We start from the raw sequence: 143,464 nt of genomic DNA on the forward strand, positions 1-143,464 counted from the left end.
CTTTGGTGTTGCGTTGTTTTTGATCTTGGTTCACTTCCCAACCATTTTGTCGAGCTGTCTTTTCCAACTTGATTTAAATGGCAGTATTCTCAGAAACCACTTTCCCATGTGGGTGCTTCAGTCACCAGGATCAGATCACCCCTAACCTTTTGGTAGGTGTTTGTGTAACGTGATGGTACTGGCACAACCTTTTAGCTTTCACTTGGGTTTGTGTACAATATTTTCTTCTGTGGTTTTTAACAGAAACTCTTTTTTTTTTTCTTCTGAAAATGTGCCTTGAGTGTTTTGAAGCATCTGGCTCTTTCGGGCCATCCTCTGACACACCATGTACACATTTGTTCCCCTCTAAGAGGAGATTGTTGTGATGCGGTAGGAAAAATTTCTGAACCTGAACCATTTGTCTAACCGCACCATTGCAGCTTTCACTGTTGGTTGCAACTGCTGTAGTATGAATTTTTTTTTAATGTGAGCATTGCACAAAAGATTTGCTGCAACCAAATCTCCTGTCACACTGCTGAAAGTCTGTAAAAACTCTCCACTTGACAGTGAAGCGGTGGTCTCACAGCTAGAAAACGGGGCTGTAACATAAGGGTCTGCCTTTTCTCAATGCGATAGCAGCCCCTGCTCTAGCAGTAGCAGTGTAGTGAGGACACAGGCATTTACACAGTTACATTATCCTGCTGTAGGCCTAGTTTGACAGAGACCAAGGCAGGGTGTGGAGGCCGCTGATGGTACAGTAGTTACAGCAATTGCTGCCATAAGAGAAGCTGCAGTGCTGATGAATTACAGGCCACCAGTTTGCTGGTGTATTTTGCAGTCATATTGTGCAAGATGACGGTCAAAGGCTTGCATTAGAGACATGAGTTTGCACTTGAACTGAGAGTTGACTTAGTCTGTTAAGGACTTCATTATTATTCCATGTATTATTCCAACGATCTTGAAGTGGGTCAGGTACTGAAAGGGAAGCCAGTGCTGGTTGGACAGCATTAATTTTCGTTATTATGTGCATTGTCTGGTTAGACCTGTTTTTAAAATGTGCCACTACATGATGTGTTCATTACAGCAACCTCATCATCTCCCCTGCCAGTCCTCAGCACACTGCCTGTAAACAGTCCACTCTGAGCCTGCCGGTGCTAGGGGCAGACCTTGTGGAGTCTGCTGTTGGCTTGGCTGACGGGATGGAAGGCAATACACAGAGCTCTAAGGGAGGGCACGAGTTAAGCTGTGCTGGTCAGCAAGGGTTTTGTCTCTTAAGGTCACTAACAGGGAAAATAGGGTTGAGATAGTACCTCAACATCTTTTTTTCCTTCTGCTTGCAAGAATATTTGAAAGTACTTTAGTCTGTTTTAATTTTGAAACTGTTGAGTTGTTTAGACTGTCATATTTTAGCATTTACTCTATTTGTGGTGGCATTTAAATGCAACAGAAATTAAATTTAAACACAGCCCAGCCAAATGTTCTAAGCAACGCGTTTCCATGCGGGAACAAGCAAGTAACTTTTTGCTGCCTATTTCCCATCTTGCCTTGCCCCTCCGCAGCCTTTCACTGCACCCCCAGGCCTCTCAGCCACCCCCACTCCCTCCACCACGTTAAAAAAAACCCAAACCCAAACAAACAATAAAACCTAACCATCTTCCTTTTTTACAAAAAAGGGACAGCATTTACGTTTTTTCTTTAGAAGGAAGAAAGGAGAGCAACAACCACTGCAAAGTTACAGATCTACCTGATATGCTGGTAGCTGTATTTTGTTGAGTTAGACCTCTCCCTAAAGGCCTCTGAAGCAGTGATGGAGGATGATAAACCCAAGCTTTTTCTTTATCCAGGACATGCAAGAAAGAAAGGAAAAAAGTCCCAAATGGGACAGAAAAAATGTGGAACAGTGTGCCTTGAAATTCTTCTGTTTTTTTGAAGGGAAGTGTAATAGTGCCTGGTAAATCATGTTTCTGAATATTTATCTTGTTTTTACAGGACCCTATTGTCCCGGTACCTAGTGTAATCTATGACCCTTGTACACAAATCAGGCAGTTATTGTTTTGCTTTGCAGGGGATGCATTAAGGCACTAAAAGTATACATTTATCTGGTTGTCCTGAGCTTTGCTGTTCTTTCAGTGATTTGGAGTAAGATTCAGCTTTTGGCAGAACTACTGTTGGCAGAATCCTCAATATGATCTATTCCAAACCACCCTGTGGTTCATTCACTGGGTGTCTGTTTTGCTGGTGTGTATCTCTGCATTGTTACAAAAAATATATGTTTTCCTCAGGTCCTAGAAATTGTGATGAAAAGAATTATTTGTTTACTGTATCTCCCAAAATAGTAACATGGGAAAGTGAGGGAACTGTCTTATACATATGGTCACATATCATTCATGCAAATCTGAAAGCAACCAGCGCATGCAAAGTGATGCAGGCACTTACCTAAAAACCAAACGGGACGGACGGGACGGGACGCCCCCCTCCCCCTGATTCTGGGCTTTAGGGGCGAGAACTCACTGGTTTTTGCACCAGAATATGCAAATGCCATTGCATATTGTGCAGTTTCTTTTTTTCTGTGGTAGGACTTTACAGTGAGGTCAAGTCCTGAAACGCTTACCCCTGTGTTTGCAGTCAGGCATTTAGGTGCTCTGCGGACCAGGGTGCAGTCACTCTGTTTCCCACTGTAACAGAAATATACTTTTTTTCCTGCATGCTTGTGTATTTCAGTCATCAAATATCACTGAGAGTTGTGGGGGTGAGGGGGTATGTGAGGAAGACCTGAAAATATATATGTATGATTCCTTGGAGGTGATGTTTACTTTAGCAAAAAAAAATCCTGGTTCCTGGCTTTGGTGGAGTATAATCAAGCCTTACCAAGAAAAGTCACGTTTGAAATGATATTGTCATAGGTCTATAGAGAATATTCTTCTGTAAGTTAAACAAAAGCCATGTTCTGCTTTTAAAGACCTGACTATAAAAATGTAAATATAGATTGATTCTAATGTAACGTACTCTTCACATTCTTCTAAAATTTCTGTTGCCCCCTTTTCATGATTAGTGCTAAATCAGATTATAAAAACAGTGTTTAAATAATTAAAGATTGGTTGCCACGTTCAAGATACACATCAATGAAAAGGGTCATCCTTCTTGTGCTGACAGAAAGACAGCAACATGTCATTCAGGTGGAAATAGGCTGTACAGATTAGCAGGCACCTGAGCAACTTCCACTATTATTTAGTGATATCAATATCTAAAATCAGAGGACTGATAGGACCTCAGAAAAAAAAAACCAGTAAATTACTGCTTTGGGTAATCCTGAGCTCTTCTCTGCACAGCATAAATTATTTTGGGGGCCTTCATACCTCTGCATGTTGTTGGGGTATGATGTGTTTAAGGCTGCTACAACGCACAGATGTGAGCTTTCCAACAAGAGTGACCATTCTTCTGCACAAGAACCGTTACTTCACTACCAGACTTACAGAAGATACATAAAATATGGATGTGAGATAGCTGAGATGACCCAGTTAAGCAATAGGGTGGCTTCCTATGCTAACCTGTCCTTCTCCACCCTCCTGTCTTCCTTCTGGCTTTGACTCACCCAGAATTAACATTATAAGCACTTAACGAACCTCTAAATTAGTTCTTTGTATAAGCTCAAAGGCTAATTTTTAGCACAACTTCATTTTGTACATTATATATGGAAATAGAAAATTTGCACTAAAAAAATAGTGAATGTCTCCACCTTGGACAGTCACAGAACAGACCTCAGATGTGAAGGGAGGAGCTCCGAGTGAATTTCAATACAGCAGGTATCCCCACTGGTTCATAAATCTGCCCAAAAAGAAGGCTCAGACTGCAAATTCAGCTTCTAATAATAAAGTTAGAACTAGCGATACACTTATGCTAGTGTGTTGCTATAAGCTCACAGAGTAAAATAAAGCTACTTGATATGAGATTTGAGATCATTTGGTAGGAAAGTAACTTTATTTTTTTCTTGAGCATGCCGTGCCAGACTGAACAGCAACTAAGAGTGAGTCAGCACTTTTCCCACTTTTAGATAAAAATGTGCATTAGTACAATTTACATGAAGAGAAGGCAAGAGGCTGGTGGCCCAGGGCTGCCATAAGCATAAGACCAGTATTGGAGGAAGCAAAAAAGCAGCTAATCTAGAATTTAATCTAGAGCAACCCATAGAAATTGATACAATAAAAATTGTTGTTCTTTTCTTTCTTGAAAGAAATGCCAGTTCCTCAAAAACAGTTTGTGGGGAAAGTGTTGGTTTCTGAAAACAGCACTAAATTTGTTGAAAAGTACTCTTGTAACATTTTCAAAATGAAAAACTCTGTCTTTCAGTACAAATTTACTCTTTACTTGAGTTTTGCAAACTGTTTTTACAAGATTAAAAACTAAAACTTTTCAAAAGACTTAATCTTAACTGTCACAGAATAGAAAAAGAACCCCATATTAACAGAAGAGGTTGTCCTCTTTTGGCAAAGGAAGTACTTAGGAGGAGAAATAAGACTGAAATTATATTGCAACAACGTGGAAGCCATATTCTTCACATTAACAAATGTCAATCTTTCCCTTCTCATCTAATCTTTTTTTCATCTTGCATTTTGACTATACTGTAATTTTGAAGAGGGCAAGTTTGTATTTCATAGTCATGTCACAATCATTGTTTATTGCGTTGCTGTTATATAACACCTTCTCTAGGCGTATATACTTAATTTCAATCAGGAGATTAAAAAAATATGTTGCGTATGAGCATGCATAGTTCCAATGGGAAGTAGTTGTAACAGACACAGAGACAAAACTGAGGAAATTACTCTTACAGGAGGTAAACTAGCTCAGAGGAGGTATGTTGCTTCTGTGCCCTGAGGGCATGTGCTGCATAGAGGCACCTGTAGGAAAACAGTAATGATAGAGGGAAGGGGGGCTGGATGCAAAACATACATCACAAGATGCCCTGGTATTCAGAGTCCAGTTTAAGAGTCACCTAAAAGAAATCCTCTTCCTGGCTCTGCCACATACTTCCTCTGGGGGATCTTGAGCAAGGCATGTTTCGACCCACATTTCAATTTCATCCACTAACTTTTCAGTTAGTCCCCTGGTGACTCGGCCCTAGATTTCTTCTGGCTGACCAGCCTAACTTTCAGAGGCACTACGCTGCTGCTAACTTACCGAATCTGACGTTTTCAAAACATTCCTCCCTTTTACAGCAACTGCCCTTTCCTAAATGACCTATATTTAGCTCTGGGCTCATATAAGCGTTGCCTCAGGTGGCACCCTCATTTCTCAGGCATGCACTGCGACAAAAACACACAACATCAACACATAAATCCGCCTTGCATCATGGCGCCCCGTGAGCCTCCGCCGAGGGGTACGCCCGCCGGTGACATGACTCAGAAGGGCAGAATTGACATCCGGGAGACTTCAAAGGGTGAGGAACGGCAAAAGGAACAAACTGCCTTTCCTTTTATAGCTGTGTGTACCAGCGTTAATACCACGTGGCCAAGGCACGGGGTAGGCGACGTCGGTCTGGGGACAGGCCTAGGGCCATGCCCAGTCCCCCACAGGCCGGCGGGGCTGCAGCAGCGCCCGAGCCACGCTCAGTGCTGCGGGGGCCTCTCACGCTGCCCTGCGCTGGGGCCCTAACGAAACACCTGCCGCAAGCCCAAGAAGCGGGACATCGGCGGGGCGGCGGACGCCGCCTACAAGCCCGCGAGTGAGGTGAAGCGAGGCGAGCCGTGCCCCGCCCCCGTACCGCCCCACCGCCCCTGAGGGGACGCACCGCCCACCCGCCTCGGCTCCGCCCCGCGGCGTCGCCGTGCGCCAATCAGCGGCACCCTGTCCTCCCGCGCGCCTTCCCCGCCCTCCCATCTCCGCCCGCCGCCGCGGTGACGGCTCGGAGCCCCCGCGCCCCGCCCCGCCCCGCCCCGCCCGCTGAGACGGGCCGACCGGCCATCTCGCGAGAGCAGCCGAAGCCTCGCAGTAGCGGCGCGGCCGCCCTGCCTGCCCTGCCCTCCCTCCCCTCGCCCCCCGCGGGCGGCGCCCCGCCCCGCGGCCCTCCCTCCCGCCGCCGCCGCCGCCCCCGCCCGCCGCCGCCGCCGGATCTGTCTCTCGCTGACTGCTGGCTGGGCGGTGGGGAGGGAAAGGAGAGGAAAGGGGGGGGCGCTCGGCCCTGCGCACTGAGCGATGTTTGTCCGCCATCGCGGCGGAGGAGGAGGGTGAAGGAAGCGCCGCTGCCGGAGCGAGGGGCCTGCGCCGCTGCCTCGCCCCTCGCCGCCGCCTGCTCCGCCGCTCGCCTCACCCACCACCTCCCCCCCCCCCCGCCTCGGCCCGGCCCGGCTCGGCCGGCCCTCCCGCCCTCCGCGCAGCTCCCGGGGGCCGCAGCCAGGAGTGAAGGTCGCCAGCGGCCTCCCCCGCCCGGTCCCCGGCCCCGCTCCCGGGGTCTGCCGCCCCGCCGCGCGTCCCCCGGCGCCCCTCCGGACGGGAGGCGCCGCCGCCGGACCCGAAGATGTCGAACCTGAGCAAGGGGACGGGCAGCCGGAAGGACACCAAGATGCGGATCCGAGCGTTCCCTGTGAGTACCGGGCCTAGGCCGGGCTGAGCGGCCGCGCCAGGCCCCGGCCTCCGACCGCTCGCAGGCCCCGCGGCCTCGCCGCCCTGTCAGCCGCGCCGTGTGCCCCGGGCCGCGGGGCGGGGAGCCGGGCCGGCTGCGGGCCTCGGGGGGGGCGGCGGTGCGAGCGGTGCGGGGCGAGCTGTCAGCCGGCCCCGGGCACCCCCGTGCGTGCTGGGCCGGGGGGGACTGACGGACGTGAGGGAGCAGCGCTACCTGCCGCACGGCGAGTGGGAGGTGGAGGAACTGGTCCCCGCGGTTATCGTCTCCCTCATCACTCAAGCAAATCAATTATGAAAATCCACGTACGGCACTGAGGGGGGTGGGGGGGTGGGTGTGTTGGTTTCTTTGTTTTCAAGGAAAAGGCCTCAAAGAAGGAGTCGAAGGTTTTGCACCTACATCAACAAAATTAGTTAACCCCGGAAGGGGGTGTGTGTGTGTATTTATTTATGTCTTCTGGAGAGTTTCCTCTTGGTGAGTTTATTTCACCCTCTGCTCCGTAAAGAGGCTGTAAGTTGTGTGATTATAAGATTTAGGTGGCATAATGCCAGCTATTCAGAAGATGTTGGTATAAACATGTAGGCATAGGGAACTTTCATGCATGCTCGGCAGAGCCGTGAGCGTGCCATCCCTTTGAGTTAGAGGGGAATGAGCCAGATTATTAATTTATACTGCCATAAAGCTTGCTGTGTTTTGACAGTTGGTTCAATTAAAGCTTACAACAGAATAACAACTACAGTACTATTAATGGTGTTGAGGAACGAGAGAAATAGAAAAGCTTCAGTCTGCCAGAGTATTGCCAGGAAGTTGTATGTGTTCATCGGTGTATATGTTAAAAAGAAGATGCCTAGTTGAGTCACTGGGTTTTAAGGTTTAGCGTTAACTTTTTGACGCTATGTCTGGTCCCAGTAGGCCGTAGTGTAGAAATAATGCACCTTGCCCTTACGGGGAAACTGGACATACCTGTTTATCTAATTTCACTGGCAAGGAATATATCAATAGATATTCTTCATCAAAACTCTTGCTGATGAAATTAGAGAATTCTTTATATTCTCAGCAGCTAGCTTAATTGTAGCAATCTGATTTATACTGTTTTACTCTTTCCTCTACTTTTAATCATTGACAGTTGCATTTGATGGTAAAAGTCAAAAGGAAAAAATGGGCTATGAAATTATGAATTTTAGCTGATGAAAGGTTTTTGATCTCCAAATTGCATTTATTTCTTTAAAAGCCTTTTTCAAGTACGTCAATTTTGTTAGGATGTGTTGGATTACAGGAATAAAGACGACTCACTGCAATGTGGCCAGGGCTTTACTAACAAGTAGTAGGAAAACATGTAAAAAATAAAGCACCACAAAACCAATATGTATATGTTATAATAAACCACACCAAAAATATAATAGTCTCTTAATTTGATAAACAGATTCATGTATTCCATCTGTGAGTATGTAGATACGGGTCAGCCAACAAAGACAGACTTATCAATGGGATAAACTTTTGTTTGTTTTTTACTCTTTTCACCACTTTTGTAAATGGGCATATGAAATTAATGAGACTGCTCATATGGAGCCCTTCTCTTCCATAAAGTTAAACGTTGTCATCAGGTTTCTTCTGAAACTGTTTTTGCTAGCATTGTCTTTCTTCACAGTTGCTTAATGTCTAGATTAAAAGTTTAAAAGAAAAATTACCTTCCCCCTAAAATAATTCAGTCAGTAAATAGGCATCAAGGCCTACACATCTTATGTATTTAGTGATATCTGTTGACAGCATTTTTTCAGGTGTTCCCTTCAGTAGATTTTCTTTTCTAAGATATTTTGTTGACAATCCTGTTGACGAAGTGTTTTTAGAAAAGAAACATGTACTTGGTTGAGAGGGTTGGAGGGGTTTCTCTTTCATAATTACTGAAGGGAGTAGCCGTAGTTCATGTAGAAATCTTAAGGCAAATTTTGTGGAGGCCTAAGTGGTTGTATAGCTTTGGTCCTGTGAATGTTGCCGGTGACTGCAGTGGGATTATTCTTGTCAATGAGGTTGCATTTGTGTGTGGGACAGACCCTATATTTAGAAAGTGTACTATTTGTACTACAGCTACTGATCTTCACTCTTTTATCTCGAATTTGGTGGTTCTGCTCTTCAGTTCTGAATTAGGAGTGCTTCCAGAGGTGACTTTGTAGGCTGCTTTGGTCTGCCTTCTTACTGATCATCTTTCCTCAGCAGGTCTACCTGTTTTAGATCAGTTCTTCTTGCACGGAGGTAGCCGTTTACTATTATGTTAAACTAGAAGTAGCCAAATTGGACACTTAAGGTTCCTGGAACATAACAATGTTATGGTAACTTCCTCCATGTAGGTTGTCTCTCTTCAACACTTTGTTTTTCATAATATTTTTTGTATTTCTATTATTGTTATATTTTATAGTAGCTAAAGGAGAAATAATAATTTGCAAAATATTACTACTCCAAAGTTTTTTACCTTACTAGAAATTAAGTAGAAATGGACCAAAGCATTTGAAACCTACCAGCGTTGTACCTAGAGATCTTAATGTTTTGGAGTTGGTTTTAGTCTAGATTCCTGCTTTATTATTTCTTGTAACTGGTGACAGATTTTCTGTCATCCCAAGTGTTTGTTAATATTTGCTACCTCCTGGTATGTGCTCTGATGTGCTTTTTCTTACCTCAAGGGCAATGACTTTGAGATTAATAGAAATTTTTTAATGAAAGTTTACAGTAAACTTAGTAGGGCAAACTGATGAGGTTAAGCTTGTGCAGTTAAGTAACCTTATGTACCACTGTAGAAGAATTCCATTGTGCTACTTTCAGTAAGTGCTTGTGGTACTTCTGACACCTTCATAATATATAGCTGTTCTATATCTGTATAAGGTCTATCCAGATAGCATTCAGAGTAGTGTTAAAGAGAGATGGAATAGTGTAAGGGGGCTTTTCAGTAAGTGTAGGTTCTTTTTTCTTAAGCAATCTTTAAACTTTCTTGTTTCAAATTCATACACCCTACAACAAATAGGAATATGTTGTGGTTGGACACTAAAATAACAAAATAATTTCTGAAAAGTTGAGTAATTGTCAGTGATGTAAGTTGGATATAGCTAGTACTTTTTAATTGTTTGGAGGAGTGCAGTAGTATTTTTGCTGAATACACAGTATGTGCATGATGTGAAAATGCAGGTTTGATACTCCCACAAAACATGAATTAATTGCACCTGTTTTGGAGATGTGTTGGGGTTATTTTCTTCCCTCCCTGGTTTAGCTTAAAGTACTCTCAGGGTCTTCAGATTGGCTCTTGTTGCTTCACTCTCAGTGAGCCCATTACTGCTTGCTAAAGGCACACTTTAAAAGCTCTCAAACAAGCTTGCAGCAAATCTAATTTTAAGAGTATTTAGTTGATCTGTGAAAAGGGGTGTCGAAGAATGCTAGATTTGTGCTTAAAAGTTTTGGAGAGATGTGATGTCTATAATGGAGATCTAGCATGTATAAATTATGGCTCCTGCAAGTGTATTTGAGCTGTTTTGCTGTGACTGTTTAGCCAGTGGAAAATAATAGCCTTAAATGTGTTTTGATGGAAAAGCTCTACAGAGTAAAAAAATGCACCTTTCTTACAGAAATATACAGGATGTGAGAATTTTCAGAATTAATTTTGAAAACTTACACAAGTACCGTTAAGCTGTGTTGAATGAACTTTTTTGCAAGAACTCATCCTTCTCTCAATGCATTATGTCAGTTGTCACCATAAAATTGGTTGGACAGATCTTTCTGAAAACCAGCATGATCTGATGTAGGTTATTGGTTTTGATTTTCAGAGTTGGGTTTGTTTGGGGTTATTTTTGAATGCTTTTAATCATTTTCATTTCCTGCAGAGCTATCTTGCCTTTCTAGAACAAGGCTACAAAATAGTGTTTTGCAAGTTCTCAGAACTATTCCTGTGGATCAGTATTATATGGTTACATTATGAATTATGGAAAGCAATTTAGAGAGATCCTACACATGCACTTATGACAGAATGGGTCTTTTAAGTGTGTGTGTGTGTATATATATGTGTGTGTATATATATATATATATATATAAAAAAGCTTCACTGATTAATTTTATTTGGAATGTGTGCCTAAGAAAAATCCCATTTCATCCAGTCTCGTGCAAAAAGGCAGACAGCCTTGTTTCTTTCAGCCTGTTTATCAATTGGTGTCACTTGTTACTTCTTCCTCAAAGTAAGTTCTGTAAACGTAGAAGTAAATGGTTTCAACTCTTCCATGAGAAAGTATTAAGGCTCATATTTTCATTGCCACTGCTCCTTTCCTCTCAGATCTAACAGCCGCTTGATTTAGGCTTTGTGTAGGCAGAATGCTTTTTTTTTTTTTCTTCTCAGGGAGGGCTGACTGCTTCTGTGGTTTGTTTTGAATCTGGGGGAATTGATACAAGTTGAGATAAGGTTTGTGAAATTCATGCTTCAACCTATAATGCATAGATCTATCAATTCAAGAAATTATGTAAATATTGTCTTGAGCATCTTACAGCAGATAGACCATAGAAAACACATTTAACTGTGGTAAAATTTTTAAGTGTTCAGATTACGTAAGCAGTATGTGTATTTCTGCTCTGGCTTGTAACGCTTAGAGCATGCGTGCTGTATTGGTGAGTGAATGGAGAGGCATGGAAGATAGTTTATTGCAGGCTTTTTCAGCTCTGATTAAAATAATGTAAACCCACTGAGTGCTGCAAGACCACCTAGTTAATTTAATGTTTTACATGGCTGGGTTTGTGAATCTTGATTGCTTTATATTCTTAAACATATTTATAAGAGTGTGTATGTTGGCTATTAACCCATACAGTGTAGGTTTAAAACCTAGAAATAGACCAAAAAACTAAACCACTGTTATCTTATTCAAAGAAAAAGGTGTTGTTTTGGTGTAAATTACAGGAAAAAACAGAAATCTTGTTGTTTTCTGGACAGTTAATCTTATGATGGCCTTCCAGTTTTCACAGGCTTTTTTTAGTTTTGTTTTGTTGATGAAATGCTAAGAGCAGACTGGAAGCCCTGATGTTACATTTAGAATTTTTAAGAGGTGATAACACTAATTCTGGGGTAGACTTGGAATAGCTGTAGGTGGTGTTTTGGTTGTTTTTTTTAACACACTGTACATATTATCTTTTAGTTGTGGTTTAACCTAATCTCATTAGAATTCCTGAGGTCTGTAGATGTTTAGGGTTTAGTTGCAAATTTTCCTGTTTTTCCTTGTTTGTTGGGTCTTAAGCAATCATCATTCCAATTGGTCTGAGTTTTGAGTAAGTGCCTCTGTATGGCACTGTATTTGCCAGTATTTGAAATTTGCTTGGTTTTTGTGCAAGACTATAAAATAACACCACTAGCATCCTGTTAAGATTTTTATATTGGCTTATTCACTCTGAGTTTTTTTCAAGCGGCTTGGTAGGTTTCCCCACCCCCTCGTTCTTGTGTTCTTTCAAAATGTTTCTTTTTTAATCTCTTCTGGGCAGGTGTACAGGGCAAAAGTGGCAGCATTTCTCAGAATTTCAAATATGTATTCTGAAGTCTTTGGCTTTGATCTGTAGGACAGATAGTCTTGGTGCAGGTGCTTTTAATTTTACATCACCACAACTGATCTGCAGCGTCTGATAATCTCTCTGTATGTGGTGAAAGTATTTCGAGATAGACTGGGACAGATTTTCTTAAGATAGTTTGATTGAGTCCATTCATAAAATGCACAGTGATTCTGTTACAGTCCAGAATAGGTTTTTGACCTTGTGCATGTGATCACTGGCTGTTATCTGTGGTTTCTGGTAGCTATACATGTGGAAAAACAACTCTTGAAGAATTGATCTTGTATTTCTCATTCTGAGCCAGTTTTTGTGGAAACAAGGAGTACGAAATACTATAGTAGAGAACTATAGCATGGCCCAGCATACTTTTTATCATATAATTGTTATTTTTCTGCTGGCTTTTGTGAACTATTCAGAATTTTTAAATCGGTAAGAGTTCTTTTGTGAAGGTGCAAGTACTGGTATATCAGCAGAAGTAAATACTCTTAGATGACTTTACAAAACAACTTCCATATTGACATTTTAACAGATGCATTTTAGGGAAGGAAAAAAGTGCATTTAATACCAGAGTACAGCAAGGAGGACAAAACTGTAATAGACATTTACATTTGGATGGTCCTTGCTGTGGAGCTGCCTAGATTCTTTAATTAGTTGTGCATAAAATTAGTGTTTGAAGGCTGAAATTGTCTTGCTTGTAGTTTATATAAGGTGTAATAGTATGCAAAATGTAAGCAGATAACTTTTTTTTGTGGGCATGAGGTGCATTTGTGGAAATGTTAATTTTTTAATACTAATGAGAATAAACAGAAATGAAGACAATAACAATTTAAATTATAAGTGAATTATATAAAATTGAACTAGCTTATCTCATCAAAAATTCATAACATTCATTCCTTATACTACGTGTAGTTTGAGTACAGGCTCTGTGTGTCTGTTTCTTATGTTTTGTATATGAAGAATCTTTATTGTGAAATAAGCTTTTTTTACTTTCACAGTACTTTTGTTTTTAAAATGTTGGTACCATCTGAGTGGACCTATTTTTTTGATATTACATATATGGATATAATTTCCATTTGTAGCTTTGGGTTTATTTTTCTGTTGCACTCATTTCAGTGTTAGTATTGCTTTTCCAGGCACTGCTGATTTGTGCATCCGATCATGGTATATGCACTATATCATGCAAAAATCCCCCAGAGAAAGGTTATTGTCAGCATGCAGTAGTATTGATTATTTGTAAGTGTGTAAGTGATTTATTAAGTGTATCTTCCTTCCCCTCCCTGAAGTAAGCTGAGAAAAAAAAATTATCCTCTGTTGGCCTTTGTCTATCATAAAATTTTATCTTTTTTTTACTATAGTAAACTATACTATAGTAAATAGCTAGAGTAGCAGTTTAGTTACTATAACAGTTCTCAAACTGTTATGTTGTTGTCATCAAGCCCCAAAAGCCTCTAAAGGCCCTTCTGCCTACCCCCCACCCCCCCAATCTCGCCTGTATCCTGCATTGTGTTCCTTGTTTTGAAATGGCTTTAGGAGATGTGTCTACAATCTGTATAAATTGGTGTGAGTTTCACAGACTTCCTCTTTAAATAGTGTTGATTTTTGAACAAGTGTAAAATACTAAACTATTTACAGGTTAATTGAAAAAAAAAAAAAAAAAAACAAAACAAACCAACCCAGAAATAATTCTTGCAGGATTTGCACTGAAGTTGAGTGGGCAAGGAATGGGCCATTTGTGATTCAGGGAAGCTTTCTGAATCCAGGTCATCAAGGTTGGGAAGTTACTGAGCTAATGGATTTTATCACTTGGAGAGGTGATACGCCTGAGGAGACTCAGTGCCTTCCGCAGAAGGTATGGATGTGCAGAACAGCATAGCTCTTTACCCTGGCAGTTCTTAACTGGGATTGAGGCATGCAGCATCTCCATTATGTTTTATGTTTTAAAGTAATTATAATGTTAATATTATACAAGTCATCAATATAAAAGATTTGCCAAAAAACCCATGAATTTGCCGCTTCTTAAAATAATGCTATTTATTTCTCCTTTGTAGTGTTGTGATGATGGTCTTAAAACTAATAGAAGATCACATACTGAATCAAAGTTTTAAACCATTTTGACTTAGGTTAAAAAAATGAAAGATTTCTGTTGGTTTAGAGTTAGGAGTGATACAAGTTGCAGGCTGGGGTATAATAGAGCTGCTTCTGTGGACAGTGATCCGTCATCCATTATGGCAATTTCAAGACAACCTACTGCATGTTACCTGGAATGCTGCTGTCCCACACCAGGGTTTTAAAAGGAGATGAAGAGAGGGACCTAAATCCCATGGAAATTTGAGAGTTCCAGCAATTTTTGTTCTTTTCTAGTAAATCTTGTTAAGTTATAGGTGAACAAACTTTCCTTTCTGGTCTTAAGTCATGAGTAAATTGAAAGTAATTCCAGCAGAAGAGGAATGAGCCACCTTCCTTCTACTACAGCATAAGAGCCTGCACATGGCCAGCTATCTCAAGTAAGCTGCAAAAGGAAATTTGCAGCTGAACTTACTTTGTGTTACTTCGCTTATAGTCACATAGTCCTCGGATTGAAAAGCATGTCCTTGGCTGTTCTAAGATTTTATTGTGGTGGAATGCTAAATGACTTGTATGAAATTTTTAGGATCTGGCCCTTGTTTGTAAATGGGGAAAGACATGCCCAGTAGTTTATGAAACTTGGTACCACTGTTTTCACTGTCTGTCATTTCACCTTTGACAAGAGCCTGTTTGACAGCTACAGACACACAGCTGAGCTCTTGAAGTACAGAACTACCTGTCTTTCCCTGCACCTTCTAGACCTCCAGGATCCTGCTGACAGACGAGAAGGATGATTCACTCCCAGAAATTCAGCTCTTCTTCATTCCATTTCTGCTGTTTTAATTAGGTTCAAATATTTTCTTTGAAACCAACTTTGTTTAGGATAGAAACCTTAAAGCTATTGTATTTCTTTCAAGAACATATTTCCTGCTGTTACACAAGCCTTTCATAATTTTTTTTTTCATAACTTTAATTTGAGGAAACTTGGGTTAGGATTGCTACTTCTGAAGTGAGTCAAAAGGACTCTGAACTTCTCATTAGTCTTCAAAATATTGATATTAATTTTTATTCTTTTGGGCAGGAGAGAGGAAGTAGGCATATTTTTGGTGTCAAAGCTTTGTGTTTATTCCTCTACTTCATTCAGAGTGGACTTCTTTTTTTAATTAAGCAATCCTGACCTGATATACTCCTTTTCCCCATGGGTGTTATTTGCACCTTAAGTAATCAATACAACTACTGAAATAAGCCAAAAACTTACTTTGTGTCTGAAAATGCTTTCTTTACCTTGCAAAGTTAAACATGAAAGATCAGACTTCTTGAAGTGTAAACTTAAATCTAGACTTTAGCTCAGTTTCCAAATTAGCAAGAAAAGTTTCGGAAGTATAGACAGTTCTTCCTTACTGTTGTTAGGTTGAAGTCGTCTTATGAAATGAGTAGTTTCATTACAGGTGTTTTATAATCCTCCTCCATTTTCAGGCACTATAGTAATGAGCACTGTGGAAATGTCATTGAATGTTTTTAAAAGAACCTTGGTTAATAATACAGGCAATGTTGCTATTTTGGCTTTATAAGCACTTCCATTCTATAGCAGTGACAACTATCTCTTGAACTAGAATTTCCTATATTTAGCCTCGTACCAATTCAGTTCTTCTAGAAACTTGAACAAAACCAGTTAATTGTTATCTTTTAAGAACACCTTCTTTTAAAACAAGTTTCATAACCTGATGGCAGGTAGGCAGAAGTTTGCGCTGTGGCAGAGGGATTTACTCATTTACAGATAATGCCTTTCAGTATTTGAAAAGGAATTTATATTTGTCTCCAAATGCTGGGGAAAAGAGAAAGGTATCTTAAAAACTTGGATTTCTCTATTTTTAATTAAGTACTTTTCTGCTGTCCTCCTTGAGCAAAGCATGTAATTCTAGGATAAAGTTCCTGGTGTCATTAGTAGCATCTTTGAAAGTTAATGTTGAAAAGAAGTTAATTTGGTCTGTTTTCTTTGTTTTTCTCCAGTATCCAACGGTGCTGGAGGACAACATCCTTCAGTCCTTGCTGACTAAAGCTTATCTGTATTTCGAGGGGTTTGGGTCTTGGTGGAAAATAAATAGACAGATGGGTGTGTAAGAGGCAGGGTTAAGCTTTGTGTAAGTGATCTTAGATACCGTATTTACTGACTTTGATTTTCCTATGTTGTTACTTACTGAAGTAGTTTTTATACGTCAGTAAAGACGTATAAAAAGACATAAAGACTGGTCTGCGTGAATCCATATATACCAATAAATGAATGAAAAATGAGGCTGATGAGTTATTAATTTTTCATTGCCCCACTCAGACGAGGAATATTCTGCTTTTATCTGTATTAATGAGAGTTCTATTGTAATCTGTATTAATGATGTGACTGTTTGAAGGTGCATTTTGTAAGTTGAGCATCATAAATTGCAAATTGAACCCATAAATTGATTTTTAGATACTAACATAGTTTGTGGGATCCCCGTAACAGACCTGCAAGAGGGAAAGATAGGTAAGTCTTAGAATCATTGGATGTCCTGAGGGACCCACAAGAACCATGGAGTTGATCTCCTGTCCCTGCACAGGACAACCCCAACATTCACACCATGTGTCTGAGGGTGTTGTCCAAATGCTTCTTGAATATTGCCAGTGACTACCTCCCTGGGGTGCCTGTTCCAATGCTCCACCACCCTCTGCATGAAGAACCTTCTCCTAATATTCAACCTAAACCTCCCCTGGCACATCTTCCTGCCATTCCCTCGGGTCCTGCATGGGTCGCCAGAGAGAAGAGATCAGTGCCTGCCCCTCCTCCACCCCTTGTGAGGAAGCTGCAGATTGCAGTGAGGTCTCCCCTCAGTCTCCTCTTCTCCAGGCTGAACAAACCAGGTGACTTTAGCCACTCCTAGAACGGCTTCCCCTCTAAACCCTTCACCAACTTCATGGCCCCCTCTAGTAGCTTTGTATCCCTAATGTACTGTGGCACCCAAAACCGCATGCAGTACTCAAGGTGAGGCCGTACCAGTGCAGAGTGGAGCAGGACAATCACCTCCCTTGACCAGCTGCAATGCAGGGCTTGATGCATCCCAAGACATGGTTGGCCCTCTTGGCTGCCATGGCACGGTGTTGGCTCAAGTCCAACTTGCTGTTGACCAGAACCCCCAGATCCCCCTCTGCAGGGCTGCTCTCCAGCCTCTCATTCCCCAGTCTGTATGTACATCAAGGGTTGCTGTGCCCCGGGTGCAAAATCTGGCAGTTGCCCTTGATAAACTTCATATGGTTGGTGATTGCCCAGCTCTCTGATTTGTCTAGATCTCTTTACAGGGTCTCTCTGCCCTTGAGAGTGTCAACAGCTCCTCCCAATTTTGTCATCAGCAAACTTAATTAGTGTTCCTTCAAGTCCTGCATCCCAGTAATTTCTGAAGACATTAAAGGGTACTGGCCCTAAGATGGATCCCTGTGGAGCCCCACTAGTGATTGGCCACCAGCCCAGTGTAACCCCATTTACTATGACCCTTTGAGTCCGATGTGTCAGCCAGTTGCTCACCCATAGCATTATGTGTTTATCCAGCTCTATGCTGGACATTTTGTCCAGCAGGATACTGTGAGAGACAGTATCAAAAGCTTTACTGACATCCAAAAAGCTTACATTGACTGGCTTCCCTTGGTCAACTAGGTGGGTAACGTTGTCATAGAAAGGAATTAAGTTTGTTAAACAGGACTTTTCCCTCGTGAACCTGTGCTGGCTGGGATCAATGACTGTGTTGTCTTTCGGGTGTTTTTCAGTAGCTTCCAGAATAATTTCTCCATAATTTTGCCAGGCACAGAAGTGAGACCGGTGGGCCTGTAGTTACTGGGGTTGTCTGTGTTGCCCTTCTGGAAGATTGGGACAACATTTGGCAGCTTCCAGTCAGCTGGGACCTCTCCAGATTCCCAAGAGCATTGAAAAATCATCAAGAGGTCTCACTATGACATCAGCCAGCTCTTTACCCTTGGATGAATTTCATCAAGTCCTATTATAAGGATCTAGCTGGAGCAGCAAGCCCTGCACAAGTTTGGGGTTGACTGGGAGTTTATCATTCCCACAGCCATGGTTCTCTAGCCCAGGGATCTGGGGGTCCCTGAGCCCATCATGTTGAAGACTGAGGTGGAGAAAGCAGTAGACATCTTTGCTTTGTATATGTCCCTGTTTGTGATGTGACCATGCTCATCAAGTAACAGGCCAGCGGTATTTCCAGTCTGCCTTTTGCCATTAACATATTTGTAAAAGCCCTTTTTATTGTTCTCTCCTAGTACTGGCCAGCTTCAACTCCAGTTGAGCTTTGGTCACATGAATTTCCTCCCTGCAGTGGCAAGCAGCATCCTTGTAGTCCTCCCATGTCACCTGACCTTGCTTCCACTGGCCATATACTTTCTTTTTTTTCTGCACTATTTCTAGAATAAGATCCCTGCTCAGCCAAGCCAGCCTTCTGCCTTGTCTACTTGACTTCCCACATTTCAGAATTGCCTGCTGCTGTGCTCTTAGGAGGTGGTACTTAAAAAGCAACCAGCACTGATGGACCCCAGCACCTTCTAAAGTTTTTCCCTAGCGGACCTGACTAACTAGTTTCCTGAGCAACCTGAAGTCTCTTCTCCTCATATCCAGAGTTGAGGTCTTGCTGGTGGTTTTCCTCCTGTAAAGAGGAAGTCTTGTCCATGGGCTTAAACGTGTTGTGCATGAATCTGTATCTCTAATAGAAAAATTGAAAGAATTGGCAAATCAGAGAGCCTCAATGGTATTAAAGCATAGTGAATATGCATGGACCTTGTTTTGAATGAAATAGGTGCTATTACATACTACGCTTCTGCTATTTACTGCTGACTAAATATGTTGTCTTTTACAGTTGGGATATGTGGTGAAACTCTTTTATGAGACTGTTGACCTTAGTCTTTATGTGTATGTTGCATTCTTATAGTTGCTCATTAGTAGCTGCAAACACTTAGTATGAGTTAGTGTTGGGAAAGTGTGTGAAGGTCTGTAAATGAAAATACGTCTATGTCAGAATCAGCATTATGTAATTTTGTGTTTCAGTTTAATTGTCTGCCTCTCCAGATTGTCTCTATTTTTGCATTTTTTTAAAGAAATGAAAAAAAGTTTTAGGTTATCTTTTGCTTTGTGTTTATTCAGTAACTGGTGGCTGCTCAGATTTACATAGTTCATAGTCACACTTCAGATGGAACAGGTGTTTGGGAGTTGTTGTTTTTCTCATTTTTGCCCTTTCCTCCAGGATATTTTGTTCCACAGATTTACAAGACTGAAGTTTAGGAGGGGCATTTGGGAAAAATGAAGAAATTGTATTAAATAAAAGTTGAAATCTAGAATAGCTGAGGTTTATTGGCAGTTCAGGATTTGCCTCGTTCTTCTGAATCAGTTCCTAAAATATGAACGAGAAATAAGTCTCTGATCCTTTTTAAAATTTGTTCAGTCTCCTAAACATGGCAAAACTGTTCCTGCAGTATGACATTTTCTGTTAGATACTTATTCTAAACTTTTCCTATAGAGTGTTAAATTGCTGTTGTGTGGTGAAGCTCCTGTCGGGTCTACCTATAATGCAGACAAATGTTACCTTTTGAGAGGATCAAATATTTTTTCCTGGGCTTTGGTTTACTAGAAAAGGAAGTTCTTGGAAGATGTTGCAGTTCACTGTAAAACTTGTCAAAAGCAAGCAACCAAAACCCTTCCTCTTCAAGCCCCAACCCCAAAGCAGCACTTATTTTGTGACGAGACCATCAGTGCTCTGAGACAGTACCGTGGAGGTAGACCAAATCTGTCAATCACTACACGGGAGGTATGACCCCTCGTTTTAAGGAACAATCACTTTTTAATCTACTTACCCCTTCTGCTCCATGCTGGCAGAATAGCTTTTCATTGCTGCAGAACCCATTTGAGCAAAATGGAGAAGGAAAGGATTTTGCCTAAAATCGTGCAGCTCTTGGGTGTTTTGACTGACAAAGAAGATTCCCTTTTTTGACTTAATTGTGCGTTCTGCTTGCTTCTGCTGAGTAAAGCCTGACAGAGCTGGGAAGGAGAGGTGGATATTGCCATTTCTGCATTTCTTCTACAGATTGAGTATTGCCGTGCAGCCCTGCCTATTCTACAGAGGCTCAAGCCTTTTTTGGGGTCAGACTAGAGTTGATTTTTCTCTTGGCCTTTATGGGATTACTCAGCACTAGTTACTCAGCTCATCTTCTGAGCCTGGAATGGAGCAATGTGCAGGCCATAAATATTCCTTACAGGAGGAATATGGAGAAGTTTAGTGTAGAGGTTGCCCACTCAAACAAGGGAAAGGCTTGAATGTCAAGGGGTGAGTGAAGAACAAAAATGGTGTCAGTATTTAATGTTGTAAATGATAACTGGCAGATGCTGTAAGTAAACTATAGGCATAGATTACCACCACCATCGCCACCACACACACCCTCTGAGGGAGTATAATAGTGTAGTAGGCATTTCCTGACACTCCTAGGAGATCTGGATAATACTGGATTGTAATCTCCAATTGTTGTTATAGGTCACCTAGGAGCAAAAGCCCAGTTATTAGGACCAGTTTTGGTAGCACAGTGCTATGACTTCCCTGTGACTCTCTCAGCAGATGGCCAAAGTGGAGTAGCAGCCCATATGCAGGAGAACAGCAGTAGGTCGTGGTGGCCCTTACTTTCTTTATGCTCCTCCTCTTAGCTTCTAGTGATGTGTTTTGGTGTGTAACAGTCAACCTATTCAGATAACACTATTGAGGAATTTTGTGCCTGGTGTTTTTGGTTTGGTTGTTCAGAGATCAGTTGTTTTTATTTGCGTGTGTGTTAGAGTTGTTCACTTTTTGGCATACTGATGTTTCTTAGGCAATGAGGTGTGGCCAATATATACTCATCCAGATATGCTCATCACTACGTAGTGCTGAAAACTTTAGCATTCAGAGAAGTGTGAATACTGAGCTCTCCATTTTTCATTAACAGGAGTACATTTTATCTGCTCTGTAGTTGAAGAATATGTAGTTCCATATCTTAATATGCCATTTTTCAGATATATTCTTGGAACAAACACTAGGCAATATATCTCTGTCACAGTAAATTCTTGTCTTTTAAATTAACAATATTGGAAGGGTTTATAAAAATTCAAGTAGTGATTAGGTTCTGAGGCAGGAAATGTGCTGCTCTTGCCCTTTTCTGGATAACCTCAGCCAAGCTTCATCCAGAATGAAGGATCTAGGCTAAGGATGTTGAGTTATTTTGTAACAGACTATTTAATACCATCTTAACGAATGCCGTATCTTGTAATGGAAGTGAAGACGGTTAGTTTTGACAGCTTCCCTTGCCTCTTGGACTGTGGGTCAGGACTGTGGTAGTTTTACATGGCAGCAGTCAGCCCCTGTTCATTTTGCCTGCTGAGGGATAGGAAATGGGGAGTGAGAACAGGCTGCAATTACTGGGTGCAAATGTTTACTCCCAGAGCTGCTAACTAACTTTAATTATCAGTATCCACTTACTTCCTTCAAGGTAGAGGGGTAAACATTTGATTTCTGTAATTAGAATCGGTTCTCACTGCAGTTCTCTGGGGCATTAGACCTAAAGGATGTCATGGAAAGGAATGAGGCAAGTGATGGTTGCGGTTTTTGAAAATTTTGAGAAACATTGCTCTGCGGTAATCATTTTGAAATTGATCTGTTTCACCTGTGAGTGTGTAGAATTGTGATAAACACTGCAGCTAGTCTGTAGAAAAAATGAGTAGGGTTTGTGACTTCTTTAAAGTAAGAATGTCCTGCAAGTGTGTTCAGTCTGTTAAAACTTCTGAGAATTAACAGTGGCCTGTTCAGTCTGAGATCTTTGTGAGACCTTTAGAGAACTTGTCTAGAAAGTTCTTTTGCAAGAAGGATGAGAAGCTGTGTCTGGTCACTAGTCCTGTAAGTACTAGTTCATGTGCCTTCTCTTTCTGCTGGTTAGTAAACCTGTGGGTATTCCTACCAAGATTGTGTAAGACTCTCAGCACTTCCTCACTTCTTTCTTAACCACCTCTTGTTTAAGAAGACTAAGTAGCTACTTCCAGTAAAAGCAAGCTGCTGTAATCCATCAAGAATTCAGCATATTTTTTAATAGTTTACTCCTGTAACTGCCTTTTCTTAAAATTCACAGCACTTCAAGCATTGTTATATAAGTAAGAGGAGCAAGTTCTGCAGGGTTTAGGGCAAAATGACCAGCTGACAAAAGTATGAAATGAAGTTGCATTCAAAGGAAACAGTGTAGTAAAAGCTAAATTGTATAGAATGGAAATTAAACTCCAAAGCATTTATTTCTATGCAAAGTAAACTGGATTTCTGGCAGTAGATCTTTTTGATGCTCTGCACAGATCTGGGAGTTTTAGTGTTGTTCTTTGTCTGTAGTTGTTATAAGGTAAGGAACAAATGCCTTGTTCTACTGGTGGCAAGCATTTTGTTGCACACCTTTTTTTTATCCTGCAGTGCATTTCAGTTGGAAGACTGGTACTGGCAGTTTTAATACGTCACGCTTACGCAGGGAGCCCTGGTTTTCTGGCTTCCTCGGTGTACAGCTGTAATGCATATCATCAAATCACAGAATGGTTGATGTTGGAAGACACCTCTGGAGGTCATTTTGTCCAACCTTGCTGCTCAAACAGGGTTGCCTGGAGCCAGTTGCTCAGGACTGTATCCAGACAGCTTTTGAGTATCTCCAAGGATGGAGACTTCACAACCTCTCTGAGCAACTTGTGCCAGTGCTTGGTAAATCTCACAGTAAAAGGTTTTCCTGGTGTTCAGAGGGAATCTTCTGTGTTTTGGTTTGTGCCTGTTGCTACTGGTCCCATCACTGGGCACCACTGAAGAGAGCCTGGCTCCCTCTTCTGTACACCCTCCCTTTCGGTACTTATAGGCATTGATTAGTTCTCCCCAAGGCTTCTCTAAGCTTGACAGACCTGACTCAGCCTTTCCTCATACGAGAGGTGCTTCAGTCAGTTATTTTAGTGGCCCTTCACTGGACTCTCTCCAGTATGTCCAGGTCTCTCTTGTACTGGGGAGCTCAGAGCTGGACACAGTACTCCACACGTCTCACCAGTGCCGAGTATAGCCATCTACCCACTGGCAACACTCCTCCAAATGCAGCCCAGGATGCTATTAACCTTCTTTGCCTCAAGGGCCCTTTGGCTTGTCATCAACTTGGTGTCCACCAAGAGCCCTGGGTTCTTTGCCAAGCTGCTTTCCAGCCAGTTGGCCCCAGCATGTATTAATGCATGGGTTTGTTCCTCTCCAGGGACAGGATGTTCCATTTCACTTTGAACTACATGACTAGAAGGGCGATGATAATATGTTGTATGAAGTTTTAAGTTAATACCAAAACTACTGGAGTTTAGCTGTTTGATTTAAGGAATGCTGATAAAGTTATTCAAAAGAGGTGGTGGGGTCAGTAGTGTTAGTTTCTAGGAGGGAGACACTGAGAAGTATATTCAGGACTGTTACTAGCTCTACCTGCTGGTGTCATGCTCTTCGGGTGCTAATGTCTGACAGGGATTGGTTTTTTCGGTCTTGGAGATCTTAATAGGATAGGCAAACGTTAAAGAAAGGGCTTGCATGTATCTGTTCCTGCACTGTGGCAGTACTGTTGAATAAAGGACATTTTGAGTCCTTTGAAGACCTATTTTTTTGGTGAAATGGTTGTACTTTTATGTACACTGATATTTTAGTCTTAACTTCCTCAAGATGTACTTCTGCTGCACTTAGAGTTCAGATGTTTGTGTTCAAGTTGCATCTTTGAATCATTAGCATTTGGGCAGCGGTTTGTGGAAGTTTTCCAACTAGCGGCTTCTCATAAACAGCTATCTCCTGCCAATAACAGACTTGATCTCTGTCCCATTCCCCAAGAAAGGTAATGTTCAGATAAACTGGAGTACATTAACACATTTCCTCTCTTTGGACACTGGTTTCTTACTATCTTGGTGAATCTGGATGTAAACACTACAGAAATTACTGGGATTTTGCTTCTGAAAACTTTTCTGAATCTGGGTGGTATGTGGTTTTTTGAGTGTTGGTTTTGTGTTTTTTTTTTTTAAGCACCAGCATAATTTAGTTTCTGCTTAAATCTGCAAGAATAGAAGGCTCAAGCAATGCAACTGTATTACAACTGTGGAGTTCACTTTTAAAATATAACCATTAGAAGAAATCTGGGAATGAGCATGGAAAAACATTAGGGCTCTGATCCTGTATATTTGTATTTGTGGAAGTAGATAGCTTATGGGCTTTGATAGGGATCCTAGAGAGTTGCATAAATCTTCACTGTTGGGTCAGACTAGGGGATTAGCATCACAGTTCTCTAACAGTGTTTTTAGAGATGCTTTTGTACAGAATTCTGAAAGATGCCAAAATGTTCTAGTAGCATCATAAACTTATTTATTACTTAGTTGTTTGTTTTTTCTAAAATCTGCATACAAGCCTGTCTTAAGGAAGGGGGGTAAAAAGAGATGAATCTGTGAGTTAAATAATCCAAGGGTAGATTTAGTTATTGCAATTGTTACATAACTTTGAGGATAATGATGCAGGAAGACCTCTTCTATTCAAAAGCTAAACAACTTTTCAGCAGTGGAGAGGAAATAATAAATTTTTGCTGAAGCTTTACAGCAGTGACTTATTATCCAATAGAGTAGAGCTATTTAAAGTATTAGGAGTCTTTTTGTTAGAAAACACTGCTGCAAACAAGCTAGCTATGCTAGATCTTTTTTGGAAGACAATGCTCTTCTAACTTGATATCCCAAAACTTTAGCAAACCTGTTCCCATAAAACCTCACAGATATTGATCTAAATAAGTCAGTAGCAGAATAGGAAGCTGCACTGAGAAGCAAGAGTCCTTCATGCTTAATCTTAAAAGGTAATCAGATAAGTTTATAATACTGTTTCAGATATTTCTGTATATTTATCCCATGGAGATCTGTACTCCTTAAAATTACCTTTTATGGATCTTTCTTCTGCTTCCAGAGCAGCTCATCGCGTGTCAATTGTTAAGCGGCGGAAAGCCCTGTGTTCATGTTTGTACTCAGTGAGTTTGGAGCAAATAATGTTACAATCATTCCTTCACTGACTTTTAGAGCATTCGGATTGAAAGTAGAAGAATTAAACCTAAGAGCAAACTGTTTTTCTTGAACAGATCCAAATGATTAGATGTACTGTTTATCGGTAACATACAGAAATGTTTACAGGCTGACCAACCCAGAAACAGCAATGCTGTAATACCTCTTCAAGTTAGTGGCTGGTGATTTGGCTGTATTATACAGATCATACTTGTTTTTAAGAAGTGAGCAATTAAATTGCAGTTGAGATAAAAAGGTTGTCATGGTGGCTGGGAGATTTTTGATTAGCCAGGGGAGAAAATGGCATTGGGAAGTGTTGATTTGAGTCTATACTTTGTTTGAAAACAAAACATCTTTTTTCTTTTTTTTTTTTTTTTGAAAGGAAAACTGAAAAGCTTTTACTTAGATTGGTGTCTGCAGTTCTAAATGGTTGCCTTCATTATCAGTACTTGTAAAATTGTTTCTTCAGGAATGCTTTAGAAAACAATTTCCCTGAAGAGGCACCAATGTAGAGAATGCAAATTTAAAAGAAAATAACTGACCTTTCAATGTTATACATAGAAGAATAAGCAAAAAGCAGGGGTGGATGACATTCCACCAGTTCTGTTTCTTTGAGGTTTTGGTTTTGGTAAACAGGCAGCTAAGAATTTTTGAATATGTTTGTGGTTTTCTTTGCTTTTAGATATACAGTGACATATCTCTTAAGTTTTGGGTACATACAGATTAGTAGGCTAGTGGATCTGGTATCAGGTGAGTAGAAAAGTAGTGATAGGATTATTTTTATCATTAAAATCTTTGTGTTTAACCAAAACTCCAAAAGACGAGGAGAATGGAAGAGTATGTGTCTTGTTTTGATTTCGTTCAGCAGCCCATAGTAGAGGACAAAAGTTGATTTGCTCTTACATTGAGACTATTTCTTGTAAGAGTTTCTCCCTCTGAATTTTTCTTTATTGCTGTAGTTCTTATCTGGTGTATTTACTGAAGTATATGCTGTCTGAATAACAGATCAAGCAGATGCATATTCTGCTTAATGCTTAATGCATACCCTGTAGCAAGTTACTTAATCATATTTGTGCAATGGAAGTATGTTCAACACAGATGTTAATTTTGGACATTTGTGGGATTTTTCAACACCTGTAAGTATTTAAAATACAAGCGCAATATTGTAGGCATGCAATTCTTTGGCCTTTAGTACATTGCTGTAAATAATACCTAGTTAGCTGAAGCAGCTGACAAGTAAGTTTGCAAACTCTGTGCCAGACATTATCTTTTATTGTACAAGTCGATTGGGGTCTGTTTAAGCAGGTCAGTGTTGCAGTACGATTTACAAGGTGCCAAGCAGCATGTTAATATGGGAGGAAAGTTGACTTGACTGTAATTAACACTGTGGAGGAAGATTATGGAAGAGGCTCACATCCACAATTACCTGCCTTCCCACCTGCACAGGCTCTGGAGTTGGGTTCTTTGGATTTACAGCTCTGAAGGAGAAAAGCATTAAACTTTTACAAATTATAATTTTCATAACTATTTCTTGAAATCCCTACTAGTTTCATAAATACTGTTTTTTCTTTTGATAAAGTTGGAGAAACCTTGTGATAATGGAGTCAACAAAATGTGGCAGAAGCAATTACCACTCCCGGAGTTACAACTTCTAAAGATAACTTTCTGTAATGATCTTTCTTGATTCTAAACAATAATGTATTGTTTTATTTTTACAGATGACTATGGATGAGAAATATGTGAACAGCATTTGGGATCTTTTAAAAAATGCAATCCAAGAGATCCAGCGTAAGAACAATAGTGGCCTCAGTTTTGAGGAGCTGTATAGGAATGCATATACAATGGTGTTGCATAAACATGGTGAAAAACTCTACACTGGACTAAGAGAAGTAGTCACTGAGCATCTAATAAACAAGGTATGTCATTTTATGAATTAAAACTGAAGTGTCTTACATGAAAGAATTCTGAATAGTTATTTAAATTACAAAAAATATAACATTATGTCACCTTGTGTTGCAGTTGTATTGCTACCCTCAGAAGTGGTAGCTTAGAGCTAACATCAAGCTTAAATGACTTCATATTCCAGATACTGTTTGGTTTAAGTTACTGATGGAGGGCAGACCACAGGAAGTATTTGAAAGCGTACAACAGGAAACAACTTTAGCAGAAGCATAACTGTTGAGAGCTGCAATTTTTTAAAAAATGGTGTGTGGCCTTTTGCTGGCATTTTGTGTCTTTCTCAGAACAAATTTTGTTTTATTTTCCAGTCAGTTTTTTGATCTGTGGAACAAAATAAATACTAGTGTAAGAACCTGTTTGTTATGGGCTAATGAATTAATTCACAAGTTTGAGACAGTTGTGCTAGGATTATGCTATTTAAAGAGGCAGTAAGCAATGTACAAAAACATCAGCTCAGCGACAACAAAAGTCCTGAGTAGTCTGCATTCTATCATTTCAGCCTTTTCAAAACCATGTAGTTCATACAAACTGACATGCAGAAACTTCTTGTTTCTGAAGATGTGTCATCTGAGAGCTCTCCATATCCTGTGTTAAACCATGGAACCACCTCTTCAGTCTTTGTGAGGAAAGTTTAGGGTTGATAAATATGTCATTAAAAAAAAAAAAGCTAAAACTCACTTTTTTTGAGTCCAGGTAATATTTAGTGGTAATAGGATCCTAAGTCTAGGGAAGATGTCTTTCTTACTCCTTGCGGTAACATCCATAGCTGCCTATCTTTGAAAAGAGACACATGTCCACTTTGATCCCATATACTGGCTGTGGATCCAGATGGAGTATCAGCTTTTTGTCCTGTTATTACAACATTTGAAAACGGAAGTCATACACCATCATGTGTCTTGGGTGATTACTTCTGGCTGAACTACAGAGAATCGATGGGAGGTTTATGTCTAAATAATGCATAATGGTTGGGCAGCTTTCTCTGTGTTCTAACTGGAGTTACTGCTGTGGCAGAGAAGTGTATTATTTCTTTTTTAAAACCTTAGTTTTCAAAGGTGTGCTCCAGACAAGTATAGTATAAAACTGCTTCGAATATGGGGCTTTTTTACTGTTTGCATGAGAGGAAACATCCTGTATGAAGTGGCTAAATAATTTATGGCTCTAATCTATGATCGTAGCACATCTGTGACTCTCAAACACTTGTTTTTATAATCTGTGCATTCATAATCTGTACTATTCATATAAAATGTGGCAAATGGATGAGGCTTTTTGTGCCTTGTTCTTGTATATGCCTATGTTTACAGTCTATACTTAATAATGATCATGACACTAAACTTTTATTCCTAGGTTTTAGTTTATCCTGGTTTAATTTGAGGAAAGCTTCTTATCTTTGTTCCTAGCTATTTTGCATATTAAAAATTATCCATATGCAAAATTAATTAATCTGAAGTGCTGATGTGGCAAACTGACAAAAGAGCAGAAGATACTGTGAGTTTGTTCTGTCACTGCACTGGCTGAGAGGGTTGCACAGATACCAGTGTAGAGAACTGCCTTTCTGACACTTGATACTATTGTATCTGATGTTTAAAAAAAAAAATCTTCTCCAATGATCTAGTATTCTGATCTTTAACATTAGTCAAATTATATCTATGTGTATGAGTAACATAAAAATAGATGACCAAAAGCTTTCCAAATAAAAAGGCTAGCTACTGAGTTTTAATAGTTAAATGCTGTAAAGTTAAAAAGGCAAAATTATTCAGATGTCTGATTATGCTGTCCTATAAATTAAATAATCGCAGGAAAAGATTAAGAAAAAGAAAATGTGACCTCTGTCAAAAAGTTCTGAACAATAAAGAAAACTTCTGTAGGCTCAAAGCTACTGCTTGTCCTTTTTGTTGGTATGCTTACAGATGTTATGCTGAGGCAGTTATAGATGGGAATTATGGAGAAAATAGGGCATTGTTTATGAAGAATAGAATCAGTTCCATACTGGCATCTTATGATGGTGCCATTAGTACTTGTTGTAAGACAGATAAAAAGAAGTTTTTGTTTAACCTCACACTTGATGTAACAGAAATTTTAGAGGAATCTTATATTTTCAATATCTCTTTCTGAGAGCAGTTCTCTGTTAAATGTTAAGTAGCTAATTAATAATAAATGCTCTCATCACAAGTCTTTGTAAAATTCTATGCAGAGAATCAATGGTGGATGCTAGAGTTGAGAAGGGGATTTTGCCAACTGAAATGTTGTGAATGAAATCTGTTCTTTTATCAAAATGAAAATGTGGAGAAATAAATAGATTTTCATAAAGGTCTACACTCAAGTTCAGGAAGTGCTTCTGGGGAGCCAAACCCAAATTTTGAATTGCTAGAATCCTTGGAACAGAATTGCCATTTGCTGTCCACATCTGCTGATTATCTTGCTACGAAAAAGTTACATTGTGGAATAATCCCCCAGGGAAGCGGTTGACTTGGCCACATCGGACACTTCCAAGACTCAGCTGGACAGGGTGCTGGCCCATCTTGTCTAGACTGTGCTCTTCCTAGAAAGGTTGGACTAGATGATCCCTGAGGTCCCTTCCAACCTGTGAGTCTGTGATTCCTGTAGAGTTCCAGTCACACTGGTTAATTAAGTATAGATGAAGAGACTAGGTAGAGGCAATGTATTTATTCAGAAGTGAATATTATTCAGAAGTGAAATGTGCTTACTCAGCACATTTATTATAAAGAAACCAAACATGTTAAAGAAGAAATCTATTTAACTTCTCAGCAAGGAAACATAATATCATGTACTATCTTTACAGCTTGTTTAATTGTGAATAAAGTGATAGATGCAGACATGATCAATACAAGATACACGCATGAAAGCAAGTTACTATAAAGTATGCTTGGTTTTGAACTTGCAGACCCTAATGGCTGTAGTTATAGTCACCAGGTTCTGGCTGCTTGATGAAGGCAGTAGCAAGCCAGGTAGCTTACTCTACATCATTGACAGGAGTCAGCTATCTTGAACTACCTTGTTTTTACTACTAGGTAAGGGCATGGTAGAACTTAACTTTGTTTGTGTTTGATATCATTATTAAAGTGTAGTACATGTAGAACTGAGTTTAAAAATCCTGTTGAGTAAAAGGTACTTAAACACTTCATCTTAATTCAAGCATTTAATTCTTCTGCATGTGGTAGTTCGTTGATCTCTCGCTTTCTTGTCCTTCAGCAATCTTGTACCTTGATGTGGATGCTCTTCCTTCACAGTTCTTGAGCTTAGTCTGTTACTTCTTCAATAAATGTTGTAAAAATGTTTTTAAAAAACAAATGCACAAAGCTTAGTTTACAACTCCCTAAACCATTTGATGATGAGCAACATCGCTTGTGTTAGAATAAAAAAATCCTGAAGTTAAAAAGTTTGCAGGACAATATTTTTAAAGTTCCCTTCATTTTTCTGAACACTTCATAGTCTAGTGAAATCTAAACTCATGACATGCAACATCATATACATTCTGTAAATTGTGTGTGTGACAAGGGAATTGGTTGATTTCTTGGCCAAGCCCAGTACAGTTTTATTGTTTTTTCTGTGCAGTGTATGTCAGAGACTCAGAGGTGTAAAGGACTGTCCTAAACTTAAATGAGCTGAAGTGTCCTGGTTTGGGGAGATACTAGAGCATTACTGAAAAGGAATAGATGGTTGGGATATTCTCATGTCCTATAAGATTTCTTGATCTTACCAAACATTTCTGTTACTGTCTGGTTTTAGCATGCCAGAGTGCCTTATGACATGGTCTTTCCTGATACAACTGGTGGAGTTCAGTAGTGACAGTACATGCTATTTCAGAATAATAAAGGCAGGCATGCAAGAAAGCCTTCAGTGAGGGGGCACAGGGCCTGTCATTGTGGCAGTGTTAAGTGCAGAAGGACTTGAATGTGGTGCTTGTGCAGAAGGTATGGGGCAAAGGAAGCATGTCTACTCTGGGGCTTATAAAAGTATGTCTAGGTTCCTTGGCAAGCTTTAAAATTTGATGTTGTGGTGTCACAGAGAGAAGGGGAGAAAGAAGATGGGAATCTCCTGATTCTTCTCCCTGAGGAAACTCGGAGGGGGGTGTGTGTTGAAATTATTTCCATAACATTTATGAAATAGGGAGGAATGACATGAGGAATTGTGTAGGAGACAAATCAGTGAGCATTAAGGTGTAATCTAAGTCTGGCAATGTGTGAAGTGTTGTCTGCCTTTATGTTTCGTTAATGATGTTTTAAGATGATCTTGTGCAAGTCTGCATTTATACGGAGGGCAAAAGGATGCGAGGGAATTGCCATAAAATAAGTGCAGTTCAGAATCATCAATATTCTTCAGTGTTTTTTTTCCCCTTTCAGCAAAAGGATAGTAGCTGCAGGGGTTAACAGACATCTCTGGTAAAGTCATAGTTAATCTGTTGATTTAGTTGGAACTATAAGATTTTAGAATACTACGTTTTGGACTACTTGGTCTTTTGTAGAAGATGAAGAAACTCTGTATTCAAAGTCTGAGACCTTGACGTCTTAGTTCAGGAAGGGTTCTATACTGCTGCTTCCCACAGAAGGTTCTGGCTGTCCTTACAGTAGTGGAAGTTACATAATTCAACTATTTGTGCTGCTGTGTCAGGCCAGGCACTGTAAGAGAGAAAATACTAGGTTATAAGTCTGCTTTATGTACACTTAATAGAGAGTTATTTAAAGGTATTGAAAGCTTATGCCAACAAACTGTTCTTAAAGAGATTGCTGAGGGGGGTGCTATATTTCCTTAAGAGCTATATCCATAATAAAATACAGTTGAGCCTGAAGTTACAGATGCAATATTTCATCCTTGCAAATACAAGAAGCTGCTAATGTATTTTTGAGACTGTATATGGACAGTCCTATTTAAACTGGATATGCCTGCCTTTGTACTCCATAACTGCAAAGATTGTCATAGAAATCACTACAAGCTCAGCTAATTCAAAGTAACGTTCTGCTGATAAAAATCTTTTAGATTGAAGTTTTCTCAAGGCTTTGGAAGAGCAGCAGCTGTGTCTCTGAAGGGCTTCTTTCTCTTAAGGCTTTGGAAGAGCAGCAGCTGTGTCTCTGAAGGGCTTCCTTCTCTATAGAAGAGTGTGGATATCCCGATTTTTTTAGTACAAGTCATTTATTCCACCAAAGTGATTTGACTCTGCGCCTTTGCATGGCTAACATGTTTTGTGCATTATAGTAGTTCTCCTGTAATATTGTTGTATTCATGGCCCATACAAGGAATGTGTTCAATGTTTATTAACTGGACAGCTGTTCTAAGCGATTATTTGGTTCTTTTCTACCAACAAAAAGAGTGCTTCCCAAACCTGCCTGCAGCTTAAAATAAACCTACGAGAACATCATTGAGAAACTTCACAGAGAGGCTCTTTGGTTAGTTTTGTTGTTCAACATCCATACCTGGATTTAAAACACGTTTCCAGAAAGCCACACGGCATACTCTATGGAGCAGAGATGGCACACATCTGAGTGTTCCCATGTCTGCTTGGAAGGAAGTCATCATTGCTACCTGGTGGCAAGCACCCCCTTTTGCTACCTGTTAGAATGCGATTTGGCACTGGCTGGTCTAGTAGGATTATTGTGATGGATGTGTGTAATTACACAGGCACGCTGCCTCTGTTTTTTAAAAAAAAGAAAAAAATCTTTGATCCTTGAAGAGTTCTGTGATGGCCTTATATGCTTGGGTAAAATTGATCGGTCCCTAACCTGGTTTTCTGTGCTTATAAACTGATCATGCTTTTAGTTTTGCTTTGGTGAATTTTACTAGTATAGGTGATCTATCAAATAAAGTTTCCCATATTTTCCATATTGACTAAAGGAGTGAAAGCAATCATATCATGTTTGTTTCTCTTGTTCTGGGAGATTCTGCAGTAGGGCTGATGGAGTTTTTAACGCATATTTACATTTTAGCTAAAAGCCACATAGATTGAATGACAACAGGACACATGTTTGGGAGACCAAAGGGTAAATGATGATGACTATGAGAAAGAACAAGACAGCTAAGCAGTAGATTTGACTTGTAACTGCATATTGTGTTTTCCAAAAGCAAGGAGGAGAGGCCTTGCTCAGGTCTAGGAAGTAGGTGTTTGAAGATTTCAGAACAACCTACAAGCATACCTATACTACCTAGATTCAATAACAAGGTGAATGTTATGGGATAGGTTTCCACAGCTTCTTGAGAAGAGACCAGTGTGTTCATATGATATGCTGTGTTTCTGGTTTGCTTATCTAAGTTTATGGAGTACATGTAGTAGTGTGGCAGACTGAATTTTTTGTTATGCTAGGTTTTGCCTAATAACTTCACAAAACTTAAATGACAGAATGAAGTCTGTCAGGTGGTTCCATCTGACGTTGGTGAAGCTTTTTGGCTGCTTGTCATGTGTGTTTTATTTTCTTGTTTGAATTCTCTGTACAGAAATCCACACCATCTCACAAGCATAAATGCAAATCTATAAATGTAAAAATACATTCTGTTCGGTTACAACAGAGAGCAGAATGTATTCTGCATGTTATGTCAAAAGTCAACTCACACATTTTGTTAACTCTGGAATAATTTTTTTATGTTCCCTCTGGTTTTTCTTTTAAAGCTTGAGCACTGTAGTATACGCCTACTGCATGAAAATCAAAATATGAAACTGGATGTTCTTTTTTATTAGTAGGGAGTAGTAGCATCAAAAAGAAATAAAGCCTGAAGTTGGTGGGACAAATGAATCTACTGGCAGATAAGTTCCTAAAAACAGTGATGACTTTCTTTTGTTTGCCAGAGTCTTGTTGGTGATTATGGACTAATAGTACAAGAGTCTGGTCTTTACCAAGTGATTGTTTCCTTTCAGAACTGTTGTTTGCTGTAACTTTATGCTATCTTAGCATGTCTTTCTAAATGTCATCATGGCCAATTTTCCACCTGTACTTGTTCCTGTTTGTAACATTTACCGGTACCACCCAATATTCTGAAATTGCTTGTGATAGTGAAGTTAACATTAATTGAAATACTAGTACAGGTAACTAAACCTTTGAGGAGTTGTAAAAAAAATATTTTTGACGTTGAGATTTCAGGTATTCCTTTAAAATTTAATATCCATGTTTATTTTGTTGCTCTTGCATTTAGCCTGATTTTTTGTACTTGTGTGAAGGCTTATTTTTTCCACAGAAGTGAAATACAGGGTAGGGGTGGTAAGCGCGCAGGAAAAGCAAAAACTTGTGTGTAATATTCAAGTTCATAGAAAAAGCAAGATTTTTTTTTAAGCAAAACTTGTTAAGATTTAAATGATGCAGGAGAAACTGAGTTGGGTTTATGACAATATATCTTTTTTTTTTTTTTGCTTCAGGTGCGAGAAGATGTGTTAAACTCCTTGAATAACAACTTTCTACAGACACTAAACCAAGCATGGAATGATCATCAAACAGCAATGGTGATGATTAGAGACATTCTGATGTATATGGTGGGTAGTCTGCTTTTTCACACATTTAACTTGATGCAGTAAATCGTTGTTTGACAAATGTAAACAAATTAGTTGGAGGGGTAAAAAGCAAGGCATGCTTACCAGTCGTTGTCTTAAGACTACTGTCTGTCCCTTGTTTTGAATTCCCTATATGCATGCAAGACTATTATTGGTGTGTGACAAATTAGAATTGGATTCTTCTTTCAGCTTATCCCATTATCACTTGAAAAATGCATCCAAAAAATAGTTTAATTTTGCAATTCTTTAAAAAAAGAAGCTAGCCAGACCCATTCTGGCAGGTTATAGATGTTACTTGCACGTTGTAGTTCACATAGTGGTAGTTTCTTACTGTGGAAAGCATGATGATGTAAAGCCTCCTTAAACTTCCGGTGTAGTTGCTGTTTCTTTAAGCTTAAGGGTTTGAAAAGGATAACTTTGCTTAGGTACAGTCGGTGTCCTTGAATGTTAAATTCTAATTGAATCCTTTGTTGCTCATATGGAGCATATGTTATAAGATTAAGCAGTGTACATAGATGAGAATTTGATCTTTGGTTGCATGGTTGTAATTTTAAAAGAAAAAAGTGTTACTTACCTGATAGCTAACAGAAAAGGCCTTTTATGAAGAGAGAAGGCCTTGTATTTTTGTGTCTGGATTGTGTTATGCCTTAGGCACTTGGTATATGTTTAAATTCCCAGAATGGTGGGCATGCTGTGAGGATGCAGGGGAGTATGTATTTTTGCATAGCTTCTAGCCAAAGGCTATAACTTCATAAGGAAAATAAATATGTGTTGAGACACTGTGGGGTTTATGTAAATTTTTTTCCCCTCCAAAAAAATCATACTGAAGATAGTACTTTATGCATAACCTGTTTTCAGCTGGGATAGAGTTAATTTTCTTCACTGTAGTATGTATAGTACTGTGTTTTGCATTTGTGCTGGAAACAGTGGTGATAATGGGGAGATGTTTTAGTTGTCGCTAAGTAGCGCTCACACTAGTCAAGGACTTTTTCAGCTTCCCATGCTCTGCCGGGTGCACAAGAAGCTGGGAGGAGACACCGCTGGGACAGCTGACCCAAACTGGCCACAGGGATATTCCACACCATATGACGTCATGCTCAGTATATAAAGCTGGGGGAAGAGGAAGGAAAGGGGGGGACGTTTGGAGTGATGGCGTTTGTCTTCCCAAGTAATCGTTATGCATGATGGAGCCCTGCTTTCCTGGAGATGGCTGAACAACCTGCCTGCCCATGGGAAGGAGTGAATGAATTCCTTGTTTCCCTTTGCTTGCGTGCGTGGCTTTTGCTTTACCTATTAAACTGTCTTTATCTCAACTCATGATTTTCCTCACTTTTACTCTTCTGATTCTCTCCCCTGTCCCACCGAAGGGGAGTGAGTGAGCGTCTGTGTGGGGCTTGGTTGCTGACTGGGGCTAAACCATGACAATGCAGTATTAGACAGTGAAGGGCAGATAATGGTATAGCTTGTTTTTTGTCAAAAAAGATCATTAACTGAGATTGTACTCTTATCTGCTGAACAACTGGACTTAAGATATTATCTTGTAGCTGTTAAAGATCTCATGCTATGAAATTGAACCTCTTTGTATTAGCTGTGAAGAAATCCTACTCAGTTAATAAGCTACTCAAAATTAGAGTTTGGAGTAATTATTGTAGCCACATACCTTATTTTTTGATTTTTTTAAAACGGATTTACTGACTCATGTTGTAGGTTTTGTGTGGGTTGGTTGGGTTTTTAAAGTTGGGAAAAGACCACATATCTAAAGATAGATGCTGGATAAAATGCCTTCAGTGACACTTAATGATCTGTGTATCTTATCTTGCCAAAACGAAGATGGAGAGTTTGTTTAAGATGTACTATCGCTATGAGAAATCCTGGAATCTCTAATCTGTTTGTGAAGGACAAATAAAAATCAATTGCTGCTAGCTGCATCTGGGCAAACTCAAGAATAGTTAAAATGTGAATAATCTACCAAAGCTAGTGGTAAATTTTCAGAACTATTAAAAGATGGAATCCAGAGCTTTCTAGGGGAGTAGCTGTTGTGTATTTAGCCAAATACTATGTATTATTTCAGTACAGGAGGTGTTGGATGCTCCAAGGTACATAGGTGGTCAGAGTGGATAATGCAATGTTATCTGCTGCTCTTAAATTCAGTAAATCTTTGATCTCTCAATGTCAGAGAAAGCTGGTTTATTAGCTGTTCCTGTTTTAGTGTATTGACAAGTATATTGAGGACCAAGAAATCCCCTCTTTGAGGATGGGTTACATGTATCACTTAGCACTTTTGGGGGAAGACGAGAGCTGTTTAAGTATTCTTTGTGCTCATGAGGGCAACGCGTTGACTTCTGAAGCTTGTGAGTGCTGTTACAGCAGTTATATTTTAGATTCAGAATAGAATAATAAATAAATATGAATACCTCTGGAATATGTGAAATTCAACAAAAGCAAGTGCAACCCCATGTACCAGTACAGGTTGGGGGATGAACTACTGGAAAGCGGCTCTGTTGAGAAGGACCTGGGAGTGCTGGTGGACAACAAGCTGTCCATGAGCCAACAACGTGCCCTTGTGGCCAAGGCCAGCAGTATCCTGGGGTGCATTAAAAGCAGTGTGGCCAGCAGGTCAAGAGAGGTTATCTTCCCCCTCTATTCTGCCCGAGTGAGATCTCATCTGGAGTACTGTGTCCAGTTTTGGGCCCCCCAGTTTAAGAAGGACAGGGTACTGCTTGAGCAAGTCCAGTGGAGAGCTACAAAGATGACCACGGGACTGGAGCATCTCCCTTATGAGGAAAGGCTGAGAGGCTTGAGTCTGTTTAGCCTGGAGAAGAGAAGGCTGAGGGGGGATCTCATCAATGCTTATAAATATCTGAAGGGTGGGTGTCAGGAGGATGGGACTAGGCTCTTTTCAGTGGTGCCCGATGACAGGACAAGGGGCAGCGGGCACAAGTTGGAACACAGGCAGTTCCACCTAAACATGCGAAAAAACTCCTTTCCTGTGAGGGTGCCAGAGCAGTGGAACAGGCTGCCCAGGGAGGCTGTGGAGTCTCCTTCCCTGGAGACATTCAAAACCCACCTGGACACATTCCTGTGCCCCCTGCTCCGGGTGTGTGTGCTCAAGCAGGGGGTTGGACAAGATGATCCCCAGAGATCCCTCCCAACCCCTGCCATTCTGTGATTCTATGATATAGTCTTTCATGTGCTGTTCAACAGTTCCTAATTATTTCAAGTGAATGTTCAGTTCAGGCATCCACTTTACTAATTATTTGCCTTCAATAGGGTTCTTATACCAAAATGAGACCCAAAGAAACAGAAAAGACACATCTACAATTAAATATTTTTGTAGTATAATAGTAAACATAATAAATTTTTCTTTTAAAATGGTTTTATAAACTTCTCAAACTTTAGGAGCACTGATGTCTGTTAAACATCCATATGTAGCATGGTTTTTATGGTTATAAATTAATCTTTATTAGCTAGAACTGTCTAATGCAAGGAGCTGATGCAAGGGCAGACTTCCTCCTTGTCTTTGACTTGGAGGGTCATAAGACAAATCTTCATTAGAAAATACGTGCTTTGATTACAAATTAAAGCATAAGCCAAGGTTTAAAATTAAACCATAAATAAATTATAAAATAAATGTAATTGAAATTTAAAAAGTAATTCAATAGGATCTTTTTTAGAAAGGTGTATATTTTTACAGTGGGGTTTGTGCATTGTTATAATGACTAGGTTACTTGTCGTTTGAAGTTTACGGCAGGACTTCATTTTATGTGCAGAACCTCTTCCACAAGACACACTGTAAAGTTTACCATGGAGTTGCATTTTTAAAAAAAGAGTATTACCTTGTCTCTTGTGTCATGGTGCTTCTGGTAAAAGTCTGCTTGGTTTCAGGTCTGTTGTGTAATGTAGTTCTAGTGTAAGGTTTTGCCACCTGGAATTGCACAATAAAGACAAATGTAGCTTTCTTGAGATATTCCAGTTTCCACAACTGAACTTCCAGCTTACATAGTTCCACTGTATTTTGTAGTATATGGGCACTAGCTCTTCTTTTGTTTTATATGTTTAGGCTACAGTAATCAGTGCCAGAATAGATGTAATACTCTCTGTAAATTCATGGCACTGTCTGCAGCAAGCAGTGAGGCACTGAAGCACCGAAGTCATGTCCTAAGTAGCATCTTGACTAGGCCGAGTCAGGTACTAAGGCGTGTTCCAGTAGTGAAGTAACATTCTGCATTTGGACGTATCTGAAATTGTCTCACTTACAGATACAGCATAGGTAAGTGCACCTCCAAGAGTTTTTATTTAGCTATTGTATGTAACAGTAGCAGTGGAGGTGCAGTTGTTTGGTCTTCTTTTCAAGCTACATGAGCATGAGTATTCTCAGAACATCTTACGGAAATTGAGCTTAACTGGATTCTGTGGTGTCCCTTCTTTGCTATTAGTACTTGTTAAATTTAAAGCAATTTCAGATATGCAAGCGCAGCAGTCACACCCCTGGCTGCATTATAGGCATATTCCCTTCTCGTCTGTGTGGTGCACAAAGCTGGTGTCTTGAGTTAGGCCCGCACTGACAGATTGGCTATGTGAGTTTTGACCTTGGGGCATATGACTGTCACTGTCCATGGCTTACACACACACCCCCGGTGTCTGAAGGCTACATCATCCATGCAGAGGTAGGCAAAATGTGGCTGGTGATATTCTACAGTAGGTAACTTGCTTTAGTTGACATCAGAACTATTCTGCAGCGTAAGCAGCACTGTAGTTTGTGAATAATTGTTGGCTGAAAACTCCACCCTTGTCTCCTGAGAGTTACTCTTACCTTTTACGCACCTGCTGCTTCTCCCTGTGGGAAGGGATTGCTGTTCAGTAGTATGTAGCCTTGTCAGTCAAACCTGTTCCCAAATGGGGCTTCCTGTCTCTAAGATTATTCTTTTTAGGTTGGGAGAGCTGCCAGTAAACAGTAAAAGTGATCTGTTAGAGAGGGTAAGCAGATGAGCAGTATCAGAAACATTGATGCTGCTACTCGAATTTGGGTGTTGTAGAGTGATCTGCCTTACTAAAAAGGCATTGCTGTTGCACCAGGAAAAGTTTCTAGTGCACTTACTATTTCATAATGACAGTGTTTAGCACTGCCACAGCAGAAACTGTGCAGATGAGTCATGGCCATGGCTTTAATCCACTTTGATACTGTGCTGCCTGTGCTTCAGAGGCCTGAATATTCTTTGAAAATAATACATATATTCTTTTCTCCTGAAGTTATACAGCATATTAGACATTACTTTTTAATCTTTTCTTTTATCTCTTTGAAAGTGTATTTTAAGCTTGTCTTACTTTAGAATCACGTTTACTTATGTTCTTGATACAGGTGTCTAAATAGGGAGTGAAATAAATAAACTTGTTTCTAAATAACAAAAAAATTAGAGTAACACATTCCAAAGATCTAGACCGCCGTGTGTTGCTAAACTCATTTCATGAGACCAATTAGTAAATTTTTGGTTTGAGGCAGAACTGAGCTTGCTTCATGAGCCACAGAGTGGGCATATCTGACCTGTTCCCATCTTGTTTTTTCATTTAAATTAAGTGTTGCCTGTCTGAAGGGAGTGAGTAGGAAATCATTCCTGAATTGCGGAACCTGGTGTTTTGCTTTCCTCTGGTCATCAGGTGGCAATCTGGCATATAATTAGTATATGGATAATTTTGCCATGTAAATTCAGCTGCTAAAATGCTAAAGGGTGTGGTATCTTTTCCTTCTAATTTCTTCTGATTGTGGAATTTATGTAAACTTAAAATTTTGTAATCTTTTCTGTAGTCTGAAGCATAATTTTTTGTGTTTCATTTTCTAGGTGTTTGAGTAACTTTACACTTCAATTTTGAGTGTGATAAAACACTTAAGATAATTGATGGAACCATCAGAGGAGCTAATCTTTATATTCAGTTTCAAACATTGACCTTAATGCTTAATAGAATTTGGTTATTTAATTTTGTTATAGCTATGTAAAGTCTCAGAAAACCTTAACACAATCAGGTTTGTGAGTGGGTACAAAACTCTTAACTTCTTTTAATGTCATCCTGAGGCTTAAATGGTAGTAAAGCAGTATTTTTAGTAATTACCCCAACTGTTATATTAGAGGAATGGATTATGTCCTGACAGAAATGAAAAAAAAAAAATCATTGCTCATCTCAAATAGTTCGTAAAATCTCACAGTTTTTCTATTAATGTTATTTTAAATGGTCTGGTCTTATCCAGTACAGCTCTACTGGATATTAAGTCAATATACTAATTTTCTGTCTAGTAGTAACTGTATTAATAGTCTGTCATTTCTAGAGAGTTTATAAGTTTGGAGAGAGGAACGGAACAGGGGAGACAAAATTTCCAAGTGCTTCTGCAAGTAGCAGTAAGAAACTCAGGGTTTCTGCTCATCAGTGTCTCGATCAACTCCATATAGTGGTGTGTGGGCTATACGGACTTGGAATAGTGTTCTGAGGATCAGCCTCAATTTTTAAACATAGGTAGCATAGGGGTAGGGGATAGTTGAGGAGCTCGATCCTTCTTATAGACTGAGATTATGCAAGGAGGTAGAATTTAAACCCATATTGAAACACAAAAATTATTCTTTTGTCTCTCCCTCTTCTTTTCTTTCTTGGGGGTGTGTGTGTGTATGTGTGTGATTTTAATGAAACGTAACAAGTTTTCAAGACAATTGCTCAAGTGGAATGCAAGTGACTTTTTCTGGGGGGGGGAATTCAACAGAAGTCCTTACGTACAATTTTGCAGTACCAACCCATAAATAGTTTGATTTTAACTATTCTCATTTTTGGCTTTACTTCCATTCATCTAATGATGCTATTTCAGGAAATTTCACTGAGTGCTGAGGGGGAACCCTCTGCGTAAAGGGAGTGGTAGGAAGAAGGAAGATGCGCGGGAGATGGGGAAAAATTAAATAATTTTTATTAAAGAACGATAAGGGATGGATGGAAGGGGTTTGAGTAGATAAGTAAAACCTCTTTCAGATTGTGCCCTGAATTTTGTCAGTATCTGGAGATGCCCTGCCCCCAAACAAAAAAGTGGCAAGGCTGTAGATTTGTTATGGCATGCCTTAGTCATAAATGCTGTGCCTCCGCAGTTAAGCAAAGTAGCCTTCCTATGTAGTTGAAGTTTTGGAAAATGGGTCTGATTTTCAATTTTGAGTGTGTTCATAACTTCTTTTTATGAAGAAAGGAGAGAAAACTTATTTGATTATTTCTGTATAGTGCAAGTATGACCAGTCCCAATCTCAAATTTTGAATAGCATGGGTGTACTGAATTTAAAATTGTATTGCTGTGCATGGCTTCATTGTAGGACCGTGTGTATGTACAACAAAATAACGTGGAGAATGTCTACAATTTGGGCTTGATTATTTTTCGAGATCAAGTTGTACGCTATGGCTGTATTAGGGATCACCTGCGGCAAACTCTGCTGGATATGATTGCAAGAGAACGGAAAGGAGAAGTTGTAGACAGGTAAGATGTTTGTAAGTGACTGTCCTTTGCTGTAAGTAATAACTGTCAATTTTTAAGAGTGAATCAAGAACATACACAAATACATCATTATTTAAGGCCGCATTTCTGATCACAAGTAAAATTTCTCCATTACCTGGAATAACGTATTTCTTTGTACATTAAGGTTTAGCATAATGGTAAATGGGTTAATTTTTTTTATGTGTCTTGTGGTTTTTATTAAAACTTTTGTTAAATCCCTCCATTGTGGATCCTTGTGCCAGAGTATTTTGTTATAAAGCGGAGTTTTGACAATTCTCTGCCTTTTGTTACTCTTATTTCCTCTGTATCAAGAGGTGGTTTAATTTTTCTTGTATTTGTGTTTTGGTGGTTGGTTTTTTTTCTGTTTTTGAAGTCGTCTTTTTAAATTCTATTCCTCATGTTTTGATCCATCTGTTTCTTGGTAGTTCAATTGCATCTCTGAGCTTTTAAATCTGTTCCTTGTGTTATTGAGCCAGTTTAGTACATGTGGAGTTTTGTGCCACACACTCTAGATACTGTAGCTGAAGTTTGAAATTTTAAGTCTGAAGCTTCAACTTTGCGAGTTTCCCTGTGCTTCTTCAGTTTCAGAGCAGCTGCGGGGTGTGGAGATGCGTAAACTCCATGCTACTTTGGCTGCAGCTATGTGATTGAGATTGCCCAACATGCAATTTATGAAGGGAAAAGTACTCCCTGGGAACAGCTGTGTATTGTCCCCTACTGCCAGAAAGTGGAATTTTTTCCTGGATGCAGTGCTTTTGTTTTCACGTTTTATTGATGTGTTTCTATGCCTAACCAACTGCTTAACTTGCCGATATCTTAATTTTTGTGGTCTTAAACACACACACCAAAAACAAAACATTAAAAAACCAAAACAAAAAAAAAACAGACTTTGCACAGCAACTTCCATCTTTGCAATTGTTTTGAATTGCTCAGTTCCAACCTAGATATGCAGTTTTGTGTTTTCTTTGAAGTAGTATTTTTGGTTATTTTCTTGTATGTTGAAATATATTCTTAATAGCTTTTCAGTAGTAGAACTTGAGACCTGCTTCCCTATCATTGTATTTAAAATATTTAATTGATATTGTCAGCTCCTTAATTTAGAACAGAAAAAAATAATCTCGCTCCTGTAATCTTCTTGAAAACCTGTCATGTACCAAACAGATTTAGCATGGACTTTCCATTACTCTTTTTTTATTTAAGTTATTATGTTCTGAGTTGTTGTTCTGCTGTGTACTCTTACAAGCATGTAGATTTCTCAAGTTGTTAACAACTTACTTTTTGGCAGAGGCGCAATAAGAAATGCTTGCCAGATGTTAATGATTCTAGGTCTTGAAGGAAGGTCAGTCTATGAAGAAGATTTTGAGGCTCCGTTTTTGGAGATGTCTGCAGAATTTTTTCAGGTACAACAACATTGTAATATCATATTTGGAATGTTGTTATAACTGCTTGGAATTGTGAGAATTGGTGGTACTTTAAGTAATTGCTACTTATTTGATGAGTATGTCCACCTTGTTAAATGAAGGAAGAAAAAATTTTGCTAATTTGTGGAAAAAGTAACAAATTTTACAGAATTACCGTAATTGGAATGTAAGTTTGAAATATGGGTGCTAATAGCATGTGAAGTAATCGTTACGCTGATCTTGTGCCTGCTTTGGGCTATTTGATGCAACTTAGTCTGTCCCTGCGTTGTAGCCACAGTCTCTTTGAAATACCAGTGGCACGAAAGGTTCAAACTGTTTCAGGCTGGGAATGGAGAGGGAAGACTCCTTGTCAGACTGCTTTTGAGTAATCTTTGTTTCCTTTATAGTTCCTACATTAGTGAGTTATATTTTGTAATAAAATGAACTGAGTCAAGGAATGAACTGAATCCAAGTGGTTATCCAGTTGTTGACCAAACACTGAATAACACATTTTGAATGTTTCCTGAGGTTTTCTGTGAGATAGTTTCGGGAAAAAAGCCAGCTGAATGGATGTTGAGTGTTATCATGCTCCTTTATTGTTGAAATTTGATAGAAATTGTAAAACATGTTAAAAGGTATCTAGATAAGATAATTTGTCAGTCTCCCAGTTCTTATGCAAGATCAACTGTCATATCCTCTGATCTCCAAACTTCTTTGAAAATTGGAAGCATGTGTCACACAACCTTTTAAAAGTCATTGCATTCTGTTTTTCGTCAGTGCTACATAAAATTAAGAAAAAGAATTATTTTCATTTACTTCTTAGCTTGGCCTTAAAAAAAAAAAAATCTTTCCTCCAAAAGGCTGTGCTGACCAGTCTGGATAAAAACAGTTTGACGAGAAATAACGTGCTCAGCATTGTCACTAACGAGATAATGAGAACTGTTGATCCTCACAACTCATAAATATGCTATCAACTGGTATTTCTTCCCTCTCCCTATCCTTCTGTTTTCTTTGGACTGTGGCTAAAACTCTAATTGGTAACTGTAAACTACATTGGCTTAGGTTGTTTTATTATGAAAAATACCATGCTCATGGTGCATGTACCCCCTTCTGTATGTAACACAATCAGTGTAATAGAACCTTTATTTTGTGTTAAGCATGTATGTAAATCTTGGGGGTATAATGATCGCATTTGCCGGACATCCTGGGTTTGATTTGAACTTGCTTATCAATGCTGATCTGAAATAACCAGTACGTTTCCTTTTTCCCTTTCTTAAAAAAACAAAAAGTCTAAAGTATTAATTTGTGTTAATCACAGATGGAAAGTCAGAAATTTTTAGCTGAAAACAGTGCTTCTGTATATATAAAGAAAGTAGAAGCTAGAATTAATGAAGAAATAGAACGGGTGATGCACTGTCTGGATAAATCAACAGAAGAACCAATTGTGAAAGTTGTTGAGAGGGAGCTTATTTCCAAGCATATGAAAACTATAGTGGAAATGGAGAACTCTGGGCTAGTTCATATGCTGAAAAATGGGAAGACAGAAGGTAAGACTGCATCATATGGGAGACAGAAATGCTTACGATACTGCGTATTGTTTTTAAACGTAGGATAAGTGGAGCTTAATGTTGGTGTTCCTGCATAATTGTCAAATCACTTTGGTGGCTCTGTTTTGCAAACATCTGAGAATATTACTTCAGAGACTTCTAGAGGTCTTTTAAAACAGAGCCCATACGTCTAACTTGTTTCAATTTAGTACCAGAAACAGGTACTCTATTGGTAAGCCAAGTATCTGTTTAGAAAAGTAAAAATCTGTGGCAATGGTCTTTGTTACCTGTTTTCCATGAGTTGTCAAAATGCATCGAAGTTTTTTGGACAACAGGCTGTTATTTAAAAAGGGCTAGTGTAAACAACTTATTAAATACAAGTATTGCAGGACCAGTTCTTGGGGAGAGGCCTTTGCAGAAAAGTTGGCTGTTTCTAAAAGACAAGAATAAGCTTATCAAAGTGGTTGAAAAAGGGCTTGGCTTGATTTGTTTTCCCTGACAGAGGTTAATGTGGGACAGAATGACTGAATGAAAATTGCTATGGAGAGATAGAACATAAGTTTCTAAAGCAGAGTAATGAAGAGAGTGATTGTAGTATCTATATTTGGAAGTCGCTGCTCGCACTAAAGCTGTGAGAATGGGGGAACATGCTACTTAGATTAATGGCCTTTGTTCATTAAAGCAGCTTCACAATTACTAGGTGATAGAGTGACAAAGTTAGCAAAATTCTTAGCTGTAAGGAAAGAGAATTACTGTATTGAAAATGAAAGTGATGATACTATACTAAACCTTTTTTTCTTTAATATCCAGTTAAGATAGCCTTCAGGCTGAGGGTACAATGATATTGAAGGGTATTCGTAAGATACAGGAATTAGTTTAACTTTCATAGGCCTTCGTTTGATTTAGTTAAATACTAGAGAGGAAGTACTTGCTGCATTGTGAAGATAAGATTTCACATAAACACACAAGGATCAATTGCTGTTTTGGAAAGCCACGTTTAAGTGAAGCCACTTATCAAGATTTTAGATGGATGAAACAAAATAGTATAAAATTACATGGCTCGTTTTAAGACAAATATGAATTAAACTCTAATTTTTACAAGTTTTTGCGTTTAATACAGAAACAAACATCTCATTAGTGTTGTCCTATTTGCTTTAACTGAGATTTTTCTTATAACTTTTAACACAGTATTTGATTTTGAGATTATGGTCTTGTAAACTAGATTCTTAAATACTGCTGGAAAACTTAATCTTATTGAAGCTTTAAGTGCACTTTGCTTTAGTGTAAGCATCAACTTTTGCTGGCCTGGGGATCAGCAGTAGCAGATTCCATGCTACAGGCAACCTAGAATAATTGAATGCAACCTTTGTTGCAGGGGTAGAGGAAGGGGGACATCATAAGATTCCAGTGTCTAAGCTGTTCTGGGATGCTCTTTGTGGCACAAGTGGCTGAACTTTTGCTGTTGTCTTTTGCTGTGAAATGAATGAGTTACAGAAGTATAACAGGGTGTCCTGCGTAATATCTCATTCTTGTTCACAGACCTTGCTTGTATGTACAAGTTGTTTAGCCGTGTGCCAAATGGTCTGAAGACAATGTGTGAGTGCATGAGCTCATACCTGAGAGAACAAGGCAAAGCACTAGTTTCTGAAGAGGGAGAAGGAAAGAATCCAGTTGACTACATTCAGGTAGCTAAATATTTTAACTTTCTTTTCTTCGATCTTTCCCATGTTCCCCAGAATAGCAGTTAAGGACATGATTGATAAGGTAAACCTTAATATTGTTTCAGAAGGGATTATTATTAATAAGCTACACTTATACTTTTGTTTAAAGTGTACATTTTGTGAATTTTCTGATGTGTTTACAACTCATCTTCCACCTAAGTTTCTTGGAAAGTACATGCTTGGGTTTTGTGCTTCTGGTAGCTGCTTTTATTAAACCACATACTTGGGCTAATTATATAACTACTGGAACTGTTTGGGTTGTCTTAAATTGTATTTGCCTCCAGAGTGAGTTGTACATCTGCTGGCAAATAGCTTTATAGTGTCTATTTTGTTTAATTTTATGTAATGTTAAGTATCAACGTTTATTGAGACAAAAATCATGTGGCAGGATTTAACTGACTGAGAGGTGAATGTGTTATAAACCATAACGAATTACTTGCTTCATTCTCAGTCTCCCTGAAAAGTAGGACACTTCTGCAAACTAGGAGGCACAAGCTTTCTTTCTTGTTCTCCATCCCGTAGTAAGAAATCATATGTACCATTAATTTATCAAGGTTGCAAAATATGTTTCAGGAGTGTTTGTCATCTTTTCTCTCCCATTGTCTCTGAGAAGATAGTTTTAAATTTGCACATAAAGTCCTTAGAGTTCATTGAACTTGAAAGAAATTTTTTTATCACTGGAAGATGTTTTATACTTAACATGAAAATGTGTATTCATTAAACATTAACTTGTTGGCTGTTTTAAATGTGTAGTTGGAGTCCTTGTGTCTGATCTTTGTGAGAAATGCTGTATGTCTATTATCTTTGCTGTTTTGTTTGAAATCAATAACATTGCTAGAACTGGTTACTATTATAAGAAGCCATTTGAGTATAAACACATTTTGATTGGATTATTGATTTTCTGGCAATGCTGAAGCAAACTTTTTACCAAGCTTGGACAAGAATTACCTCTCCAAGGATTGTTAAAAAGAAGAGAGAATTCCCTTTGAAATTTATTGGGTTTAATCATTAAGGGCTGTTACATTAGTCTTTGTGGTAGGATTTTAAAAAAAGGGGGGGGAGGGGGGCAAGTGATGTGGAAAATAAGTGTCTGGATTACTTTGAAGTAATTTTCACTCCTTTTACATCCTGATGGACCTGAAGAGATGTCATAAAAAACTTAACTGAGAAAGAGTTAAAAACTTAATTTTAAAGATACTATCAATGTTTCCTGCTACAAAGGCAAATAGCATAACGAAGCTGAAAAAGACTTACAGCCAATACTGCATGTGCTTTGGCAGAGCTCATCCTCAGCTTATTAGTATGTACCCCAACCATCTCATGAAGATGTCCTAAGGAAGGGGTTGATACTTGATTACCGTTAAACCCCCAAACAGGTTTATCCTCCACTTCCATTGACATGATGGAAGAAGAGAAAAATGCCTGTGAATTGAGAAACCACCTCACTCTTCTCATCTCAGCCATGTTCATCTGCATCTTTCAAGGACTTAGATAGCAGTAAGAAGACAAATGAGGAAGCTATATTATACCATCAAGAAAAAAACTTCATCATAGTCCAGCACTGCTTCTGCAACATGACATCACCAAACCCTGAGCATAATTGGTGAGATGATTGCAAAAGCATTGCCAGGGGATTAGATTTAAAACTTATTATAATAATTTTAAGGGATGTTGAAATGCTGTTGTAATTTAAAGTACTAACAGTTTCTCCTATTTAACAGCAGGTTGTTCAGATGGTGTACTCCTGGAGAGGAGGCATAAGCTAACCTTGGTAAACAGAGAGATAGTGGGATTTACATTGAATTTAAAATTTCTAATACACATTAATTAGCCTGTCTAAAGACCATTCCTTTAAGTGAGATGGTGAGTTCCTAAGAAACATTACTACTTCCTTGAGTAATTCTTGAATGGCTTCTTTAAGTAACCACATATAAAAAATTTCTTAAGAAACCAAGGACTTTAGGATTGTTTAACCTGAACAGTTTGTGGGCAGCAGTTATCCATGGTAAATTTAACTCTCCAGTGAAATGTTCTTCCCCCCCACCTTGAATGCTGTATTAGTTAAGTCTAAACCCTGTGTGTATCATACATACTTAGCAAGGTGCTCTGGTGATTTTAAGATGGTTTCCCCCTTTGCACCCAGTTGTTTTAACTCTGGGTGAAGATGGTGCAAACCCTAAAAATGATGTCAAGGATCTAATGGTTTAGCTCAGAGGAAGAGTGGTTCAGTTCAGGCCTGTGAACTTCACACTGTGATGACTGGAGAGCTAGTGCTTGTTTCTAACTTTCTTATGTTCACAGTAACTCTTAAAGATCAGCAAGAAACATGCAACTAACTAATGCAGCCTGTGTCCCTAGGTGGAAATGACAAGGGGAAAAAATCCAAGATTAGGCCTGTTGTTGCAGTGTGTTTCCTCCTCAGACTTGCTTAGTAGCTCAAGGACTGCAGTTAATGGGTGTTTAGCCTCATCTTCCCCGTATCCTGTATTTATGATAGTGACTTTGTTAATGTTATTTGAAATAGAAAAGGCTTAACAAGTACAACAAATACCTCCTTTAAGTTGTGGATTTAAAAATATGGTAAACTAGCCTGTTTAACAAGGGTGATTAAAAAACTTCCTTAATCTTTGAGTAGCCTGTTACAGCAAACCACGCCAGTATTTGACAACAGTATTTTAGCCAGTTTATCTGAAAGTTGCTTCCATAAGGTATTTATGGCAGCTATAGGTATCTGAAATCTCATTTCAATTTATTAGATACTTTCTAACAATGCCAAACATGAGAGCTTTGCAGAATCTCTGACTGTAGACGTGGTCTTCACGACAACTTCACCTGTTACTACTGTTTTACAGCTTGCAACTTCAAATCAATGAAAAAGTTTATACTTTTTTTTTTTTTTTTTAAAGGGTTTACTGGATTTGAAGAGTAGGTTTGACCGATTTCTTCAAGAATCTTTCAATAATGATCGACTCTTCAAACAGACTATTGCGGGTGACTTTGAGTACTTCCTCAACCTCAACTCTAGGTCTCCAGAGTACCTCTCATTATTTATTGATGATAAGCTGAAAAAAGGAGTCAAGGGAGTAAGTATAAATTAAAGAGCATTCTCTCTTTAACTTGGATCGGATTAAACTAAGCTACTTCAGCAAGAATGATTTTAATATTAAGATAAATGGCAATACTGCCTTAAAAAAATATATGTAACACATCTGAGCCCATAACACTTTAGTTCTAAACTTACAGAAATGTAAGGCGCAAGGAAATATCAAGATGATGTGTGGCTTGTCCCCCATCTCTGAAGCAAAATACCTGGATTACTTCTTGCAGATACACCCTCAAAAAATGAAATCGGATTGTAGCAGATTTTGCAGCTCCCTTCCTTTGAAAACTTAAATATCAGTTCCTTAAATGTCTTTATAATTTGGCAGTTATTCTCAATATCTGGTAATTTCTTTTGAATAATTAAGTCAATTGGGCAGAGGAAACAATTTGCTTCTTTTTACTGCTTTTACATAACAGAGGACTATTGCGACATCTGTCTCTTCTAGCTTAAGTACAGCTGTTTTCTTCAGTCTTACTTCATAGTTTCTTTCATGAAACTTTTCAAGGTACAGCATCTGGAACTGGACAGGATGGTTCAGCTGAGGCTTCAGTGACTCTGAATAAAGCTGACTATTATTGCAAGCATCTTATGCTTTGGGATTCAAATAGTAAATTCTATTTATTAATAAATAATCATTTTATTTGTTGTGTCACTAGGCAGGCTTTGCAAAAAGAGTCTTAACATTTAAAAGCTTTTATTCTAAGCTAACTTCTCGTACTCCTAATATTGGTTTCCATTTGTGCTTTTTTAAAAACACTTAAAATCTTATCCAGGAACTTCTGCTATATTTACCAGGCATTCTATGTATCCATGATCTCCCTTCTCCCTCACAATTGCTTTTCCCTCCATTTTAGATATATTTCTTTCCCCACTTTGTTGCGTTTGTGCACGGTTCTTTTGGCTCTGTTGTTCACATGTTGGACCAGGTTTGTTGGCTTCCTTATAGGCTACTGTTAGATCATTCACTTGCTGTGAATTACTTTAAGTATTTAGGTTGTATAAGACACTTGTGCTGGAAGGTTAAAACCAGCAAATTATTTCTTTTACAGCTAACAGAGCAAGAAGTAGAAACTATATTGGATAAGGCAATGGTTTTATTTAGGTTTATGCAAGAGAAAGATGTTTTTGAACGCTATTACAAGCAGCACTTGGCAAGAAGACTTCTCACAAACAAGAGCGTTTCCGATGACTCTGAGAAAAATATGATATCTAAATTAAAGGTAAGACAGTATGTGTATACACTTCATTTTTTTTTCATAAATATGGTTTCTTCTGTTTTTTCATAAGGCATATATAGATAACATAAATCTCTATTGCTGTAAAATACAGATCTGATTTTAGAGCCCTAACAGAAACTAAAAAAGGCTTTTATGAATAATTTTGTGGAAATAAAAGAAAAACAAAATACTGGAAAGCACCTGTGATGAGAGAGTAACCTAGAAAAGAAAATATTTTTTTCTCCAAAATTTAAGACTTCCCAAATAAGAGGACAACTTCCGTTATCTAGTGACCGGATTTGAAGACAAGACTGGTTTTTATGCTAGATTTTCTGTTATTCATGGTATAATTTTTTTATTGCATGCACTGTTGTTTTTTAGTTGCTTCCATCTGCAGATTGGTGAGAATGCTCAATTCCTTTCTGATTAAGTAGTTTGAGATAGATAGGGAAATTTTTTTCCACCCAATCAGTGTCTAGAAAGAGGTTTTCCTTAGCTGGTTTGGTTTGCCGATTAAATAGGCCAAGAGATGAAGAAGAAAGTAAAACCTAAAAGGTGAACAGTCCTTGAAGCAAGTTCTAATGCAGCTTCTTCCTAGTTGGCATGATAAATGGCTAGGGAACTTCTGAACCAGAGTGATTTGGTCCTAAAATCAAACTTCACTGATCCTCATTTTTGACCTTCATATTCTGTCAGTGAGTGAAGCCTGTTTGCATCAGATTTCTCCAAATTACCAGCATTAATTCCAAATTATTGGCATTGATTCCTTCCCAGTTACCTCTCTATCTCATCTAGCCTGGCAATTTAGAAGGCACAGGGCATATGTTTGCAAGATGAATCAGTGGACTGGAACTGCCTCATGTCATGTCGTTCTCATGTCTTTGCACAGTGGTTAGGATGCTGAAGCCAACATGGTTGTCTTTACCGTAGATGTCAAAGTATGTCTTAGAAATAGGCACAAAGTCCTTTACATGCAACTGAAATGCATGTGTTTGTGCACACGTATATATGTATACATATGTCCCTGATTATCAAAATGTCTAATAATGTTACTTGGCAATCTGCAGTAAGCCTTTAAAATTATACACTCTTCAGACAACAGGGTGTTTTTCTGATACAAAAAAAAAGATCATTTCCCTTTACAGTATCATGCTAAAAAGCAGGTGAAAGTGTATGTCTTGGTCTGATAAGCTTTCACAGATTTTTTTTTTTTTCTTTAAGATGAGATAGGAAGCTAAAAAGAAACCAAAAATACAATAATGGATAAAGGAGAAGGAAAGCAAGTTTTGATACATGTAGGGTTAGATCCTTATATAAAAAAATCAAACTTTTAAAAAAGTTATTAAGGTAATGCAAATGGGAATCCCAGTTAACAAATGTACAGAAACTACCATTTTTATGAGATTTATAAACTAACTCTTAGTCTTGTAGTTCACGTATCAGAAGCTCTATTTTCATAATGCTGGCACAACAAGTTATTTTGTGTATTTTAGACTGAATGTGGATGTCAGTTCACGTCTAAACTGGAAGGAATGTTCAGGGACATGAGCATCTCAAACACGACAATGGATGAGTTCCGGCAACATCTTCAGGCAACTGGGGTAAGAGTGTAGGGCTATTGGGTGCTTGTCCTTTTACATAAGTACAAACCCTACACCTTTATCAAGGCTTTTGGTTTTTAATTTGTTAGTATATGTGTGTGGAAAGGATGCTGTCAGCACCCTCAGCTACATGTCTTTTACTGTGTTTCTCATCTTACACATTTTGTTAGTACTTCCCGAAATACAGAAGTCAATTCGAAGTCTGATTCACAGCTTGAGCAGTGGCAATTTCATTCCGTGAAATCCTGTTTCAAGTTCTATTGCACCCGCGTCCTTCTGGAAGGGCTCTGCCTCGGGTGCCCAGGTGCAGACCCGCTGCCCGGCGGAGCCCAGCTGAGCGGCTCTACCCGCGGGCGGCCGGCAGGGGGCGGCCGCGCGCCGCCTTCCCGGCCCGGGAGCGCCCGCGCTCCTTGGGGGCGGCTGCCCGTTCTCACGGGTGTTTCAGAAACACCGTGTCACCAGCAGTCTTCCCTTTCTCATTCTTTAAAGGTAATCTGCGTTGCAACCTGTATTTTATGGTAACAGCAGGGAAACTGTTGAATGCTGCAGCTATTTGACAAATGTACCATCTCGTATTTAACTTTCTCGGTGTGGTTAATGCTTAGTAAAAGCAGATGTACCATTTATTCAAATTGCCAAATATGGGCTTAATTAGTCAATCAATAAGTGTTACACCTTGTAGTAAAAGTGGACCTCTGGAATATTGCATAACAGAGAGAGCGCTTCTATTTTTGAAAAACCAGTTTACTTGCTCCAAACACTTTTTTTTTTTTTTCTCTCTATACTGATACTCAGTAGCACTTTATACATAATAAACAGCGAAGTAGTTCCCTGTCTGCAGGTAAGTAAGTATGTATATCAAGTATGGTTCAATCAGTTCCAGAAATCTGAATGCCAGGAATATGTTCATGGATGTACTCTGTCCAATGTCCCTTGTTGTGCAGAGTGACCTGAAATCCTTGTCTTGAAGCAGTGAGCTGAAATCTTCCTCATCGGCATACTGGGAATCATCATGAGTGAAAGAATGGGACATTCTAAAAGTAGTTTCAGAAAAGATTGTAGACACTCATACATAGATATAAAGGTGTTTGGGACAGACAGCTTTACTACTGCTTTTTTTTCTCTTTAGTGGCTAATCATGTTTTCCTTCTACAGCGCTTAAAGTATTAATTTCAAGAACAATTTGGTAGAGCATTCCCATTTTTTGGTAGCATGTGGGATTTGTACATGTGAGGGGTTGTGTTAAAGATTCATGTACTTTACTAGACAGTTTAAGCGAGTTAATAAATGATGTCTCTATCTTCTTTTTAGCTAATAAGATGAATTAAAAATGTTAACAGATGTTCTGCTAGGCCTTATTTGGAACCACATCTTTTCCTTAGCAAGAGACCAGCAGTTTGCCTGGTGGCTGCCTTTTGGTCAGCCTAATCATGGCCTCTTAATGAAATTTCTGGAGTACTCATTTATGATGGAAGTATATATATTTCTATTAGCGTCAATAATATTTGAGAAGAAACACAGGAAGATTTTGGGGGGTTTGTTACAGTTAACTTGCTGGTGATACTGTGTTTTACAGGAAATAATCCATTCTACTTCTCTTTAAACAGTATGTGTAGCTTGAATATGTATGGTGCCTCCTAGAGGAGGCAGGCATCTGCTCCTCTCTAAATAATCTGACCTGCAAAGTCTTCTGCTGGGTCCTACATCCTGAGATATAGGTAGGGCCAAGGACTGTGTAGATGGTGATTTGGCTTGCTATCAGTAAGTGGAAAGCTCAGGACTAGGGAAAATCCAGCCTAATTTCTACAATTGCAATCCTGAAACTTCATTTTGTTGGAGTTTTGTAAAGATCGGATCACTTCAAGGCACTTTCTATCAGTTCATACCATTTTTATGCTGAAAAGACATCTTGTAAAATAAAATTTTTCCAAAACTTTTTCAAGTCACAAACTGTTCAATGCTCTGTATAATGTATGATGTGAAGCATTCTAAATTAATGCTGTGTTCTGGTCTGGCTAAGACCAAAAAAATTCAGAAAGTGGTACCATCTCAACTAAGATGTTTCAGTTCCACATAAAGATATTTTCTCTATCTTTCTGTCTGCATTGGTGGCGTTTCCCAATGTTTTGGCTGGAGGGAGAAAATTGATGAAGCTTTTTCTCTTAGGTAGTTCACAGATAAACTAGTTTTCTATATCTAAACGGCTGTTTGAATTTCTCTTGTGAGCCTCATGACGTTGGTGTTATGAAATTAGAAGCGTGGCGGTAATGTTGGGTACAGAACAACCTTGAGATGGCTCTTTACATACTTTTACAAATTGTTCCTCTTAAAACCTAGTGAAATTCAAAGGGGTTTCTGTATGAGTAGCCAGTCACCTGTCTGTCTAGATTTTTTCAGAAGTTTCCTAGGCACAAGTTTGTTGATGCACACAGGCATTCAACATGCACAATAAAAAAACTCTTCCATAGCGCATGGAAATGCTACTCTGCTGTTTAATAGTGGAAGTTACTGACTTCATATGACAGGTTTTGACCTTCTAAAATATGACATCCTCTATTTCTATGTAGTAGGTTTATAACAAGTTGGATATAGTATGCTTCGGTTTTTCTTGTCCATAATGTGTGTTCTTTTGAAGGTATTAGTTATACCTCCTAGAGCTGAAAGTAGTCAGTTTCAGGTTTAATAATAATCAGCTTAGTTGAGATACCTAATGAGGATTATGCCTCACTGGTAGCCAGATGTTTATTGCCTACTAACAAAACTACTTCATAGAGCAACACTTCAGTTGTAGAGTGTTTCCTGACCAGTGCTGAATATTTATGCTAATGGCTGTCTTTGCCAAAAGTGGCTAGGTTGTGTGCGTACAAGTGAGTAACTGTTCACTCACTGCACTCCAGAGGCAAATTGCAGGAAAGGTTCCCTGTGGTTTAATATTAGATATTCAGTATTTACCCTCTGCTTCCAGAGAATAGATGTATCAGTTTCAGAGTAACTGTTTAAGTTTAGCAACCTGGCTTTACTGTATGTTGTCAAAAACCTGTTTAGAAAGAATTGTTACATGTATTATGAGTTCTGTTTATGATTACAGGCATTTGATTCTTGGTTAAGAATTTATTTTGTGAAGCTCTGTACACTCTTCAATGCCAGAGGGGAATAACACGGAGGATTTTTGCTCTGCCATCTACCAATAGTGATGAATTCATTTGTCTGGCTTTGTAAAAATAAAGTTTATAGATAAATGTATATTTTTTTCTCCTTAGTCTGTGAAAATTCTGTACATTCTACACTGATACAGAAAATGGTGAGGCGTGATCCTCTTTCAAAATAGTGGATGTTTTCTTCCAATTGTCCTTAGGTCTCATTAGGTGGTGTTGATCTCACAGTGCGGGTCCTCACAACAGGTTACTGGCCTACTCAGTCAGCCACACCAAAGTGCAACATCCCTCCAGCTCCCAGACACGCTTTTGAAATATTTAGAAGGTATGTATTAAAACAGATTTTTAGAGAGGTTTTAAGAAGAAACTTTCTAAGCTTAACTTACAGATCTGTTTTACCATTACAGTTAAAGACATGCTAGCATACTGCTGCTCTTCTGTTCATGTGAAAATTAGAGAATGCAAGTCACCTTATGAGGCTTGAGTTTTTGAGAGCTTTCAGTCAGAATTCTAACAAGAGTTAATGTTTTGAAAAAGCAAAAGTCAGAAGTTTCTTAGTGTCTTTAATGGCTATGAAAAGTCTGTGTAACTGTTTAAAGCAATTTCGTCTTGGATGCAAGAAGTGAACTATGCGTTACGTTTTTGATTCAATTTTATTACAGGTTTTATTTAGCCAAACATAGTGGGCGGCAGCTGACACTCCAACATCATATGGGTTCTGCAGACCTCAATGCCACTTTCTATGGGCCTGTTAAAAAGGTAAAGTATCAAAATTATAAGACTATTGTATCTTTTTTAAAGTAAGCAAATGCACATTTGTAATAACTTCAGAATTTTACAAAATAAAAGCTTACCCATTAACAATATGAGATGCCTTCATCGGCTTTTTAGTCTGATTCTTCCTTCATAGCAGTTTTCTTTTGGCCCCACCCCCCAAATCTAATTTGAGTGCATCACTCGGCATCATCTGTTTGTTACCTCATTGAAAAGAAATAATTTTCATCTTGAAGGGACCTCAGTGGTTTGAGTGTTTTGGGCTTTTTTTGACTGTGAACCAGTCAAAAGTGAAATTAAACTTGGTTTTCTTCAGAGTAATTTTTGTTAATGTGAAAAAGTGTTGTTAAGCCAAGTTTAGCCTGCTTTTCATATGCAGAGTGCAACCAATTTAGCCAACGTTGTTTCAAACATGTGACTTGTAGAGTTTATAGCAGTACAATGTTTTCTGTTTAACTACAAGAGATTAATTTGCTAGTGATTTAGACAAGTTCTAAAATGCTAAGCTAGAGGTGGTAATGGCATGAGGCTTGGGAACATAGAAGGCAGTGCAAAATTAAAACACAATTTTTATAAAACAAAGTATTAATAACGTGCATTTGTGAGGATGTTAATTTTATTGCTGTAGGATAAATATTTTGATTATGTTAAGCTAAGAGTGGGAAAACTAGAGGATGGGCAAATAGTGGAACGGGGCCAGAGAGGTGGTGGAGTCTCTGTCCTTGGAGATGCTCAATATTTGACTGGACACAAGCCTGAGCATCCTGCTCTAGATGAGCCTGGCTTTGAGTGGTGGCTGGACCATGGGACCTGCAGAGGTGCCTCCAACCTCAGTTACCCTGTGCTTCTAAGATAGCTATTGGAGAGGCATTCTGTTTGTGCCACCAGGCATATGCTGTTCTATCACTTGAGTAGACTGATCTCCTAGATAATTATTTCATTATATAACTTTCATCCTACCGAGGTAAAATACTTCGCAGTGGAGAAAAAATCTAATAGTAGTTTTGTAATTTTAAAATAGGAAGATGGCTCGGAGGTTGGTGTAGGAGGTGCCCAAGTTACTGGCTCAAATACACGGAAGCACATATTGCAAGTCTCCACTTTCCAGATGACGATATTAATGCTCTTTAACAACAGAGAAAAATACACATTTGAGGTAAGTGCTGTCGTTTTCTCACCTGATTTTGAATAACTTATTTAGGTACTTTTTTGTCCTCTTAAATAGACCCGGGAAGATCAAGTGCCTCTCATTCTATCTGAGTGTGGATCAGGCTGGTAAATTCAGGAAGCAGATCATTAGCAATGCACCTGGAAAGTAATCCTAGGGGAGAAAATTATTTGGTAACAGACGTTTTCAGAAATGTTGCAGAGTTGTGAGTATGGTTATCTTAAGCTACAGAGCTATAGAAGAGCTGAAGTTGGGATGCAGCAGGTGGCTCCATTTGCTCATATATCTTTTGAGAAACCGGATTTAGAGGCCGAAGCAGGGGAGAAGGGTTTGTATCCTGGCTTCTTAAACACTGAAGTGCTTAAATTGGCAGGCTGGAGTGAGCTGTAAGCATGAATCAAAGAACTTTCATCCCTTCTCTGAGCTGGTGAGCCAGAAAGGGCAATGAAGAAGGTCCAGATAAATTCTTAACAAGGAGACTAGAGAGGCATTGCTGCAAAAGGTTGAAGTGGTCAGCTGATAGACAATGATGAAGAAGCCTTTGGGAGTGGAGTAGAATCCTGTGCTATGAGGTTTGAGCATTGTATTGTTAATGTCAGTTAACAGTTTTGGTTTAGATGCTATCTTCTGTTTGAGAGAGCATTGGCAGCCTTGGAAAGCAGTATGGGTGCAGTTTGAAACAGAGTGGATTTCCAGGTTTTCTCATCTACTTTTGACTGTGCTGTGCATAATAATCATTTGCCTTTTTGTTTGGAATTTATTTTCAGCTTATTTGGCATACTTCTAGCCTGTTAATGAAGAATAAACTACTCATAGTTCAAAAAAAAAAAGGTTATTTTAGAGCACAGAAAGTCCTGTGTGTTGTGAAATCTATTGCAGGAGCATTACAGCTTTGAGCACTTTCTCTGCGTAATACTTGCGGGGGTGGGAGGTGAAGAGGGGGACTTAACAGCTCCTTTTGTCTTGAAGTTGGTGTTAAAATTGGGCTAGTGGCTACCTTATTCTTCAAAATTGTAGGCTTTATGAGTAGCAGAGCCTCACCCATATAGGAATAAATAATACTTGGTAGAGCCGTGAAAAATACAATTTTTAATGTGATCTAAATTATAGTTTATTTTAGTAAAACCAGGTGATAAAGAAATATGTCCATGTGCTTTTAGGTTGTGTATGTTTTGTTTATTTCTGGTTTGGGAGCTCTTAAACTCTTTGTGTCCCACTGTAACTAAAACATTAAGAAGGCATATTTGTTTCATTTGGCTTCTTTGGTGACGTGTGTGGGAGTTGTCTTTAACAGTCAGGAAAGCTTATGAAAATTTAAGAATAGAATGAATTTTATCTTTGTTAATTGATTATTGAATACCATCATTAATTGCTGAGTGCTGGGCAACTGTTACTTCTGTGATATCCAATTAGTGCTTTTACTGCAACATCACATGAGAGATGACTTGTGGTGTGTGTTTGTGTAAGAATAGAACTGTCTGATATACAAGTGTTTCTGCAGATTCACAGCTTAATATGTTACATTGAAGTTGCCTTCGCAGTTGAACAGACTTGCTGTTTTGTTTTGCATTAAGTGCGATCATTAATTGCAAACTTGACAAGATCCTCACAATAATTCTAACAGCCAATAAGACGTGATTGAGAGAAAAATGGGATAATGACGATGCAAAAAATTATGCATAAGATGCTAAAGAAACTTAAAGGATTATTGCATAGCAAAATTCCTTCACAAAAATGTATGAAATTATTGTATTCCTATACAGCAATGTTTGTTTATCTATGCAAAAGAACTGGTGGCCGTATGGGTCTAGGTTAATGACCAAGAGGTTATAACTAACAGGAAGGATCATCATGGAAGCCTTCAATGAATCCTAATTTTTTTAAAGAATTCACTTTCTTCTGATCAAGTCTCATCTAATAGTACATTTTTCTGTTATTTTACAATACATCTCAGTATTTTAAAAGGTGAAGTGCACAATTTTTTAATGATATCAAAAATAAGTGGAAAATCTTTGCTTCCTTCTTTAGCTTTAAAAAACAAGAAATACAAATGCGACTGTAGTAGAAGTAAAGTTGCTGAATAATTCCACAAAAATGAGAGATTAGAACTTAAAAATGGTTCACCTGTTGTCTCTTTTGCTGATCCCTGCTTTGGAAGATACACAAGTTGAAGTCTAAACAAAAATGGGAGAGGGGGGAACATTTTTACAAAATGACATAATGTTTTTCCTTCTAATTTCCTTCTGCACTTTTTCCTTCTAATAAGCTTTTTTCTTGTGTAGAACTGGACAAAGGCAGTTCCATGGCTAGAACCATCCCTTTTGTAGCCTCCAGATAGAGCTCACCTGGTAATATTTTTAGAACTAAGATTGTGTAATCAGTACTGCTCCTGTGCACAACTCTAGTGTGGCCTTTAAAATAAGGCATTTTTGGAGATGGGGAATAAAGGTATAAATTTTTCACTGTCACATCAAATGTCTCTATAAAAATATGTTTAGAAAAATGATCTGCTACAGACTGAAGGAAAAAGAGAGCACAGGAACATCTGCTAGCCCCGTTCGCATTCATAGCTACACTTTTTTATCCAACTCAGTTTTTGCCTTCTTCTGAGGCAGCATATTGCAGTGCAGTTCTTTCTGAGGTTCTTAATTTAATGCTAGCTTATAAATTCTGAAACCCAAACGTCTTGCATACGTTAGTGGCTGAATTGGAATGCTACAGAGTGAAGTAAAATCAACACAGAAACATATAGTGGTTAGTATAAGGACGCTTAGCATCAAAAAAACCTCAAAATCCGTTTTAGCTTTTTGTTTCACTTTCATCAAAAGCAGAGTATATATATTTCCTTGCACAAGTGATTTAGGTTTGAAAGGTTTAATTTTAGGTGTTGATAAAAAAATCAAAGTTTTGGAGCCTGCATGTCACAAGCATTACATCATTAGTAAGATGGATTTGGTTTGTAGCCTCGAGGCTTTATATTTACCGCAGTCCTAAAATCTAAGCGTCACCTTCCTTTGGTTTGTTAAATTTATGCTGATCAATCCATTTCAGTAAACTTCTTGTTTGTGACCATGTAAAGCATTACAGCACTTTGGGTTTGTTTTGTTTTTTTAATACTACCTTGCGCTGGATATGGAAAAATGCGTGAAGGTGACAGCTGTGTTTTAAATAAAGCAACAAAATAAGAAAATAACTTTTTGTGAGCTGCTTGGGAAGAGGCATTTTGACACTAGCAAACAGTTAAAATACATGGGTATGCCACTTATTTCCAATACTATGAATATTCTTAAACTTAAGAATGCTTTATTATTTCCCAATAATCCATAAGCAGTAGATATCAAATTCTGAAATTTTTTAATTTTAGCCTTACTGATTTTTTTTAATTTACCCTATTCATATGAATTTGAACTCATGTCAAAACCATAATTTCACATGATTTCACATAAAGTCATTGTGCATGCAATGTTGGGTCTGTAGTTGAAAAGTAAGGCATACTCTGTCTGAGCCTTGGCATCACAGAGACCTGGTAGGAAGATGTATATGAGATGCAGTGTAATTAATGACAGAGTCCGAGCAGAAGCCAGTATGTCCAGATTATTTTCATTGCACGTTGTCAGTGGTGGATCACCACAGAAGAGTGGCGTTTTTTCCTAGATTGATTTTTAAGAACTTGAGCACACTCAAGAAGTAACATCATTTAATAGAACTTAGTTGTACTCTGAAATTTGATTTTTCTGGTCACTGTTTAAAGAACTTTTAATGCGTTATTTATAGTGTTTTACAGATCTTAACATTTTGATCATGGGGAGTTGCTACTGTTGCTTTTAGCCTGAAGGAAGGTCTGACTTGTGTGCCGTGAGCATTAGAAATTTATGGGGAGAGTGGAAGAGCTTGATACCGCTCTTTAGAACCAAAGGTGGGGAACCTGGGAAAGTGACAGCTCTTGTGGACAGTTACATGTCTGTGAGGTTTATTTTTTCTATTTGGTAGTTTAACCTTTATCTGCTAGAGGTCCCTCAAGAGTCTGAATGGGAATGTGAAGTCAGAGATGTCTGCAGTTTCCTCAAACCAGAAAAAGGAAGAAAACAGAGATAAGGCTAAAATGAACGTCTGATGAATGGGAGCTCAGTAAAACAAATTAGGTTTGAGGAAGCAGTAGTTGGTCTACTCCTAGAGGAAGTTAAGGCATCATTCTGCATCCAATATCATTTGCTTACTAACTCATGATCACTTGTGACTTACCTAATACACAGCTCTCAGCCAAACTCTGAATACTGGCAGAGGTGCAACAAGTTATGTACATGTTTTTACAAACGTTTTTCAAAGTTCCTATATTTACTGCACTATGATGGTTTTCTTTGTACTTCACCTGGAGAAGTCCTGTCCAAGGGAAGTGCCAGCACAAGGGTTGTCAAACATCGGAACAGGCTGCCCAGGGAAGTGGTTGAGTCTCTACCCCTGGAGGTATTTAAAAGAAATGTAGATGTGGTGCTTGAAGATATGGTTTAGTGGACTTGGCAGTGATAGGTTAGTGGTTGGACTCGATGATCTTAAGGGTCTTTTCCAACCTTAACAATTCTATGATTCTAAGGGCATCTGGGCTGTAAATAGTGTCGGTTATTCAGAAAGGTGGTGTACTTAATCTAGAGTATTTCTATGTTACAGTGAAACTAGACCTTGTTTGCTTTCATTTGTAAAGATCTTACTTTCAGCCGTGCTGCTGAACGCAAAAGCAAAAGCATTCATGCAGTTCTTTGTCAGGAATGCTCAGGAACTTCGTGGATGTTTTCCATTACTGAGTTACTTAGAAGGTTTGGTTTCACTCGGTTCAGCAAATGTTGGAGACAGAGAACAAATTCTTTCAGCCCTCTCAAAAATTACAGTGAAATGAAACAGCTTATTCAGATTATTCACTCTTCTATTTTTCAGCTTTTGGTGACTATTTACTTGACAGAATTCACTGTAGATTGACCCAGGTGGATCATTTTGCATAGTACATGTTGATACTTTACTACTGAATGAGTTCTAACCCTTCAAGCCTCACAACTGTCATAGTAGTATTATTTTGTATGTTTGAAGGTGGACATTTCAGCAATTGGGGCTGTTATTACCAAAATACGATACTTATGTCTGCCATAGCCATAAACTGATTATATTTTCATTAGGAAATTCAACAAGAAACTGATATCCCTGAAAGAGAACTGGTTAGAGCCCTACAGTCCCTTGCATGTGGCAAACCAACACAACGTGTTCTTACAAAGGAGCCTAAATCAAAAGAAATAGAAAATGGTCATATATTTACAGTGAATGATCAGTTCACATCTAAACTACACAGAGTCAAGATTCAGACAGGTAAGAGAGCTTTATATTCTACTGTCTTGCAGTCCCAAAACTGCCTTAAAATGTCAAATTATCTTTTGCAGGGTTGATGTCCATACAAGTAAAAGGAAGAGTGTAATATATTTTTTTTGTTGATGATTTGTTGCATCAAAATGAAAATATAAATACAGAGAAGAAAAGTATGGAAGTCATAGTTAAGCCTTTTACTTTACAAAACTTGTAATTATCTCTTAAAAGGACATGTTGAAGTAAAATTCAAACTAAAGCATAAAATTAAAAATATGCTGCTGATTGATTCAGAAATAGGAAAATTGCCTCATAAGTTGCTGTACTGCTGTGAAATTGAGTGGTGTTTTTAGCCCATGATACAACAGCCATTTCCAAGTTCCAGGCAGCTATGCTGCTTTTGGGCAATGATTTGGGTTTAACAAATAAGAGAAGCTGATCGGCACAATACCACTTCATTAGGTGATTAAAGTGATGGTTTGTCTTATGCATAAGTAATGTTGATACCTCTTGTCTAGAAAGCTCTCTGGAAATAATGTGAGTTGTAGTATTGCTGTGGATACGCTTCAAGTGTGTTGGAAGATTAGTTCTTAGTTTTAGTACATGTAAAAATATTTTCTGACTTTGCAGATCTCAGTACATAAAATATGCAGCATCCTTGGCATATTAGTAATTCACATGCTGTTTGTTGCACCTAATGTAACTTGTTGGGCTTCTGTGCAGCACACTGTGTCCAGGGATGTAAGCATGTAAAACCCAGTAGTACCTACGCACATTACGCTACATGTATCTCTCTGCATAAGCAATAGCTAGACTGTCTTCATGTGCACGCAGACTGCTGTGGTGTCAACACCTTTGCCATGTCTGGAGAATTTTTCTGGTGAGCAGGAGTGCAGCAGCCAAACGGGGATGTTGAGAACCCAACAGGGCCCAAGGCACTTCCCTGGCATAATTACAGTATAATCTGTGATAACTGTTCAAGCTTTAGTGGAATTCTGCTTTTTCATTTCCACTCCATAAACGTCTTGTGACTGGGGAATATGATTTGGGGTTAAAGATGGGTTTAGAGTAAATTTGATACTTGGGGCTTTTGAGTGAAGAAGGGCAAGGGGGAAAGTGGTAGAGTAGTGTGGGAGGAGGGCTTGGTTACAATGACACTTGGGTGAAAGAGTAAGAAAGGCTAGACGTAAGGGCAGAAATTAAATAGAAGAGAACAGAATACAACAAATATAATTGAGTTGGAGAGGATAAAGATAGACTATTTTTTCTGCCTGATGAACTTCTAAAGTATTGAACTAGTTTATGAAGTAAATTTAAAACCTTTTTCTATTTTAATTAATGGATTATTTGCTATATTAGAAAACTATTTAATGGGAGCATGGGGGTTGGTGGTGCCTGTCAGCAAATTTGAGTACTGTTCAAATTTTAACATAGCAATAATTAAATAACAGATTGTTACCTTGTCAGTTGCTATCACAATATGCCAGAAAGTGTCAATATGTTCTTGTGGCTGCTTTTCATTTAAAAAAAAAAAAAAAATCAAGTTTGAGAATGTCAAAACTCAGGAAAATATAACTTGATGTCTAGATGAAATAAATAGTGAAGCTAACACTTACACAATGAAATTAATTTTTATTTTGCTAACATACTTTAAATTCTCTTTCTTTTCTTTAAGTTGCTGCCAAACAAGGAGAATCTGATCCAGAAAGGAAAGAAACAAGACAGAAAGTAGATGATGACAGAAAACATGAGATAGAAGCTGCTATAGTTCGGATAATGAAATCTAGGAAGAAGATGCAACATAATGTGCTAGTAGCAGAGGTATGCTTGTACACAGTTTCCATGCGGGCTTGGGAATTCTTTTTGCTTTTCCTATTAATTCATGAAAGTAGATACACAGCTCTCACTAACATGATTCTGAAAGGCTTTGGAGGGATGCTGTGTTTAATCCATCCTTCTTTTTCTCCCTCTCTATTTGAAGACATCTAAATCCTTACCTTTCAGTATAGGATGTACTCGTGGGTATATCTAATTTTCCTTCCTCCTTTTAGTGCTATTAAGATGATATCAAATTCCTTGAAATAAGTTGGCAACAAAAAGCACTGTACTTAACATTAATTATTTTCTGCTTTGATCTTGTTACTGACTGTTGGGTCCAGGTTTGAGAGATTTGAGCGCTTAGCAGAGATATCGGAGTCCTGCTGCTCTTAACTCCTAAGTTCTGACAACTTCAGGAATAGTATGCATTTTCTGCTCATGAACTCCCTTAGGGCTGTGAAATCGAGAGGATTTTCAGGTTGTGACCATGCCTCTGTAGAGGGCCAGTACTTTGAATCATACCCAAAAATGAGCAAGCTACTTATTTGGGGGGGGACAGGGACGGGACTATCAGAAGTTTGCAGACTGCTGCTCATGTTTCATGGTCGTAGCCAGCCCCCATCTAGATCTATTTTTCTGATTATTTTGGTCATTTAGGATTCTTAATGATCTTACTTGCCTTGTGATCATATATTATTGGTTTTGATCTTACGTTTTAGGTAACTCAGCAGCTGAAGGCCCGATTCTTACCAAGTCCAGTTGTTATTAAAAAACGTATTGAAGGACTTATTGAGAGAGAATATTTGGCGCGAACACCTGAGGATCGCAAAGTATATACTTACGTAGCATAAAATGCATTCAGAAAATTTGATTTATTCTTGGACTATACTCTTCGCATGAACTGGGAAGTTCTTTTAAATCATTAATATTAAGACGACCATCTCTTCTATTAAATTACAATACATGTTCTAGACCATTCAGATCAAGCCTTTTACTCCTTTTGAGAGTTTTCAACATCAATTGATTGAGCTTCAGGCTTTTCAACGTTATCCCTGTAGAGATCATCCTTACAATTCTTCGGGAAAATGTGAATGTGCCGCGTTTGTTTTCAATACTGTATGAAAACAGAAAAATAAAAACAAATTTAGAAAATACAGCTCATTTAAAAAAATAAAATTGTTGGAATTTCATTTCCCCAGATCTTCAGTGTTGATGTAAATGTGTTTCTGTAGTGTTGCTTAGCACTTCGCGCATTGTATAAGTTGGGTTTAAAAGAAACCACAACTGGTAAAGCAAAATTCCCAGTTATATTGCTCTGCTTCAAATGTTTCTTTAACTAGCCATGTTTAATTTAAATATTTGGTAATTTTTTGAAGACCCAAGAAGACAACTTGAGCATGTTTCACTCTTCCAGCTGCACACACTGTTCCAACAACATGAATCAGGAACTTCTCGGGGCTCAGAAAAGACCATAATAATTTTGGCTTTCCCTTCTGTAATTTGCGTTCTTCTAAATTAAACTCTACATTGATGAGGTTTGTTCTGGATTCTTTATAGGGAAAAGGAAAAGATTTTAGTGTGTATAAACTGTATAATAATTTTTGCTGTTGTACTCACTGCTGATGGTGGATTGTACAGGGCGATGTTTTTATTTCACTAAATGTAGACAAAATAAATTTAAAATAAATGGATTTAGTGTACACAAACAACTAATTCCAGTGTGTTAGAGTACAGGGTTGACAATCTTTTGGAACTAAATACTGTCCCCTGGGGAAATGTACTGGGATTGTATTTTGTTAATAAACGTCATAGAGGGATCTGTAGCCCCAGGGCTTCCCATCATAAGTGCATATTTCAGGATATTGAAGTGAAGCCAATGTGCACTATTTGTTTTTAAAAATGCATTTTAAACATGCAATAAAAAATTGTTACTGTAATGAAATTTTTAGTACTTACCCTGGAACTTTTCTTCCTGTCAGTATGCTGCAACAATAGATTAAAAATCGCAGTTTAGTGGCATCATTATTGTCATAGCTAGAAATTGTTTGAAGTGTGCATTGTACTGCAGAGTTTTTATTAAACAGTATTTCTGACATTCTAATGCACATATTACATGGTTTCTCTGCCATGCCTATTTTTCTGGTTTAATTCAAAACAATGTTTTTTTTTCTTGGTCACATTGCTTTCATCCATAGATATTGAAAGACATAGTTGGCATGGGCTTCCCAATATGTAAAGCTGGAGTTGAAACAAAAAGGAAAACTTGGTTGTAGAGCGTTAGGATACTGCCAGAGCACTTCTACATCAGCTGTATTAAATGTGGTGGTGTAATGTAGCAGTGCGATTGGAGAGTATTTTTCATAATGTGTCCCCAATTTCACCCCTCTCTAGCCTGTTGAGATACAAATCCTGGCTATTGTTCAGTAGTAGGATATTTCTTCTTAAAAAGCAGGACTGGAGTTGGGGTGATATTATAGCTTGACTATTCTGAGGCTTTTTTTAAGGCGCTTTACTAAAGTTTACCGTACACACATGACATTAGCTTTTAAGTCTTTAGAGGGGAGGTGGCTGAGAGACTTTCTTGCCATTGTTCATCAAGAATTTAGCCCAAAAGGAAACAGCTAGGCCATCGGCCATTCTATAAATATATTTGCTGACTGTTACTAAAACATCTGTGTGACTGTACAGTATATGCAAACCTTCAGTAGAAATGTAATCAATGTTTAGCCATAGCACAATACTAAACACAGGTTGGCAGAGAGTCTGGGTTTTGGATTGTGTCTTAAGTAATCAGAAACATCTTCCTCAAAATGTAATTTACTCTTCCACGTGTCAGTATGAAGACCTTCTTTTAGGCATATCTTACTTTTTTAATAGCATGAATGTTGTGATAATTACATTTTAATATTTTCCAGGGAGAAATGGGTTCATGTCCTTTTTCCCCTGTGAGGCTTATAGAGACTAATGTTGCTACCCGTGAGACAGGAGGACTTTGTCTTTAGTATTGAAATTGTACTTTTGCTGTGCATCAGCCACAGCTTTCTGCCTCTAGTGGCTTCTGGAAGTGCTGAGCCCAAATGTTCTATGAATGACGGTATAATTATGTGCTTAAGGGTGGTTTTTGGGTGGGTTGTTTTTTTTTTTTTTTAACAAGCTATATGGGCAAGAGTGTTTGCTAAAGGAACAGGTGGCGATGGCTGTCTTCAGTAACAAACACAGAGTATAGTTTCCATTTTAAATTTAATAGAATTTTGAAGACAGTAATTATTCAGGAAGGGACTTTTGCTGAAGTCACCTTTTGGAAATGTGCCCTTTACCGTTGAACAATGAGATCACGATACTGAGGATTTACAGATGGAGAATGTGAAAACTGGACAGAGAGAACAAGACATCACTAGGAGTCTGCTTAAGGTGAGTTTGATCCTCATGCTTTTACACTGTGTACGTTAGCGACATTTCTTTTACAGTCCATAGTAGAATTCTGCTATGCCTTATCTAATTTCATTTTTGCTTCCTTTCTTAATTTGCACTTCAAACTTCTCTGTAATTTGGTGAAAATTTCATCAGTAGGATTCTAGTTACATGTATGCGTATAACTAGTAAGTTTGGTTTCCTCGCATTAATGTGCAGTTAAATGCAGTAACAACACATAATAAACATGGAGTTTACGATTTTAGAATTTTAAAAATTGTAAGTAGGTTTTAAGTTTTATAGCTATTTGAGGATACGTAGGCATATACTTTCCTTGTACTCTCGACTCTTTAAAATAAACTTGTCTACATTTCATTTACTATCGTAACAAATAAGATTATTCTCTGTATCCCTGGTTTAGTTCTTGCTCTTTTCCACGTTAGCTACCTTTACAGCTTTGATCTGTTCTTTCTGTCTCCTAGAATTAATCTGTACAATTTCGTCATTTGCTGTAGAACAAATGAATGCTAAGTGTCTCTGCAAAACAGACTGAGTCTTGGATGCTAAGCTACTCCTGAACTAAATGTCTCTCTTACCCAGCTTTCCTAAAGACAAACTTTGCCCTGTTACCTTTGCTCATTGAGAATTGGCAGCTGCCATAAAATTTACTTTTCTGGACCTGTAAAAACAGAAGCATTACACTAAAACTGGATGACTGAGGTATTTTTATTCACAGGTATTGTAATAAAATTGACAGTACCTGATAAGTGGCCCATAAAAATATATATATGGTAATAGAGCCTGTTGTGATGCGTGACTTGGGGGATAAGCTGGCACAGAGGTGGGGTTCCCATTTTGTCAAAGGTAGCAGAAACTGGAACTACTTGTGGCATCCAGTTGTATGTCCAAAACTGGCCAGAACCTTTATAGCTCAATCCTTACTCTGCTTTGTTCATCACAGTTGTTAGAGGCAAGGTGGGCTCTGATCATTAGCTCCCGGTTCCTCAGACCCACTGTGGATTAGAGTGAAGATTTAATTGTCTAGAACTAGGCTCATGGCAGCATGTAGAGCTGGTAAGAGGCATCGTCTTGTTTGTGTCCGTACTGAAGCCCAATTTCTGTTAATACTCATTTTGATATCGAATAGGAAATGAAATAACCAATGTGGTCAGTCTGAAGCATGAGTTTAATGGCCCCTCTGTCTTCTGGAATGTGTTATGTGAAAAGTTTGTAAAATGCAGAACTTGATCGATATCCAACTGAAAGCTGGATAAAAAAAAAGGACACTAATGTACCAAACTTTCCCTCCTTCAGTATGTAGGGAAGTGTTCACAGAGTGTGCTCACAAACCGGATTGAATATTCTGAATCTTTTAGCTGGCTTTATGCATGTCTTAACCCTGAATTTGGCATGGCAGAAGTGAAATGTAAAGGTGCGGTTCTAAATTGCCTAACAAACAGCTGTGATAAACAGGCAGGGTGCAACAGCACTGGCATCAGTGGAACCTGGCTTCCATTTTGTGGGTATGGTGGTCTCCTTCAGAGCAGCAGGTCTCAGCAGATGTGCTGCGGTTCATACTTCAGGTGTAACCTTACCGACGTGACCGGACCTCTTACTGCAGTATGCTGCTGCTGTGTTGGCATTAGTACGTGCCAGGTTTATAGAACAGCTTCACTCTGTCAGGGTCTTGCTCTTTTCTTCATTTCTCTTCCAAAACTGGAACTTTGATGACTGAGTCTGTGGGAACTAATGCATGTAATATCATTGAGATGAACATGAAGTTTATGGATAAGAAAATAACATTTGAACTTAGAGCAATGATGTTGTTAATCATTCTTTCTGCTGCAATTCAAAACTTAGCTTTAATTTCTAGGTACAACAGAAGCTGAGAAACCCTTCAATCTTAATGACTGCTATTCTGTTCCTCTTCAAACAACATATCACTGTGGTTCACTTAGTTTGTATGCCTTATCCTTCAAATGCTGGCAAAGCATTGAAGTTTGATCTGTCAGAAGCTAAAGCGAAGGTGGTGCAGTGTATTGTGCATGCCCAGGAAAGAAATGTTTAGGCAGCGGGGTGATGTGTGTTTGCAGCAAGGGGCTGTTCTGCTGTCATCGTGGCGTGTCAGTTGTCTTGCAGGGAGGAAGGCACATCTCTGGGGAGAGCAAGGGAGGTGCGTGGAGCACAACCTGTTCTGAGATTTTGGTGGGTATTCTGGGGCTGGTGGTGGTCAAAACTTGTGCAAAATGTGGTTTTAGTAACTTGTATTCTTCATGTATTAAGATGGTAAGATGTGTTGGTAGCTTTGTGGCATCCTGGATGACTTCCAGCAAGGAATAAGTATTACTAGAGATGCCTTTAACAAAACAACAAACAAACAAACAAACCACAAACAACCCCAAAACAACAACAACAAAAAAACAGAGTCCGCAGTACAAAACTGCTTTGAACATCAGAAGTTGTGACACTGTGATAGTGCCAACATTTGGAGTAGCGTGGATGGGGGCAGGAAAAGCAACTTCTCTTCGCATTTAGTGTGATATGTTGTTACATACACAACATCAGGTGATGGAACAAAATGGTGTTAGGTCTGGAAATTTAATCTGAAAATCGTAAGTTTTCAATCTAGTCGTGGGCATCTTTTTAAGTTATAATGCCAGATTTTATTTCCTGAATATGTTACTTACAAGCTGAAAAAACTTCAGGACTTCCAAAGGCCACAGAAAGTGTGTGGATTAGTTGGCAGTGATAAATGTATTGGTTATTATTTATTATCTGCTTATTTATTTTACCTTCAGTCTAGTGTAAACACTTTCTTTGGATAAGTGTTATGGAGTCGGGGTAACCTTTGAGATGTAGCATGCACTGTGAGTCTTGTGCATCATGAATTTGGAGTGGGTTTTAAGGAAAGAAATTAGTAGAAAAATACTAACAAACCCTGTCTAGACTGAAATCCCAGTGTCTTGGGCTCTGTTGTTCTAGCAGTCGGTCTGCAGTTACATGATATGACGGAATTTGGGCTCGCTAGTAATAGCCTTCATACAAAAAAACGTGTATTATGGAAATCAGGGAGGGATTTAGCGCTCTCAAAAGGAACATTTCCTGAGCTCTTGGAAATGCACGGTTTCTTCTGTGCATGTTTCATGTTTTTTGAGTGGTGTGTTTTACTAATGAACTACAGTTTTGCAGTTCATAGAGGCTCTTAACATCAGGCACTGCACTGGGCAGAACCGCACTGATGGTGTGGTTTCCTTGAACTGCTGAATGCCTTTGTGATATTTGCTGGGTGGTGGGTGAAAGGTAAGGGCAGCGCTAATACACTAGAAAAGGTGCTGAGAACAAAGGTAGGCACTGGTTTCTTTAACACTGAGCTTTTGTAAGAGCCCTTTTGTGTGTGTATTCACTGTGAGTGCTTTTCTCCTGCTGACACTGTACAACACTAAAGTTCAATATGAGCAGTGCTATAATAACAGCGTGTTGACCAACACCATTGCTGTGATTCGACTTGTGTCTCATAGACTTAACTGGGAAAAATGCCTCTTGAAATCTATAGGAATTCATCCCAAGTCCCAGGCTGTGTGATCTAGTGCTGGGTGCTCAGTGAAGAGAGAGATCTCAGTTGTTTGTTCCCATGAAGGAAAGAAGCAAGTATGAACTCTAGTTCTAGGAAGTCTTGATTCAAATTAAGCCTACTGTTAGTCTTTTCGGAGTTGGAATCCAGGTGAGGGAGTAACGTCTGAAACTGCACTGCTCTGCACTTGGCTGCTGGTTTGGTCAGTGTGTTGTGATATAGAATAACATCAACATGGAATAATATTTTACAGTCAATTTGCTCAGGAAATAATGGCATTAAAAAATGAAGAGCAAGAGAAAAATGAGGTGTTAGCTAGGAATTGGTGAATAATAGGCAGAAAATAGTGAAAATACTATTCCAAAGGGTAGGAGATATGCTCCAGGTTCTCAAATCACTGTACTTCTGCACTTTAAGCATCTTTAGCTTCTTTGGCATCTTCTGCACTTTAGCTGCAGTAACAATTGTGCTCTGAAAATCCGGTGCGGATGTGGTCTTACTACCCGTGGACAATTGTGCTTTCTCTCTAGGTGGGCTGTTAGGATCATCTTTAGCCTGGTGTGTTTTTTACCCTCTTGTTTTTAATTTTTATTCATTACTCTCATTAGGTTAGTACCTGGAGCCTCACCTTGTATTTACGTGTTTCCTTTGTGAAATGCTTCCACATTTATGTATGTGGAAAGACACAGCATTGGTTCTGCTTTAAGGAGCTTATTATTATATTTACATCTAATGTGAATTTCTTTATTTTTACAACCTTTGAAGTTAACCCAGGTTTTTCAAGGACGGCCTGACTGTTCTAGGGAAGTACACTCACAAACTGTGGTTCTGTGGCATAATATTTCTGCCTCAATGGCACACTAAGGCAGGTACTTCTAGTCCTTGAGACTTCTGATAGCAAACACAATCTGACCTTTGTTCTCATAGGTTTTGCTTGCAAAGAACTTGCAAGTGTGACGGGACTGTAACTAACAGAGCAATATCTGCCTGGGTCTCCAGACAGCCTGACATAGCCTGCCTACTCTCAGCAGCTGCTTATCCTAAAGCAAGAAGGTATACTGCTGTGTTGGAGAGACGGGCCTGATCCACCTCCTTGTCCTGGAACTGCTGACCCGGATTAGCTGTGGCCAAGATGAGGAAATTTTCTGGAGAGAAGAGAGTCTGGGAGCCATGTGCTTCTGTTTGTCTGAGGAGAAACTGGGAGGTAAGAGGGATATATCAGCGGGTGCAATTTCCAGTCACTGTTTATGAATAGCCTTTACCAGCCCTGTTCTTGGAAGGAAAAAATCACAGTGGGAGAGAAGTCCTGAAGTCCTCAAAGTGAAGCCACATTAGAGCCTGATAGCTGCACATGAGCTCAAATGCCATAGTAAGGCACTTTTTCTTTGCCAAGTTTGCTAGGGCATGCACCAAATCCCAGTAACGCCTGAGTTTCTTAGACCTTGCAAGCCACTTCTGCCAATATGCGTTTGATGTTTGGATATTGTTCCTTTTGAAATTCTGTTAAAGATGAGACTAATAATCTCCTGCAGCTTGTCTGTCATAGCATTTGTTATCAACTTAATTATGTAAATCTGCAATTCCAACATAATGTGGGATCCAGGCCAAGACTTTTTTAATTAGAATTTGGGGTGTATTATTCCGTATCTCTGGAGGGCTGTCCTCAGGAAAGGGAGTAATTAGAAGCCTTCACACCACGTAGGTCTGGCTTGTTCCTTAAACTGGAGCATGGTCTCATTGGCAAGCTCACCATCTCCTGGTGTCTTGCGCTTATTAACGCTCGGTATGGCACAGTGTCTCTCTGCATCTGCTGCTGGCCTTCCAAGAATTTTTCCCTGAGTTTTCTGCAACAATGCTGCACTGGGCCCTGGCAGTCTTGGTTTTGTTTAGATGTGGCTGTTTTCTTTTTCTGGAAAGTTTTTAATTGAAGTGTAATTTATATTAAAAAAAATGCTAGGTTTAATCTTTCAGAAATGAGTCCCTGAAGCTAGGCACTTAAATTCACATGTAGGGAAGCTGACTCCCCCCTCGTCCCACACTGACTTGGGTGGGAGTGGGGTTGATGCTGGGGATGTGGGCAGAGGGCTCCCAAAGATACTGTCTTGAGTTGGTGCTAGGTCTTCGCTCTGTGTAGTCAACAAACTTGACTTTGTTTTCTAATACTAATTTCTGATATAACCTCCTATTGGCTCATTCAGTGGATCTAGGTTTGTGTGTATGGAGTGCTTTGGGGTTTTTTCAAATATTTCAACCAAACTGAAAACTGAGGAAGAATCTGTCTGTCTGGAAGTGCCCCATAACTTGCTGAGGAGACATAGCCCAGATTTGGTTGGAGCTGAATTCAAAAGCTGCCTCAGTCAGGTTGTATAAATCCAAATCTCACAAACTTTGTGTTTGTGGCTGCCATGGGATGTCTGCAGCTAGGCATGCTGTGCCTTTTTATGACATATTTGTTACTAGTAAGAAGCTATAAAGGACAAAGCGTATTTCACAGCTTTTTGGGGCACGTGGTATGCGCGCATTGCTGCGAGCCAAGGCATGCCACCGGCAGCAGTCAGTACAGGAGCCTGACTGCCGAGGCCTGAACAGGGTTGGAGTTTCTGCAAGGAAACTTGAGCATATTTGGTTACATGCGCTTGTTTGGAAGGCTTTACACGTTTCCCTGTGTTCAAACTGCTCAAGAAGTGCAGCTCAAGAAGGCAGTCCATCTGAATGACCTTCTGCTGTTCATGCGTTGGAGATTTCCCTTGTGTGTGGCTGTAGTGGCTGTCAGCCCTCTAACTGGAGGGAGGCCAGCATAGGTCAAAGGTGTCTACATAACCACATGTGTCTCAGGCGTCCTAGGGCACTGGGGTGGGAAAGCTGACTCTGGCTTCAGGTACACAGAAATTCTTTGTTCCTCTCCCTGAACCTTGTCTTGCTGCTGGATCTCATGCACCCCATAGAGCACAGAAGAGGGGCGGGAGGGAGGGCAGCGTTGATACACAGTCAGTCCTATCAGCAGACTGGCTCTTGTCCGACAGTTACAGACAGCAGCAGCATCCTCTCTGCCCATTGACTTTCCCTTTGCTTAAGCAGAATGGGAGCTTGCCGGAGTTTGACAGCTGTGATATCAGCCTGGTTTGTATCACTGCAATAATTCCAGTTTAATATGAGGTTTCCAAGATCCTGTTGAAGTCAGTATGTATTTTGAAACTCAGTCTTCAATCTAGGCTCTCCTTTTCCTGAGAGATCATTCAGGTACCAATAGTAAAAGCTTGATTACCTCAAAGTCGGTGGCAGCTTTAACATGGGCTTTGGCAGGGTCGTGGTTTTGTCCATTGCTAGCGATCTGCCTCATCTCTGTGTCTCAGTGCTGCGCTCCCAGCCTTGACTTGCACCAAAGTCCGCGTTGCTTGAGGATAACTTACTTGCTTTGCTTTAATAAATACAGTCACTAAGTGTACAGGGAAAATGTGGTTTGATCCTAGTTGTCCTTCTGACAGTGCACTGTGCTGCTGCAAGGATGCCTGTTTCCCCAGCCACTGTGGCAGAGACGTCAGGAGGAACCTCTCTCAGTTTGTATTTTATCTCCCGAGAGTCTTGAAAACCCTGTCTTGCCTGTGCATCTCCTAGCACAGTGTTTCTCACAGCAGGCGTCTCAAGTCGCTGTGCCCCGTCAATGGGAGGAGTTGCAGCCTGCTGCGCCGATGCTGCTGCCAGGTCGGAGCTGCGACTCCCAGCAGCAGCTGAGGGTCAGCCCTCCAAGTAGCTCTGCAAGGTAAGACAGGCTGCAGCCTGCAGCGAGTTTCCCCTTCCTCCTCTTTCTAACTGTATTTTTCTTTTTCTCTGTTTTGTTTTTTGTGTGTGTGTGTGTGCTTGGATTCTGGTTTGCTGTGTGTGGTGGATCTGTCTGTATTTTCTGTGCCTGCTGGCAGACCCTTGCTGGATTCCTATTCTTTGGTTTTTGTTTCTTCCTTTAACCAGCTAACATTCAGGAGAGAAGTCTACTTAAATAAATGCAACAGGTTAGATGATTTTTTTTTTTTTCCTCTCTTTTGGTCATTGGGGTTTTATTTTCCTCCAAAGTGATGATGGAGTCATAAGGTTTGGAGCAAGAGACAAACTCTTTGAAAAGTTTATTTTGTTCAAGAAAGACCTTAATCCTTATTTTTGTCTCAGTACTGCCTATGCTGTAGATAATAGTCGCCTAACAGGTTAGTTTAGCATTTTTGTCCTTGTTATAGGAAGAGTTTGAGATTGGCATAAAACAAAAAAAAAAAAGTCTCTTAAAAGTTAGTAAGCCCAAGACATTGCATGGATTTAATGAGGCCTGCTCCCAAGGTGCTTAGGTAATTCACACCCAGTCCCTCTGAAGTTAATTATATGCTAGTATACAAAGCATAAGTCCTTATAAAGTAACTTCCTTACAGATGTTACTATGAACCTATTAAAATCTTGTGATGCATCATCAGTCTGTTGGTGTCAGCTAGAGCAAAGGGCTCTCATCGCCGCGGAGGACTAGGCATATCTTCAGAATTCATTATGAAAGGAATTTTTAATTATTTTGCTGTGCCTTTCCACCATAAGGTTTTAAACGTATAGCAGGTATATTCTCTAAGGCTTCACACAGTGTTTGTTCGCTCTTTGTTTGGACTTTATTTTATGCAGGGCTTACTCTAGTGTATATATTGGTGGTAGATAGAAATACGAATATTTGTGATGCTCTTACACAAAGCTGGACTACCCCAGCAACCTGCCGTACCTTCTGCTGTGTGGCCAGTCACTATCATGTGTGAATCGTGCTCTGATATATTTTTTTTGAGTACCATATCAGAATATATATATATTCCCACCCCACCCCCCAGCAGAGTGGCATTTCACATAAGATTGAACTGCTATTTTTCTAATCTCTTAAGGAAATCTTTCTTGGCGTGTTCAGTAGGTCACTATGAATAATGTGCTCTTCCGTTTGGCAGCCAGACTGGAAAGCTGGGGGAAGGGGAAGCAGAGAGGAAGACAAGGACTCATTACATTCAGGGATTGAAGTGAAACTAGCACTTCCCTTTTACTACAAGATCCAGCAAAAGATGTTCTGATGACAGTCACCTTTTTCCAACCCAAGAACTTGGTGGCTCTGAGCAAAGCAGTGGATGAGGAGGTGTAAACTCACCAGGCTGCAGCAGTGAGGGAACGGATGGTCATGGCATCCTGCCTTTACCCCAAGTTTATGAGGGCAATAGACTGGAGACAAAGTGAGGGCATGAAAATACCCTTGTCCGAGGCTGGGGACCCTGGGTTTGAGCCCTTCCCTGTGGACATTTAGATGTCAAAGGAAAGTGGAAGAGGAACAGAGAGTTCCTCTACTAGAAGGTGCTTAGCCGGGATGGTGAGGCGGCCCTCCAAAGGAGGGTTTCAGGCAAGGCTGGTGTTCAGTTCATCTCATGCTTCTCAAGGTGTAGGAGTGGTGGGTACCCCTGACCTGGAGCTGCCAGAGAGCTCACGGGTCTGAGAACCAGGCCTAAAACTGTTCTTCAGGCAGCTCCATCAGATAGAGCTCGCAGGTGAGACTGCTTCCCCATCGCACCCCAGCAAGTGCGCTGCTCGTGGAGGAACCACAGCATGGTGACAGGGTTCAGGATTTGGCCCTTTTTGTGCCTAGGCTCGGTTTCTTGGCTGTTGTAAAACCTGATGACACTTGAAATGGATGGCAGCTATGTCAGGTCCCAGCTCTGTGCAGGAGATATGCTGGTCACGTTCAGTCTCTGTGGGAGGCACCTGTCCATCGGGAAACCAGTTTGGCTTCCACTGCCTACAGTGGGAGCTGGAGAGAGATGTGGTGTCTGCATCATTTCCTAACCCCTGCTCTGCCCAGCTCACCAGCCCTTACTCTGTACAGCTGCTTTGAGACAGTTCATGTTACTGGTATTTTATCTTCATCACTACAAAGCTGCTGGCCCCATGGGATTTTAAACAGCCTGGCTGATGTGATTTGAGTGGGGATGGGGGCCAAGAGCTGCGCAAGCCTGTCGTGATTGATGGGACTGTGCAAGGAAAGCAGCACCAACCTGCGCTCGCTCCCTCTTTGTGAAAATAAACGGCTTACTGGTGGAGGAGTGACTGGCTCCTCTGCTCCATGGGAGAAGGGGGAACGGAGAGCAGGTAGCCGGGCTGCAGTGTAGGAGGAGCCCAAGGGGGTGATCAAGCAGGGAGAGAGCAAATGTAGTGCACAGGGCGAGCGTGCATGTGGGGGGAGCCTGCTCGTGGGAGGGGAGGCATGGCAGAGTGAGTGCTGGCAGGCAAGGGGGTGGCTGATTCAGGTAGCTCCACAGCTGAGAAAATGCACGTGATCTGCATCCCTGAACTCATCACCCAGCCCCTAGCAGTCCTGTAAATCCATGTACTCCGTCACCTTCTGAATCCATAAAATCTCCTGCTATTGTGTTGCCGTGTGGCCGGCTTAATGACACACTGTGTGGAGAAGTCCTTCCTCACTTGTTTGGAAATGGATGTTGCTAGCTGCAGTTTATCCCCCTGCTGCTTTTTTGGAGGGTACTTTAGCATATGACTGTGTTTTTACCCTCCTGATGCCATTCATAACCTCATAGATCTAGAGCATATTCTGCCACAGTTCCTTCTCCAGCCTGAACGTCCTTGTCTGCTTGCTCCCCTCACAAAAGTGGCTTCTTTCATTACTCTCGGCTTCCTCCTCCTGCTTTCTCCCTAAATCTCTGCATCCATTTTATTAAAGAGCAGCTGGAACAGCACACAATAATCAAGATACAGATGTGCTGTGGATTTGTGTTGCTATACAGTATTTTGTTTCCTTCCCTATTCCTTCCTTAATACCATTGTTTCAGGTATTTTTGCCACTTTCACCCAACTGCCTGCTCAGCCCCTGGTAGCATCGCAGGGCTGTATGCCATCCTGCAGTCCCACCACTGTGCACGTAGGGTGCGGATTGCTCCCCCCACCGCCATGGTTATGTTCACTCATATTTACCCCCTTTGACTCTTACTGGTCTCTGCTCATCTGCCCGCCCCTGAGGCAGTACCGCAGGGGTGGTGCCTCGCTTCGGCACTCTGCCGCCGTGGCCCTACTGGGCATCTCTGCTGTGCCCACCACCATTGCCTCATACTAGAGCAGGGACCCCAAAATGCAGCTCGTGCCTCCAGCTACAAACTGAGCCCCAGTGACCTTTCTTTAGTTCCAGAGTGTTTTCTTGTACAGGAAAAATTCCCCCTTTCCTCACAGGGAGGAAGGTTGATGATTGCTTGCCCCTGCCCTGTAGCAAAGGGTTGATGCATCATTTCCTTTTACGTAGTTTAGTAAAACTGTGTTGTTCAGAGCTCATCTAGAGTGTTTGAATGTTTTGAGCACTTGCACTCTTGTCTTCACTCTCTTCCTGCAATTGTCCGAAACCTGGATTTTTTTTGTTTCCCTCCCAAGAGATGTTGTTACAAGCTTGGAAGTGTTGTGGGTGGGTTTGTCTCTATCAGTGCAAATTAATTTTTCCCTCATTTTCTAGTCACCCTTTTTAGTTTTTATTGTACGTTGGTGTCAGTGCGGTTTTAAAGCATGAATGTGTATTTCTACCAGTGAGAGTGATCTTCTACATAAAAGAAACCAAGGCACTGCTGCTTGTACCTTTAGACCTTGGATATTTTGTTCAGTTGAACATGGCACTAGGGTTGTATTTTAAAAAAAATTAGTTCAGAGTTTTAAATAACAGACTCTTCTTAATGCTGGGATTTCTGCACAGTGAACAACTGCTTTGTGTGTTTAGCTGTTTGAGAGGGAAATTGATATGTCAGTAGAGAGGTGTGTTGTTCTTCATTAGATGTAGCTGGATACATCGTCATAGGCCCCCGTTTTGATTTAAATACTGGCTGTGGGGACAGTTCTGTATAGAAAACTGGGGGTTGGCTTAACTTGTATATATTGATCCCAGGTTGGCAAAATAAGGAGATGTAGGGACAGTGTGATTTATTGTTGAGACACTAGAAGAGTCCTGAAGAGAGGTGCATTTTCAGCATTCCTATTGTAGTTTACACAATAAGCTAAATTAAGTGCCAATATGTAAACCCAAGAAGCAAGGGAGAAAACCTGAAATTTTCTTAAGGGTGCTGATTACACGGGTATCTCAGCATTTAAAAAAAAAAAAAGAAAAAGAAAAAGAAGAAAAGGGAGGTGGAAAAGAGGGGAAACAGGGCACGGAAAGGGGAAAGCCTGGTACCCAGCTTTTATAGGCTATGTATAATAACCCAGGACCTGGTTTCCAGTTAGGTGGTGAGCTACCTGTGTTGTGAAGCGTGTAACTAAGAATCGAGGTTTTTTCCCAAAGCTCCTCTTTCCTGAGGCTGATTCATATCTGCCCTTATTGTTATCTGCTGTGTTCACATGGGGTTTTTTCTTTTGTTAGTCTGTTTTCCTTCCGCGTTTTAAAAGAATAGCTTATCTGTATGCCCCAGTAGGGTGTGACTCACAAAGATCACAAGCTTTTTACAGCAAGCTAAAGCCCAGCCTGCTGACTACAAGAAAATAGCTGAGGTTTTCAAACACACGTGCCACACTGTCTTTGCAAAAGGTGATGATTGCACTGAGATGCATGCTGGTGGGAGCAAGGCAGGCAAGTGTGCTCAGAGTCATCTCCTCTTGGAGAATTACTGCTTTTGTGCTTCAGTGCTTTTCATTTCTGCTGCCCTGTCCTGTGAAGGACAGGAGCAGTAGGACACAGAGGTGTTTCTGGACACGTTGGTTGCAGGTATGCAGTGACCACAGCTCAAGTCTTGGAGTTGGAAAATGAGCCTTAATCTGAGCTCTGCTGTGACGTGAGTTACCTGGGACCAGTCATATAATGCCTTGTCACTCTTTGCCTGCCTCATGCACTTTAACTGTGCAGACCTGCATATTTCATTGGGCTATTGCATAGCTTGTAGAAGACTGAACTGATTCTAAGTCTTACAGTATATACCCCTCATGTTAATGAGGCTTGAATAGTAGAAGAAAGAAAGGGAAGGAACCAATTTGTCTGTGGTTTTTTTTTTTTTTTGTCAGGAACCTTTGCAATGGATGACGGAGCAGACTCTCTGATGACTCTGCACCTTCTCACCAATTCAGGACACTCGTTGCTTCTGCAGCAAACTCTGGATCGGCTTTTGGAGTGGATCTGCCCCGACGTTCGACTTTTCCTGGTGGCTGAGCGAGTTACTCCATTGAAATACTACAAGAGATATGGTAAGAGAAGCTGTGGCTTTCCTGGAATATCTGTTCTACTTTTCTTACATGAGGACTTGGGAGAGGAACGGATTTTCCAGGTCTATGAGCTCTTCCAGCATCCGCCCTGGCGCTACCAGTGTGCCCAGATTGCTAATGGACAAAGCCACCCCTATGCCCCAGCTCATCAGGACTTCTACGGCCTGGATGACCAGATGCCTGTGTGGGGCATCAGGCGGGTGCATTGTGGCCCTGAAATCCTGCGTGTCACCCTCTACTGCAGCTTCGATAACTATGAGGATGCAGTGAGACTCTACGAGATGATCCTACAGAAAGAAGCAACTATGCAGAAAAGTAACTTCTGTGTCTTTGTGCTGTATGCAACCAGAAATATTGCCGTGCAGCTTTGCTTGAAGCAGCTGCCCATCGGGGTGGCTGCTGAGCCAAAGGAGTCATCTGCCTTGCAGTTCAAGGTGCAAGAAATCGGGCAGCTGGTGCCTCTTCTGCCTAACCCATGTATTCCTATCAGCAGCACCAGGTGGCAAACACAAGATTATGAAGGAAATACAATTCTGCTACAGGTAGGTGTTTGTGGTGCTCTTAGAGGAGGTGAGGTTTTTTTTCGTTGAGGTGTTTTTTTTTTTAATTTTTTGTAGTTTTGGTTTGATTTGGGGTTTTCGGGTATTCCCCCCCCCGCCTGCCCCAAGGAAAGCAGGACTAGTTAAAAATGGAAATTAAGATTTTGCTTATTTGTTTTCTTTTGAATGAATGAATACAGTAATCAGTATCTGCCAGTGCTGTGATGCTGTCAATAAATAGAAGCACAGATCCTTGGAATGTTTTGATGTTGTTAAATTAACATCATTACTGTTTGCCTGAAATTGAAAGTATTAATGCTTTTTTGGAGCAGGCTATTTTAATATCTTCCCTTTCCTGCCTGAATCAAATGATCATAGCAGCCTATTCTTTTTCTGATAAATCATTACGTTGTGTTTTTGAAGGCAGATTTTTAGCATCTAAACCCAGATGTATTGTAAGTATAGTGTTGATACAACATCATCTGCAATAGATTTTGTGAGCTCTTGAGTGAGTTGCAGTTGGGCAAAAGTGCCGAAGAAATGTGTCATAGGAAATTATCTGCCTTTTCTGTTCAAGTGTGCAGTCCAGAGGTTGTGTGAATACAAATAAATAAAAACCCACAAAGACGACTGTGCTGAGATGATACATAGGGGGAAGTATACGTGTGAGCGGGAGAGTAATTTAGCTCAGTGTGCTTTCTTTCCACTGTAACAGCCCTTCCCACCTCTGATTACTTTTTGTTGAAATTTGGGTATTTAAATTTGCCCATCCTGTGGTATTTCATTTTCCTTCCACTTGCTACAAATCAGCTTAATTATTCTATATGGCCTATTTTTATGCTACTCTGAACACTAATCCATGATCAGCGTAGCCTTTGCATACTTCTCATTCAGTATTACTTATAAACTGGTTTGCCACCAACTTTGAAGTTGGTCCTGCATGGTTTGACAAAGAAATAAATAAACCACATCTCCTTTTTCTTATTCTCTGAAGTTGCTCGCTACTTATTGTTCTATTCCATGTCCTTTCTCTGAGTGTTTACAGAAGATCCCTGTTGCTCAAATTTTACAAGTTTAGCCTTAAGACTCAAGTAGGAGTCTTAAGCAGGAGAGTAGAACCATCTCCGTATGCTGTGTTTCACAAATAAAGACATGAAATGTGTCTCTAGTCTTGGGGAGGGTTGGCGAGGCAGGTGCCTTGCTCTGGGTTAGCGTCCCTAGGGGTGGCATGCTCCACAGGAACAAGTGGGATATGTTTAGCAGGTCCGAGTCCCATTGGCCTTGCTGGTCTGACGGGTATCTCCTCCTTGGGTAGGTGCTGGTCCATGTGTTGTCCAGCTGTCAGAGGAATGCCACTTGATCTGGAGCTTCCTGGAGAAGTTTCTTTCCAAAAGAGTTGGTCAGGATTTGCACACGTGAAGGAGCTCCAGTAGATCTGATGCCTCCAAGAAGGTTTTGGAACAGGTACAGCTATTTGCGTGTGCTGTGTTTAGGTCACCTGCAGCAAATCTGTCATGTGTGCACTAGTCCTGAAAGCCCTCTGAAAGCTGTGCACAAGTTGGGAGAAACTAAATTCAAGTGTAATTTTCTTGTTTCTTTCTCAGAATAGTAAGGTTTATGACCATTAATTTAAGTTTTATAATTTATTAAAAGATAGGTGAGCCTATGGGATTGTTTCAAGCATAGTGTAGCTGCTCAGCCGAGCACTGGCGGGTACTGTAGAAAATCCTGAGACTGTCAGCCTGTCTGCAGAGGGTCAGACCAGGGCTTCATCCTGCCCAGCTCTGTCCCCAGCAGCAGGTCACAGGCAACTGCCTTGGGAGGAACAGCAAGAGGACAAGTGTGTGTTACACCCCACCAATATGCTCCCAATCTGCCTGTTTTAAACTCAAGGTTCTTCTGAAGCCAGTTGTGGTAACTTGCAGTGACTCTCCTTTCCAAGTGTTTATCTAGTCTCCCCTTGAATCCATGTGAACTTTTTGTATCCGCTAAATACCTTGGCAGGGACTTCCCTAGGTCTACTGCCATCTTCTCTTTGAAATTGGCTCCATCTGGCTTCCTTTGATGGCCTCTGCTTCTTGCATTGCAAATGGCAGGGAATGGCCAGTACGTATCTGTTTCTCCAGGTGGCTCGTGGTTTTTGTAGTCTTTTATTCTCTCCCTCCCAAACATTTTGTGGAGTTTTGTTTGTTTGTTTATTGTTCCCCAGACTTAAGATTCCCAGTATATGTGGTTGTTCCCTTACTGTACTTGCAGCTGTACTCATTGTCCATTCTCAGCCTTTCCAGCTCCATGATACTCTGTTGTGTGCTGTGGTTGAGGAACAAACACCATGGCCCAGCTGGGGGACCAGAGCTGTGCCATGCATAACAACATTCTCTGTTTTGTTTGGAATAATTCTTAAGATTTCATTTGCTTTCTAGACTGCGGTCAGGCACTGAACTGATGCTAACATGGTGCTGTCTGCCACAGAAATGAGACCCTGGGGTTACGGTCAACTCACAACCTAGCATTTTGTATGGAAAGCTGGGATTGTTTTTCTCCGTGTGTGTCACGTTACCTTCATTGTTTCATCTGCCACCTCTCAGGCTTGTAAGAGTCTCTAGGGGCTGACTGACTCACGCTGCAGGTGACTTCAGCACAGTGAGGCTAGGTGAAAGCATCACCTAGTAAAGTTAGAATGATCTGTTAATGGGGTTCTCTCCAAATTTTATTCAACAGGTTCAAGACAGCTCAAAGCCCCATGAAACAAACGTTCGGCTTTCCCATAAACATAACAATGCGGGCAAAGAAAAAATCCTGCAGGACTCTGTCCCAGCCCCTCTCCCTGTAAAGTGGGGTAATCCTGGGCAGAGAAGCTGGGAGGTGAGACCTACAAAGGGTAAAACAAAATCTGACCGAAGCAAAGCCCTTACTCCTGAGCAAGCTGGCGGTGACCTCCATAGGCACGTCCGCTCTCCTCATGGTGGTCCAGCAGCCCCGTTGCGGTGGGATGCCACCTCCCTCCACAGACAGGTGAGCAGGGAGCTGCAGGCCTCTCTCCAGGAGAGCAGAGTTCATCAGCAGGCAGTGGAGACCAACGTTGACACCGGCCTTGCCATGGCAAATCCTGCAAGTGGTCGCTGCCCACTGACCTGTTTCTCCAGGGACCTGCGGAGCAGCCTCCTCCAGCCGCGAGCACCCGTGGATGGGGCTGGCAGCACCGTGCCCTCCCAGGACAGAACCCAGCTGCTGTTTGCTGCAGCCAAAAGGAGTAAAGGAGCAGGGCAAAGAGCTTCGGGCTTCCACTCACAAACACCACAAGCTAGCCATGCAAACAGAGAGGAGGAGGAGGAGGAGGAGGAATTCTTTATATGACTGAAAACAAATGTGCCAGATGGACTTATTTCCAAATGACAGCACAGCGCTTCTGTGTGTATTGTGCCTCCTTGTGCTGTGACTGCTGATGCTCAGCTTATCTCTGTAGTTGTGACATTTCAGTAGTGGGCTCACCAAGATAGCACTTGCCTTCCATGGAGTGGTGCTAAGGAGGCTGCAAGCAAAGCAGGGCAAATAACACTGTATTTACAGAAAGGTTTATTTTTTTAATGCAGAATAGATTGGAGGATTATTGTGCAATGAATAGCAATAAGCCATATGACACCTAGAGCTGTTCTAAGTTGTTAAAAAAAAGCCAGTGACGCCTTCAGATGGGGTTAGAAAGTGTAGTTATCCAAAGCTGCCCAAGCAGCTGGATGGCCCTGGCCATGGGGGCTCATCATCCTTGGCTGGGACATCTTGGAACAAGGTAGTGGCATGGTCACAGTTGTTACGCCGATTTTCCTCTGCAGTCCTTCTCGCTTCCCATTATTTGTATTTAAAACCTATCAATGTCATTAATTTTATGCAATATGTGAAACATAAGATTGTTCTTTTAAAATATTTTTGAAGAAAAAATTTCCAAAGAGACCTTTTCGCCAAATTAGCACAGTACACGCAAAAAGCAAATGCTTGCAGGGAATAGTTTGAGCTGTTTATGCTCCAGTAAGACCTGCTGTTGCCTATTCATATGACACTTAACAAAATAGCAGCAGGCCAGGCTTTGTTAGACCAGTGAGCAGTTATCAGCAGGCAATCCTAACTGGGTTTTAATTAACAGAAGAGAAGAGAAGAGAAGAGAAGGTAAGAGTGCTGGAGGGAACTGCTGAATGCTGGAGGGTAAAAAGGACAGGAGAAATGAAGTAATGTTTCAGCAACAGATGCTGAAATAACTCCCATCTTGATGAGCAGTTTTCTCAAGTAGGATTAAGTAAATCTCAAAGGGAAAGAGATGGGAAGGACATGACAGAAGAACGAAATTACCAAGAGCCAAATCTGATCATACTTACCTTCCAAACAGCACAACAAAGAGGTATTTTTTCCTTAAATATATCTGAATTCTGCTTTACAAAAAAAGTGTGAATTTGTTTGGCGAGTGGCTTCTCATTGCCTCTTCTTGGTTTGTAACTCGAGTTTGACAGGCACTAGCGTCTTGCAGCCCAAGGAGAGGCAGAGGGTGATAGGCAGCAGCAGAGCCCTCCTGCGGGGGAGTTCTGCACAATTTTATGGGTGTTCAACACTTGTACATGTGCCAGCTGAACACAGCCCGTGCTGCACTGCCACAGCTTCGTCACCCAGGGAAGTCCAAACTCACCCCTCTGCTGCTGGTGGGCTGTGCAGCCCAGTGGGACTAGAGAGCAGTGCCAGTGCTGGATGTTAGCTTGGGTTTCAGGAAAGCCCAGCTTTTCTGGAAAGTTTAAAGATGCAGCCAAGTTGGTCTGAAGTGCTGCAGGTGGGAATAGGGCAGTCCCTGCTCTGTGCCCTCGCAGCTGGTGTTGACCTGGAAGCGATGCTCATGTACCCTTTGATTTGGGGACCTAAACCTGCAGAAAACTGAATAGGACACATTTCACTGGACACTAACAACCCCATGTTTTCATAAGTTCTGTAAAATTTTTGACTTTTTAATAAATCATACTGTGATATTTTACAACTATGAGAGTGATTACTTAATCTTACCTAGCATGCTGAAAAACTTAGCCGGTGCTCTTCAGAGCTGGAGGAAATGTTTGGTTAACTAGGAAAGCAGCAAAGAGAAGAGCATGCGGGCAGGTTAGCTCTCTGGGTTCCTGCACTGTGTGAGGATGGGCTGGGAGGGATAAGGGGGCATGGGGTTACAGCCCTGGCAGTGGGCATGGACGGAATGGTCATGAACCCAGAACTAAGACAGAAGTGGGACTCCTCAGACAAATGGCTTTAAAGAGACATTTCATGGCCTTCTCTCTACTCTCATGCCCACATTACTGAGTGTGACTCTATTTAGCGTACTCCCATTTTTACTTAAGAGAAAGAGGGTAGAAGGTCAGTACCTAGCACAGGGAAAATGCTGCATCATTTAAAACAACAAAGAGAAGAAAAATGATACATGAGGTTCACCTGCCTGCAACAGATCACAGAAGACGAGGAATTCAAGTCAATGGAAACTTGCCCTGAAAATATGCTTGTAACAGTGAGTATATAAAATCTATGTATTTTAAATGCAGGATACACCTAGCATAAATGCTGTATTACACAGGCAGCTGTAGGGTCAGAGGGTGCCATTTCTCCCTGGATGGGTTCAGCAACGGCAAGCAAAGTTTTAAATTTTCTGTAGACTGTTCATATGTCTGCAAGTTTTATTTTATGTTTCTTCCTTATATACTGTGCCATTTCTTTCAGGTGTGGTTTGTTTATTGTTTTGGGTTTTGTGGTTTGGTTTTTTGGTGTTTTGTTGGGGTTTTTGTTTGTTTGTTTTGTTTGTTGTTTTGTTTAAAAAAAAAAGACTAATAAGAGAGACCGTGGCTTGACATGGGTCTGCTGAAGCTCTGTGCCCCAAACAGCACGTGAGCAGCTCGCAGGTAAGCAGGTAGGCCTGGCAGCCTCTTGGGAACAGGCAGATGTGTGAGGTGCATGGGGTTGGCAAGGCTGGCGGTGAGCTGAGCAGGGGCTTCTCTCTACCCAGCTCCTGTTCCGCATGCAGGTCCCAGCAAACCACGCATGGGAAAATGGTCTTGGTGGAAAACTGAAGAGGGAATTTTGAAAAGTTACACTCAGTGGTATGACAGCACTGCAATCCTGAATGAAGGGAAATAAGGGGCTTTTACCATCTATTTGTGTCATGCTTGATATAAATTATTTAGTCTAATAGAAATGGTTCTGACTTGTCTGTGAGCGTCAGAGTGATGGTACTATGGATATTGAGCCACTGATTCCTCTGATGGACACCTCAATGGACAGCAGCTGGGGTGGTCATTATGGGTGGGCACCCAAGAAACAAGATTTTAAATTTCCAAGATGTTCATTTCTGAGGGTGGCAGGCACCCTCACGTCTGTCAGGTGGTGTCACACCTGGGAGCATGAGCAAGTCCCTGGGACTCCTGCGAGTCATGCTGTGCGTGCCCGTTCTCAGGAGGAAGCAGAGATGCTGCCGTGGCTGTGCTCAGGAAGGTGAACAGTCCTAGCACGAAGGAAAAGGCTTTTCTCCTGGGCTGATTGCACGGTCTGGGTGATGGAGGGGGGAAATCTGTTTTTGCAGTAACAAAGCAGGAGCAGGGTGTGTGCTAAGAGCAGGAGCCAGCAGCAGCAGGAGAGCTCACTCTGGAGTTGCTGGTTAAAGCAACCTGCAAATGCAGCTCTTATTGCTTTTGTTGTTTTAGCCCCTGGCTACAGAAATGGTGCCTTTTGTCTCCTCTGAAGCGAGCAGAGTGGTATTTCTGAGGGATGAGTTCCTGGGGAGGAGCAGGCATACTCCCCGCTGCCTGGATACAGGCACAAAGGCAGGGAGCGCTCCCCACGCCTGGCATGGTGCCACGGCCCAGGCGGGCACCCAGGCAACCTCGGCCTTGGCACATGGCCGCTGGAGTCAGTAGTGACGCCGCAGGCTTGGCCTCTCATATTAAAGAGACGTTGGCAAGCTTGATTCTTTCGGGGAAGCAAATGCTGAATGCACTCTTCTTTCCTGAGTTTTGGGCCAAATTCAGCTTTCGTGAAAGCCTTGGTAAACCCTTAGGTAGTCCAGCAAGCACAACCGAGCTTTGCAGATTTACACTCCTGGGTCTGGGGTGGGACTTCTGCTTCTCTCGGCTCAGGCAGGATATCCTTCATCGGTGTTGATGCTGTGCTCTGTGCTGAGGCCCAGGAAAGACAAAGCTTCACGGCCACTTGGTGGAGGAAAAAATGCTGCATGTATCAGAAATCCTGTGTTTGTAATGGGGACAAAACCCAAAAATTGTCCCTTTAGCCAAAGAGCGCAGCAGCTCCAGCTCCTCTGCGGCTGAGCCATGGTGTACTCCTGCAGTGCAACCACAGCCCAGGCATTGGGTCTTCATTGCCATATATTGCATGGGAAGGGTGCAGAGTAGCTGACTGATGGGTCCCTCTGTTAGTCTGCACGTAGCCGTAGCAGTAATGTAAATTTTCCTCTATTGCCTCTCTGCTGTATTACTTGAGCCCAGTCAGGTGCCCTGTCCCCTTGCCACTTGGTCTTCTCAGAGTTTGCCAGATCCCTTCTTTTTTTTTATTATTTCTTTCTTTTTAATTATTATTCATTTGTTTGTTTTCTTTTGTTTCCATGGAGCCTGCCTGCTGGGGCGTGCGCTGGGCCGGGTCCCAGGGTGCGGGGCGATAGGGGCCCATCGCCGCCCGTTCCTGATGCACTGGATCTGCCTGGTGCCTGCAAAGGGCACTTTGCCTCCGCGGGTCCTGTCCCCTTGGGATCTGCCTGCCCTGGGCTTCCCCAACTCTGGCAGTGTCTGCCCCCTGCTGGGAATGGGGATTCATTAATATTAAATTACCCCGATATATAAGAAAACAATGGAGACACTAATAATGAGGAAAGCCAATTTATCTCTCATTCATTCATTTTCTCTGCCAGCAAACTAGTTAATTAAGGAGATCTGTCATATAAATGACAAGGAAAAATTGAATCCTTCCTTGAAGTGTTTTATTGTTTCGATGGCAGCCTCAGACACTGATGTTCTGCAATTTCATATGTAGTTGTTACTGTGTATCTGCTGAGTGTACAGAAAAAATTAAGATATGTTACTGATGTGCTTGTTACAAAGAAGCTTTCCTTAGAAATGCTATGGCAGATCAACTTTTTAGCTGTAATAACAGAAAAAAGTGAATCATTAGTTTTAACTGGGGCAATTTCATTTCAAAGGTTAAAAAACCAGACTTCTTCCTTTTCACCAATAGTTGAGCACCAAAGGATTGCTCTTGGGTTGTCATGAATTAATCCTGTTTCCCCTTGATGGAGGCGATAGGTCGTTGTGTGACGCTGCAGGGTGGGAAGCAGGACCTTTGCTTTGGCAGGGCAGAGCGGGAGGAGATGCAGAGCGCTCCGGGGTCGTGGCTGCGGTCGCTCCGTGCCCCGCGGCTTGCTTGCAAATGAATTATGAGGCCCTTAGGCTTTGCTTTTCTCTAATGATGAGGAACAGGAAACTTCTGCTGAAACCAAAGTGAAGCGAAGGAGAAGTCTGGGCTATGAGAGGGAGGCAGAGGGCTTGCAGAGCCCCCGTGGCACCCTCTGTGTGTGGCACGTGTCCTCTCCCCCCCACAACGAGGAGGTTGGGGGTTCACCCCTCTCAGCACCGGAGAAAGGGTGTTTCAGGATCAGGGAGATTCTCTGCGGCCCCTTTTGCCCTCAATGCTACAGACACTGCTTGGGGAGGAGGAAGGCTATGGTCCTTGTGCACGCCAGCACCTCCCTGCGCGTCCTTCCTGGCACCTCCTGCAGAGGCCCCGCTTTGCAGCAGCTGCCTGGGCCTGTACGGCAGAGGTGGGAGGCCTTGCTGCTGGATTTTGCTAGTGAACCTTGAACAAACCTCCAAATATTAGTCATGTTGGTTTGACAGGCTGGCTGGCATGTGACATGCGGGAGTAGAGCAAAAGTGTGCACCGTCAGGGCTGGGGGCTCAGCTTGTGCAGAGCTGCCCAACTTGCATGTGTTCCTAACGAGCCTTTGCTTTTGTCGTCTTCTCCAGTAAGTGTTTTCATGCAAGGCTCGCCAGGACCTTTCGTTTTCCCTCAGGGAGGTGAAAACTCATTTTTTTCATCCACTCTTATGGGTCCTGATACGTTAAATCCAGGAGTTGCATCCTTGCCTTGGGCTGCTGCTTGCTAGCAGGCACCAAGCACTTGGCAGCAGCAACTTCCTGAGGATGGGTGGGATGTACAGGAATGACCTGAGTGCCCTATCTGGCCCTCAGTAAGAAACCTGGAGGGAGTACAATGCATTCCCATTCAGCCTGCTGCAGATCTGGCTGTGGACTTCCTCTCAGCATGAGGCTGGTTCATCCCTGCAGTGGCTCAGTGCCATGGAGGTGCTCTGCTGCTTTGTAACCCCTGCAGCCAAACATGTGATGGAGGGAAAAAACTAATGAGAGACGACAAAACGCCTATCAAAAGGCATGCCTGACACCTGCAGTGTATTCCTCAGGGTGATAACTCATAGTCTGGCCCCTCTTCTGCCAAAGGCTTCAGCAGCAAATAGTGTCCTGGATCTGTCCCTCTCTCAGCATCAGGCACTCCCCATCAGCTTTATTTCCAGGAACAGCTGCTTGTTTTCAGTGCCGTATCTCAAGCTGAAGACCTCAAATCCTTCGTACCTCAATGAAAAGATGTCAGAGGTATTTCCCTGCCCCTAAAACATAACAGTAGTTATACAGAATAGCAAAATACAACTGTCAAAATAGGGATTCCTCTCCTCTTTCCATGTAATAGGTTTCATTAAGCACAGAGGATGCACCTGATCAACCTAGGATTAAAAATTCCATTTTCTTTTACAGGAGAAACAGGGGTCACACGCAGGTTTAGGAGGGTGCCTGGAGGGAAAAATCAATATGTTGGGTAGTGGTCAGTAGGGATCTGTAGTCCTGGGCACTATCAGGAGTCAGTGATAGTTCCACTGAATTTCTCAACCTCCTCTAAACATCAGACTCCTCCCGACACCACAACTGCATTGCAGTTTGCTGTGCTGCTCCTCTAATGTTTAATTCTCATAATTTGAGAGAGGTTTTAAGAGGCTCCCATCTCCCATGGAGCACTTGCATTAATATTCCAGTTCAGGATCTCAGTTCCGCTGCTGATTACAGACAAGGACAGATCCAATTCCTATCAGTGTGAATTAATATTCTTTAAGAGTCCCAAAAGCTTTCTTTTCCCCTATCACCCTCCTTCAGGCACTGGCAGCCTGGCTGTGCTGGGAGGTGATTAGGTTTGTAAATTTGTTCCTGCAGATGGTGGGTGACACCATTAGTTTTCTCATTTCATTTGTGCAGCTGAAATTGTGACAGCCGCACATCTTTAATTGGGATCATCTCAAGTTGCATCTTGGCATCAGAAGGAACCTGGTAGCGAGCAGGCCTCAGTAGGCATGGAGCAGATTGGAAACATTGGGGCTTTTAGCTGTCATAGCTGGTAAAAGATCGATCCTTGCTTTCCAAAACTTGAAGATAGGATGAGAGATGCCCTGACAACTGACTGGAAGTGGGAAGATGTCCCTTGTTCTGAAGGAACCCCCCTCCTGTTGGCATAGCTGGGATACAGCGCCTTGGTGTGGAGGAAGAAGAGAAAATCCCACCTCCTCTTCTTGCCTTAGCTCACTGTCAGTCCCAAGGTAGTGGCAGGAGAGGTGGAGGGAGGAGGTGGTGTTCAGGGTCATCCCACCCCTAGTGCACGTAACTGGCTGTGATGTGCTGGTGGCTGGGATCATCCCTGGTGGGTGTGGCGTGGAGACAAGTGCAGGTCCTGCATCATCTCTCTGCAGTTCAGTGTTTGGGGTGGGAAGGGGTGTAGTTGGAGCTGTGACTCCTTGATGGTGGCCTGCCCTGTGCCTGGGCTACCTTCGTCTCTTTCTTCACACGGTGACAGCGAGCATTCCTGTTGGGCGGGGGTGACCAAAGGTCTCTGCAGAGCTCCACACAGCCCCCGGTCACCCTTGATCCCTGCATGGCAGGGAAACACCCTGCTACCACTGCAGGCAGCGTACGTCAGCCAAGCGGCTGCCTTTTGCACTGCCAGCTCCAAAGTCTGCCTCAGGAGAGGGCTTTTGGGCAGTGCTGGGCTGCCCAAGAGCGAGCATTATCAGAGCATCTCTTCTTGGCTCCAAATTCATATTCCAGCATCACCACTTCTCCTTCCCTGTTCCCTTCCTCACTGTCCTGCAGATGATGCTCATCGGGTCTCACAGCTGGTTGCAGGAGAAGGGTCCAATCGGGACCTGTGGTGTGGGGACAGGAGGGTGTGCAGGGAGCTCTGTGCCTCTGCTGTGGGCAAAGGGCTGTGCCCTGCCACTGCTGTGGTGCTTCCAGGAGGAGGGAACAGGATGACTTACCTGGCAGCAAAGCTCAGCTTTAAATCCCAGTGTTTGTCTGAGCACCAGTAAGGAAAAGCCTCGGGGGTAAGCAGCAGTGTCTTCAGTGCCCCTTTTGATCTATATGGAAGAATTTTTCTAGGGCCTGAGAATTACCAGCTGGTGGGATGGCTGACTGCAGCTTAGAGTGATACTACATTTATATGAAACAAAATATTAAACTGCAGCCTAATCTCTCCTTAGATCTCATAGTTTATCTGTTCACACCCACCAGTGTTGTGCTGGTTGTTTGGAGGCTGCAGACGTGGGAGGGCTGTCATCAGCCTCCAGCCAGAGTCCATCTCACTCATGGCCTTCACATGAGTGACTGAATCAGGTGCCTGGGCCATAAATGCTTGTCTGTAATCCTTTCTCCAGGCTGCCTGGGAACCCCATCCTACTGCTGGCCTCCCCAAGGGCTGCCCCCAGCTGACCCCTGCTCTGAACTGCCCTACAGCAGCTGGAGCCTGCCTGCACCATCTGTCCCCTGAGTTCATCGGCTGCGGGGAGAGTCAAGGCCGCTTTGGGGAAAGAGGGGCAGTTTTGAGGGCTAGGAGCGGGACGCCTCAGGGAGACACCCCATGGCACCAGGAGCAGGGCCGCTGGAGCTGGCCTCCTCTGGGATGTGGCTGCCGGTGAGCCGGGGCGAGCACGCTGTGTCTCATGGGTACAGTGCATGTGCTCGCCAGCTCATTGATACTGTTGGTAGTGTGCCTCGGTCCTGGGCCTGGGCACGTGGTTGCTGTCATTAAACACCTGCCTGTTCCCGTGGACGGGTCTTTGACCTCACTGTGGAGGGAAGGCTTTCCTCCTCTGCATTTATTGTTGCCGAAAACCAGAGCTAGGAAAGTACGTATCAGGTTTAGCGTGGCCAGGACGCAATAACGGTTATTGCCTGCCCTAGATTTTGGCAATGAGCATGCGTGGCTTGTTGGACTTCTCTCTTCAGATAGATACCGCGGCTGAGCAAATGCCACTGCCAGCAGTGTGCTGTGTGCCGGGCTGTTTCCTCCAGCGGTGCTCCAAGCCAGGGAGCACAAACTCCGGCAAGCCCGGGGGAGCATGGCTGCATGCTCTGCCCTGCTTTCCTGTGCAGGCAGCTGCCCTCTCCTGCCTGGCAAAGCAGCAGTGCAGCATGTGAGTCCTTCACTCACTGGTGATGGAGAAAGATACCTGAGCTGTGGTGTTCCCATGTTGCTTTTTGCATCTGAAGCTTCACTGGCATACGGTTGGAGTGGAACCATGATTTGTGTTCTTGCTTTTGCTTTACCAGAATGGCCTTAAAATGTCCCAGAGATTCTCAATTAAAACAAACCAATGAGATTATAATCAAGGAAACTCCCAGAACAGACAACATTAAGAGAGACGTAATTCTGAGCGTGCAGTGAGTACAAAGGGAACATGTTTTGGCCATCCCAGTGGCTGGAAGTTTTGTTTCCAGGCTGGCAGTGGATCTAAGAAATCAGATCTTGGTTGTGTTCCTCCCTTATTTGTTGGTCATATTAGATGGAAACATCCTTGCAGGGCAACCACATGTGTTAGGAATGGCATCAAGAGCAGCTTCCTTCAAACACCGCTGTAGGCAAACTGGTAATGGTTGCAGGGATGGGTGTAAATAACTGGGATGAAGTAAATGAGTGTTATGAAACCTTGTGCTGTAGATCAAATGCAGCATTTCATGGCATTGATATTCCACTTCCCAGGGCTTCCTTACCCATTGGGTACAGTGGTTGTTGTGTTGGCCTAAATGGCCTCCTGCCCGTCCAGCCACTGCTTAAAAATGTAGATGTACTTTCCAGAAGTGAGTTGAACGGTTGGAAGACAATTAATCAAATTGGTTCTGGCCCCACCAGAAGAGATTCAGTGGATCAGACGCCAAATGCCTGGGCTCTGCTGAGGGTCCTGCTGGGTACTCACTGGTCTTGGCGGGGGTGGTTTGGTCACCAGCTGGTTTCACCTGTAGGTTCAGTGGCTTCACACTGAGGATGGCACTGGGGTCCCAGCCCTGCAGCCTGGCCCCCCAAAACCTACAACCCTGACCTAAGCTAGGCTGTGAGGGTTTCTAGCCTGTCTGCACGAGCTGGGAGACAAGGGGAAGAGGTGGGATGGGAGCAGAGGTTCCCTGACAATCTCACTGTGTTTTTTCGTCTTGATTTAATTCAGAGCTACTGGGCTTTGTAGGGGGAAGAGCTGATTGCAGAAATTCCTGATGCTGATGTTTACCAGATATTCTTTTTAGATGGGAAAACCATTTTGTGTCATGAGAAATTTTGCAAATATTAGCTTTTGTTGCAAATCAGAGTGAAACCAGATTTCAAGAGGTTTAGGGTTCTCACAAACTTGGACTTTTGGCCACGGTTAGCTGCAGCTCTCTGACAGCCTGCTTGAGCTGCTGAGCCACCTCGTTCTGTACCATGTGGCACAAGGTGTTAAAACAGTTGAGACAAGATATGTGCCGTGGAAGCCAAGCTTTTTCAATTAAGGAAGAGCAAAACTTTTACTTTTTGTAGATGTTTTGATTCAGCAATTATCTTAGTGGAGACTTCATTTTTTCTAGTTTTATTGTTTGGCTCTGGTAATAACCACTGTTGTGTTTGCAAGTTTTAAGTGATGACAGGCCAAATGCCTCCCCGGCATTTCACTTCTTCCTGTGTCAGTGTGCTGGCTTTGTCTGCCTTCATCAGCACCAAGGGCTTTCTCTCCCTTGCTCCGCTTGACATGTGACCAAGCTGTGGACAAGCCCTATCTTGTACCATGCTGGCACAGGATATGCAGTCCCTGTGCCTCCCCAAATGATCAATGTCTCGAGGCACCTCTCATTCAAAGAGATTACATTCAGCCTGTAATTTGCTGGTATCAGTAAGGTGGGTACTCGACATGGGGGTCCTTAATGGCCTTCATGCTCCTTCTGTACCCTGTGCTGTATTTGGTTCCTGGGTTTAGTTTGGGAAGACAAGTGTTGCGAGGGTGTTGCTGGGAGCAGGAGGTGTGCAGGTGTCAGAGGTGCAATAGACTTGGCAGGTGGGTTCATGCAGAGGGGTTGCCAGGAGTAGGGATGGTGGTGGGAAGGCATGCCAAGGGCTGAAATTGGCCCCTCTCCATGCACCAGGGCAGGCTGGCCACAGTATGTGCCAGGAATGGCTCCTTTTCCTCCTCATTTTGTCCATACGTGCTGCCGGTACAGCCCATCCCCACCGAGTCCGGCCGGGAGAGCGCAGCACAAACAAACCTAGCAGAAGCAGCCAGCACGACCCAAGAGGCAGCACATATGGTAGCTGGGAGCAGAGAGTGCCCAGGATTCAGGTTTCAGGGTGGGAGCTGCTGTGTCATGGGCTGACGTCAGCCCAGCGGCCCCCTGCAATACCAGACAGCCCTGTCACAGCCAGTTGCGTGGCTGCTTGCACAAGCTGGGTTACTCAAGCTCAAGAGTGATGTGGAAAGCGATGTCCCAAAAAACCCTTGTGTGTTTAGTCAAAAGGGGAAAAAAAAAAGGGAGGAGAGGAAGGAAGGAAGGACGACCTGTAAAACACTTTCCTCCAGTGTCTCACAGATTCACAGTCCTTGCCCCACTTATTTGGCTGTTGGATTTTATTTTCAGCTGTTTGATTCATGAGAGCGTGTCTTGGAGCATTTGGAAGTGTGCAGTCTACTTCCGTCCCCATCCCCCCCCACCCCGAGACTCAAACCATCCATGGCGAGCCAGCCAGGTAGCGCTTCCACAGCCTTGCTCCCTGAGAGGGGAGGAAGGGCTGTTGGGAGCGTGGGGGCTGCCTGTGCCCCAGAGCCACTGCAGTGCTGCTGGCGAGGTGCCTGTGCAGTTTGCTGCAGTTGGATAGCATGTAACTTAGCAAAAACAGAGCGGGATGGGATTTTTCCAGGTTTAATTTGAGCTTTTCTTGATTACAGTGTAACTGTGAGATTTGGACTCTTGTGTTTTCCATGTTCTGCTGTGCTTTTATGGCAGGAGCAATGACAAGCCTCAGACCATCATCAAAACATTGTTTTGAGTATCGCAAGGCCATGGTTGAATAGAGATCTCCTCCCTCCACACCCACCACAGAGAGCTTGGACCTCCAAGAGGCAGGTGAAGACAGCAGCAGTGGCCGCCCACGAGCAGCTGACCCACAGTGCGTAGAGCGGGTGGTCTTCTGGGTACTTGGCTGGATTTCTCAGTTGCTATTCTGGGTAGGATTTGTCTGCAAGAGAATCTATCATGGGTTTGATTCAATATGCAGTTACTGCTTGGAGGGTGATTATTTGAGAGTATTTGTTTGATATGTTTCTTCTTTCTGTTCTGTCTTGCTTGACCTACACACAGAAATGCACGTTGGCAACCTCAGCCTATCCATCTATTATCATTAATGCTCCAGCATGTGTTTTTACTTTACAAAGCATTGCATAGTGTTGCTCATGGTAATGGGAAAGGAGGTGTTATAGGCATGCAGCAGCCCCGTCTAACATCTACAACATCTTGGCCAATTTTTAATAACCAAAGTGATCACCTGTTGTATGTTCTAAAAGCTATTTGTTTGTAATCTTAAATTGTAATAATAACCTTGTTGATGCAGAGGATGTGTGGGAGAAACAGGCCTCCTTGAAAATTTCCTACAAGGCTTTGCCAAGCCTGAAGTGATTACTTTTTTTCCCCTTTTTTCTTTTTCTTTTATGACTGAAAGCCATTTTTCACAGTGGTGGGTAGCACTTCCAGCTGCAACATGTCAGAACCAAGCACAGGATCAGGCTCTGGAGGCAGTGTGGCTCTGTGCTATATCCTTTTGCAAATCATACAGGAGACAGCACAGTAATTTCCCTAGAAACGTGGAAAATTAAGCCCTTCACTTCAGCAAGGCGTCAGCAGAGCAGTCCTGTCCCCTCCCAGCCCAGCTGTGCCCAGCAAGCTCATCTGCACATCTGCAGCTTGCAGAGCTCAGCCTCGGGCTCAGCCTTTCCTCAGAAACCCCTAGTTCATCTAGCACTGAGACTGAAAAGCCGCTCCTCTTGCTGGAAAGGGCACAACGTACCAGCTTGCTCCAAGGAGGCAGAAGGTTGAAACTTGGTTACCTCTGGGGGACCACGGAGGTCTCAGCTGCATCAATGCAATTTAATGCCTTGAAACCCTGACCGCACGTGGGTGTGCAGGGCAGGACCATGAGAGCTGGTGGGAGTGGTGGGGGTGCAGAGCGCACCCCGGGCTCCAGCCACCCCTGGGATGCTGTGCACAGTGCAAAATTAATGAGATTGTCATAGGCGCAGCCGTGCAGTCACGGTTGAGGAGGTGCTCTCATCTCCAGCCCCTCTCCCAGGGTTTCCAGCCTCTCCAGAAAATTGCCCTGTAGAGTGTCATTGCTCATGCTTATTCTTAGCCCAATGGTGTGTAGTCGGTTTGGGTTTTGGAAGTTGGATGAAAGCCAATTAATTCAAGTTTAAAAATTCAGTCAGTTGGATGTGGTTGGTTATTTTTTTCTTTCAGCCCGTGCTTCATAGACATCTTGGTGGTGGGCATTGTAAGCGTTAGGGCCAAAGTGATCTAAACCTCTGCACCCGGTAGGAAAATAGTATTATTCCCATCTTATTCAGAGGGAAAAGAAAATGCAGGGATTTTATACAGCTTGCCTAACATGATAGCGAGACCCCCTTTAATAAAAACCAGATCTCTCATCTCTTAATCTTACACATTAACTGCAAAAACATCCTTCTTCCTTAATCCTTCTTTTGTACACTTCAAAACTTTGCACTAACAGTTTGTTTTTATTGGGCATGGCCTTTGATAAGTGATTTCTTTGAACAATAGCCAATTCACTGGCTATTGTTCAATGGTAATGAGCTGGCTTAACATAAATTCAACAGTATGCCAAGACTTTACACCTGAATGGGCATCCAGAGGTCTGAACCCCTATGTCTAATATTTGAAAAATATCCCCGTTACTGTTTAGAAAGAAGGATGAGAACAATTAGGAAGAGGACGAAAGCAGAAGTATGGCATAAATACAAACTGCGGTGATCTCAGGTACTTGGGCTGGTTTCTGTTTTCTTACGTTGTACTATCACTCCCTGTTTCAGTCTTTATAATGCCTTTTTCAGAGTGATGGTGAGACGATGATGTTGCCTTTAATTGGGGATGCTGGGAGCTGAGAACAGCTCCGTGAAGGCTGGTCAGTAGTGGGCAGAAGGGAAGGAAGTTTTGGCATCTGTAGGAGCAGAAGGAGATTTTGGATGACAGCAAGGAAGTCCTTTTCCTTGCTTGGAGGAATGATGAACTATTTTGTGCATCATTCTTCCATCTAAAGTAGGAGTTGGGAGGCCAGCTAGACTACAGTTAAGGCACTTCTTGGTCAATCTGGACAACAGTATCTCAGAGGGATGTGAATGGTTGGATCAGAAATAATTAATCAATGTTTTAATCTCCATGCTCTCTATGTGTTTACGTGTGTTCATGAAACTATTTCTATCTTCTTCCTGCCTTTGGAGGTGTTTATTACTACAAGCTACTGGAAAATCCTGGGGAGTGGATGGCCCTGCTTTGGCAAGAGCATTGATTGTACATGGAAATTAAGTTCTAGCAGCACTCAGAGTTTTTACCCTTCCCCAAGTTAAGAAGCACTTGTTACAGTTTTGTACTGTACAGTGATTTCAGTGCTAGGGAGGTAGATCCTAAGATATCTTCACTATGCTCAGCTCACATCTTGTGGGTTTAGGTCAGTAAGCAAATGTACTGTTGATGTTGCCTTTTAGAAGTTATACAAGTGCAGTAGGCTTGCCGCCTCCTTCAGGAGCTCTGGTGCTAAGGAAGCCCCGTGTCCACCCATGGGTGCTCTCCCTGGTGTGCAGGCAGGGAGTGCTCATTCCCAGGTTCCTACCTGCTGGTGGCAGAAAACAAATGCTGATCCAGCAGCGCTGGGTATTTGGAATATTGGGGCTGCCCCCACTCACATATTGCCCTGCAGAGTTGTGTTGCACTGCTGGTTCTGCAAAGCATTACTGTAATTGATTTTGTTTGTTGTTCACAATAATTTTCTCCTGGGGTCACAGATTAGGCAGTTTTGGTTTGCTCTTTTTTAGGTTTGGTTTTAATTACTATTTGACCTCCATGCTGTTGGTTTTCTTCTGCGCCTGCTATATTATAGTCATTTTGCTCTGGGCTGTATTCTGAGAAAAACTAGGACATACTCAATGCCTTTGGTAGATGTTATGCCTGGAAGGTGGCCCAGTGCTGTAAGAAATGCTCCTGACTGAGTAATAGAAGCCAAGAAATAAAAAGTTATGATAGCATTCCAGTTAAAACATGGGAGTACCTCATACAATTTCAAAGTGGCTTAGCCTATGTCACCACAGTACCAAAAGAAAGGTGGGTCCAGAGACTGCTGTTCCCAGGAGATCGTTGGTTGTATAAATAATCACTCAAATTAGGAGTTTTCAGTGATAGCCTAAAACCACACCTTCTGTCTTGCCTATGTCCTTTGCTAGTCTAGCTAGCAGACAGGCCATCCCTCCTCTGTAGAACCTACATGCACAGGTCATCACTGCAGGCTCAGTATTTATCAAGAGACAAGGCACTGCCTGACTTTTTGTAATGGGTGTAGTTTTAGATTTAATGTTCTTCTCTGCTTTCTGTGTCCGTATTTGTTTAAATGTCTTCCATGTGTGTTTCCCAGAGTGATAAGATCTCAGCGGCACAACCTCAGCAACAACAATTGAATTTAGCCCATCATCTTTCAAAAGCCTCTGCTGTCAGCAGCAGCCAGCGGTTCCTCCTCGCCGGGTGGAGGAGCTCCCTGGGAGAGCTGCCCACAGTGACATGCTCAAGCAGTGAATCTGGAATGGGCCATCCGTGAAGGCAAACAGCTGAAAGCAAGTGATGGAAATGTTAAATGAGATATGGCTGCGCCTTTTAAACCCCCACCTGGCTTACATAGAAGGTCAAATGTTTGTACAAGGTAAACAAAAAACATTTCTCTTAGCCCATGTTCAGGGGGTGTGAATGGTCATTACCTCCAAATCAGAGTAATGGGTTATGCAGCAACTTACTCCAAAGCTCTTGGTTTGACCCAAGAGCTGGAAATATCCACCTGGAATAACAGGGATCTAGGTGGGTAAAGCAATGGTGAGAGAACCTTTGGTAGAAATGCCTAGTTTAATTGGGATTTGCTATAGGTAACTTTAGTGCCTAAATCAGCAAGGCTCCAGCGTGCTTTCGTCAGTGTGACTTCTCTTGAATGAACTGGGTCTTCTGCTACATGTTTGTAAAGTTCTTAATTTAACAGGGCTCTGGCTTGCTGGGGATATTGCTATGTGATGGGTGAATATTGAAATTTTATTGTGCTGAACAGGCATAAACTTGCTATTTTATCATTCCTACTGAATTATTCTTAGAATGTTGTTGAATAGAATACTAACTTGTCAGCATGACTTCATTTTTATTGTATTTGTGCATTGAATCTAACCTACAGACAACGGTAAACTTTGCACTGTGCTGTGGAAATACTCCTAGTCTTTGTCTTGTGCTCTTTTAAACAACGCAATCTGCACAGTGTTTATCTAGAGGCATATAAGCCCCCCTATAAATTTATGCATATCCCAACTTTGTAAGTCTTACATATTAATTTGCTTATTTTCCATCTAAACAAAGGATCTCAGGAGCCCACAAAAATGGTCAGAATCATCTTGATCCAATTTGTTACATAGTTTTGCTTGACTGCTCAGGTATTTTTTGTGTTTGGTAAAAGACGGGTCAAACCCTGTATCTGGGCCTACTATTTTTGGCAAAAACCCTGATTTGTTTAATCCTTTTTGAACGCGAATCTCCTGAGAGCTTATTTTGATTTATTAACCTGATTGTTTAAACACAGAAGAACGATCTGGAACTGTGACCTTCGTTCAGGAAAGCGCATGCTCAAGATTTTCTGCTCTGAATCCCACCCAGCTCTATGCAATGTGTGTGAAGGACCCTGATGTGCACAACAAGGCTCTTCGGAGACACAGGTAAGCATATGCATCTCCCTCTGCAAGGTTTGGGTATGGTTGGCATGGGGTAGTGGGACTTGCACCATGCAGTTACCCAAATGAGGTCTGGAGTTCTCCAGTTGCACAGACCGGCCTCTCCATGGATGAGGAACCCCAGCCCAGCCTGTGTTGCATGGGGCTCTCGGCGCTGGAGCAATGTTGGGCACAGGCTGAGCTTGCCTGGAGGCTGAGATAGGGCACTGCACTGCGCATATGCACTGGCCAGCGGTGGGGTTGCTGTCTTATCAAGAACAGCCAGGGTTTGGGGGATGTCACCCCATGCAGTTTCATTAAATAATCCTTTCTTTCCAAAGGAGACCTGGAGATCGCCTCTTCCTACATGCTTTGGGAACATGTAGTGCCTTAGCTTCAGTGTAGCTCCCATCCCCCATCTGTCCCGTGGCGATATTTGAGGGGTCCCCAGCATAGGCGCTATACGGACACGGCACAGAAAGATGGTTGCCATCCCCAGAGCCTTGCAGTGAAAGTATATTTCCCCAGTGAGTGGCAGGATGAACAATGCTTTTAACATTTTCTGCGAGGCAGCAGTTGTCTGGGTCATTATACCTTCCTTCCTGTTACTCAGAGGTACTGACTAATTCACACATTCCTGGCCAACGTTCTTCCAACTTGGCTGCCTCAGAGAAGGTACCTCTGACAAGAGCAGCTGGATTTCAGAAGGTGCTGGGGAGTCCCTGCTGCAAAGCAGAGTCAAATTTGCAATTGCTGGCCTACGTTTTCTTTGTAATTGCGAACTCTGTGTTATCGTTGCAATTGGAACCAGGTATTTTTTTTCATCTCAAGGAGCTGATCTGAATGTGCTGCAAACAGCCCAGATGGACCAAGGAGCAGCATGGATGCACGGCAGGACAGTTCCCAGCCCTTGGTGGAGCTGCCTCCGTGGTGCAGACCGCAGTACAACTGCTGCTGACAGCGTAAAGTACACGGTGAATGTCTGGGGACGTGTCTGCTGGATGTGATTAGAGCTTCTTCTGCAAGCTGGGTGTTGGAAAAGGAAACCAATGGAAACAATAACGGAAGCCAATAAACAGCCTTGTATACAGCAAACTTAAATTCTCCATTTCGTAATAAATAGCAATTGCTCAGGGCCAATATCATAAACGCCCATCTCGGAATGCTGCTCTCCCCACTGACGATGACCAGATGTTTAGTCAAATCTGACTAACCTCTGTTTCACAAGTTCAGGCTTTTCCTGTGCTCTGGGCCAAACCCAAAGCTCACGGGTGTGATGGAGGGCCTCCGTGGGAAGCGGGGGCTTTGAGATGTTTTCAAAGCTCCGATGTTTTTCATATAAATATTGGAAAGCAGTCCTCAAGCAAGTCTCACTGTGTTTTGAGCACTGTTCACTTGTGAGCTTTGAAAATGCGTCAGATGTAGACATCAGTAAAAACACAGCATTGTGAGTGACACTGGAGTGAAACATGGGGATGGGGAGAGAGAATTAAAAAAAGCTTAGCTCACACCACTTTGTCTTGAATGCATCTCCCGCTCTTCTCCAGAGAAATCTCAGTGGGCATCACAGAGGCAGCTGTTTTAGACCTTAGCCAATGATTTTATGTGCTGACTGAAAGGAAATTAAATTTTGGCCCTTTGTGCTCTTTCCCAAAGCACATGCTGTAACTATACTTTTGATTTAGAGATGATTTACCATGGCTTTTAATTACCAGTCTTGACTGATCCTGATGTGACTTTACCTCAGGAAAGCCCTTTTCATCACAAAAGCTGTCTCCAAGGTGAGCTCTCTGGGCCTGCAGGTGAAGTTCAGAGAGTCAGCAGGTCTCACTGTCTTTCCTTCTCATTTCTAACTGAGAAGAGTGGAGCCAGCAGCACAGGGATGATTGTCACCTTTGGCTCCCAGTGACAATGAGTTATCACACCGGTAAGGGTTTCTGAAAATCCCTTTTTCACCAAGTAATGCTCTGGCTGTTGGAAGTGGCTCTGAAGAAGGATCTGTACCCAGACTTGGATTAATGTGTGTTTCAGTCTGATCTCCCTGTTGGCCAGGACTGACAGATGCTCAGCTAGATCGAGACTGAAAAGGCTGCTTCATGCCTTGGTTACCTCCTAGTCAGCATACAGCAGCACAGTGTGATTGGCTTGGGCTCAGAGCTTGTCAGGGAAATTTCTCTCTTAATCCATAATGCAGGGCATCTGTCAGACTTATTCGGTTTTCACTTATCCCACGGTGCCTACTGTGGCCTCTTTGAAGTGATAGTGTGTCTTGGTGTCCCTTTGACAATCGTCCATTGCACAGACAGTGAAAAACCAGGATATTTTACTGCAAAACTCCAATGCATAAATTTCTCCTATAGGTCCCCTAAATCACATAATCATCTATGAAATCCTCCAATATTTCCACTTTATTCTAGCCCCTCTCCTGCCTGTCTTTCAGCCCCTATTATAACAACACTCAGAAAAGTCAGCGGAAGGCTTGTCTGTAGCCTCTGCAAAGACTGGGTCTGTAAGTGTACCTGAATTATTCTTCACGCATCTAGGGAGTTCTTTAACTCTTAGGTATTGCATATGCACACCAAACAGCACCTTAAATTACTTCCTTTTCTCTTAAGCTCTGGCAGAGACAATTTTGGGGGTGGGATGTTCATGCTTTTCTGAACCACCATGTGTTTTCCAGAATTGCAACCTTCATGGCTACAGCTTGTTTCCAACACAGGAGAACCACATCCAGGAGCATAAACTGTGAAGTGATGAGCAGAACCCTCAGCTGCCCCATGTGCTTTTCCCTGTACATGAAGATCAGCACAAGGAAGCTGGCTGGTGTCTCCAGGTAAGGTAAAAAGAGGTTTAGCAGGTCAATAAATAGCTGTCTGTTAGAGAAACTTGGGGTGGAGATCTTTGTGGTGGAGAATGAATCATGAACTTGTGGATTACCCAGTGTTCTTGTCTAAGAAAACAAACAATTTGTTGCCAATCTGGACAAATGGTGATTTTTTTAATTTTTTTTTTTTTTTTTTTTTGTGAGCAGGACTCATTTAAAGCCAATGATGACAGCATGTCTCATCCCAGGTTGTTATAAGAAATCCTACATTCAATTCAACCCTCTTAATAGCCTGCCTACTCTCCTGCTAGGAACAGAATGATAGTAAATACTTTGTACCATTTTTTTTTTTTTTCCCCCCCGTATTTCACATAACAGTACTGGCACTGATGGCTTGCACTGGTGCGCCCTAAATCCCAGCCGTAGAAGCAACGTGCTGCTGTTGACAGTGATGCTAGCAGGATTTAAAAGGCTGGTCGTTGTTTTCCTGGCAAGCCCTTCTGCAAGTCCCTTGGTGTCTCTCCACCACCCCATCCCCAAAAGGCCAGGTGATGCCTCTTGGACACACAGGGCCATACCAGGCAACGGGAACCCAAGGGGACCAAAGCTGTGGCCCCTGCCACCTTTCTTGGCAGCACACAGCCTGTGCGCTGAGCCACCGCAGGTCAGAGGAAAGCCAACCTCAGTAACATCAGGGGCAAGTCTTGTTCTCAGGCAGTGATTCAATGTGGACCAAAACACCCACACCGTACGATATCAAAGCTTGCAGACAGCACAAGTGAAAAGTAATCTCCATGTACCTGATCTGTTGATTGATCGATGTTCCTCTGGGATGGATAAAGCTGTCTTATAGGTCTGGCCTGGCCCCTCACCTGCTCCTAGCAGAGGGGAATGGAGCCATTGGTATTGGTTCAGTTTCCATGGCTTTTGTAAAACTGTGTTTTGATGTTTGAATTTACCTGTATCTAATGTAGAAGGAGTCCTTTGTGCAACCCTGACGTTAACCATGGTAGGATGAGGCGTTAGTTTTACTCCTCTCTACTTCCAGGCAAAGTTTCTGCGTGCAGGCAGAAGGAAGGCAGGTTCGGGGAGTACTCTTCCAGCGCGCGGGGCCTGAGGAGGGGACGCACACTGCTCCCTCGACCCTGTTAGAGGGTGATGTATCACCCTGCATGTGTGGTGTCGCACATAGCTCTCCATTTCTGTCTGCGTGTCTTCCCTAAGAAGAAGGATGTCTGTCTTAGCACCGCCTGTAAAAATTAGGAAATGGTGTTTTATAGCTTGGCAGGCATGGAAGCTGGGGCTTGACCACTGTGCCATGAGGGGATAGCATGTTCTCCCTTTCATTGTTTAAAATACGTTGATTTGAACACTATAACAGATTAAGGCACTGTGGGTGTTTAAACTTTCAGGATGATTGATCACCTCTCAGAGAGAGGCAGATGGTACCATGATGAGTTCCAGATCTTTTCAGTTGAGCATCTCCAGGGAAAGCTTTATGGACCAGGCTGGGAGGAGGGTGCTTTTAATTTAATTATTTTTTAAAAAAAAAAACAATGTAGGTTTTCAAATCAAATCCTCTTGGCTCATAAACAGCAACTCTAAAAATTGACTCAGTTCAAAATAAACTCCCTGACCTACTCTAGGTTATGGATCAGGTGAAAGGGCCTTGGTTCACAGTCCCCCCAAAGGCTTTGGGAAGGCTTGGAGTGGGTCAGACTTTGTGCCATGGTCTCACCCAAGTGCTGCTGCATGGCCCCTGAAGGGAGCCCAGGTCTCCTCCCAGCCACGTGGCTTTGGACAGTGACCACTGCTTGGGTTACCCTACTTTCGGGCTCTTGATCCCTGGAGTAGGAACGTACTTTCAGACCCACTTCAAATACTCCTGGTGGAGTGGCTGTACTGACACTGTTAGCCCAGCAACCCTGTAACGGGGCTGATGCTCAGTGAGCTATCATTGATCTTCATTAGTGAAAAGCAACAAGGAACTAATGAGCAATGCTCAGGAGCTTTCCCAAAAACGTCCCGTTGCTCTGCTAGCCTTGGTTGTCTGAGGAGGGGGAGAATTGATTAGAAAAAGTAATTTGCCTTCTTGCTTTCTGGCATAGCTTTTAACACTTTTCAGCAAGTGTGCTGTGCTGCATCAGCCCTCCCTTCATCTGAAGCAGGTTCCCCCAAGCACCCCCTGTGCCTCAGAGCAGCAGCACCTGTCTCCTTGTTGGGGGCTGTACCTCCAGATGCCCCTTTGTCCCCGTTGTTTGCCGGGGAGACTGGGAAATCACACATTGGCTTCAATTCACAAACTGTTAACTGTGTGGACACTGAAGGAGCTGAATAGTCTTTTTGAAGGCAGTTTCTGGGCTTTATGGTGATGTAAAGTTTCTCCGTAAGCCAGTTGGCAGCACCACCTGGGTAAAAGCCCGTGCTGTGTCACTCTTCCTTGAAGTGCACTCCCAGCCTGCCCAAACCCCAGCTATGTGCCTGTTTGGGCTGTCTGGCTTGCCTTCTGCAATTAGTTAAAGGTTATTGTAGGTTTAAAATGTTGCCTGCTTTGGCAGTATCTGGAGTCCCTTAAGGCAAAGATGCCTGTTTATTGTTTTAACACCATCTAAGCACAACACAGAAAAATCCCTGTAGAAAAAAGTATTTCAGTGAAGCAGATTTTTTTCAAAAAGAAGTCTTGGCTGGCCTCTGAAACTTAAATGCCATTGGAAACTAATACTAAGGGGTTTGGGTGGGTGTTTTTTGTGGTGTTTGTTGTTTTGGGTTTTGGTGTTTTGTTTTTTTTTTTGCTTCCTCCATAAATCACATCTCAGAGCTTTTGTTATTCTGCTTTCATCCTGTTTTATCTTCTCAACGCTGATAAAGAGCACTTAGTTGTTGTCCCAGATCCCCAAGAGGTAAGCAGAGCTCCCGGGGTTGCTGGTGGTTTTCCTGGGGGTTGAGCAAGGCCATGCTCTAGCTCCCAGGCATCATGTGAAATTGGTGGTGGTGCCCATGAGACCACAGTCAGCCCACACCGCGGCAGCAGCCTGGTGTGCAGTGGTGGTTTACCAGCGCTGATGGCTCCACCTCTGTGAGCATGCCTGTTCAGTCGCGGGGCTTCTGCTGCGCAAGCCTGCTTGCAAACAAACATTGCCAGCATCGTGCTGGGCTGGGAAAAACGCTGGCGAGTAACAAAATAACTTTCCACTAGCTGCCAGTCGGTCTTCAGTGGGGCCCATCAACTGTGTTTTGTGCTTTGTCTGAGCATCAGTGGTGTTAGGACAGTCTGCCTGTGCAGTCTTGTTTCTTTGTGCTGGAAAATGGAGGGGAAAAAAAACCCTAATAATCTTTCCTGGCCGTGGTTCTCTTAAGTACAGCTGCTGGCAGCCAGGGCTGCACATGCGTGGGGCTGGGTTGGTAACATGGCCCATCTCCTCTAGGGCCACAAGCCACACAGGCTGCTGAGCTGCCTGTGGCTACTTGTCATGTGTAGGGGGCAGAGGAGGCAGCATCGCACCCCATGTGCTGGGGGCTGGCCTGCCACCCAGCCCGCTCGGGGCTCCCAGGGGTGCCTGCCTCTGCTGGGGGGCCTGCTGGGAGCCACCGTATCCCAGACCTTCAGGAACAGCTCCTCCAGGGCTCAACCTTTTTAACACTAAATACCCAGCCACCAGATAAGCCATCTCCAAAAGGAGGAAATCCCTTTGTGGGGTGGGCTTGCATATGAATTAAAATAAGCAAATGCCCTGAAATCTGTTTTGGGCTTATCTTCAGAGGAACTGGAATATCCAGTTCATTATGAAGATCCCCACATCCCTCAAAGTGTGAAGCAAGGCATGGCTGGGAAGTGAGAGTCTGTCTGTTGGGCTGTTTCAAGGTTGTGTGTATATATACATATATATACACATAGGTATACACACATGGGTTGTTTGGGGTTTTTTCACTTCAGCACCCATATTTTAAGCTTTCCCCGCACTCCACCAAGGCCATGCAGAGGAGCAGCCAGCCCAGCATTATGGTGTGCCTTCATTTCACACACATTGATGGGAAGATGCTAAATGACAGGAGAATTTAAGAAAAAAATTTTTTACAATGAGGGTGGTGGAACACTGGCCCAGGTTGCCCGGAGAGGTGGTAGATGCCCCATCCCTGGAAACATTCAAGGTCAGGTTGGATGGGGCTCTGAGCAACCTGCTCACTGCAGGGGGTTGGACCAGATGACCTCTAAAGGTCCCTTCCAACCTAAACCATTCTATGATTCAGTCCTCGTCTTGCTTGCACCTGGGTGGGTGCAGGTGGCAGTCCTGCTGCTCAGTAGGAGCAATCACACTTTGCTGGGCCCTGAAGCATTTGCTTGTTTCTGGTTACTCTAAGCCAGGTAATGTGGAATAAACACAGAGGTCTTCTTAATTCTCCAGCTCACTAGAGAAGACACTGACATATCACTCTCTGATCCTTTCCTACTATTAACCAGCAGGGCAGCCACAAGTGAAATGGAAATATCTCTGTATATATAATGCCTGACTGTACAGCCTGTGTGCCTGCAGTACCTTTTGAAGATTTTTCCAGTAATCTGGCACATGATGAACTGGAATGATTTCTGATTTCACTCCTGACCCCCCTCATCGTGCATGCATAATTTAGCAAGAATAATGAGCCAGATCATCATGTCTGCTATGATACACCAGCTGATGAAGTGGCCTATCATCTCTGCAGCTAATAGCTCATCCTGGTGCGAGCAGTGGTTTGAATGTCTTGGCTTTTACTGAAAGCACTGAAACTTCTGAGTGGATTTATTTCGCTTTTCTCCTTGCATTTGATGTGAACTTCATGCTAATGCATTTCAACTCTCTTGATGTTCCTGTCAATATTCCAACTTTCACATCTTTGCCAGTGAGGAGCAAATCAATTAGGTTCCTAAAACTTCACAGGAGTGATGGTTTCAAAGCAATTGCTTGTAAACACATTACTCAAGGAAGACTATTAGCAGAATGTTCTTCTTATAGGTTTATCTTCCAGAAGGAAAAAACTCAGGCTTCAGTATCTCTGGGTGCTTTTTCTGCCGTACTTTCCCTTTTGGGAGTCTTGTAACTACCATGTGAGATTCTAATGTTATATAAAATTAAACTTTTTGAAGAAAGAAATATAGATGAGATCTGCCTAAATTCTGAATTGTACTGATTTTTTCTGCTTTGTTAAATGGCAGCTGTGGTAATGATCTTTTCTGAGGATGAGGTTTTAATAGCAGTGCACATTATACCAATGTTTTCCTAAAAGCATGAAGTGGAATTCACACTTAAATTATGATTTGATTAAAAGTGGGATTATGTGAACTCACAGTAATGATCTTTCAGTAAGAATAATTCCTTTCATCTTTCTGAGGGTAAGCTGGGAGGAACCCTCTTGGAATAAGCAGGGTCGGTCAGAGTGTTATTGTAAACCTCCCATTGTTTTAAGAAGAACTTGGGACATTTATTGAAATACAGTGCTGATGCGTGCCTGTAAAGTTACAGTGCATCCACCATCCTTCCTTTTGGTGGGCTGCAAAAATCTCTTTATACCTCTTTTTTGTAAAGGTAAATCTGAATATTGTAATTTTTAAAGATTTTTAAAAGATTTTTTTATAGGGTTTTAAAGATTTTTTTTCAAACCCCTCTGCCAGCGCTCAGCTGGACAGGGAGAAGGGGGTTCCCCTGCAGCCCTCTGCTCGGCAAAGTCCCACCACTCCACTGCTTTCTCTTTGCCATTTTAGGAACCATGCACATCTTTTGCCCCTTTGGGCATGCGGTTGGCCAATGCTGTGCTGCGGCCCAGAGCCTGGGACATGATGCTGTGGAGCCTGTTGAGCCACTTGAACAAGAAACAGCTGCTCTGCCTTCTTTGGTCTCTCTGGTTTTAGACATAAGTTGTTTTTTTCCCAGCTTCATTCGGTTGCCATCTTCAGAGCTTCTTCCCTGCCTGAGAAGACCCTGGAGACAAACGCATCTCTGTCATTTCTCGCGCTCAGTAGTATTCGGATGCCTTGTGTGCCCCAAATTGCTGAAGCAGAGCTTCACTACTTTGTGCTGGGGAATTATAGGATCCTTTGCCGTCGTGGACACTGTGACTGAAATTCAATTGGGTATCTCTGTCCCACATGCTATTTGTTAATCAACCATGGGACCAGTTGGCATTTTACAGGCAGCCAGCGGGTGAGCACTCTTGCAGCTTGTCATTCACAGCTTGCTGGCTTGTGCTCAGGATGTAGCTTGTTGCAAACATAGAAACTTCTCCGGAAAGTTTGGCAGGTTGTGTTCTTTGAGAATAGTGGTTGTGCCATGGGCTTTGTAATACATTTACTTTGATACAAATATTATTTTATTAAGTTTGATGGGAGAACTAAACAAAATATTTTTGGGGTAGTTATGTCAGCCTTAAGCTGCTTTCCCATGTTAATACCCCATAAATAAAAAAATGACGACATATTCTTTGTTCAGAACCATACACAGACTGTTGCACAATATCCTTCTTACTGCGGATGAGCTTTATTTTCTATGATTTTTGACTCACCATGGTTGGATGAGTAGCCAGGAGCTGGCTCTGAGCAGAAAACAGACCCCTGGGAGGGGACGAGCCCGGCGGCTACAGCAGGGCTGGGATGGCAGCAGGGGTGGCCATGGTGGCCGGGGAGGGGTGCGCTGGCTCTGCTGGTGGTCGCCGCCCTGGGTACATGGCAGGAGCTGTACCCTGTGAGAGGAGGGGTGAGTCTTGGCAAAGGCCCTCCCGCACATCCAGTGGTTGATGGTGGTGATGGTGTGCAGTGGAAACGACTGGCGAGTGTGATGTTCCCTATGTCAAAATTGGAGCTGGTGGCTTAGGCTGGGGATCAGGGACAGCTCAGCAGAGAGGGGATGTTTTTGTACCCTCACCAGCTGACTGCCCTTTACCTGTCTGTGTGTCTCAGGGTCCCTGGGACTAGCTGGCAAGAGCTGCATTCATCTCCTTGCTGCAGTGGTTGCACACATGGGTTTGCTGTGTGCCATGGTTCAGCCCCAGTCAGCAACTAAACACCACGCAGCCTCTTGCTCGCTCCCCCCACCCCTCTGGGATGGGGGAGAGAATGGGAAGAGCAAAAGGCAAAAAAAAGAAAACTTGTGGGTTGAGATAAGAACAGTTTAATAATTAGAATAAAATAATAATGATAATATTGATTATCATAATAACAATAATGATAATATAATAAAAAGGAAAAGGGAAAAACCCAGAACCACAAAAAATACAACAGCTCACCGCCCGCCGACCAACACTGCTGGTCCCCAAGCCGCGATTGCTGCCTCCCTCCCCCAGCCAGCTCTTCCCAGGTAACACACTGGGCATAACGTTACATGATATGGAATATCCCTTTGGCCAATTTGAATCCGCTCTCCTACCTGTGCCCCCTCCCCTCCCGGCTTCTTGTGCGCCCGGCAGAGCATGGGAAGCTGGAAAAGTCCTTGACTAGCACAAGCACTACCCAGCAACAACTAAAACATCTGTGTGGTATCTACATTGTTTTCATGCTAAGTCCAAAGCACAGCCCTATGCCAGCTGCAGTGAAGAAAATTAACTCTATCCCAGCTAAAACCATGACACTGTGCCATGCCATCCCCTTGTTCCACCCTGCGGGACACAGTCCAGCACCACAGCCCCCGTCCAGCTGTGAGCACGGCAGCAGCTCTGCTGGCTCGCAGGGCTGATCCTGTAATGCCAACGCTTAAAAGGAAAATTTACCTGCTGCCAGCATTTAGATGCACAAGAGAACTCTAGTCTTCGCAAGTCCTGAGCAGCAGCAGTAAGCAAAGGGCTGCAAAGGGGGACGCAGGAAAGCAGCTATCCGATGGGGATGTAATGCCAACCTGAGCTGCCTTGCCCTGATGCTTCAGGGCCAATGATTCCAGATTCACACTGGGGTATCCCCAGAATTAAAACATGTGCATGGAGCTGCTTTTGCAGGCAGGTAGCAGACTCTGCTCAGAGTAAGACTGTGTAGAGCTCCTTAAGTCTCTTACTCAAATTATTTCCATACTCAGCCCAAAAGCACCGAAGTGATGTAAGCACACTCGGGCATTAGAGGCAGCCCTAGGAACTCATGCAGGCTGTGACCCTGGGTGCCACTGGCATTTTTAGCTAATTTCTTGTGCTTCAAATAAATGTCAGAAGAGTTGAGGGACACGGACAAAGTGCAGGAGAATACCAAAATGAGCTGCCATCACTTACATGGTGAAGCCTTAACAGGCAGCAGGGCCTTGCTGTACTATCCTGCAAGCACAGCCCTTATGAAGGGCTGGGTTCATCCCTTTCTTCACTGCCAGACTGCTTGCCTGCAGATTTTGAACATCCTTCAAGTAAAAATCAAACAAAGCTGTCCTCCCTGCTCAAAAGCTCCCAATTTGTCTCTGCCAGTGGCATGCTGACGCTAATGGGAGCTGGCGATGGCGAGTAACGGCAGATATTGTGGCACTGCAGATGGAAAGTCCAATGGGGGAGTGAGCACGTGCTCTATGTCTCACTTTCCAACTCCAAGCTGATGCGGTTCAGCTGCCAACAGCAGGCAGAAGGCAGAGAAAGCCTGCAGCTTGGGAGAGGCTGAGCTGAGTTTCCACAGGAGGGGTCCAGCAGGCTCTCCTCCAGCTCCTGGCACCACAGAGGCTCCCCAGCTCTCTGTTCCTTTCCTGGGGTGTTGCTCATGCACTGTCTCAACCCCACAGTCTGAAATGTCATTTATGTGCTCTGTATATTTTGCTTCTTCCCACCGTCCTTCAGCAAGGTCCTAGAGTAAGCAGTAGCAGAAGGGTCCCAGTGTTTCTTCTGTAGGCAGTGGCTGAGCGGGATGGGATGTGTGCTTCTCCCTCAGATGTCATGGGCAGCTGCAAGACAGCCAGTTTAGAAACTGGTGCTGTCTTTGAGGAGAATCACAGTGATGATGGCTCCTTCCAACCCCACTCATTCCAGCTGATATCCCTATGCTGTTCTGCTTTCCTTCTCATCTCCATATTCCTAATTTCTCCTCCTAACCCCCTGTCTCTCCCCGTTTCATCCCCCGTCCTGTAGTCGGGGCTGGCTGTGGTGGTATGACCAGGCATCTTTCTGCAGAGGCATAGGACATGCTCCGATTGAAACAGGTGCTTGCAGAAACACGGAAGGCTGCTGAGACCAACCCCTCCACATTATCCAAGTGCTGCTCTGCATCAGAACAAACTGCAGTAAGGTTTTAATTGAGTCAAAACAAGGATTTTTTTTCTCTTCCCATTTCTGACATAAGCATTCCCACTAAAACCTTCCTGAAAAATTCAAGCTCAGGCAAACACCTGGCTTGGAAAAAAAAATTCAGTGTACTTGATTTCACTTGTGCAGCTTTACAAGCACCTGAAAAGGAAAGGTGTGGAGGCAGAGAGTGCTAGGTAGTTGGTGGCTGCAGCTACCTGTAGTGCCCATGAGGCCTCGGAGCAGAGAGGAAGCAGCTGGCTGGGGCGCAGGGCTGCCGGCTGAAGTGTGCTTCTTGCATGGCACCAATGGCCAAGGCTGACAGCGGAGCTCGGCTCCGACTTCATCAGGAATTAGATTAAGATAAAATCCTATCAAGGTTTCCCTTTCTAATTCTTGCTTTTCACTGGGTACACACAAATAAGCATTTAGCATATAGTGCATGGAGCTTTTGGTGCCTTTTGAAAGATTTCTTTAATACCAAGGCTCACTGGAAGTAGGTCAACTGAAAAATAAGTAAATTACACTTGCAAAAATGCATTAGGAGTTGCAGTGTGCATAAATCTAGCTGCCATTTAGCAGAGGTCCTAACAAATTAGAAATTAAAGTTTTAGATAGAAAAGTTTTCTAGGCTGCAGTTGGCAAAGCAGCCTCTGCCTCTGGGCTCTTTGCCTGCCCTGATGTTGCTTTTCCACCTCACCTGGAGAGCTGCAGGAGCAGTGTGGGGGGCAGCTCATGACACAGCTTCATGTGTCAGATATCCTGTCTTTTCTTTTAAGGTTATTCCATACAAACTTGTTTCTGGTGCACTCTTTATAAAAAGGATTAATGTTGCTACCACTAGCAAAGCCCTGTTCAGGGGCAACGAGTGCTAGGCACTCCTCTGAAAATCAAAACCTGCAGCTTATGTTGATATGATGTTTGGGCATCACCAGGGTTTTGAAGCTTGAAGCCTTCAAAATCATTCCCATTTTGGTCACTGAAAAGCCAAACTCATAAGCTTGCAACTGCTGCTCTTTTTCTTAATCATTGGGGTGGGGGAGGGGAGAGGAGCTCCAGGGAAATACAGTTTCAGCAATCAAAATTTAAGTGTCTCTTAGAGAAAAAAATCCAAAACACCCTGAAACCCCAATCTTTCAAAACCATAGTCTGAGTATGCCTAGCCAGAAACACTAGGAAATCTGTTTCTCGCAGGACATTCCTTAGCCTCCAACAAACATTTTAAATACCAAGTCTCCAAGAAGCAGCAAAGCAAAGCAGTTTAACATAAATATATTGGGAGAATTGTGATGACAAATACTTTGAAAAAGGCATTTAAAAAAATATTAGTGTTTTCTTGTTTCTCAGGCTTATAGTTTCTGGGCCAATCACCTTCAAACTGCAGAAAATCAAGATTTTTTCCTCCTCTCCCTCTCCTCCCACCTAATTTGAACATTGTTCTCTTTCCCAGCGTGGTTCTAGTTCTGCTGCCTGCCAGGCATGTCTCTGCCTCCAAACACATACAAAACTTGTGTTGTATTTAAAAATAAATGTTTGTTATGCCTTGGCACCCATGCTCATCCAGCTCCCATTTGAAGGGTAAGTAGTACTTGATTTCCTTTAAAAGGCGGCAGAAGACTAGTAGTCAAGAAAAATAGTTTTGAAAGTGCCTTCCTTTAAACACCTCTCTGGGTGTTTATTTTGCTGACCTTATGTGCTCTCAGATACTCAGGTGGGGAAGGTACTTCAGCATGTGCTGCAGAAATCAGTTAGATAAGCAAGTTTAAAGCACAGTGTGTTAAGTGCTCATCTGTATTGCAGATAGACCACTAAGCACAGTTACTGGGCAGTCCTGAGTACAGCCAAGGGCAGTCGGACAGGGAGACTTTTAACTGCTACCTGAGTTCGTGTTATATTACCTTCACAAGTGGTGACCGTATGTAAGCCTGGAAAACTTCTCTTTAACTCTTCATTGCTGCTACGGCTTCTTTATGCTTGCATGGTGAGAAAATTCACCCCAGCACCACAGAAGGCAATGTGAAAACCCCACGTCGCTGTGTTAAGTCCTCTTGTGAAGCAGAACCATGCTTTGAAATGCTAAGAGGCTTCTTCCTTGTCTGTCTTCATCTTCTCCTCCCGTTCCCCAGCTGTTCAGCAGTGAGTGTGTCATCCTCCTTGCTGTATCAATTTCTACTGCAGGGCTGCAGTGTGATGCCACCACTGAATTCTTCTGTCTGATCAAGTATTTAGCTCATTTTTGCTAAAAAATGCAACTTGGCTCCTGGATATAGCATCCCTGTGACCTTGAAAAGCAGGAGATGCTTGCTTGCTTGCTTCGTCAGGGTAACGGTTTGTGTGCTCTAAAGCCCTGGGGTCCTGAGCGCTAAATGTATGATAGTCAGCACTGGAGTGAGGAAACTCGATTACAATTGCAGACACTAATGTCCTGTCAGCTCATGGGATTGCTGTCCTTTGTAACTGTGACCAACACAAGGCAACAAGGCCTTGTAATAAGGTTCGGCTGCTTACCAACACCCCAATGTGTCACCTTTTTTATTATGCCAGCTGCATTTTTCAGGAGTGGCTTCTACATTCCCTGTCTTGGGACCTTGTCTGAAATTCCAAAATACCTTCTTGTGCCTTAACTTAGGTTTTGCATTTGTTTATTTTATAGCTTTCAGGGAAAAAGCCCTGGTTTTGCAAGGGAGAGGGGGTAGCCTGCACGATTGCACTGCACTGAGTGTCAGTTGTTACCAAGCCTATATATTTAATTCTCCACAAAAACTTTAAAAAGAAAGCTATAGTAATTCTACTCCAGGTTAAATGCTCTTTTAAATGTAGGGAGGGAATTACAGTTGTAGAGAGCTAGTAGTTTCATTGTATTTGAAGTAGATTTTCTCTCATTTTAAAATCTTTTATTAAATAGCATGCAGATATTTCTACATCTGTTCATGTTTTCATGCAAAACCATACATTTTTGGGACATTGTTATATATGCATCCAAGACAAAGAAAGAAGAGGTAAGGCAGTCAAGATGTACAAGTGCTCCTGCACCTTCAACAACACAAGTAGAAGCTGAGGCCTGACAGAGGCTCCATTTCTGAGAAAACTCAGCAAATTTCTCCTGGGACTGGAACAGAGAGGCACATGGTGATGGGGGATGAGACTAGGACTGCATACCAAATCACCTGCGTGTCGCCAGTGGCTTTTCATCCTTGCTGGCATTGGGTTTTTGAATCTTGTTAAAAGAAAGAGCACTGAGCATTATGAGTGTATAGGCTCCTCAGAAGAAATAAAACCACTGCCCAGGAGCTTTGCTGAGGCCCAAGCTGTTGGAGGAGGTGGCTTTGGCCAATTTATAGACAGAGGTAAATGAATGGGAATATTCTCTGCCTTGCAAAGTCTTTGCCACTGGAATCCCTCACAGGTCTGGAGCTCTTTGGCAGCATAAAGAGAGTCTTCAATCCATATGCATATACATGGCAGATGGCTGTGCCTGTGCACTCAACTGATCTTTTGAAATCATTGCTATGATGTGACTTTAAACTGATGCTTTCCATACCCCCGTGTCCTGGAGTGGTGAGTCCTGCCTGCATAACAGAACAGCATTGTCCCTTGCAAGGTTAAGATAACAGTAAATGAAAATGCAGTTTTGCTTGAACGCAACAGAATACCTATCTGGAAAGATAAGAGATTCTGCTGCAATCAGTAGTTAGGTCTGTGTACCAGTAACATGTCAAGTGCGGGACAATGGTTTTCTGTTGTAATTCCGTTTTAAGCTTTTAAAATTGTGACTCTCCATCGCCTCGGCAGCTGTAGAGTAGCTCAGCTCCCCTGACTGCCATGGAACTCCATTGATTCACTGTGTTTGCACATGGTTTTGCTGAGGAAGGTGAGGGTGAGCACTGTGTGGTGATGCTCAGCGAGGACGGCAGCCCTGGCAAGCAGACCTATCCTCTGCCTCACTGCCTGGCTCTGCTTCGTGCAGTGTGGGATGACCTGAATAGCTTCCTTGGAAAGATTTATTAGCTTCCCTCTAAACAGGGATCAAGGCATGATGATGCAGTGCTGATCACAGTTTGGATGAGGACCGGTCTCTGTTTGCCTGGTTTTTCTTACAGTCACGACTCTTTCACTGTTTCAAAGGAGCAGAGACAGGGCATGAAACTCAATGGAGCACCTTTCTTTTTCTTTGTGTGCAAGTTAGTTATTATTATACATTTTGTCACTTGGGTTATACATAATCATAAATCAGAGCCAAGCAAATCGGAATGATAAATACATTACCACAAGCAAAATACATGGGATATTTGTCTTTGCATTCTCTTAGTTAGCTGTTTTGCCCGAGGTATTTCACAAGAGCAATTTCTCTCTTCAGTTACTTGGTATAACTGTATTAGCAAAGGATGAAGTAATGATTGTTAATGATGGTGTCCTGGTTTCAGCTAGGATAGAGTTAATTTTCTTCCTAGTGGCTGGGACAGGGCTGTGTTTTGGACTTAGTATGAGAATAATGTTGATAACACACTGATGTTTTAGTTGTTGCTAAGTAGTGCTTACACTTGTCAAGGACTCTTCAGCTTCTCATGCCCTGCCAGCAAGGAGCTGGGAGGGGGCACAGCTGGGACAGCTGACCCCAACTGGCCAAAGGAATATTCCATACCATTTGATGTCATGCTCAATATATAAACTGGGGGGCAGCAACAGCACCTCGGGAACTTGCTGGATACCAGTTGGTGGGTGGTGAGAAATTGCATCGTGTGCATTACTTACTTGGTATATTCTTTTACCGTTATTTATTATTATTATTATTTTCCCTTCCTTTTCTGTCCTATTAAACTGTCTTTATCTCAACCCACAAATTTTAATTTTGTTTTCCCCTGATCCTCTTCCCCATCCCAACCGGGGGTGGGAGGAGTGAGCGAAAGGCTGTGTGGTATTTAGCTGCCTGCTGGGTTAAACCACAACAGATGGGTAAATTGCTGTCCGACCTGGTGAATCCCACATATTTTTGTTACCTATTAAAATTTATCTGTTGAATATTCCTCCACAGGGGACTAAGAGACAACTGGCCCTTCAGATCCACGTAACCAACCATCTTGTATCTACTATCAGCAGAGGTTGTGCTCTACTTAAAGTATAACTTATTCCAAATGTTATTTCCAGATGATCCAGAGAGAAGTGCTTACAGATGCGCCTGAGCTGAGGAGAACAGCGAGGGAAAGGAGAAAGGGCATTTGTGTCCATCTCATCAGGAAGTTTTGTCACATTGCCAAAACCCCAAAACATTCACGTTGCCAAACCCAGTTTCTCTTGCCCTCTAAATCAGTTCAGTATGCTGTGCAGAAAAGCAGTCTGAACAGCAGTGTCCTTGAAGGAGCTCGCTTATTTTTAATTGAAGATAACGAACCAGATGTTCAGCGTATACTGGGAAACTCAAAACGCATCCCTACTGCTGCAGGGCCAGACCTGCATGTGATGGAGTGGGACCACATGTTGCTGGGATGCTTTTCTCCCCGGAGCTGCTTGTGTCTCCCTCCCCTCCCTGCGTATTGTCCTCGGGCTGCAGTAGGGCTGGGTGTTTGTGCTCCAAACCTTTCCCTACCCTGTCCCCTACCGCGTCACTGCTGACCCTAATCCGCACTGCGGTGACTCAGCCCTTCTGCAGGGCAGCTCCTCCTGCCTCCCTCCCTCTCCGTGCCTGACCTCGCGTACACTCAGATGCGCTTCACAGTTGCATTCTGTTTTATATGCTTATTTGGAGTCAGAAAAAGCGTAAGTGGAAAAATAGCTGCTGTAACAAGTTACCTGACTTGTCCTTTTCTGTGTGGCTTGGCAGCAACCCCAACTTGCCAGAGCAGTGCTTAGCAGTCCCCAAGCCTCCCAAACTTTGGCATCCGGTCATCTTTCAACTGGAGCAGAACCCAGCCATTTACAGCGAGGAGGAACGGGTGCTTGTGGGAGACATTTGCATGTGGTAACTGTGCTCAATGGCTCTCAGTCCAAGTATTGAAAAATGCAAAACACCCTGGAAAAACTGCTGGCCTTTAATACTTAACTCTTTGGTGATCACGTAGCAAGCAGATAACAACTGTAGTAACTTGGTTAAAAGTACATTTGTTTCCCCTTTTACCGTTTACTTAAGAGAGCAATTAAATCTGACTTCCCAGCCTTGTTTAGAATATCTTTGTGGACTTCTTTTCTTGTCTGCGTAAGAGATATTGCTATTTACTTCACTCATGTTACTCTATTTCAGACTTAATATCCTTGAATTTATTGATTTACTATTTGAGTCATTATAAGGTAATGAATTTTCAGATTCTAGCAAGGATTAATCTATCAAGACACTGGTTCACAGACATGCTTTCAGTGAGACCTGCTGAATTAGCTTGCTGAATCACGTGTTGTATATGAGCATCATTTTCAGTGACATTTATCTCAGGTGGCAGCATCTCCTGTCTGCAATATGAAAGCGGTCCACAGACTTGTGTCACCGAGGAAGGGTGACAGAAAAGCTGCAAAGTGGCCCTAACAGCTTTACTCCTAATGTCTGACAAGAAGCTAGGCAATACCTGGGGGGAGGGGGTTGCCCAGGGTTGAGGCAGCGTTCCCACCACCTCGCTGGACAATGGTAGTGGGGAGACCTGGAGCACAGAACTAAAACACTTGTCAGAATTTCAAGGCCAAAATAGCAATAGGAATTTTGGTACATAAAATCAATGCACAAACACATGTATAATAAAGTATATTCTAAAAATACATCATAAATTCCAATGTGCATACAGCATGTAGTTACCGTTAGCACCTTAGCCCTAGTCTTCTGCATGAAAAAAGCTCCTCTGTGAACTTCAGCTGATCTTTGGTCCTTCCTTTAGCAATCAAGTATATTGTTTAATTTTTTTGGACAGTACCCACATCACTGACAGGCACTTCATAAATATAGCTAAATCCACCCTGGCAGGATTCATCTCTAATTTTACAATGTGATTTTCTGTGTCAGACGACTGTATTTTTTTCCTAACTGTTTTAACAAAAGCATCCAATATGATTCAGGTTTATCCTCTTAGCAATCATACGTGTTGTGCATTCAAAATAACCAACTCTGCCGTCTGGAGGGCTGTACAGTGCTCCTGAAGCAGCAGGTGAGATGCTTTAATCTGAGATTCCCATTACAGAGCTGGTGCAATCAGTCCATCTGACTTCTTAAGACCTATATGTGAGATTTTTTTTTTCCTCTGTGGCTAGGGGTGACTCACTGACTGCAACTTTGCCAAATTGCTCTGGAGAAGCAGCCTGCTTATCTGTGGTAATTGCTCTACTTCTGTTTCTCTTGCAGGGTGACTGATGGGCCAGTACCTGCCCAGCTTCACCTAAGCCTCGCTCTTAGGGCAGGTGGAGGTGCAGGCTGCTGTGCCCTCCCCACGGGATCATGCTGTGCCAGCCTTGGCACTGAAGAGCTGTTGGAAGCAACTTGTTGAAGAGGTGCTGCCATTTTGGCCAGTCTTTTGATGCTCATAGAGCCAAAGGTTTTACTGGGGTTTTTTACTGTGTTTTACTTTCCTCCCTGTGCATGCTCTCCTACTGCAAGCTTGGAAAGCAGAAACATTCAGAAACACCTGGAGCTGCTGGGTGAGAAGAAAATCATATCAGTGATTGATTTGAATGGGAATCACAGAGTTGTTGACGGGAAGACAAGGCTATGGTACATCATGTCTAACGAGCCTGTTTACCTTCTGTAGTTCTTTCAGAATGTTTCTTCCCCCCCCCTTTTTTTTTTTGTACATGGAAAATCTGGGGGTGGTTCTTTCCTTTCTGCTTGTAATCTCTGGGTTTAGTTAAACCCACAAAAATGCTGAGAGAAATTGCTTAATCCTGCTGACGTCTGTCATCATCTTTCAGCTCAATATAAATTTTTGTAAGATTTTGAGGAAACCGTCATTTAAAGTGTTTTTTTAGGCCTTGACAGAAGGTGGTATCTGTATGTCTTATGGAAAGTTCTTTTTAATAAGTACAACTAATATATTGCAAAGCCAGTGATCTGCACATTCATTTTTTAAGGGTACGTTGAGGAAATATCCTAGGCAGTTGGGCTGAGCACTCTCCACGTGCTAAACTTAAGCTAGCACAGGTTTCACCACACATGACTACTAAGAGTATGTATCTGTGAGGGTTTTGCTTTCTGCTGTGTTATGCTTTCATATATCAAAGATCTCACTCAGTGCAAAGCTCAGCTTCTAGGCTTTATGGCATTGCTGCAGCCTTGTTCAAAAGAGATGTTTACTATGTTCTCCCTTTTTCCTTCACCTTTCTTTGAAAATACATGTGTTCTGAATGGTTACAGGTTTGACAGTTACCTGTCCATGTATTTTGCAGGACAAGATCTGTAGCAGAACAAAATAGATTTATGGGTGTATATAGGCTCTGGCTTCCCAGAGGAGTTATTGGCAAGATCCCTTTTTTGGCCAAAATGTCCATGACTCAGTATCCATCACTGATCTCTGGAAGTCATCATTGTACCTGTCAAATTGTCATGTTTTTCCTATCTTACAAGTTTCCTAAACTGCTATTGTTTAAAAAAAACCCTTTTAATTAGGTCTTTCTTACAAGTCTATTAATGTATTTATATGGCCACCTGCACTATCTGAATAAGAACCATGTCTCCTTCCCTTTACCTTCCATCTTTCCAAATGATATGCTTATAACTGTGGCAGGTATTTGTGTTCAAGTCACCACCTAATCTAGAAAAATGAGATCTTCTTGTACATCGCACCTCTGTCCTTACGGCTGTATTTCAGACTAATAGCTAACACTGAACTGAACTTGCTGTTGAACTGTCTATCTAGCAGCCTGAAAATATCTGGTCTCTTGTGACTGAATTAAATAAGCAGCAAAACTCAGTAAATTTGTTGTTGTTGTTGTTGTTAACAAGTTTTATCACAAATTCGGACAATCTCCTGAATCTCTGATGTTCTGAATGTGGTCACAAACCTTCCTGGGTTAGCGCTAAATACCCACGTGCTTGTATGACAGGTTTCCCAGGCTTTTTCTCAGTTGAAGCTGTAATGATAATAGGGCAACATAGTATAGTGTATCAGGCTGGGAAGACACCTCTTGAATGGAAAGCCTGTGTCTCTTGGTAGCATCAGATGCTGCACAGAAGATTGCTTAAGTTGAGCTGGTTGGGAGGTTTTCCTCACCACTTCCTGAAAGAAAGATGTGGTTTCAGTAAAGGGTAGTGTTTCTTTTTTAAAAAGAAAGGCCAACATTTGATCTGGGGGAGTGGGGAATTCAGCTCTCCGTCAAGGAAAACAGGAGGAGACATTTCCTCTGGGAAATGTTGATGAAGTGCTGATACTTGTCTGCTTTTACAACGGTGGCTCTGTGCCAGCATTCTGGCTAAACCACAGTAGCTTAACACTGTCCTGCGACTATAACTCACTGTGGGGTAGGTGCTCTGTCAGGATTTCATCACACACGTGCAGCAAGGGGCATGGGACCTCTGAACCCAGTTTCACAGCTGCTCATCTGAGCATGTTCCTGTTGTTTGATTCCTCACAAGAAATATTTGACCCAAGAATGCTCTGAGTTCCCACGCTTCAAGGGAGGTTGCAAAAATGTGACCTTTTGTGTCCAGTTTAGGACAAAGCCAAATGGAGTTTCAAATGGGAGAAAACAGTGACTCTTGAACTGACATCCATGGCCTACCTTAAGGTCTGGTAAGCCAGGCTTGATAGTACAGTTACACAGTGGCCCTAGAGATGTTCACAGGTTGAGCCAAAATATTTTGGAAGGACTGCAATAGAAATGGCCAGGGCAGATTGTTCTTCTGTCATCAGCTCTGGCTTAAAGAAGCTCTGTTATTTTAAATGAAGAGCGAACAAATGCATTTGAAAGAGACAGCATTTCAATATATTGGTTAAGGACAACAGCAACAGCTCTGACTTCACCTTGTGCAGAGTGTTTCCACCTTGTAGAGCACAACAGCAATAAGCTGTAGTTAATCAGCATCTGTGTGCACACCCCTGTGAAAATGGTCTTGCCTGGGACTCTCAGCTGGTTGCAGTCCCCAGTCGAGGCTGAAAGCGTCTCCTCTGCATTGTGGGGCTGCAATACAGGATTAGGCAATAGGAGCATGGGGGAAGTGAGAAGCAGGTGGTGAACTTGGGTTGAAATTGTGTAAGAACCAGAACATCGCTGGCTTGCTTGGAAACGTGATGTACCCACCATGTTCTGCGTGTCACAGGGCTGCTGCCGAGCAGTAGGTAAAGTTGAGCTTTTTTGTCCAATGCTAAAAGAGTAATAAATGACCCATCATTTTTTTCCTTCAATTCTTCTTGGCTGTTATGCTGTTGGCTATGGGCATTGCGAGGATTCACTGGGGTCTTTGCAGCACTGAGGTATTCCAAAATGACTGCAGATGATTCTCCCTACAGCTCAGAGGAGCTGCGTAACAGCATAAAGTTGGATTATTTTGCCTTAGTAAGAATCATACACCTGGGTTATAACAGATAAACCAAACTTGATCCAGTGGGCAAACAGAAGGCTCTCAGCATCACCCCACTCACGCCCCTTCTGGAGGTTTGAATAGAAATGAAGTGCTGAATTGAATTGCCCTTTTGCACAGCAAATAAACTGGTTTTCTGTATGGAGGAGTAACATAAAGCTGAAGCCCTTCTGATTTCTCCTGAAAATTCCTTAGGAAGAACAGTTGGAGCCAGCTCTCAAAACTAACTTCACTGAGAGCATCTTATCAAATTATGCGATAGATGAGGAACACGTGTCCCTTTTGCCTGTTTTATTTTGCCCTACTTCAGCTCCTTTCTTTAACAAAGCCTGTCTTTTGCAGTATGTCTTAGCTTGTTGTAAGGACTCCTTCTCATATATACATTGTTTCCACCCTAGTTAAGTGTGGAGAGAAAATATTGCTCAACACAGCCTAAAAAAATTATCATAAGAAAATACTCATCTGGTTCATTTTTGATCGATTCGGGTTTTTTCTTTTATCTTTTTTTTTTTTTTTTTAATTAACTGAGTTAAAGTAGTCCCGATTTGTACAACCTGCTGTGAAAAAAATGCAGCCAGCGTTCAATGTGATAGTTTGGAAACACCCACTGCAAGGCTGATGGCAGTGATGGTAAAATCCTGGCATAAGCCAACACCAACTTACTATTGGTATTTGTAGAGGGAGTGCTTCTCACTTGGCTAGGCTGTAAGAATTAGCTCGCCCGCTCCTTCCCAGCAATGTCTGTCTCAGGCCAGCTGTACGGCCAGAATGCTGCGTGGCAGAAGCTAAGGCAAAAGGTAGCTTTGGGGGCTCTGGTGTCCATGGCTGAGAACAAAACACCATGACAAGATGAATCCACTGAGTTATCTACTCTGGGAACAACGTGCACCGTCACCAGCTTCTGAAAATCGTGTAGCTCTTCATTTCCCGGGACAATCCCTCTGAGCAGTTCGTTTGCCCTGACAGGAAGCACTCACTGTAAATGTAGGCAGGAGATCAATTGCTTGTATTTCTAATCAGCCAGGACAGAGGGATGACTTGGACAACCAGCCCATGGTCCCTGGCGTCTGGGTGCATGGGCAGCATAGCAGTGAAGGAGATCATCTCGCTGTTTGGGGACAGATGCTACAGCTTGGTGAGGCCATTAGTACATTAGTCCCTGTGGCATCTTCTCTGCCTCCTGGCAGGCTGTCTTTACCTGGTGTTGAGAAATGAGCAGCTGTACCCATGCAACCCTTCTGACAATCAGATAAAGAACTGAAACACAGGGCTGCTGGCATCAGTTTTTGGTGGGGTCCAGCTGCACTTCTGAGGGCAAGTGTCCATCTTCGGGGCCTGAGCAGCTGATTTCAAACTGGGCTCAACCAAAGCTGTGCTCCCGCTAAGAAAGCATGGATAAACTTCAAGGCTTTGTGCACCAAGGAGGTCTTTAACAGGAAGGAGATGATGAGAAAAATAAAACTCAGGCTTTCAGACCAGACGAAAAAATCCCACTGTGATCCAAGAGCCAGGGTTAGCTGAACCTGCACACTCAATAGGAGGGAGGAGGAATCATTTCCTCAGGCCTCCTTTTGTGCCTGTTAGATAATTAATGCCTCTCTAGATCTATATGACTAGTTTAAGCTTGAGCACCTGGAAAGCTCTGGATTGCATTTAGGCCAAAGAAAACATGTTTTTGCTGCTAAAAGCACTCTCATTTTATCTCGCCAGCCATGCTGTTCGCAAAAGCGAATTTGGGCTCTTTTCTCTGTCCTTCTCACATGCCACTGTTTAGTTGGCCAAAGGTTATGGAAAGTTTCGGGAGAACACCTGACCTCACTGGAGAGAAATGTCCCATTCTGGGGATGGAAGGTTAAAAAGTCTCATTTAGCTTTTTGCAGTTTGCATCATTTTCCGGAACGGCAACACCCCTGAGAGAGCATCGACGCACAACTCCAGGTGGCTGCAGGTTACTCCACTGGACCTGACTGCTGGGGTCATCAGGACCTGATGCTGGGAATCCCCAGCAAAGTTTCTGAGCTGACAGTAAGCAAGGCAGGTGCCACGGTGGGGAGAGAACCACTCTGTTACAAGGTGACAGGAAGGAAATCTCAAGCTGCTGCCAATAGCACAAGGGCAGAAATGTACTTTTTCATGATGAACTGAAGTAAGGGTGGGGCCGAGAATGAGTCTATCCTTTTCTTTTCCAGTATTACTTCATAGAGCACTTGTAAAAGATATGGCTCTCCACAGAGTTTGTTTTTGCTTAACTTGAGGAATTGGTAATTTCTTTGTACAAGAGCTCATGGAAAGATGCCCCTGATCCAAGGGGCCACTGCTTAATAGAAGGATGTCCTCTCTGCTTATTGGTCTCTTTAAACCTGTTCTAGCAAGTCAGCAAGAAGGTGTCTTACAAGCAAGTGAAGGCTGTTGGATGTTGTGCCGCTGTCAGCGCCCAGCTTTGAGTAGTTCTGCACTCGTCAATCACTGGGATGCTAATAATAGAGCCAGTGCTCTACTGGCAGAGTCTTCCTAGAGTCTCCCTAGAGTACCCCAGCTAACCTTCCAGCATTTTATGTAAGGTGAATCATTATCTTGGCTTTTGGGGATTGATTTGGAGTTTTTGGGTTTGATTCTTTTTTTCAGTGCGTTAATATGTTATATAATGAACTGGTGAATTACCAATAGAATAAGAAAATAATAGTTTGGTGAATTAACCCTTTCAAACTCGGGTGTCTGAAATTAGATATACATTGTGGCAATTTGTTTTCCAAATGCTTTGGAATGAATGCCAGCCCCATTATTCTTTAGCCTTTCTGTCTGTGACTAGCTCTCACCATCCAAATCCAAAAGCTGTAGCTCAAGACTGACCTGGAGCGGTGGGGTGAGGCAGGCAGAGGTGGCTGAGCCACCCCAGCAGCCAGGCTGGAGACAGGGAGGAAGATCCTGCAGGGCACACCATGGTCCATGCTGGAAGGGAAGAAAACTGAAGCCTCTCCACGACAAACACCATCTCGGGCAGCCTGTGCGCAGGAGCGATGACATCTCTCCACAGTGACCTTGGGAGCTGGATGTAGTGGCAAGGGAGGTGAGAGGTTGGAGCAAAAACTGCTAATGCACTGCGAATGGGAGAGGGCTGTGGAAACAACCTGTTATGAGTAGATTTTACTTGGTTTGAAGAAAGTATTCCCATTCTGTCTGTGTTTCTGGTAACAGCTGAGCCATCCGCAGGCTCTGCTGCAGGTTTTGTTTACCAGCATCCTCCCCTCACCTGTCTACTCTTGCCTGTGTTTATGGCAGGAGAGAGAGATGTTAAGGAGAGATCCAGCTTTTAAAAGACATATGTCTCCAGGTCTCTTACTCCCATGCCTCTGATGGGAATATTTTCTAGGCTTTTCAGGGGTACATCTGTTTTAGATAGCCCCTGCCACCCTAGCTGTTAATTTAGCAAGCTAAATAGAGCTGCTTACTTCCCTCAGCCCCTGGAAAGCTGGCACAGAGGGCTTTTGGTGCGGCTCTGGGTCTGGGAAGAAGCTATCTTTCTTTTGATTGTTGTTTTCTCCTGCAGTATTTCAGCTGGGAACAGACTTGACCTGATATCCTAAACAGAGAGGTCCTGTGGTTTTTCTGCGTGGTTGATGCTGTGAATCTGCACGGCATCCCTAGGGGGACTGGGCAGGAGCTGCCATGGCAGTCAGAAGAGAGAAACCCGTATTTCCCCACCTGTTCTGAAGACGGAGCTAATTACAGGAAAGGGCAAGGTACCGGTGGGAAGCGTGCTGTGCTGCTGCACCCCAGCTAGCCCCAACCCGCTGGCGCGGGCAAGGCTTCCCAGGCAGGAGCCCAGCGTCACCCTCAGGTCTGCTCCCCAGCGGAGCACTCGCAGCTCCCTGGTGACCAGCTGGGAGAGGCTCAGGGAACGCCTATTCGGCAGCCCTGGACCGCGAGCAGGGCCTGTGTCTCAGGAACAGCTGTAACACAAACTTATTGCAGGGCTTAGGAGTGCTTGCCATGGCTCATGCTCCCTGCTGTGCCTGCTGCTGTCAAAGAGGAATAAAGAGAGACGGTTCCTGTCCCCCAGACAGTGAACCTTTATAATTTGGGGGGCTTTTATGTGATTAATGGAACTGTTCCTACATTTATTGCTCCAAGGTCAAACCATTTGTTTTCATGGGGTATGCTAATATAATTTATTTTTTATTCTTTCTCAGCTAGCCTCTTTAAAAAAAAAAAATTCTTAGGGGTTTGTTTGGGAAAGCATTGCAGATATACTTCCACATGACATATTTATGCATACCATCACTGATCTGAATTCAGCCTGGCTCTACAGTAATAACTGGTAGGTTGTAATGTTTATAAACATTGCTTTGAGATTTAAATTTAAGAGACAGGCCTAGGAAATAGATCTTGTTACAACATACTGTAACCAAATAGGGTCCCAATAACGAGAAATAAAGAAAACAAATTTTATATCTGGGCATTAGCATTCTTCCAGATGTTGGGTACCATCTGCCAGGGTGTTTTAGCTCTAAAGTAAGCTGCATTTATAACACCAATAAACCTGGTGATTTCTTCCTTTCTTTCTCCCCTGCCCACACTTTTGCAAGGGAAGGATATACGCGATAGTAACTCAGCATGAAAAATTTCTGTTGGTGTACAATGGAGAAGAGCACAGCGCGTTCAGGGGAACTTGGCTCCATAAGTAGGACAAAGATGAGAGCTGTGAGGACTAAGAAGTTGGAGACTCTCCAGCAGTAACCGTGGTTCCAGCTTCCCATTGCAGGTGCCATGGGGAGGTGAAGCTGCAGCCAGGGAGGAAGGTGTGTCTCCATTGGCACTCCTGCCTCCAGGCTACCCCATCCATCAGTGCTCCTGGGGAGGACATTTGTAGGTGAGGAGATTCATATTTGGTATGCTCCTGGTTTATCCTGACAAAGCTGATAGCTTTTATTATTGTTTTGAAGAGATCCATACAGGTGTTAACATGTATTGACTTATGTGCACTTCACACGTACTACTTAGACAGATGCTCGAGGTCTCGATTCTGACCTTATTGCTATGTGCTTATTAAACCAACAGGATATTTAGATTTCCTAGAACTCAGGTTTTTACTGAAAAACAGTTGGTATTTACTGAAATATTAAAAAGTCTTATCTAGTTTTGTTTTCACTCTGAATCCCAGGGATTCCACACAAAGATGAGGTTTATTAGAGGCTTGAACGCTCAGTTGTGTGCATTATTTCCATTGGATTGGGAGCAGATTGAAAACTGGAGGACTGGACATTCACATGGTCCAAGAAATGAAAGGTACAACTAGCTCTGGGGCTTTTTTTTCCCCTCTGAGCTATGCTGACAGCAGCCATAACATTAAGGCTGAGAAGTTTATTTACTATATAAAGGCCATATTTTCCCTCTTATCCCAGCTTTTCTTGGCTTGTATTGCTTGGCAGTATCCCCTTAACCACTAACACCCAGAGGCGTGGTATTAAAATGGGATGAAAAATGAAGATGCAGAAGAATATTGGAGATTTAAGTGGGTATGGTTCTAAGAAAACCAGTGGAAAACATGTTTACTCCAAGCATCTGTAGCACCTAATTGAAGCAGTGATAGTTTCTGTAAGAACACAGGGAATGCTATTCTGCTTTCTCTTTGGCTTTGAATTCCACTTTGAATCAATGTGACAAAATCCATGGAATTATTTTTTCACAGCTGCAATGGAAACTCTCTGCCAATAGACAAGGATGTGTTAATCGGGGTGAAAAAGCTGACATTCAGTCCAGCTTTGTTGCTTTCTGGAGTCTTTGTTAGGAACTGTTGCTTCCTCCTAATTTATTGAAATCTGGTACACAGTAAACACTATTATTTTTTAACTATTAATGTTGCTATAAATTTGAATGGCTAGAAAAGGGTGACAGATTGTGATCAAAAGGGAGCCGATCTACAGCTGTGTATGAAATCATTGCTGATACTAAGTGTGACAGAGAATGAAACGTGTATTCATGCACCCATAAAGGATGATTTAGTGCTCCTGGGCCTGCAGTATTGGCATCACCAAATGAATTCCTGTGAATCTAATTTAGAAGAACATAAAAGATCCAGTATCACCTTTAGGGCATCTGCAAATGCTGCTGGTTGGTAGTTTGCTGTTTATCCATATTAGTCTTCCCAGGCATCTCTAATTTGAAGGCTGAGTTCCCCTCCAGTGGACTTCTTGGGACCAGGGGGACATGCAGCCCTGCCGGGAAGGGGGGCTGGCCGCTGACTGCCGGCGACGGCTCCTGGCGCAGAGGTTTCCCCTTGGAAAAGGCAGTGGGGTGTGAGAAGGCCCTTTGCGGGGGGGCTGTCAGAGCGCTGTGCGCTGCTCCCTGGGCACACCTCGCTGGTGGTGTGCATGTAATGGAGTTTTAATTAAATGCAGCTAAGCCCTGGTCAGCAGTTTTAGCTCGTTATGGTCCATTATTGGTCTCATGGTTCTCCTGTGCTATTCCAAAGTAAATAAATAAAAGGCCGGTGTGCGTTTGATGGGAACACATGGGCAGGGATTGGACTTTTCTTTCCTGCATCCCTGTCCCCGCTTGTTTGAGGCAATGGGGTCCTCCAGCAGCCACCTTTTCTAAAAGCTACTGATTTAAGCATCCAAATATTTCTGACTGTATTAGTCTGGATTTATAAAGGTCACTTATCTTCCCAAGGATGCATCACACTATGCAAGGAATAAGTAAGCCCACAATGCACTTGCATCCCCCAGGAAGGCACGGCAATCTCAAATGGGTAGGGGTCTCCTCCAGCCTCTCCTCTCACTGCAGCTGCACAGCCAGGCAGGCTCAGCCTGGCTGCTCAGGCATCCCCTGACACTTTATCTCATCAGCCTTTCACTCCTCTCTCTAACCACCCGAGAAAAGGCCGCTCCTGCCTGAGCTGCCCAGGCCCTTTGCTGGCAGCCTGGTGCCTCACTTGGACCATGCCTGAGGTCATGGGTTGAGCCTGGCATCCTGCTCGCCGCACCACCAGTGACTGCCCCAGCCACCCGCCAAAGGAGGGAAGAGTAATTCCCACACCTCACTGGTGAATCTGGCCCTTCGTTTCCTTGCCTTTTGTTGCATGTGCTTAAACAGTAGCTGTTTCAGAAGTGATTTTTTTTTCTCCAAAATACAGATTTACATATTTCAGAAACCTTTGAAGATGTAAATCAAACAAGATAAATTTTAAAGCTCCTCTAATCAGCATCACAGCCCTGGTTTGTGCCATATGGAGGAGCAGAGGAACAGACTGGAGCTGAGAGAGTGAGATGGGGTGGGTGACGCACCAAACAGCCTCATCAGCAGGTCACACCAGTGGAGATAAGCCCAAACAGGAAGATTTAATAGGCACTGTAATGTACACGGTCATGACCATCACAACAGAGCATCAGGGTAGCTGAAAAAAAAAATAGATTTTTCTCATTTAACCAAGCATATCATTTTACAGTCATGTTTTGGAGATTAACAATGAACAGAAGAGGCTACTGCTGCAAGTGCTTGAGGGACGGGGTCTTCATCCTGCAAAAGGGTTATCGAAAGCTCCATTCGAAAACAGCAGGCAGTGTTCAGACTGCATGAGCTGGGCCAGCAATGGGCTTTGAGTAGAGGCAGTTTCATGAATGTATCTATGCAGAAAATGATCAGAGTAGAAATGGCTCCTGTCGCCTGCTGGAACCGCTGTTACAGGCAGTGCTGTGCCAGGTGGTGCCTGGCCTTTACAAGCCTTTGCAGAACAACAGAAATGCAATACCCACCTCATTATGGGGACCAGTTTCCATACTTTTCTCAGTGAACAGTTGAAAAAAAGCTTCCTGGACAAAGTTTTGCTGCTCTTCTTTTGGCTGGCTGTCAGCCTGAATGGTGGACATTGTCTAGGGTGTGGAGCACTGTGCCCGCAAGGAGGTGGATTTACACCAGGCTTACAGCATTTCACAGAGCAGGGAGTGCTTTAAGGATTTGCTTAGTCTAGAAGGGCTGCGTATTGTGACAGGAGAGGATGGGCTAGCTCCCCGCACTCCCCATCCCTGCCAGTGAGACTCCAAAGCATTTTGTGGTGGGGTAGCTTTCAGCCAGGTGAGAGAGGGGTCTGACCTGCTGAGCAGCCATGTGGTTGCCACATCCCCAGCACAAGGCTGCTTGGGAGGATGCAGCCTACAGCAGGGATGGGAGTGGGACCTCCTGCTCACCTGAATGTCAATTCTTTCTATTCCCATCACACAGAGCAGGGCTTCATTCCAGGATTAGTCCCCTGGCACAGGCATGGCTCCTTAAGGCACTGGGAGCAGGACAGGGCACAGTTCACCTCTGTGGGGTCTGCGCTGGTGTGCACAAAGAGCAGGCAAGGGGGAAGGGCTGTGGTACCTGACATAAAGCAAAAGCAGGGGTGAAAAGGAAGCTGTTGATTTAAAGAAGGCTGTTCAGACTTTATCTCCAGCTTCCCGTGCGTTCAAAGCTAAGCTGCATTGCCTTCTCAGTCTTAAAAGCTTTTCAAGCCCTGTCTACCTTTGAGTGCAGGAAGAGCCTTGATTCTGCCACTCTTTTTCATGTCTCAGCCCTGTTGGTCTTTTTTCCTCAGCAAGATTAATCAGAGTGAAAACTGATGGGCTGAGAAGGGCAGAGCTCTTCCCAGGCTCCCACCTACACCTGCAGTGGAGTCTGTGTAATTGCATGGCTGGCTGCTGGGAAGCTCCTGTTGGGTGACAGCTCTGCTGGGGGCAGCTGGACTTTTCACAGCTCTGTAGATATCCAAACGCTGACAGGAAGTTCTAAAAATGGTTTTGAAAATGTACTTTTACCATTGCAAGTACTGTCAACCTTCACTGAGACCTCTGGGCTGGGCTGCAAAGGAAGTCCACAATGTTAGGCACAAAAATAGAAAATATTTATGTAAAGAAGTAAAATGTTATAATACCTTCTCTTTTTCAGTAAGTGTAAATTAATGGCAATTCAGTGCTGTGCTGAAATACGTGGGGTGAGATTGTGGGAGAGCTATTTTGGGGCAAAAATATGCAACACTTTAATTGTCACCCACTCGTTTGCTTTTTAATGTGAACAAGGCTTCAGCAGCCTCCAAAGAGCATGTGCCTGCTACCGGACCTGCCCTGCTCTGGAGTGGCCCCAGCTGGTGACCTCCAGCATGTCCACAGGCAGCTTTTTAAACAAATACAAGATCGCTGCTCAAGGAGCCAAATACCACCTCCTGTGTCTATGACTGTAGCCTGGAAAAAGGGTTCCATGGTTCCATGCTTTCCAGTAGCGGTAACCTAGCAAAGGAAATTTGGGAACCCCCTGCTCTGCTCGTTTCCCACAAGATGTTCATGGATGCTAATAACCTCACCAGCTTCTGTGGCAAGGATGTGCACGCAGAGAAACGGCAGTCATATGCCATAATGGAAGGTGGTGAAGCTTCGGGTTTTTTCTTCCCCAAATCCATCATTGTTTTTGGAAGGTGAAGGAGGGCTGCTCTGTATTTGAGGGTTTTTCAGAATCTGCTGAAGTGGCCTAATCCTGCTGCCACTGATCTCAGCTGGGGAAGAGTCACACCACTGCTGAGGATTTCTGGACGTTAGGTCCAAACACCTAAGTGATACCCCTGAATGGGACAGGACACCCCAGCAATGCTGCTCGTAGGACTCCCAGAGCTAGCAGGCCAAGTAGCTCCAGAGAGCCACCTCTGGTTATTTTGTATTGATATGCAGATTTACTCTGGCTTTTTTGCAACTTACTACCAGGGAAATGGAATAATATTCCTCTCCTTCACCTTTGTATTGGCATTAAAGCACTGTCCTTAACCATGCACAGAGACCTGCATCCTGGAGCTGTAATTGCACCTGGGACCTTTCCACACCATAATGCAGAATAATAACAGCTCAACACTAACGAGCTCTACGTGTTCAGTCAGGATCAGACCTGCCATCCTCCTTCCAAATGAAATTGCTGCTGGTCTGCTAGTGACTACGCTAAGGCTTGCGATCAGTTTGGGCAAGTCTTAATTTTGATTCACGTTTTCTCCAAAAAAGCCAAAGAAAGACAAAGCCAGGACACTGAAGCAGAGATGAATGCACTTAAACTGACAAAAAAAAGGACCCGAGGCTCTCTTTAATGTGCAGTTTATCTGCAATTTAAAAAAGTAAACAGCCATGCTGAAGATGCATAAACACAGTTTGGAGAGCCATTGACATCTAGGTCAGCATTTCAGCGTTGCCTGGGGATCTCATTACATGAATCAGGGAGACTCTGTGCTGCTCCAGAAGCAAGGTGGAAGATACTTCTGAACCAGTATAATGAAGCCAGGTAGGCTTCTGCACAATCAATAGCAGCTCCGCTGCAGACGTAAGCCATTGCTGAGCTGAAATTGCTAAATTACTACCAACTCACACCATTCAGTAACAGGGAAGGAAGTCTTCCTTTTATTGTCTAGCGGTTTTGGTCTACAATTGTGTGCCAAGCAGAACCTGAAGCATTTGCCAGCAGTAACCAGCGCACCTTCCAGGTGCTTGAAGGAAAGTATCAAGCTGTCAATCTGATAGTCATCAACAAAACACACTTTTTTTGGGAGGTGGAAGAAAAAGGCTTGCATTAATCCACGTTCATTTGATTTGCAGTCTATGACTTTTGCAGAACATGAATCTATTCTGTATTTGAGACCCAGACTGTGTTTGTATTTTAAGCTAGTCTTCCAAGCAAAACATGTGAAAAGAGAACATTTAAACAGGAAGGGTTCGATATTTTTTTTTCCTCATAAATTTCTGTAGGTCTTGCTGCTAATTACTGGAGATCTCAGCACAAGAGCTTTTCTTTCTAGCAAACCAGCTTCTCATGTTTCCTGCCCTCCAGTTAATCAGTTATAATCTCTGTTTGTTTATCTAACTTTTAAAAAGCTAATTGAGTGTTTGTGACATGAGTTGGCCTGAGACTGACTACGAAAGCAAAGTTTGCTTGCGTGTACCCACAGAGGCTAGAGAGGATGGGCTATGGCAATGCCCGCAGCCTGTTGCTGCATCCTCTGGTTGTTCATTTCCTGATGCCCAGTGACCACCGACATGCATGCAGGGTGGGTTCAGCACAGCCTGCTGGCCTGCTCGCTGTGTACTGGCTCCATCCCCCTGTGCCTGCTCGTGTGCCTTCCAGGAGGTGTTTTTTCCCAGGAAGCAGTCAGTCGGCAGGGCTGGCCGGCAGCCCGGAGCCTGCGCAGGTAGGGCACGGGCAGCTGCCAGGGGCTGATGGCTTGCAGCCTTGACCAATCAAGGCAGAATCCAAACCAGCAAGGGTGGGTTAGGATCAAGCAAGGCAGGGTCTTGTGCAGGAGCCACTGCAAGCCTGATCCTCCGATTCTTCTGGAGGGGCTAGAAAAGCAGGTTAGAAAATAAAAAAATTGAGCTTTATTGCAAACTCGTGTGTGTCTCTTCTCTGTTAATTGAAGGAACATATTTGTGGTGAGAGTGGTGATCTTGTGTCCTTTCTTGCTCCACTGTCCCCACATCCCCTCCCTGCCACAGACATGCTCTTTGGAAAAGCCAGGCACCTTTTTCTCACTGCGAACATGTGGTACAGGACAGTAGCTGCACCCACAGCTCCTTACTCCCCCGTGCCCTGCAGTCAGACTTCACAAGACGCAAACCAGCACATGTAGGTGTCAGGGCTTCTCTGCAGTTAATATTGTTTACCTTCCTTACACAGTACAGACGTCTTCAACCTGAGTACCAAAGCGTTCTCTCCCCAGCACGTGCTCCTTAGTGATTGCGGCCTTTGCACGCAGCATCCCTGGTGGGGCAGCCCAGCATGTGTGAGGCTGGGGCTCGCACGAGCCAGTCAGGTCAGGGTGTTACTAACAGTGTGTCGGATCCTCTGAGCAAGAGACTTTTCTCAAAATCTGTATTAAATTGATCGCAAGTGAGGGTTTTGTTGACAATGTGGGTTTTTTTCGCCTTGACCATGCAATAATAACTAAGCCACACTGATTTTTTTCCCTTTTCCTTTCTGTCTTTAAAATAGGTCCCTAGATCACATCGGACTTTGGCCCCCTTATAGCTTTCTGTGGCACCACATGGCTACAGGCTCAAAGGATGTGGCCAGTGGAGAAATTCTCCTCTCTAAGGGGAGTTTCTCAAAGGATGGGTCTGCTATATGGTATCTTAGTCATGCTGATGCCTGCATATTATTGTTACAAAAGAGATGAGATTTGGGGTTTTTTTTTGGCAACTATGTGTTCCTGGGATACTATTTCAGCACCAGACAAATAGGCTATAATGCAAAGACCCTTCAGAAGGTCCCACTTGAATTCCCGGTATGAAAAAACTACCATCTAACCTCAAGCCGTCAGGTATGAGGCATACTCTGTTTCCAAAGTGATTTGAGACATCATGCATAGTTCTATAAAAATGCAAAACAGGGCTGCAGTATTACCTCCCATAGTTCAGGAGGTTTGGAGGAATTAGTTCACCATTTATTACTGAAAAAGCACTTCCTTAAAGCTGTGGCTGCTACATCTTCTTTTGCAGCAGGCTCTTTATTTTTGTGCTTATAACATTGCAGTTTATTTCCGTGGCAACAACTATAATGTGATAATTCGCATCCATAATCACTTCACTGTTATTAGAAAAGGTAAACCTGTGATGATCATTCAGAAAAAATTACCTGAGTCCAGCTGAAATAGCAAACTATTTAAAAAATTAAAAATTAAGTGGATTTCTCAGGTATTAAATCATGAGATATTGAGCTGAGCATATGATTTTTCTCCTCTCACTGCAGAAAAGTTGCCTGCCATACCAGGGGCCAAGCCTGTGTAAGCAGGCTAGAGAGCTGAGACTGCAGATGAGGTAAACACAAGCACTCTCATTTGTATTGTACTTAAGCTTTGTCAGTGTTGTTCTCTGTTTTCCCTTCCTTGAGGACTCCAATTACTCATGTACTGTTTTCCTTCATTCTATGTGATGTACAAATTGTTTCTACATTCCAGGTTAGTTTCTGATGTTCCTCTCTTCTGTTTATGTGTGGGTAATGAAGATGCTGCCCTGCTCGTCAGGAAATAAGTAGGCTGCCTGACTCCAGTCTCAGCTGAAGGAGAGAAGCCACATCTAGGTCAGTGGAATCGCTATGGCTTACCACTAACCCTGAACTGGGGTTTGCCTCAGCATCACCAGTTATTCAGTGTTTCTGAACATGTTCTGTCTTTCACCTGTGTCCAAAATCTCAATGCTGTCCTTCACTGATAAGTTTACAACATAGTATGGGCTCCACCGGGATGAACACTGCATGCAATCTGTGAGGAACTAAGGGAAAAATACCTTTCCCTTGGCTCATATTCCAAACCAGACACAGGTGTCTTTCCTAGTTCCATCTGCTGTGGGGTTTGTTCTAAAAAAATTTTTTTAGAACATAGTAAAAGTGTTTTATTTTCTTGTGCATACACACATACACACACACTTGTGTTTAATTAAATGAGAATCCTGCTTGTATGATGAGACTCACCTGCAGACGGTGTGTAGGACTCCATACTTGTCTGGTCTTCAATGCCATGCCTCAATTCAAATGATCCTCTGTTTTGATGAGTTGATTAAATCTATTCTAGCTGAATGCTTAGAAGTCGTCAGGCTACTGGTAATATAAAATGAGCTAAGAAAAATACTGTACATATGCTTTCATGAAAATCTTATATTTCCTCCATAAATAGAAGTAAGAAAGCTGGCACTGAGAGAACACAGCAGGCTATCAGAGAGGTCAGTTTGGCTGGCGTAGAAATTGTTCTTCAGATGACATGATTTCCCATGAATTACTGACTGCATAACCAGGTTGGGAAGTTAGACTTTGAGAAAGGTAAGAGCCATTTGAGCCCATGCGTGGTCATGAGCACTTCATCTAGCTTGAAGCAGCTGGCTGAGCAAATATCACTTTTCTTCATTGTGTGTGATGTGGGTTGAGAGTTAGAATTATGAAACAAACCGCCTCGCCTGCTGCTTTGTCTCATTACATTTCCATAGGCCAAAAAGAACAAAAAACCCCATATCCAATAATGCAAGTGTGGGCTCGCCTCGGCGCTGTGTTCCCTTGCCAAAGGGTGGTGAGAGGTCTCTTCCCAGTCCCTGAACACTCCTAGGGCATGATTTACAGCTCAGCCGGCCTGGGTCTGCATGTTCTTCATGTGTGCTCTTCTTGCACGTGGTGCTCACCTACACTGGTACACAGATTTGGCAAGTAAAGTTTGTGGCTATATATAGACATTCTGCAATCTGTTAATTAATGCTTTGTCTTAATTAGAATACAGTTATGAAGAATTGGCTCTGATGTTATTTTTGGCAAAGTTGGATAGGCCAGATTTGATTTTTGCTTTCTTTTAAATTTCCTGCTTTTCCTGTTGCATGATATTGCAGTCTTTTAACAGCTATTAGAGTCACCATGTGATATGCACTCCTTGTTGCTGTGTGTGTTTATTTCTTGCTTCACATTCAGAGTATTATCAATATTGATTCTCAAGATGGCTCCTATGCCATTTCTAGAGAGACATGCAAATTTAACTGCTTTCCATTTAATATTAACTGAAACTCCCTGGAACATTATCATCTGCATGGCAACCCGCAGCCCATCTGCGACTAACATCAATATTACAAAGTGAAAGAGCCTGCTTTTTACATGATAAATACGCATTGTGAAAATCCTTATCAGATCTGAACGTGGGCTTGGTGGGAAAAGCCATCCCCTCCCTAACACTAACAGCAGGTCACATTATACTTCAGCTGTGAATAATGGGCAGCAGTGATTCACTCTGCAGCTAGTCTCATAAAAGTCCACTCCTTATTCTCTGAGATGAATAGGAGGGATATTTTGATAGGCAAGTGTTGTTGTTCATAAGTTCCTTCTAGGTCACTTTAAACCAACACATGTAACCTCTCCTGGCTGGCTCCCAGCGTCATGCAAACTGGCAGATCCACTAGTCAGTTCAAACACAGGTGCTGGAGCGGTGTTTTGGAGGGGACACGCTGGACGAACCACATCCTCGGAGTGGGGAATTGGGTACAAAACTGCACCAAAGGCAAATATCAAAACTCAGGAGTGCAGAGCTCTACTCTTTAAGGGAAAAAGAAGAGTGCCAAGCACTTGCCAGAGAGGCAGAAGCCTGTTCATCTGAGCACTAGCCACAGAGAGGATCCTCACATCTTTCGATGGTCTTCTGCCTAGGGGTGACATCAGTGCAGGCTCCCTGTTTGGGGTTGTGCTTTCCCTCAAGTTAACGGTGCTGCTCTACTTACAAGAAATCAGCACAGTATTAATTTTGCTGTGTCTTTATTATTCCTTTTCTGTTTTTCTACATATATGGCTACTTTTAGGCTTTAATGAAGTATTTTCCACCAAGCAGCCCTGTGCAGTACAACAAAAATAAACACTCTTATAACAACATGCGAAAGATCAAACTGTTAAACTCGCTCAAAGTATACAGTTCATAAATTAAAAGTGCTTATGCTCATACTTTAGTATTGATTGCTGAGTTTATAAAAATAGAAGAACTTGCCCTTAGGAAACAAAAATCATGGTTCCTTAAGCTTTTCTTTGTCAGGAAGCCAAAAAGACAACATTACATGGAAATGTCACCATTTGTTCATGTCAAATGTAGTTATTCAATTAGATATTTTATAACTCTACTGAGTTATACAAAGGAGGTTAATGTTTTCTATTGTTTTTCTTCATGCTGTGCCTCTAATACACACAAAGATAACTTATCCTAGTAAAATATACAGTGTAATTTGGTAATGCGTTTATTGGATTCCCATAAAAGACTATGAGAAATTATTCAAGATTTTTGCTTCCTCAACTAAAATTATCTTTCTTCTTTTTTTTTTCCCCTCATAATCTTTCAAGCTTCTTGCCTCTGGAAATGCCTTAAAGAAGAAATTGCTAGAAACAGAGTTGCATTTTTTTTCTCCCAAGAGTCAGGAAAGAAAGACTTTCTGGAGAAGGTCTTCAGTTACTCATGTTTTCCAAAATTTAATTGTCTACGGTTCTGAAACATATTCGACATCTTGCAGATCAATAAATGCAAGAGGAGCCTAAATTTACAGTAACTTGCCTTTTGAAATTGTCTTATGGAGGGTTCAGATCAGTTACAGTTTTATGGTTGTGGTTTTGTTGTAGTTTAAACTAGCAAAAATATATTAATATTTCTTGTGGATTTAGTTTTCTGCCAGATTGGTGTCTGGAGCTCCACTCAGTTCCAGGGGTCATTGATGCAAGGAAGAGAGATGGGAATATGCAGCCCCACTGCAAGGGAAAGGAGAGGACCAGGGTGACATCGACTTTAAGTTCACTTAACCAGTGATGGAACTGCAGCCTAAGCAGCTGGATAAAGATATGGGCATGCTCTTGAGTTTTACTGAACGGGGACAATGGTACCATGCCCTGTGCAATGGCCTTGCCACAGATGTAAAAAAAAAAAAGAAGTAAGGCCATTTATCTGACTTTGGGCTGAGAACCACGTATGTGGTCCACAGTTACTTCCTAAAAGTTCCTGTAAGTACTTGCACTATGTGAATTTACTGGAGGTGACATTTCTCGAAGGGACCAACACCCTCCCTGGAAAAATTGAAGTTCAGAAAAAGAGAAAGTTGAAGACCTTGACCCCCTTCCTCTTGTGTAATTTGATTAGCTCATCCTCTTAGGCAGCAGAAGTTGCTGTCCCCACAGTGTTGGTTTTAGGGCTTTTTGAAGTCTCGTGTTGTATTAGGAACTTCTATCGTGTTTGAACTCAGTTAAGGACATGAAACCAACTGTAGTTTGACAAGCCACATAGACTGGAGCTAATTTTTGTTCTCTATTAATTTACCTGCCTGTTTATTTTGTGCTGCCCAAGATTTAATCAGACCTTGCTTGTGAGATGCTAAACACGTTTGTCTCAAACCGTGCCAGCTGCTAACTGATGGAGCAGCGGCAGTGTGTCACCTGGTCTGGTTACTCCTCCTCATGGCTGGGCACAGCTGCTGTGCTGTAACATGGACGGACCCCAAGCCTAAGGCTTCCCTCGACTACTGTATCCTTGAGTACATGAAATGAGCATTGAAAGGGTGTTTCACAGCAGGTACAGCTCTGGGCTACCCTGGCTGGTCAGGAGCTAGGGGGGCTGACATGCAGGAACCCCTCCATCCAGCTTACAGGCTACACAAAGAGAGCAGAAGTGCTGGAGATGATGGTGTGCTGTGGTGCACAGTTTGTGGACTGTCCTCTGGGAGGGACGCTGCAAACTGTGATGACTAAGAGTGTCCTGGAAACTAAATCCACTGTAACTAAGGGTGTAGGTTCATGAAATGCTTAATCTAATTTAAATGCAAGCTGCTTCCAACAGAGGTGGCCTCTCCACAACCCACATGCATGTTCCTGCCCTCTCCCTTCTGTCGCCTCTGGGTATCCTCGAGCTGTAGGCTGACTTGGATCACGTTGTTCATCCAGTATGAAGCAGCTGACTGTCTGCGCATTGTAGGTTCAGTTTGTGTCAGGCCATAACTACGCATATGACAATCTGACCTAGAAGGCCCCATCTGGTAGGACAGAGGGAGAAATATGACTCTGTTTGGCAGCCTTCAGTTAGACTGGTTTGAGTAAAAGGGAACTGGATGACAGGGAAACCAATTTGAATAATGCTGGCGGATGAACTGGTTTCAGCAGCTCAGGAGAATAAAAATCAGAAAACCATGGGAAACTCCTCTTAGATATCTCATGTAGGAACTGCACAAAACCTGGAGCCTTGCACCAAGCTCTGGTAAGCAGGACTGCAGACAGAGGAGCTTTCTTTTGGAAACGTCGCTTGGAAGAAATCAGCCAAACAAAGGTGGTTTGATGGGGCTTGCTGATACATTTATACAGGTCAACAGTCTTGAGGCCAGGAAGGAGCTCTGGTTTCTAGACAAATTCCCTCTCTCCCGTCCACTTTACTACTGGTCACAGCTCTCTCCTGTTCACTTTACTACTGTTTGCTCCTGTTTTGGGACAGGGATGTGATAGGTTTTGAACAGGGCACCTGGCTGCACAGCACTCACACAGCACTGCAAGGGAACACAACCACAGCATCCTCCCCCCGCTCCACGGCCATCCAAAATAAACACCCTTTCATTGCTGCACTTCTTATCCTTTGATTTTCCATTCCAGATGTAAATATTTCCCAGGATTATCACCTCTGGTTTCTGCAAATGGACGTTTGTTGTGCGAAACAAGTGGAAGAGCAGCATATTGGCAGGGTAAGTTCCCAGCTTCTAGCAATCTGTCGCATGGGGACTTGCCTCCTGAGCATGAGATTGCGCCTCTGTGTTGAGAAGCCTGTGGCGATTACTTCTTCCAGTCCTGTCAGCTGAATATAGTTGTAGAGCGCTAACAAAAGGTGTTACAGGACTGCTGAGAGGAGTAGTGGCTCAGGGAGGTTCTGGGAGGTGCAGATGGGAGCTGAAAGTGAGGGATAAGGAGGGAAGTGGAAGGGATACAATTCCTGGAGTGTGAAGAATCTTTGGCAGCTGTGGGAAGGATGGAAAAGACTTCTAGGTTTTACCTGTAATGCAAAAAAAGAAAAAAAAAATCTCAGAGAAATCAGGACATAAGCGGAGATAAAAGCAGGAAAAATATGGGAGTTCTCCTTCCAGCTTCTGCTTCTCTGTCCTGCTCCTTCTGTTCTCTCTGTGCTCAGTGTTGGCGTGTTGCTGGTCTATAC

At 42.4% G+C, this 143,464-nt stretch overlaps 2 protein-coding genes and 1 long non-coding RNA gene across 5 annotated transcripts; all 3 read left to right on the top strand.

The window, feature by feature from the left end:
• The first annotated feature begins 6,355 nt into the window (after positions 1-6,355).
• CUL3 (cullin 3) lies at positions 6,356-66,330 on the top strand. The gene is made up of 16 exons (XM_075099213.1): positions 6,356-6,556; positions 27,038-27,235; positions 34,636-34,749; positions 42,102-42,262; positions 43,566-43,680; positions 44,999-45,227; positions 46,767-46,912; positions 49,855-50,031; positions 51,101-51,271; positions 52,762-52,869; positions 56,225-56,349; positions 56,687-56,783; positions 57,820-57,954; positions 63,132-63,318; positions 64,988-65,133; positions 65,850-66,330. Exons 1-16 carry the CDS (start codon positions 6,491-6,493, stop codon positions 65,979-65,981), a joined length of 2,307 nt encoding a protein of 768 aa, XP_074955314.1. The 5' UTR covers positions 6,356-6,490; the 3' UTR covers positions 65,982-66,330.
• A 9,523-nt stretch (positions 66,331-75,853) lies between these two features.
• Positions 75,854-86,904, top strand: FAM124B (family with sequence similarity 124 member B). Of its 3 annotated transcripts, none has more exons than XM_075099216.1 (3): positions 75,854-75,872; positions 81,149-81,888; positions 84,607-86,904. In XM_075099216.1, the coding sequence occupies exons 2-3, from the start codon at positions 81,160-81,162 to the stop codon at positions 85,240-85,242; spliced, it is 1,365 nt and encodes a 454-aa protein (XP_074955317.1). In that variant the 5' UTR covers positions 75,854-75,872; positions 81,149-81,159; the 3' UTR covers positions 85,243-86,904. The 3 variants fall into 3 exon arrangements, with proteins under 3 accessions (XP_074955317.1, XP_074955315.1, XP_074955316.1); XM_075099214.1 differs by lacking the exon at positions 75,854-75,872 and adding an exon at positions 80,312-80,720; XM_075099215.1 differs by lacking the exon at positions 75,854-75,872 and adding an exon at positions 80,315-80,922.
• Positions 86,905-99,317: 12,413 nt separating this feature from the next.
• Positions 99,318-123,168, top strand: LOC142059914 (uncharacterized). The gene is made up of 3 exons (XR_012661543.1): positions 99,318-102,274; positions 103,100-105,101; positions 121,615-123,168. It is a non-coding gene; the product is annotated as an uncharacterized LOC142059914 (long non-coding RNA).
• The last annotated feature ends 20,296 nt before the right edge of the window (positions 123,169-143,464 follow it).

This window comes from Phalacrocorax aristotelis, chromosome 7 (genome assembly GCF_949628215.1).
Source record: "Phalacrocorax aristotelis chromosome 7, bGulAri2.1, whole genome shotgun sequence".
NCBI lineage: Eukaryota > Metazoa > Chordata > Aves > Suliformes > Phalacrocoracidae > Phalacrocorax > Phalacrocorax aristotelis.

What these genes read in the sequence shown, in the direction of transcription:
- CUL3 (XM_075099213.1), top strand. Translation starts at nt 6,491, where the DNA reads ATGTCGAACCTGAGCAAGGGGACGGGCAGCCGGAAGGACACCAAGATG. An exon ending in CTGAGCATCTAATAAACAAG is followed by an intron (nt 27,236 to 34,635) that starts GTATGTCATTTT and finishes TTTTTGCTTCAG; the next exon opens with GTGCGAGAAGATGTGTTAAA. An exon ending in CAGAGTCAAGATTCAGACAG is followed by an intron (nt 63,319 to 64,987) that starts GTAAGAGAGCTT and finishes CTTTTCTTTAAG; the next exon opens with TTGCTGCCAAACAAGGAGAA.
- FAM124B (XM_075099214.1), top strand. Translation starts at nt 80,696, where the DNA reads ATGCATGCTGGTGGGAGCAAGGCAG. An exon ending in TGCTGGTGGGAGCAAGGCAG is followed by an intron (nt 80,721 to 81,148) that starts GCAAGTGTGCTC and finishes TTTTTTTGTCAG; the next exon opens with GAACCTTTGCAATGGATGAC. An exon ending in GAAATACAATTCTGCTACAG is followed by an intron (nt 81,889 to 84,606) that starts GTAGGTGTTTGT and finishes TTTATTCAACAG; the next exon opens with GTTCAAGACAGCTCAAAGCC.